Raw genomic sequence first — 144,179 nt, 5'->3', positions numbered from 1 at the left:
TTATTCCATCGGCGTGGGCTGAAGTCATCATAATGATGTCATCAGCACCTTCCCAGTTCAACCCATCAAGATGGGTGTACCATTTTAGATTGGTCGCGGAGTGCTATACTCCACTGCTGGCAATACCTCTCTTGGCAGATCTAAGACAGGTAAGTTTGGAACCTCCCCCCCCACCACCATCCGCTTTCGATTTTTTTACACAACTCGAAGGCAAAAAAATACGAATTTCAAGCTCTGTGTAAAAGGGCCTATAATCATGAGAGGGGTAGATTGGGTGAATGCAGAGTCTTCTGCCAGATTAGGGAAATCAGTAACCATAGGTTTAAGATGAGGAGGGAGAGATTTAATCAGATCGTGAGAGTTGACTCTTTTACCCAGAGGGTGGTGGGTGTATGGAATGGGCTGCTGGAGGAGATGGTTGAGGCAGGTACTATTTCAATATTTAAGAAAAAAATTGAACAGATACATGGATAGGATGGGTTCAGAGGGGTGTAGGCCAAACACACACAGGTGGAAGTAGTGTGGTTGGGACAGTTTGGTGGGCATAGGCATGTTGGGCTGAAGGGCACGTTTCCATGCTATATGACTCTTGTCCTGTTAGCACACTGTGTTTAAATTTAGACATAGAGTACAGTAACAGGCCCTTTCAGCCCATGAGTCTGTACTGCCCAATTACACCTGTTATGGAATAAGTTAATACAATTATGGAATAAAATATATCTTAAGGGCTAAGGTTAGATTGTGGGGGTTTAGATATTAGGTTACATTCAACAAGTGACATTAACATTTTACAATCTCATTTAAAGTACAAGAGCTGCTCCAAGAGGAGTCATGTGGTTTTGCAAACAGAGAGAGTCAGTTCGTGGTAAAGGCTGCAAAATTTGGAAGCATGGTAGAGACCCCATTTAAAGACAGGTTTTGAGTTCCAAGTTTAGCCTATTCTAAACCCTTGAAGTCAATTATAATTAATACAATTATGGAATAAAATATATCTTAATGGGTAAGGTTAGATTGTGGGGGTTCAGGTATTAGTTTGCATTCAAGAAATATTAACATTTCACGAAAGGCATCTTATTTAAAATGCAAGAGCTATGCCTAAGTGTGACTGAAATAGGGGAGAAAGAAAAACTCGTTATGGTAACCTGGAAGAAAAGGTTCTCTTTTGGAAAAAACCACGGGGGTGGGGGGGGGGGGGGGCAAGTTTCTTCAGCAAGACACTGAAGTGGCTGATTGAAGGAGATCAGTCTGTGTGTGTCCAACGAGCAACAAATCTCTCTCTCTGAAACCAACAAAGACCTTCTTGAGCAGTAACAATTTAAGTTACATTCAGAATGAATTTAGGATTTCATGAAGATCCTAAATGTTAAATTCAGTGCACAGTGTGGAAAATTGCCTGATACCAGTGAACTTGGAGAAGTGAAAAGTGAATGATTGGACAGTGAAACAAAGAACTTCCCTGAACGCATACACATTACATACACTTGCACTTAGAATTAGATGGGGGTTAAGTTAGGTTAAGTTCATAGTAATAAGTAAAATGTTGATCTTATTATTATGTATGAAGAAAATTAAAAACATTTTTGTTTAAGTAACCATTGTCTAGATGAATTTTTGGAATCCTCAGGGCTCATAACACATCCAATTGATCTATGACCCCCCACCCCCACCCGACTAGTTTTGAAAGATGGGAGGAAATCGGAGCACCCAGAGGAACCCCAGGCTGACACAGGAAGAATGTATAAAATCCCTGAAGATATTGGTGGCTTCAAACCCTGGTCGCTGGCACTGAAACATCATTGCACAAAATGCTATGCTAACTGTTCCACCCTTGTTGACAGAAGGTGATCACAGGGTGGTCTGCATTTGGAGCGAGCTGCCAGAGGAAGTTACGGAATGATGTATTATGTTCAACAGCCATTTGAACAGATATATGGTAGGAACATTTATGATATGAGCTCAATGCAGGCAAATGGGATTAGTCCAGAATGCCAAATTCATTGTCATGGGCTAGTTGGTCCAAAGGTCCTGCTCCATGCTCTTTATAACCTGACTCCACTGCACTAACTCATTTATTTGAAAAGGTGAATTATATTTTTATTTGTTATTAAATTGCTTATTTTGATCAAACTTAGTAACTTAAAATAGCAGACGAATTCAGACTTACATTCCATGGCTCCAGGCACTATTTCCTGCACAACCAACTGTTGGATTATTTCTCCTGAAGGCATGTCAACAGCTTAAGCCTGAAAGCATCCTTTCAACCGGCAAAACATCTCAAAGGTGCTTTTCAAAGGAGCGGAGGTCATAAATGGAAAAGAGAATTGAAACAAGGAGGCTTCAATCAAAGTGAGGAGTAAAGCTCCAATCGCTTCGCTGAACACCTTCACTCTGTCTGCATCAGTGACCATTTTCCAGTGGCCAACCCTTTCAATTCTGTGCCCCACTCCTGCGCTGACATGTCTGTCCGAGGCCTCGTGCTCTGCCAAACCAAGGCCACCTGGATGGCATTAACATCAGCTTCTCTAGCTTCTTCTAGCCCACTCCTCTTTCTCCCTCTCTTCCCTATCCCTCAGTTTTCTTTCCTCCAGTTCTCCAACCCTTTCCTTCTCCATTCATAGAGTCACCCTCCTCCCCCTGTTTGTTGGTGTGCCTTCCTTTACTTATCCACCTATTACCTCCGGCCTGTACTCCTCCCCTCTCCTCCCCTCCACCATTTTGTTCAGGCACCTGCCTGCATTTTGCTCAGGTTTGATGAAGGGATCAAGACCAAGAATAATTATCTTTCTGATATAAAATACACTGTTTGACCTGCTGACTTTCCCCAACTTTTTGTTTTTACTTCAATCAAAGTGAGTGGTTTTGAAATGTCTCCAAGATGGGGAGACATTTAGGAAGGGAAGGAGGTTAAGGTCTTGGAGCATGGGGGTGGGGTGGGGTTCATGGACTCAGTTCTGAAGGAACTCGGCTAATCTCACAGCATCCATAGGAGGTGAATATATATATATATATATATATATATATAAAACCGACATTTTTTCAAGATTGTAGCGCAAATAAAAGCTCTCACAAATAGAGGGAGAACAAACGCTTTCATTAGCTTATAACCATGGGTAGGTTTTCACAGTCGTCTTTGGAAGGGTTCTGGATTTAGACGGGAAACTAGGGTTATATGTGAGCAGATGGGGGAGGAGCTGGGAGACGAGACCAGTCATCAGCACCACACACTACCAGTGAATCCCAGTTCACTGCATTCACCCCTTCCTGGAGAATTTAGGATCTGTGAATGAAGACAGAGAACGTGGGTTCAGAAAAAAAGTTGAAAAATATATAGTTATTTACAAGTTTACATATTTAAGTAGTCTGGAGCACCTTAGTATCAGGGGGCCTTGGACTCCTTGGGTCTCCTGGTCCCCTTGCGAGGGAGGAGAGGTGGGCTGGGTCTCCAGCTCAACGGTGGGGGGATGCACTTTTGTCCTGAACCAGATCCCATGAGGCCCTGACTGGGGTTGGCGAGAAGGAGCTCCGTGGCTCTCAGGGCACCTGAGGCAATGGATCCTCTATTCCAGTGAGTGTCAGGTCCCTGATGGAGACGGTGTCCTCCCTGCCATCCAGGTTCTCCATATAGGCATACATGGGATTGGAGTGGAGCAGTTTTACTCTTTCCACCAGGGGTTTGATCTTGTTTCTCCTCATGTGCTTCCTGAGAAGGACTGGACCAGGAGTGCTGAGTCAGGTTGGGAGTGTAGTTCCTGATGCCAGCCTTCTTTTGAAATTGAATAGGTGCTCATGAGGAGTAGCGTTGGTCATGATGCATAGCAGCGACCAGATGGAATGGAGTGCCATAGGGAGGACTTCCTGCCAGTGTGAGACTTCAGGGCCAGTTTGACAGCCTTCCAGACCATGGCATTCTCCTTTTCAACCTGCCCATTCCCCTGGGGGTCATAGCTCGTAGTCCTGCTGGATGAGATTTCCCTCGCCAGCAGATATTGATGTAACTCATCATTCATAAAGGATAAGCCCCCATTGCTATGAATATAGTTGGGATCCCCGAACAGGGTGAAAATGGAATCAAGGGCCTTTATGACTGACGAAGTGGACGTGTCTGGATATGGAATGGCGAATGGGAAGCAGAAGTACTCATCAATGATAAGAAGAAGGTGTTCCTGTTCATGGAGGGGAGAGGTCCCTTAAAATCGACACTGAGCTGTTCGAAGGGCTTAGATGACTTGATCAGGTACACCTTTGCGGGCGGTAGAAGTGTGGCTTGCACTCCACACAGACCTGGCAAGACCTGATCATTTCCCTGATGTCTTTCATGGAGTCGGGCAGATTGCGCACCTTGACAAAATGAGCCATGTGGGTGACCCCTGGATGGAAGTGCTCATTATGCAGAGACCGCAGTTGGCCGGTGTGTGCAGAGGTACAAGCTTCCTCTGGATAAGGCATCTGGAGGGTCATTAAGGGCTCCTGGCCGATAGGCAATGTCATATTTGTAGATGGAGAGCTCGATCCTCCACCTAGCAATCTTGTCATTTTTGATTTTACCCCTTGACATTATTAAACATGAATGTGACTGAGCACTGGTCAGTGAGGAGTGTAAATTTCCCACCAGCCAGGTAGCATCTCCAGTGCCTCACAGCTTCTACAATGGCTTGACCCTCCTTTTCCACAGATGGGTCTGGTGCTCATGGCCTTGTAATGTCTGAGGGGGGAAAAATGCAACTGGGCCTGCCCACCTGGTTGAGGGGAGCGGCCAGGGGTGCATCCAAATTATTGCTTTCCACTTGGAAAGATGCATCTTCGTCCACCGTATGCATGGCAACTTTTGCAATGTGATTTTGGAGGTAGATTAAAGCCGTTTGGGCTTCAGCCATGAAGGTGAACCTTGTCAGCATATTAAGGGGTCCACTGGATATAATATGAGAAAAACTCCAGGCATCTCTTCAAAGCCTTTGTGGTCCTGGGAACTGAGAGCTCTAACAGGATATGCATCCAATTGGGGTCAGGGCCAATAATGCCATTCTCCACCAAATAGCCAAGGATAGCCAGATGTTTAGTCCTGAACATGCACTTGTCAGAGTTATAAGTGAGGTTCAGGGCTTTTGCTGTGTGGTGGAAACTCTGGAGGTTTGGTCTTCCAAGGTGTGGCCACAGATGGTGACATTATCAAGGTAGGGGAAGGTAGCCTTCAACCCATACTCATCCACCATTCTGTCCATCTGCCTCTGGAAGATAGAAACCCCCTTAATGATACCAATAGGGATCCTCCGAAATTGATAGAGATGACCGTTAGCCTCAAATGCCATATATGGGCGGTCCTCGGAATGGATTGGCAGCTGGTGATAAGCAGCTTTCAGATTAATGGTCGAATAGACCTGATACTGCACAATATAATTCACCATGTCTGAAATTTGAGGGAGGGGGGGTATGCATCCAGGAGTATATACCGATTAATAGTTTGGCTTTAGTCAATTACTAGCCTGGACTTGTTTTCCCCTTTTACTACTACCACTTGTGTTCTCCACGGGCTGGTGCTAGGTTCGATGATACCTTCGTCGAGCAGACGTTGTGTCTCAGACTGTATGAAATCTCGGTCTGCTGTGCTGCATCTCCTGCTCTTGGTAGCATTAGATTTGCAGTTCAAAGACAGATTCTGGAAGAGAGGTGGGTGGGGGTGGGGGGAAGGTTGCTATTCAGTGTGGAGAGGTTGCATGTGGGTTCTGATTTTAGGGCCCCTACATTCCGAACTGTTACAGGGGGGAAAGGATCAGAATACTCCAAGGTCACGCTTTTAAGGTGACACAGGAAGTCCAGACCCAAAAACACTGGAGCACACAATTCATCAAGTATATACTGTTATGGGCTCAGAGGTCCCCAAAACCTAGCAGCAATAGAAATTCACCAAGACAAATGGTTATTTAAACAAAAGTTGCTTTTAATTATCTTTAAACATAAAAACAGGATCAAACTTTAACTTATTACTATTATCTTACTTAACCCCCTTCTAATTCTAAGCACATGTGTATGTAATATGTATGTAAGTTCAGAAAAGTTCTTTGATCCACAGTCCAATCTCACCTCACTCCTCCAAGTTCATGGTATCAGACAATTCCTGTACTGTGCATAGAATTTAACATTTATGAATTCCACCAGGCTTTGGTGCTTGAAAGATAAATGGTTACCGCTCAGGAAGGTTCTTGTCAGTTTTCAGAGAGAGATTTGTTACTTGTTGGACACAAACTGATTCCTTCAGATCAGCCAATTCAGTGTCTTGCCGAAGAAACTTGCCCCATCAAAGTTTTCCAGATGATAACCTCTTTCTTTCAGGTCACCACAGAGTTTCTTTTTCTTTCCCTTATTTCAAGAAACATTATGCAGCCAACCATCTCCTCTTGTCTCGATGGTGTCTCTCTCGCTCTCTCTCTCTCTCTCTCTCTCTCTCTCTCTCTCTCTCTCTCTCTCTCTCTCTCTCTCTCTCTCTCTCTCTCTCTCTCTCTCTCTCTCTCTCTCTCATAGAAAAGCCACATGACCCTCTTAGAACAGCAAACTGCATTCAGACTACAGCACCCGACCTAATCTTCTGAGTTCGATCATCTGTTACTTTCCAAAACATTAATCCATTACTCCACAGGATGTCCAATTAACACCTACTTGTGAAGTCTCTATAGGTATTCTTCAAAGGCACTCGGAGCCACGACTGTCTGGCTTGAGCAGAACTCTGGCATTTTAAATGCGATCTGTTTTGAAGTGTTTGTATGTGACCTACACTAAAAACATGCCACAATTTATCTCCTTTAAAACATATCTATATACAATATAAAACATAACATTATCTGTCACAATACAGGCAAAATTTACAGAAATCGCTCGTTCAAATGGCAGATGTACGATACAATGTTGTTGAGTGCCCATAGAATGCAAATAGGATGCAAGGAATATGCGATAATTGGAAGGATACATCTTTAGGTTGTATTCTTGCAGTCCGTGAGTTTATGAAGCTTTAAGTTGAGCCTGTGTTGATTAGGAATTTAGTGGAATGCCCGTTTACCTTCACAGTCACCATGGAGTCACTAAGCTGGTGAGGTCTGTCCTGATCAAGGATCATCGAGGCCAGGACCCCGGAGACTTCCTACTCCTCACTTGAATGGCCTCCACCATCCTGGGTTTCCCTGTGTGGGTAAAATGGCATCGACCTTGTGGTGCAGCAAGATGGCCGCCCTCCTTCCTCCTTTGACAATGATGGTGTCGAGTTTGAATTCAGGTCATGACAAGATGGCCATCAAGCTTTTCGCACCGTTTCTTCACTGCCTCTGCCACCCTCCGTCAGTGTGTAGCACAGCAAGTGGGCTTGGGTGAATTCCGGGCAGCCGGCATGGGGCTGGAGTCGGATCGGGGAGTGGTGCAGGCTGCGAACTTCCCTGAGTTTCTTCTCGCACTGCAAACCTTTGCCTAATGCCCTTTCTTGCCACAGCTGGAACACGCTGAGTCTTTAGCTGGGCAATGAGATTGGGGATGCTGGCACTTGCCACAGGAAAAGCCCTCCCTAGCATGGGTGGGCTCCCTAGCACGTGAAGCGGCAGCCATTAGGGCAGAAGTAGTGGAAGCAGCCTGTCCTTGGAAGGGGTCACCTGGGTGAGCGAGCTCACTGGCTTCGAGCTCACTCGTCGTTCTCGAGCTTTGCCTGTTCCAATGATTTGGCCAGCTCGGCATGGCTAGCAAGGTCCTTCTTACCCTACTTGAGCAGTCACTGCCTCATGTACCTTGAGCGCACCCCTGCGACTAGAGTGTCCTGGATCTGTTCTTCCTCATGAACACAGCCATAGCTGCTTCATACCTACACTTTTTGGCAAGCGTCCACAGATCCAGTAGGTAGTCATCAATGGTCTCTCCTGGCCTTTGGCGATGTAGAGCGAGTTGGTGCCTTGCTATGACCTCGTTATGCAACTTCAGGTACCGAGCCTTCAAAGCCTCAATGGCAGTGTCATATGTAGTGCAGTCCCTGATGACTGCATACCCTTTCATTCCTACTCTCAAAACGAGAGTGGACCTCCTGAGTTCATTGGTGTGGATCATGTCTCTGGTCACGTTCAGGTAGGCCTGGAAGCAGTCTAGCCATGAACTCCTCAGCCACGTCGGACAACAGAAGGTCTATCAGCAGTGTACCAGGCTTGAATAACACTTCCATTGTATAGGGAATAAGCTAATAAAATTGTAGTGCAAATAAAAGCTCTCACGACTGGAGGGAGAGCATATGCTTTTATTAGCTTATAACTATGAGTAGGGTCTCACAGTAGTCTTTGAAAGGTTCTGGGTTTAGGCGGGAAACCAGGGTTATATGTGAGCAGATGGGGGCAGAGCCGGGTGACGGGGCCAGCCATCAGCACCACACACTACCAGTGAATCCCAGTTCACTGTAAAGCTATAGCAGACTTATTCCTTGGTACTGAATCTTCTGGCATCAAAATGATTTTTTGTATCAGTCTTGATGGTGTGAGAGGAGTGGATGTCCATAGTCAGCAGGTCATAGGGGAGGCAGAGCCAAGTCAAAGAGAATGATTAACCAATCTAATATGATGAAAAGATCTAATGGACAGTGGAATATCCATTTATCTGCATTATCTAAAATACTGAGGTAGAAATGGTGCAATAGGTAAGAATTGGAAGGATTTAGCTTGCACAGGGACCGAGCCGGGACATAGGATGCTCAGTAAGCTTGTGGGGACAGAATTGAGAAGGCAAGTGGACCAGATTTGATGTAAAAACGCAAAGATGCTGGAGGAGCTCAGTAGGTCTCTCAGCATCCATAGGCAGTAAAGATATATTTCGGATTGGAGCCCTTCTTCGAGGAATGAACAAAAAGCAGGGAGGTGACAATGAAAAGGATGGAGGTGGAGGGAGGAAAGGGCAGGGGAAGGAGGAGTACAGGCCCACAGGCAAAAGGCATTGGAGATGGATAGGAGGGCAGAAGAGGGAAGAGTTGGCCGTGAATGTAGAGCTGAAGCAAAGAAGAGATAGGGATAGGGGAAGGGGAGAGACGGGGGAGGGGGCTAACAGAAACCAGAGAAGTCGATATTAATGCCATCTGGTTGGAGGCTCCCCTGGCAGAATATGAGATGTTGTTCCTCCAATTTGCAGGCAGTCTCAGTCTGGCATGAGACCATGGACAGACATGTCAGCTAGGGAACAGGATGGGGAATTGAAATGGGTGGCCACTGGGAGATCCCCCCACTATCACGACGGACAAAGCGAAGGTGCTCAATGAAGCAATCCAGTCACTTTTATGTAGAGAAGACCACAATGGGAATACAGGATGCAGCAGGTGACCACCGCAGATTCACAGGTGAAGTCTTGTTTCACTTGGAAGGGCTCTCTGGCACCCCAAATGGTGCTGAGGGAGGAGGTGCCGCATTTCTTTCAGTCACAGGGTGCCAAGGGGGCGATTCGTGAGAAGGGAGGAGTAGATGAGGGAGTCGGACCAGATTTGATGCTGAGTATTTAAAGCTAAGGATAAAGTATCTTAAAATGGAGACATTGCTTCAATAAGAACCAATGGAGATGACCAGCACCTGGTGCTCTCCTGCCTACTTTATCCATTGTTTTCTGAATCATCTGACAAATACATTTCATGGAATAAGGTTAGAACGTTTATTGCAGACCCTTGGAAGTCAATGAATATTATCATACACAGCCACCTGTAGAAACGTTTTATTTAATTTCATTTTATGTTTCTGCTTTAAGTACAGCAACAGACCTTTGCTCTTCTTTCCATTCTGTAGCAGCTGTCATATAATTTATTGAGAATTAAACTGTGATTTCGCTTTTATTCTGACACTACTGGGACATTTTTGTCAAGGCATTGCAGCTATCGAAGTACAGCCCAGTCTTGCGACAGATTTTTGCCTGCCTTTCCATTTAGAAAGCTTATAATTCAAAGTCCCATCTAGCACAAGGTTATTGTGAAATAATGGACGCATAATCACATTTGAGTGCAACCATTTCATGTTCCTTTGGGGAGTTTGAAGCTAAGTGGAGGCTGACACTTTAGAGCCACTGTGTAGAACTGATGCATTTTAGTGAAGTCCACAGGATGAACTGGAATCTTCTGATGAAGTTTAATAAACAGAGGAAAAGTTAAATTTAAAAAAAAGCATCAACCCAGACTGATCCATAGCTCTGCCACACTGGGCAAAATGAATGAATTGACTGGGAAAACTTGCTCCTTCAATTGCAGACACTCAGACTTTTGATCTATTTTCACTTTTCTTTTGAATGAAAATGAGGAGAAGGTCGCATTTTCTCGAAAATCTTTTATTTCTATCGTGCCCTTCACGTGCCTGTTGGATCAACACTTTATAACTAATTCTTCTTTGGCTTGGCTTCACGGACGAAGATTTATGGAGGGGGTAAAAAGTCCACGTCAGCTGCAGGCTCGTTTGTGGCTGACAAGTCCGATGCGGGACAGGCAGACACGATTGCAGCGGTTGCAGGGGAAAATTGGTTAGTTGGGGTTGGGTGTTGGGTTTTTCCTCCTTTGCCTTTTGTCAGTGAGGTGGGCTCTGCGGTCTTCTTCAAAGGAGGTTGCTGCCCGCCAAACTGTGAGGCGCCAAGATGCACGGTTTGAGGCGTTATCAGCCCACTGGCGGTGGGCTGATAACGCCTCAAACTTTGGAAATGTGGTCATTGTAATGTAGCAAATATCAAAACAATTTGTCCACAGTAACCTCCTATAGTCATTTGCCTGCAGAGTGCTGCCCTTGCTTGGCACAGGTCTATGTGATACGTGCACACCAAGTGTTGATTTGCTGAGTTGTGATCTCAAATGGTTAGGTTCTTACATCACCACAAGACCACATGCAGCACAATGCTGCCACATACACTGACCCCAACCTCTAAAACAGCCGGAAAACTGCTGACATCGTACTAAGCTGTTCCTCCTGACTTAACCAGTTGACAAAATTCTTAAGGACATTGTTTTTTGACAAGAAAGTCTGCAGATGCTGGAGTCGAATGCACTACACAAACGTGTTGGAAAAACTCAGCAGGTCACCCCACATCAATAGGAAGTAAAGGGTAACTAACATATTGTGAATGTTTCTGAATGTCTCCGACATTGTGCTGCAAACTGCAAGAAATCGTGTGAGATAAATTTGGGCGTTCTCACACCAAACCAAAGCATTGTGCAGTCTCCATAAAAAATCCTGGCCCAAAATGTAGGCCATTCTTTTTGTCTCACTGATTCTGCTCGACCCGCTGAGTTCCTCCAGCAGAGAGGGTTTAGTTATGCATTATTAAGCATGGCTTATTGCTGAGATTGATTACAGAGGGTCCCTTGCTGTGGGAAATGCCAAAGGAACAAACAAAAGTGTTCAGATTTCAGACTTATTGTCAGAGTACATACTTGACATCACAAACAACCCTGAGATTCTTTTTCCTGTGGGTCAGGAAGAATGACAACTTATTGGAATTACCACATGTTGCAGCTAAAGCAGTGGGATCTTCACCTGGGCTATAACTGACCTGGAAGAGACACAGATAGGAGGGACCAGCACAGAGGGGGCTGCATACCCCAATGCTAGTGTGCCTCAGGCAGAGGAGCTAAATTTTAAAGACTTTATTTAAAATTTTATAACATGAATACAATAAAGAATTACATTTAAATAAAAATAGAAAAAAAGAATTTAAAAAGGTATGATTACAATATTACATCAGAAAACTACACAAAATAACCCTCCCGTTAATTGTAACACAATATTAAAAACTGCAGTCAGACGAAGCGAGAGGAAACTTCCAGGCAAACCTCAAAGCAAAGCTCGACGTTGCAACCCGCCTCACGGACCCGTCCCCTGAAACCCTCTGGGATCAGTTGAAGGCTACCATACTGCAATCCACTGAAGAGGTACTGGGCTTCTCCTCCAGGAAAAACAAGGACTGGTTTGACGAAAACAGCCAGGAAATCCAGGAGCTGCTGGCAAAGAAGCGAGCTGCCCACCAGGCTCACCTTACAAAGCCGTCCTGTCCAGAGAAGAAACAAGCCTTCCGTCGCGCATGCAGCCATCTTCAGCGCAAACTCCGGGAGATCCAAAATGAGTGGTGGACTAGCCTCGCCAAACGAACACAGCTCAGCGCGGACATTGGCGACTTCAGGGGTTTCTACGAGGCTCTAAAGGCTGTGTACGGCCCCTCACCCCAAGTCCAAAGCCCGCTGCGCAGCTCAGACGGCAAAGTCCTCCTCAGCGACAAGATCTCCATCCTCAACCGATGGTCAGAACACTTCCAATCTCTTTTCAGTACCAACCGCTCAGTCCAAGATTCCGCCCTGCTCCAGCTCCCTCAACAGCCCCTAAGGCTAGAGCTGGATGAGGTTCCCACCCTGGATGAGACATATAAGGCAATCGAACAACTGAAAAGTGGCAAAGCAGCAGGTATGGATGGAATCCCCCCAGAAGTCTGGAAGGCTGGCGGCAAAACTCTGCATGCCAAACTGCATGAGTTTTTCAAGCTTTGTTGGGACCAAGGTAAACTGCCTCAGGATCTTCGTGATGCCACCATCATCACCCTGTACAAAAACAAAGGCGAGAAATCAGACTGCTCAAACTACAGGGGAATCACGTTGCTCTCCATTGCAGGCAAAATCTTCGCTAGGATTCTACTAAATAGAATAATACCTAGTGTCGCTGAGAATATTCTCCCAGAATCACAGTGCGGCTTTCGCGCAAACAGAGGAACCACTGACATGGTCTTTGCCCTCAGACAGCTCCAAGAAAAGTGCAGAGAACAAAACAAAGGACTCTACATCACCTTTGTTGACCTCACCAAAGCATTCGACACCGTGAGCAGGAAAGGGCTTTGGCAAATACTAGAGCGCATCGGATGTCCCCCAAAGTTCCTCAACATGATTATCCAACTGCACGAAAACCAACAAGGTCGGGTCAGATACAGCAATGAGCTCTCTGAACCCTTCTCCATTAACAATGGCGTGAAGCAAGGCTGTGTTCTCGCACCAACCCTCTTTTCAATCTTCTTCAGCATGATGCTGAACCAAGCCATGAAAGACCCCAACAATGAAGACGCTGTTTACATCCGGTACCGCACGGATGGCAGTCTCTTCAATCTGAGGCGCCTGCAAGCTCACACCAAGACACAAGAGAAACTTGTCCGTGAACTACTCTTTGCAGATGATGCCGCTTTAGTTGCCCATTCAGAGCCAGCTCTTCAGCGCTTGACGTCCTGCTTTGCGGAAACTGCCAAAATGTTTGGCCTGGAAGTCAGCCTGAAGAAAACTGAGGTCCTCCATCAGCCAGCTCCCCACCATGACTACCAGCCCCCCCACATCTCCATCGGGCACACAAAACTCAAAACGGTCAACCAGTTTACCTATCTCGGCTGCACCATTTCATCAGATGCAAGGATCGACAATGAGATAGACAACAGACTCGCCAAGGCAAATAGCGCCTTTGGAAGACTACACAAAAGAGTCTGGAAAAACAACCAACTGAAAAACCTCACAAAGATAAGCGTATACAGAGCCGTTGTCATACCCACACTCCTGTTCGGCTCCGAATCATGGGTCCTCTACCGGCACCACCTACGGCTCCTAGAACGCTTCCACCAGCGTTGTCTCCGCTCCATCCTCAACATCCATTGGAGCGCTCACACCCCTAACGTCGAGGTACTCGAGATGGCAGAGGTCGACAGCATCGAGTCCACGCTGCTGAAGATCCAGCTGCGCTGGATGGGTCACGTCTCCAGAATGGAGGACCATCGCCTTCCCAAGATCGTATTATATGGCGAGCTCTCCACTGGCCACCGTGACAGAGGTGCACCAAAGAAAAGGTACAAGGACTGCCTAAAGAAATCTCTTGGTGCCTGCCACATTGACCACCACCAGTGGGCTGATAACGCCTCAAACCGTGCATCTTGGCGCCTCACAGTTTGGCGGGCAGCAGCCTCCTTTGAAGAAGACCGCAGAGCCCACCTCACTGACAAAAGGCAAAGGAGGAAAAACCCAACACCCAACCCCAACCAACCAATTTTCCCTTGCAACCGCTGCAATCGTGTCTGCCTGTCCCGCATCGGACTGGTCAGCCACAAACGAGCCTGCAGCTGACGTGGACTTTTTACCCCCTCCATAAATCTTCGTCCGCGAAGCCAAGCCAAAGAAGATTAATAGTCTAACTTAAAATTAGTCCAACCCTTCCCCCCAAAATAAAGAGCGAAGAGTTAATAAAATTGACAATATTATATATGAAAAAAAATACCCACTTACAAAAAAAAGAGATAAAACTTAACCTAAAACAATTCTAACAACAACAAAAAAAAATTATCAATACTAAAATATCACACTTAAACATATATTTAAATCAAACTTAAATGCATATAATTAGCAAACGGAGTCCACTTTAACTTATAAAAAAAATCTTATCCTGAATTGAAAAAGATATCCTTTCCATAGTCAAACAAAATTTCATTTCCAAATACCACTTATCTAAAGTTAGTATATTTCTATCTTTCCAAGTAAGTGCTATACATTTCTTAGCCATAACTAAAGCTAAATAAATAAATGAAATCTGATAATCCTCTAAACCTAAATCGATTAATGATTGCATGTTCCCTAATAAAAATATATCGGTATCTAATACAAGATGGATATTATATAAACTGTTAAAAACAGATTGAATACCTTTCCAAAACTGTTGCAATCGATCACAAAGCCAAACAGTATGCAAAAAAGTATTGGCCATCTGATCACATCGAAAACAAGAATCCAACTTACTAAAACCAAATTTTTTTAATTTCTCCGGCGTTAAATATAGCTGATGAATAAAATTATAATTAATCATCGCTAGTCTAGCATTAATTAATTTCCGAATACTATTCTGACAAATTTCCATCCAAGCTTCTTCAGCTATTTTATGTCCTAAATCTTTTTCCCATTTCAACTTATCTTTATCCCAGTCTTTTTTACTATCAATTTCTTGTAAAATACAATACAAATCAGATATATATCCCTTTTTTGGTATTGAAAGTACATATTCTTCAAAACTAGATTCAGGCAATAAAATCATATGTCGACCACATAACTGTTTTACAAAAGATCTTAATTGATAATATACAAATATAGAATTTGCACTAATATCATATTTCCTTTGTAATTTGTCAAAGGAACAAAAACAACCCTCAGAAAAACAATCAGATAAATTTTTTATTCCCTTCTTTTCCCATTGTTTCAAAGTGGCATTAGAGACCGTAAAAGGAACAAGTTGATTATTATATAATGGCAATCTTCCAGAATATATATTTTTAAGTCCCAATTTTTTAAGTTTATTTGTCCATAAATTCAATAAATGTTTCAATATTGGCACATCATAAGTTCGTAATAAATTTTTATTCCATCGAAACAAAAACTCATGAGGAAATTTTTCTAAAATAACCGCCATTTCTATCTTTACCCATCTAGGTGGGTCGTCCATATTCATTAATGTACTAAGAAATTTGAATTGAGCTGCTTCATAATAATGCTGAAAATTTGGTAATCTTAAACAGGACTCCTTCCTCTTTTAGCGAGATATTTTTGCAATAATGATAAAAGGAGCACCACATTACTCAGTCAACATGGTTTCATAAAGCAAATGTAGTGAGTATAATTCACGTAAAATGTAATGCTTTGAACAGACAAAACACAGGACATAGATCCGCACTGCACGGTACAGGCCAATCACCCCACAATGCTTCCCATCCCCACTACCGCCGGTGATGCATTCCAGACACCTACAACTCTCTGTGCAAAGAGCCTATCCCCCTGACATCTCCCTAAAACTTTAATCCACTCACCTTGAACAGATGTCCTCTGATGTTGGCCTTTGGTGCCCTGGGGAAAAGGTGCTGGCAATCCACACTATTTATCCCTTTCAGGAACATCTGCACAAATTAAAATAGGAAAACCATACAACAGTTTACAGCGTGGAAACAAGCCATATCAGCCCTTTGAGTCCGCGCCGGTTCACTTGAACAACTCCACGAGTTCCCCCCTCCCACTCTCCACCCATAACCCTCCAACCTAAAATGGCTGATGCTTGCATCTTGAGTGAGCAATAAGCTGCTGAAGGAACCTGATGGGTCAGGCAGCATCCACGGGTAGAAATAGTTTGCCAACGTTTCAGGTCGGGACCTTTAATCAAGACTAAAAATAGGTACTGATCAAAACAAAGAAATATCCATGGGCCACTCAGAGTTAAATTCATTGGTTCAGAATCAATCTTATCAGTTTAATGCAGAAATTGATTCAGTGCTGAGAATGCTGTTTTGATATCACATGTGTGAGGTTTTATATGATATGTTATTTTCATTAAAAGTTTTTATCAATGGAAAAGTAAGATTTTTATGCAGCTACACTGGAAAAGCAGAACCCTCATTTTTATCTCGGATTTATCAAGTTCAAGATCAAGTTAATTTTTCATCCGATTACACAAGTAAAACTCAGCAAAACAGCATTCTCCGGTCCTTGGTACAACACAATGCAAACACGCACACAGACGTAAACACACACGCACGCAAGCAATATCTATGCACAGTACCTATATACAAATATTAAAATAAATAAATATTATTGTTCACTCAACAGTTAAGTCACAGAGGGTTTGTCTGAGCAGTTCATCAGTCATTCAGCAGTCTGACTGCCCGTGGGAAGAAGCTGTTCCTCAATCTGATGGATCTGGCTCTGATACTCCTGTATCTCTTGTCTGTCAGGAGTAGCTGGAAGATGCAGCATGGCGGGGGTCCTCACTGATTTCACAAGCCCTCTTCAGTCAACGACCCCTGTAAATCCCACTGATGGAAGGGGAGGAAGACCCCAGTAACCCTTGAATATCTCTTATATCTCTCAATATCTGCAGGTTATAAATCTATTGGCCATTAGTCATGAATGAATAACTGAAATGAGTGCAGAGGCTGCGAGTCTGTTTTCTGTCTTTTTTAAAAGAGAGTTGAATTAATGAATACTCAATGGTTCCAATGTTAGTTGGTCTGCCAAATGTCATTCAAGGAGTTCTAGTGAAAGGTCATCAAAATTATAACTATGTTTCTCTCTCCAGAAATGCTGCCTGACCTGAATATTTCCACCATTCCGTTTTTCCTTCAGATGGAAAATCGATTTTATCGAGTGTTTTCATTGTTGAGCCTAACTTTTTAATCTCTACCGTGGTGAGGAAATAGGTCAGAATTTTGCTTAATTGTTTTGAATATATGCCCAGTCAATAGAGTCCAATGGGTGCATTTTTTTTCTCGATACACTACTAAATTTGAAAAGTGTGTGCTAATAAAAAAAATTAAACAGCAAAAGTATATCTTCTTCCTTCTGTCAGCACCAATCTGTCAACCTTGTCTCGAACAGATGTTCTGAACAGTTATGCAAGTTGTCTGAAAAGAAAACAGTGGTGGAAAGAAATGCACACAACCTTGATGAAAGCAAGGTTTGATTAACACTAATGTTAGTTTATGTTCTCTCCCTCTTGCCAATAATTCCTCCTGTATTAGCTCATCACAATATGTATTCATTCTTCTTCAAGTGCAGTGAACTCCTTCGATATGGAGTAAACACTAGAAGGAGAACTTACTACTGGGCCGGTGGCAATTTTCCCTTGAGATGGGATATCTCCGAAGACAATATCCAGCTTAACCATGTGGTTTGACCTGAATCAAATGCCAAGGACAGGAGATAATGTGAAAGATGTATTACATATGAAACTCTTACAAACTACATATACCAGAAGTTCAAGGTGCACATAGGACACACATTGGCTCGTGTACAAAATAACAAGGAGTACTAATGAGAGCTCAATTATCTGCACATCTGTTCCGTAATGAAGAAAAGGAGTGTGCCAAGGTGTAAACAACAATCATTTATCAACTCTCAAAGTATCCTTGGCAGCACAACAGACAATCATCTATTTTCTTATATACATGGTAAAATATGGCTGGATTTAGTCTTCTTCTTAATACCTGACACAAAAATACCCTAAATTTGGAAAACCACCAAATACTTGTTTTCATCGTGGACAATAATTTGAGAATAAACGAAGAAACAGATTCTAACACTGGGATCTGGAAATTCAGATTGGTCCACATTGGACAATTGCCAATAAAATTGGCTCTTTGGTTCCCTCCTTAGCCGAGCCCCAAGTCCACGATCAATACTCCTTGGAAATTAGGATGAAGACCACATATACCCTGAGTGCATTTTGCCAAACCCATCCTCAGATTGATTGCTGTACTTTCATGACATAGAATCAGAAATTCTTAGCACAGAATGGGCCCATTCAGTGCACTTGTAAAACTGAAAGTTAAAAAAAAATAATTGGTGCTCTGGCCCATACCCTTGTAGGGTGGGACAGACACATCAAGTGCCTATAATGTGGGTTTCTGCTGGAGAGGAACTACCAAGGACTTGGAACCTCATAGTCCTGCCACATGATAGAGAGGGAGTTCGCTGTTCCATCGGAATTTAAATTAAAATTTTAAGTTTATTATAATGTTTTAAATTTTTTTAAATTTAGAGATACAGCATAGTAACAGGCCATTTCAGCCCCAAATCTGTGTCACCCAATTTACACCCAATACCTACAACTGTGAACAGTGGGAGGAAACCGGAGCCCCTGGGGTAAACCCATAAAGATAGGGTGAGAATGCATAAACTCCTTACCGACAGCATGGGATTTGACCCTGGCCCCGATCGCTGGTGCTGTAAAGGCGTTGTGCTAGCCGCTACGACAACCTCGTCACCCCAGTGCTTCAAGGTAGGCAGTTGCATTGAAGAATCCAGAGGAAATTCAGATGGCTTCTCCAAACCAAAATCGATGAGTCGACACCACATTAGTGGGCCAGGTGTCAAATAATGATGAGTCGACATACGGGAAAGGGACTGAAACTCTAGTGCGTGGTGCCAATGTAACCTCTCCTCAACGACAATAAGATGAAGGAGATGATCATTCACTTCAGGAGAGGGGGCAGAGTCCACATTAATGAAGTATACTTCAAGTTCTTAGGAATAAATAGATTAGGGTGGCACAGTTAGCATATACAGCACCAGTGATTGAATTCCACACTGTCTGTAAGGATTTCGTATGCTCTCCTCATGTCTGCATGGGTTTTTCCTGGGTGCTCCGGTGTCCTCCCACCATTCAAACCATAGGTCATTTGTGTGTAATTAGACAGCATGGGCTTGTGGGCCAAAAGTTTCTGTTTCCGTGCTGTATGTCTCAAAAAAAATCTGCAATGACCTGACCCGGGACAAGCACGTTAAAGCAGCTGTGTAGAAAGTGCAGCAACCACCTCTTATTCCTCCTTGTCCCTCAACAACTTATACAGATGCACTATTGAAAACATACTTACTAGGTGCTCCGCTCAAGATCAGAACAAATGACAGAACGGAGAAAATGCAGCTCAGAACTTAAGCTTCCCTCCTCTTCGTGAATGCCTCCTGCTGCTTGGAAAAGGCAGCCAACGTACTAAAAGACCCAGCACACCACAGATACACTCTCTTCCCCCTCATCCTCCTAGAGAGAAAGCTTGAGAGTGCGAAAGTGCATACCAACAGGCTTAAAGAGTTTCTGCCCTGCAGCAGTCGGGCTGCTGTCTGAACCCCATAACAGTGCTACCATGCTGTCGTTGCTTGGTACTAATCAAGTTTGTTTATTATCATCAGATTGCATAAGTACAACCCGACAAGCCAGTGTTCTCTGATCCTCGGTGAAAAACATGCAAACACACAATCAGACATAACAGACGAACGATACATATATTAAAATAAATACATTTTGTTTCATAAATAAAGTGATCACTAATTGCAATCCTATACTCTGTAAATTATGCTCTTTAAGCAGGTGCATGAATGTTAGAGATAGCCTGTTGGTCTGTTCGCAGAAGAACCCTTCCCACTGTCCGTGCTATTTTTTTGTGACAAACTTAAAACTTAAACCGTCCGCATTCTCCAGCAAAGGTTTCAGACAGAGATCTCTTGCAGATTATCTTCTTGTTGAAAAGAGAAACTTCCATCAGTTCAGTTTCTTGGTTTGCTCTTTGATTATTTTGCCTGTGCAAACTTCTCTGCAATTTGACCGCAAGCCTTATCAATTGGCTCATTGATTTGTTTGAAATGGTTCATTCGAGTAACACTGGACGTAAGAGATTTTGCTTCCTGAACACTCTTGGGTGTATTTTATGGATTCTGGGCTGCTGATCACGAACATCACTTTAACATAAATGATCACCTGAACATAAATAATCACGTAAATCACCTTAACATCACATTCTGATTTTTAGATATAACTTATCTTTGGGATTTCCTTCATATTTTAAGTCTTCTTCAAAACCATGAAGTGCAATGTGTCATTGAAAATTCGACATCATGGGTGGGGGAGCATTTTCAGGCCATGCCCCCCCCCAAAAAAGAGTTATTGTGCCCCCACCCTCAGCACTAGCGTTACTGGTTTTGTCTCCATGCACTATAAGCATGCCCATTTGTCTGTTGCGTTGGAGGGCAGGTATGACACCCCTCCCCCGCTGAGTGAGTTTTCGAACATCAGTTTGTGCCCATTCCTCCCCCCCCACCCCTACCGCAGTTACCTTAACCACCACAACAACGTGATCATGGAAAAGCGGTATCAGGGCAACTGGAATCCATCAATACTGGCCGACTACTCTAGGACACTGACACTGAGAGGCATCAAATGCTGAGTACAAACGAAAATCAGTGGCATAAGATATTTTGGTCAGTTGAACTAACACAAAAAATCAATAAAAGTTAATTTAATGTTTCTCCAACTTCCTACATGATACAGCAAGTTTTTAAAAAGTTGTAGATCTGAGGTTGGAACTTTTTTTTCATTCAACTTGGTAATATCCCAAAATTAGACAATTTTGGATAGGGGTGGGTAATTTTTTGGGATGAATTACTGAGGTCAAATTCTCACAGGACCCTTAAGTAATATTAAGGTCATAAGGCCAAAATTAAAATTAAATATTTATCAAATTGAATTTGTGTTAATTGCTTTAGCAATTTCTAGGAAATGTACAGCATGGAAGTCAGAAATAGATTGAGGCATGGAAAGAGGGCCTGCAGAACTTTGTAGCTGTTTACCATTAGAGAAAATTACTTATAATCTGCAAAATAAATATCATGTTTTTTGGAAAATATGGAGCCCGTAGTTACAAAATTTTGATTTGGGTGTATGATTGGCTCTGAAAAGCTCACTTCTTGATAACCTCCAATAGATTTTTCTGTATAAATGTTTTATTTTCTTGGCATTCTCTGGTTTATATTTCTTTTCTTTTTTCTTTCTCGGGGATTGGGAGGGTGGGCAACATGTATAATTTCTTTTGAAATAATTTAACAATTGAATGTAATGTAATTATATTGTGGTTACAAATTTATAAATAGAGTACTCAAAAACATTTTTAAATTTAAAAAATTTAGACATACAGCATTGTAACAGGCCAATTCAGCCCTACGAGTCCATGCCACCTCAGCCCTACGAGTCCATTGCACCTCAGCCCTACGAGTCCATGCCACCCAAATTACACCCCATTAACCTACACCCTGGTACATTTTGAATGGTGGGAGGAAACTGGAGCCCCCAGAGAAAGCCCACATGGACATGGGGAGAATGTACAAACTCCTTACAGACAGCACGGGATTTGAACCCATGTCTAGTCCCAATTGCTTGTGCTGTAAGGGCATTGTACTGACCATTACACCAACATTGATCAGCTTGAAGTTGTCTCTCATAATCCCTAATTTTCTTTCAGGAAGAAAAACTTTGGAAAAAAAAATTGTTGTCCAGTGTAATTAGTTGTGTTTTAAGAGTGGTGAAGATCTGAAGGTAGGTTGGGCTGTGTTAACCATTTACAATTACAGCACAGAATCTGGCCATTTTGGCCCTTCTAGTCCACAATGAACTAAATAGACTTCTCTAGTCCCACCTAACTCAATGCTACCCAGAACCCTCTATTCCCCTTCCATCCATAACCCTATCCAATTTTTCCTCAAATGGCAAAATGGACTCTGCCACCAATACTTCTCCAGGAAGCTCAGTCCACGCAGCCACCATTCCCTGAGTAAAGAAACTTCCCCTCATGTTACTTCTAAACCTTTTCCCCCTCATTCTTAACTCATGACCTCTTGCTTCAATCTCTCGTTATCTTAATGGAAAAAGCCTATCCACATCAACTCTATCCCTCTCATAATCTGAAATACCTCTATCACATCTCCTCTCAACCTTCTACACTCCACTGAATAAAGAGCCAGTCTACTCAATCTTTATTTGTATTCTAGATACTGCCATCCAGGTAACATTTTCGTAAATCTTCTCTGCACTCTCTCTACCTTGTGGATAACCTTCCTATAATTCAGTGACCAGAACTGCACACAGTATTCTAAATTTGGCCTCACCAATGCCTTGAACAGTCTCAACATCACTTCCTAACTCCTGTATTCTATGCTTTGATTTATAAAGGCCAGTGTACCAAAACCAGAGACTGTGCTCAGAGAAGTCACCAAGTTAAGATGTTAATGCGAATCACTGGTACATGAGGATAACCTTCAGAGCCCATGGTTGAGAATGATCTTTAAAGCAGAGTCAAAGCATTTATACAGTATGCTAAGCTTGTGTAATAGTGGATCCAAGTGTTTGATGCAGAGGCCTGAATATAAATGGGTCACATTGTCATAAACTGATCTTGATCATAAATTAAATAATTGGTATCAAAATCTGTAAGTTGAAAGGAAGGAGGGATTTGTGGGTTGGAATATCAGTTTTGCAAGAAGCAGGTAGTTAACTGAGAGTTTTAGTATTTAATGTATAACAATATTTATTTATTTGTTTGTAGATTTGAGTATTTGTCCTGCATATGTATGTGTTGTACCTGGTTGTGTATCTGCTGTTTCATCGGGTTGTACTTGTGCAATCAGTTGGCAATAAACTCTTGACTTGACTTGTAATATTGAACTATAGTTTTCAGCCCCGATCCAGTCAAGCTGCAAAGCATTGAAATCACCAGTGATTCGTCTACCTTCCCGATGTAAAGTGGTTTGTTGAAATGCAATTAACAATGGGAGAAAATTTGGCTAGAACAGAGATCAGTGTTGAAATAATGTCTGATTATATTTAAAATCTGACAGTTCAATTGTTTTGCATTTGGATTAAATCCAACAAGATTAATCCTCATGTCTACTCTCATTTTAAGATTGTCTCTTTACCTCACACATTAACACTGAATACAATAGAGTAGATGGTTAATGACTAACAATTGGCACTAATGAAGCACAATTATTTAAAGAGGAAGGGAAGACTGGTGGGGGACAAACATACAATTTAAATCTCTCCATGCTTGTTACTTCATATAAATTCTTTATTTTTAATTTAATCGTTTTGCTGAGCTATATTTCACATTCATTCCTTCTCTCTGTCTCTCCCCCCCAACCCCCCAGGCTCCATTGCCTAATCACAGTATGCTACCTTGGACTGGTCTGGAACTAATTGTCAATAAGAAGACAATAGCTGTAAATTTGGCACCATGGTGTACGCAGTCGATAGGTTTTTCCAGATCCACTTTTTAGAGAATAATACAGACAGACCATTTACATTATCCAATCCAAGTTGTGTATGCCTGCCATTTTGGCAGCATTCCATTCCATATTTCTCAATTTCTCTTTCCTTCAATTCCAGCGTAGCTTCAAATGTGAGCAATTCCCCTGCTTCGCTCGCTAATTCTGGATATCACTGCTCAGTCTCTACATTTTTCAGCCTCTTCCCAGCAAAATTAGATGCTTGCCTTCAGCTGATGGGGTGTATTTAACATTGGGTGGAGGCAGAGAATTTATAGGTTCTTTTTTAGCCAGGGCATCAAGAGTAATGGGGAGAAGGCTGGGCAATGGGGCTGAATAGGAAAATGGATCAGCCCATGATTAAATGGTGGGGCATACTCAATGGGCTGAATAGCCTGTTTCTGCTCTGATGTCTTATGGTCTCTCAACATGAAATCAAGAAATAGGTTGATCCAATGAATTCCATAAAGACTATGGGTCCTGATAATATTCTGGCAATAGTACCAGAGCTCCAGAACTTGCTGCATCCTTAGCCAAGTTGTACCAGTGTAGCTACAACAATGGTATCCATCTGACATATGGAACATTGCTCAGATATGTCCTGTCCACATGAGGCAGGACAACCTAACCCAGCCAGTCTATTCTTAACCACCTGCTAACAGAAGCTGAGTTGGATTCTGGGCTTATTACAACCTTGGTAACCTCAGGAACCTTGATGCTGCCTTCAGAGCTGACGACAAGATAGCCCTAGCTATTGCAAGTGCCAAGCTGACTAAGGCCTTCAGGGAAGCAAACCGTGTGCATGCCTAGCGCATTCATAGTCACTTCCTGGACAACAAGGACATGTGATGTATATGGAAGGCCATCCAAGATATCACCGATCACAAGACTACACCATCGATCTGTGCTGGTGATGCCTCCCTCCCAGATGCACTGAACAAGTTTTATGCACATTTTGAGTTGAAAAACAATGTGGCGGTGAAGAAGACCATCTCTCCTCCAAATGATCAGGTGCTGTGTCTTGCAATGGCCATTGTGAAGAGAGAGTTAGCGAAGGTCAATCCATGGAAACCTGCTGCACTGGATAACATTCCCGGCAGAGTGCTCAGGAAATGTACGGCTCAGCTAGCAGAAGTTCTCACCGACATCTTTAACATCTTCCCATGTGCTTCAAAGCTGCCACATTGTCCCCGTGCCGAAGAAGTTGTCTGTGTTCTGCCTCAATGTTTACTGCCCTTGTCCATCATCGTGAAGTACTTTGAGAAGCTTGTCATGGGGCACATCAAGTTCCTGCTGTTCCTATCACTAGACCCCCTGCAGTTTGCATAGAGATCCAACCGCTCTACGGACGATGACCTCACCCACCTGGAAAATAAAGATTCGTATGTTCGACTGCTGTTTATTGACTTCAGTTGGGCATTCAACACAATGATATCTCAGTACCAGATAAGGAAATTGAGCCTGCTGGGTCTAAACACCTCCCTCTGCAATTGGTTCTTGACTTCCTGTCGTGGAGACCTCAGGAAGTTTGGATCAGTAACAGCATGTCCAAGTCCATCACAGGGCTGCATGCTTAGTCCACTGTGCAGCTAAACACAGCTCGAACAACAGCATCAAGTTCGCTGATGACATAACTGTGGTGGGCCTTATTAGTAACAATGAGGAGTCAATGTACAGAGATGAGGTGCAGTCGCTAATCGACTGGTGCAGAGCCAACAACTTGTATCTGAACATTAATAAATCAAAAGAGATGGCTGTCGACTTCAAGAGAGCCTGGGAGGACCACACTCAGCTGACCATTGATGGCTCCACCATCAAGAGTATTAAGTTCCTTGGGGTGCACTTGGCAGAAAATGTCACCCAACTTAACACCAGCTTTATAGCCAAGAAAACCCAGCAGCTCCTCTATTTCCTGTGAAGGCTGAGGAAAGGTCATCTCCCACCCTCCATCCTCACTACATTCTACAGAGGATGTATTGAGAACATCCTGCACCACTGCATCACCGCCTGGTTTGGAAGCTGTACCACCTCAGACCATAAGACCCTGCAGAGGATAGTGAAGTCAGTGGAAAAGATCATTGGGAGCTCTCTTCCTACCATGAAGGACAACAACAACACTCGATGCAGGCGAAAGGCAATAAACATTGTGAAGGACTCCTCACATACCTCATGCAAACTTTTCTACATTCTGTCATCCGGTAGGAGGTACCATAGCACTTGGGTCCTTACTTCCAGATTGGGCAATAAGTACAGTTTGTACGATCAAGAGCTCATCTCAGAATCGGAATTAGAATTTGTTAAGAACATGTCACGAAATTTGTTGTTGGCAGCAGCTTTACAGAAAAAAATGTTGCTCTTTATGACCTCTTCAAAAATAAATAAATACTGCAGGAAAATAGGAGAAAGTGAAGTCATGTCTGTGGTTCGTTGTCTATTCAGGAATCTGATGGCAGTGGGGAAGAAGCCGTCTTTGTGCCACTGAGTGCTTGTCTTTAGGATCCTGTACCTTTGTCTCCAAAGGTAGCAGAGTGAAGAAGGCATGGCCTGAGTGCTGGGAGTCCTTCGGTATTCACTAGGGAAAAGGATATGGAATCGTGTAGCATAAGAGAAGCAAAAGGGGTGATTATGGAAAATGTAGGGATTAGGAAAGAGAGGTGTTGGAACTTTTGAGGCATATAAAGGTGGATAAGTCTCCAGGTCCCAACAGGATTTTCCCCAGGACCTTGAGGGAAGTCAATGAGGAAATAGCGGAGGCTCTGAGAGTGATTTTTCAACAGTCACTAGAGGGGAGCGTGATGCCGCAGGATTGGCGTATCACAAACGTAGTTCCTCTGTTTAAAAAAAGCTCCAGGTGTATGCCCAGCATATATAAGCCAGTAAGTTTGACATCGGTGGTTGGTAACATGGGTTTGTGCAGGGAAGGTAATGTTTGACAAACCTTGTTGAATTTTTTAAGGAGGTGACTAGGAAGGTTGATGAAGGTAGAGCATTAAATGTAGTCTATATGATTTCAGTAAGGCCTTCGATAAGGTTCCACATGGAAGGTTGGTAAGGAAGGTTCAGGCGCTAGGTATTAATGTTGAGATAGTCAAATGAGTTCAATGGTGGCTAGAAGGTAGATGCCAGAGAGTCATGGTGAATAACTGTCAGAATGGAGGCCCATGACAATCGATGTGCCTCAGGGATTGGTGTTGGGTCCCTTGTTGTTTGTCATTTACATTAATGATTTGGATGATGGACTGGTAAATTGGGTGAGTAAATATGCGGACAATACAAAAATAGGGGGAGTTGTGGATAGTGAAGATGGTTTTCAGGGACGGCAGAAGGATTTGGACTGCTTAGAAGAGTGGGCTGAAAGATGGCAGATGGAGTTTAATACAGATAAGTGTGAAATGCTACATTTTGGGAAGAATAATCAAAACAGGACACATGCAGTGAAGGGGAGGGCATTGAGGAATGCAGAAAAACAGAGAGATCTTGGAATAATGGTTCATCATTCTTTGAAAGTGGAATCTCATGTGGATAGGGCAGTGAAGAAGGTTTTTGGTATGCTGGCCTTTATAAATCAAAACTTAGAATATAGGAGTTGGGAGGTGATGTTGAGGATTCAAGGCATTAATTAGGCCAAATTTGTAATACTGTGTGCAGTTCTGGTCCCCAAATTATAGGAAAGATGTAAATAAGGTAGAGAGGGTGCAGAGAAGATTTACTAAAATGTTGCCTGGATTGGAGAATCTAGAATACAAAGAAAGATTGAGTAGACTGGGTCCTTATTTATTGGAGAATAGAAGGTTGAGGAGGGATTTGATAGAGGTATTTAAATTTATGAGAGGGATTGATAGAGTAGATGTGAATAGGTTCTTCCCTTTGAGGATAGGTGAGATTGGAATGAGGGGTCATAAGTTGAGGGTTGGGGGCAAAAGTTTAGAAGTGGTGGCTGAGTGGAATGACCTTCCAGAAGAGGTGGTTGCAACAGGGTCAGTTTTGTCATTTAAAAGAAGGTTGGATACGTACATGGATGTGAGGGATTGGAGGGTTATGGACAGAGAGCAGGTAGGCGGGACTAGAGGCGATCACTTAAATCGGGGCAGACTAGAAGGGCCGAGATGGCCTGTTTCCTTACTGTAATTGTTATATGGTTATATGGCATAAAGAACCCTGGTTTTCAGGGGATATTGGTGATCTGGTTAAGAAGAAAAGGGAGGTGTATAGTAAATATAGGCAACAAGGAGCTAATGAGGTACTTGAAGAGTACAGAAAATGCAAGAAAACACTCAAAGAAGTCAGGAAGGCAAAAAGAAGATGAGATTGCTGTGGCAGATCATGTGAAGGTAAACCTGAAGGGTTTCTACAAGTATATTAAGAGTAAAAGGATAGTGAGGGACAAAATTGCTCCCCTAGAGGATTCAAGTGCTCAACTCTGTGTGGAGCCTCATGTAACAGGGGAGATATTAAAGAGTTTTTTTTTGCATCAGTATTTACTCAGGAAACTAGCAGGGTGCATAAGGAAGGAAGGGAAACAAACAGAAGGTTCATGGAACATATGGAGATTAAGGAGGAGGAGGTGCTTGCTGCCTTACAGCAAATAAAGTAAGATTAATCCCCTGGGCCGGATGATATTCCGTCAGATCTTAGGGAGACTAGTGTAGAAATTGCAGGGGCCCTGGCAGATATATTCAAAATGCCCTTAGCCATGGATGAAGTGCCAGAGGATTGGAGAGTATTTCATGTTGTCCCAATGTTTAAAAAAGGCTTCAAAAATAAACCAATTAATTATAGGCCAGTGAGCCTGATGCCAGTAGTAGCTAAATCATTGGAAGGAGTTCTGAGAGATAGAATATATAGTTATTTGGACAACCATGGGCTGATTAAGGACAGTCTGCATGGCTTTGTGCATGGTAGGTCGTGTTTGATGAATTTTGTAGAGTTTTTCGAAGTTACCAAAAAAAGTAGATGAAGAAAAAGCTGTACATGTTATCTACATGGACTTTAGTAAAGCCTTTGACAAGGTCTAACATGGGAGGTTAGTTCAAAAGGTTAAGACACTAGGTATCCATGGAGAGGTTGTAAACTGGATTTGAAATTGGCTGTGTGAGAGAAAACAGAGAGTGGTAGTGGATGGTTGCTTCTCAGACTGGAGGCCTGTGACGAGTGGTATGGTTCAGGGATCAGTGCTGGGACCATTGCTTTCTGTTGTCTATATCCCTTCCCTCATTTTGAGCAGTTTTAAATCCAAATCAGTAACCTCTCTCACTCCATAATCTCTCCCCATGTCTTTCTTACAGTTTTCTGTAAGTCCTGTCATCTTATCTGCCACTTACAAAACTCTCTCAAGCATAGCATTGCTTTCTGTTGGCTACAACCAGTTAAATGACATCTATTTGTTCAGCCATTTCCTCTTTAATTAAAGATCCTAAATTGTTTCAAACAACAGATGTAAAATTTGAGCTCTGACTGAGGCATCCTCGTTTAAGGTTGCCAGTGGCAACAATGAGGGAACATATCCCTGGTTCACTCTCTTGGAAAAAGTGTTTTGGAAATTTCAAGGGAACAAAGGGGAAAAAAAAGTTCATGAAGTATATGTTTTTTGCTTTGTAACAAAATCTAGTGGAGGAAGTGGTAAATGTCTTCAGTACTCCCCAGAAACAAGTTAAAGTATGAAAGTGACCGGAATGGTGATTTCTTAATTCTTTAAACGTTCATTGATGAAATGCTAAAGTTAAATATTTCTTTGCGTGGTCACAAAGCAAATGATTTTGTAATAAAGTGAAAGGCAAAGTTATCTACTTGAGAGGCCAAACAACATAATTCGGTTGACCTTCATACTTGCAAGTTAAACATTCCAGAGTTTCTCTCCTCTGTTTCTCTGATCAAGTGTTGTTTACAGAATTGTAATCCAGAATAAACGAAGGAATAGTTTTGATGTCAACCTTCCCAAATCAGACATGAACATAAATTTTTCCATGTTAAAAGTTCATAAGACATTGAAGCAGAAATAGGCTATTCAGCCCATCCAGTCTGCCCCACTAATTAATCATGAGCTGATCCATTCTCCCACTCAGCCCTTCTCCCCATAACGTTTGATGCCCTTGCCTATCAAGAACTTATCAATCTCTCCCTTAAATAAGCCCAGTGACTATGCCTCCACAACCATCTGTGGCAACAACTTCCCCAGATTTACCATTCTCTGGGTTTTTCCTTGCCTTTAGAATTTAACACATATTAAACATTAATTTCTGGATATGTATTAAATGTCAATTTGGGTCATTTTGATCCAATATTCCAGACTGTTGAATCCACTTTGCCCACTCTCACAAATGAACAGGCCAAGAGAAGGTTCAAGGTAAAAGGTTCCTTTTATCGTACATGACATACTGTAACTTATGTCTGCCATAAAGCAAACAAAAAGTCGGCATGAGCATTTCCCAGTAACCCAAACAATAGGAGAAAGAGAACCAAAAGAGAATTCTTAAGAGACACTGAGTGTCTGTGGATTCGCCTCCGGTGCTCCCGCTGTCTCTGCAACTGCACAGACTCCAGTTCAGCAACACGAGCTTCAGGTCTGAATCTCTAGTACAAACAGGGAGCCTTCAGCACCCAAGGCCCTTCAGGAGTCCTTCTTGCCCTCAGCACCCTCTTGAATCCCAGTTCCAATTCGCCTGCCCTCGGCTCATATTCCTCAACCTTTCCTCTCCATGTATCTTTTTAACATCACAATCGTTCCCATTTCTATCACTTCTCCTGGCAGCTTATTCCATACATCTATCACCATCTATGTGAAGAACATGCCCCTCAAGTCTCTTTTAAACCTTTCTCACTCATGTTAAATCAATGCCCTCTAGCTTTGGATTCCCCTACCCTGGGGAAAAAAGTCTACAACAACTTACTTTAACTACACCCCTTGTGATTTGATGCCTCTATTTGGTTCCCCCACCTTCTCCTCCTATGTTCCTGGGGGAAAAAAAGTCCCAGAAGCATAGATTTAAAGAGAATGGCCTACACCTGCTCCTATTTACTACGTTCTATCCAGTCTCTCTTTATAATTCAAGCTCCCAGTTGTGGCAACATTCTCAGCAATCTTTTCTGCTTTGTTTCCAGCTTAATGGTTTCATTCCCATTTCGGCATGACTAAAGTATTGCTCAATACTATTCCTACAGGACTTGATGCTATTTTTATTGAGTAATATTAAGGCTCTAAGGCTAAAATTAAAATTAAATATTTATCAAATTGAATTTGTGTTAATTACTTTAGCAGTTTCTAGGAAATGTACAGGAATATCATGGAAGTTAGAAATAGATTTAGGCATAAGATAGCTGTTTACCATTAAAGAAAATTACTTATAATCTGCGAGATAAATAACATGTTTTCTGGAAAATATGGAACTTATATTTGTAAAACTTTGGTTTGCATGTATGATTGACTGTGTGAAGACCTTACTTCTTGGAAACCTCCAATAGGCTTTATTGAATTTTTTTTTATTTTCTTGGTATTCTCCTGTCTGTCTGTCTGTCTGTTTCTTTCGGGGTGGGAGAATGGGAGATGGGAGGGTGGGGGTGGGATGATATATACCACATATATAATTTCTTTTGAAATAATTTAGAATTGAATGTAATGTAACTATTATATTGTGGTTTAAAAATTTATAAATAAAGTATTTTTAAAAAAAAACATTGCTCAGTACTCCAAATGTAGTGTCATTAATGGCTTGTACAGTTGTAATCTGACATCCCTGCTCCTGTGATCTGTACCCTGACTGAGGAAGACAGGGTGGTGAATAAGGGGCGATAATTAAGTCCCTTCTTCACATGTCCATCTGTGTGGTCATTTTCATGAAATTATGTATCTGTGCCCTCAAGTCTCTTTGTTTATCAACATTTCCCAGGCCCCTCCCATTAATGGTGTAAATCCAGCCCTGGTTTAACCTACCTCACATTTGTTTGAGTAGAATTCCATTCACCATTCTTTGGGTCACTTCCCAAATTCATCTAAGACCTTTGCTAATCTCAGATAACCTCCTTAACTACCCATTATGCCATCAATTTTGGCGACATCTGTGAACTTACTAACCATGCTAACTACATTGTCAGCCAAGCCATTAATGTAGATGATCAACAACAGTGGACTCGGCACCAATCCCTGTAGCACATGGCCTCCAATAAGAGTAACAACCTTCTACTACCATCGTCTGTCTAGCTCTTACCAACAAGCAATTCTCTATTCAATTGGCCATCTCTCCCTGAATCCCATGCAATCTAACCTTTCTGAACAGTCTACAAAGTCTAATGCTCTTCCCTCATCAATCTTCTTGGTCACCTCTTCAAAATACTCCCTGAAGTTTGTGAGAGATGATTTTTCATAGGGTGGCAAATTGGATTAGTAAGTATACAGATGATACTAAGATTGGTGGTGTTGTGGACAGTGAAGAAGTTATCAAAGCTTGCAGTGGGTTATAGGACAGTTAGAAGAATGGGCTGAAAGATGGCAGATGGAGTTTAATACTGATATATATGAGATGCTACATTTTGGTCGGACCAATCAGCAAAGGTTATACACGTTAAATGGTCGACAATTGAGGAGTGTAGTAGAAAAAAGGGATTTAAGAATTCTGGTACATAATTCACTGAAAATTGAGTCTCATGTAGATAGAGTGGTGAAGAAAGGATTTGGTATGTTGGTCTTCATAAATCAGTGTATTAAATATAGGAATTGAAATGTCATGTTGAAGTTGTACAAGGCAATGGTGAGGCCAAATTTGAAATATTATGTGCAGTTTTGGTCGCCGAATTATAGGAAGGATATAAACAGAATAGAGAGAGAGCAGAGGAGATTTACAAGAATGTTTCCTGGGTTTCAGGGTTTGACTTACTGGGAAAGGTTAAATAGGCTGAGACTTTATTCTCTGTTAGTTTATTTAGTTTACCGATGTGGTACTGTAATTTTATTATCTTACTTTTATTCTTTTTAAATGTAATCCTTTATTTTATTCATGTTATAAAATTTTAAATAAAGTTAAAAAAAAAGACTTTATTCTCTGGAGTGTAGAAGATTGAGGGGCGATTTAATAGAGGTATTTAAAATTATGAGGGGGGCAGATAGAGTCAATGTGGACAGGCTTTTTCCATTGAGAGTGGGGGAAATTCAAACAAGAGGACATGGATTGAGATTGAAGGGGAAAAAGTTTAGGGGAAACATGAGGGGGAATTTATTCACAAAGGGTGTGGGAGTGTGGAATGAGTTTCCAGCCAAAGTGGTAGATGAGGGTTCAATTTTAATATTTAAGGAAAAGTTGGATAGGTATCTAGACGAGAGAGATGTGGAGGGTTATAGATTGGGTGCAGGTGGAAGATGTGTTCAGCATGGACTTGAATGGCCGAATTGGCGGGTTTCTGTGCTGTAATTGTTATATGGCTATATGGTTATCTCGGCTGCACCATTTCATCAGATGCAAGGATCGACAATGATATAGACAACAGACTCGCCAAGGCAAATAGCGCCTTTGGAAGACTACACAAAAGAGTCTGGAAAAACAACCAACTGAAAAACCTCACAAAGATAAGCGTATACAGAGCTGTTGTCATACCCACACTCCTGTTCGGCTCCGAATCATGGGTCCTCTACCAGCACCACCTACGGCTCCTAGAACGCTTCCACCAGCGTTGTCTCCGCTCCATCCTCAACATCCATTGGAGCGCTTACATCCCTAACGTCGAAGTACTCGAGATGGCAGAGGTCGACAGCATCGAGTCCACGCTGCTGAAGATCCAGCTGCGCTGGATGGGTCACGTCTCCAGAATGGAGGACCATCGCCTTCCCAAGATCGTGTTATATGGCGAGCTCTCCACTGGCCACCGTGACAGAGGTGCACCAAAGAAAAGGTACAAGGACTGCCTAAAGAAATCTCTTGGTGCCTGCCACATTGACCACCGCCAGTGGCCTGATAACGCCTCAAACCGTGCATCTTGGCACCTCACAGTTTGGCGGGCAGCAACCTCCTTTGAAGAAGACCGCAGAGCCCACCTCACTGACAAAAGGCAAAGGAGGAAAAACCCAACACCCAACCCCAACCAACCAATTTTCCCCTGCAACCGCTGCAATCGTGTCTGCCTGTCCCGCATCGGACTTGTCAGCCACAAACGAGCCTGCAGCTGACGTGGACTTTTTACCCCCTCCATAAATCTTCGTCCGCGAAGCCAAGCCAAAGAAAAAAGAATATGGTTTTCTACACTCTTTCTATCTTATTGATATCTTTCCTGTAGTTAGGTGACTAAAACTGCAAATAATACTCCAGATATGGCCTTTCCAATGTCTTACACAACTTTACCATAACATCTCAACTTCTATACCAAATACTTTGGCCAATATGCCAAAATCTCATTTTACAACCCTATCTACCTGTGATGCCACTTTCAGTGAATTATGTATCTGTATTCCCAGATCCCTCTGTTCTACCGCACTCCTCAGTGCCCTACTATTTACCATTATGTCCTTTCTTGGTTTGTCTTTCCAAAATGCAATACCTCACACCTGTCTGCATTAAATTCCTTTTGCTATTTTTCCAACTGGTCCAGATTCCACTGTAAGCTTTGAAAACCTTCTTCGCTGTCCACAACGCCTCCAATCTTAGTGTCATCTGCAAACTTGGTGATCCAATTTACCATATTATCATCCAGGCCATTGATATAGATGACAAACAACAATGGTCCCAGCACCCTGAGGCACACCATTAGTTACAGGCTTCCACTATGAGAAGCAATCATCCACTACTACTCTCTGGCTTCTCCCATCCAGCCATTGTCAAATCCAGTTCACTATTTCACCATGAATACCTAGCGTCTGAACCTTCCTGACTAACCTCTGATGTAGGACCTTGTCAAAAGGCTTACTAAAGTACATGTAGAGAACTTCCACAGCCTTTCCTTCATCAAATTTCCTGCCAACCTCCTCTAAAAACTCTATAAGATTGGTTAAACACAACTTACCATGCACAAAGCCTTGCTGGCTATCCCTAATCAGTTTCTGGCTATCCAAATAAAACATTTAAGATCTCCCCATCTCCTTTGACTACTCTGATCTTCAAGTGGTCCAATTTTGTCTCTTACTATCCTTTAGGTCTTAATATACCTGTAGAAACCCTCAGGATTTTCCTTCTCATTGTCGGCCAAAGCAACCTCGTGTCTTTTTTTTCTGCTTTCCTGATTTATTTCTTGAGATTTTTCTTCCATTTTTTATACACCTCAAGTACCACATTTGCTTCATGTGCCCTATACCTGTGATACGCCGCTGATTTCTTCTGAACAAGATCCGCAATACCCCTTGAAAACTATGGTTCCCTATGCCTGATAACTTGCCTTTAATCCTGACAGGAACATACAAACACTGTACTCTAAAATTTTCACCTTTGAAGGTCCTCTTCTTACCTTGCCTGAAAATGACTTATCCCAATCCACCCATTCTAGATCCTTTCCCATTTCCTCAAAATGAGCCTTTCTCCAATTTAGAATCTCAACCCAAGCCCCAGACCTAACCGCCTCCATAATTAACTTGAAACTAATGGCATTATAATTACTGGACCGAAAATGTTCCCCTACGCATACATCTGTCTCCTGTCTTGTTTTGTTCTCTAATAGGAGATCTAGTATTGCACACTCTCTAGTTAGTACTTTTGTATATTGATTTAGAAAACTTTCCTGAACACATCTGACAACCCCCAAGCCATCCAGCCCTTTTACAGTGTGGGACTCCCAGTCAATATGTGGAAAATTAAAATCTATTACTATCACAACCTTCTGTTTCCTGCTGCTGTCTGCTATCTCTCTACAGACTTGCTCCTCCAATTCTCATTGACAATTAGGCGGTCTATAATACAACCCCATGAGTGTGGTCATATCTTTCCTGCTCCTCAGTTCCATCATATAGCCTCAGTAAACAAGCCCTCTGGTCTGTCCTAGCCTGAGCACAGCTGTGATATTTCCCTGACGAACAATGCCACTTCTCCCCCTTTCACACCCCACCCCCTTGGCCCCCATTCTATTGCATCTAAAGCAACAAAGGGAACTTCCCTGACAGGGTGGATAGCAGAAGTTTGTACCATCCAAACACTGACAATAATATCCCCTCTCTCTCTCTCTCCCGTCTCCCTCCTTCTGAACTTGCTTTAAACCAACATCTTCCACTTGAAAGCCATTGACCAGAAGCATCAATTATTTTTTACTTAATGGAAACCGATTCACCTGCATGGTGTTTCCAATATTGTAGGTCTTGTGGTTCTCATTTCCAGAACCTATTGAAATTACATGGGCAAAGTTATTTATTTTCAAATGAGCTAACTGTGTTTCCATTGCATCCACCCATCCAGTGATTGGAACCGATAAGCTTTGTACTTCCTACATTCAATCTGATGACGTTGTTATCCCAACTCACCACAGACCAGAGATCAAATCACTCAGCTGCACAACGCTTATCTGTATTAATCCATTTTATCCCACAACTGGTAAGAGCTGTGGGAGTTCAATGCTTTTTTTTTAAACTTGTGCGAACTCCACTCCATGTAAACAATTACAACTCCCAAGATCTCCAATTACTATTTTCCAAGTCTCTCCGGAGTACAATGCGATGTGATTAAGTCACAAGGTGATAACCATCAGAAATTTGGCCTGAATTCCCTACGGCAGCACATAAATGCCAATCCAGCGGTGCCAGGACTTGGCAACCCAGAAGTAATTGCAGATTTATATGCAATTAAAAAGCACATGTGGACAACAGTTTAACGTATTAAATTATACAATTCATAAACTCACAGGAAATTGCCAACTTGTAGCAAGAACAAAAAGAAGGATTTACAGATTTTTTAATAAGTGTTCACATTCTATTAAAGTCACATAAGGAAAGGAAGTCAACCACTCAGTTCTCCCTCACAGTCCTGGACTAGGCTGACCCTATTTACAATGGGGTTTGGTTCCGTGACTCGCATTGTAAAGAGTAATTATCATAAGGTGGGTCTACCTGCACAGGTAGCTCTCTACGCCACTCCTGCCAGGAGGCCGACGTCCCCACTGTGTGGGAATGGTGAGGGGAGTTGAAATGATTGGCCACCTCAATATAACTGGCTAAATGTAACTGGATATAAACTATAATGTCCTTACTTACTAAATATAATACCCTCCTTAAAATGAAAATGAATTTATGGTTAATATATTTAAGTAGGATGCACCATATGCAGAAGCTGGTGGCCTGTGGTCAAGAGATTCACACTGAGCGGTGAACTACTGGAGACTGGCTGAAGGGGTACCAGGTACTTGAAGTGGGATGCGAGAGGGTGCTGAGGGCACTGAAGGGTCCCTGATCATTTTGGAGGTTCGGATCTGGAGCTTGGGGCGCTGATGGTTTGGACTGGACTTTGTATGGTTGCGGGGGCTGTGGAAGCGCTGGAGGTGAATCTACAGACGGTGAGTCTGAGGGAACTCTCTTTGTCTGACTGCAAGAAGTGCTTTAGGAAATTTCTGTCGATGGCAGAGTATTGCACTATTTATTACGTGACAATTAATTGGATCTTGAATCTTGAATATCTTTTTGAGAGGCCGAATGTCAGAAAATCTTTCAGGAGGGTGAACCCTCACAAGGCGTCAACCTCTGATGACATACCTGGCAGGATACTGAAAATCTGTGGACAGTTTAAATCTCTCACTGCTGCAGTCAGAGGTTCCCACCGGCTTCAAAAAGCTATCAATCACACTGGTTGCCCAAGAAGAGCAGGGTGAGCTGCCTCAATGACTGTTGCCTAGTAGCCCTCACATCTACTGTGATAAAATGCTTTGAGAGGGCAGCCATAGCCAGAATTAACATATCTAAGCAAAGACCTGAACCAACTGCAATTTACCTATTGCCACAGTTGTACCACAGCAGATGCCATCTTATTGGCTCTCCACTCAGCCTTGGATCACCTGGACAACAGCAACAGATATATCAGGCCGTTTCTCATCAATTTCTTAAGCATTATCATCCCCTCAGTGCTGGTCAGCAAATTTCAGAACCTGGGCCTCTCTACCTCTCTCTGCAACTGGATCCTTGACTTACTCATTAGAAGACGATAGTCAGTGCAGATCCTTACTGACAATCAACACAGGCGCACCTCAAGGATAAATGCTGGCCCCACTGCCCTAATCTCTGCACCCATGACTGTGTGGCTAGGCATTTTTCAAATGATAGTTACAAATTTCCCAGTGACACCACATTTGTGGATAACGGCAATGAGGAAGCATGAAGGAGTGAGATAGATCAGCTATTGAGTGGTGTCACACCAACAACCTTGCACTCAACATCAGCAAAACTAAGGAATTGTTTGTGGACTTCAGGAAGGGAAGCCAGGAGAACACAAACCAGTGCTCATCGAGGGGTCAGCAGGCTAGAAACTTCAGATCCTGGGTGTCAACATCTCTGAAGACATCTCCTTAGACCATCATGTTGATGCAATTGGGTATGCCAATGGGTATATTTCATTAGGAGTTTGAGGAGATTTGGTGTGACACCAAAAGACTTAGAAATTTCTACAGGTGTACTGTGGAGAGCATTCTGACTGGTTGCATCACTGTCTAGTGTGGAACTGCCAATACACAGGACAGAAATGGGCTACAGAGGGTTGGAAACCCAGCCAGCACCATCACAGGCATCAGTCTTCACTCCATTATTGCACCTTTGAGAGGCGGTGCCTCAACAAGGACCCTCACCTCCCAGGACATGCTCTTTTCTCATTACTACCATCAAGAAGGAGGTACAGGAGCCTGAAGACACAATCAACATTACAAAAACAGCTTCACTTTTTCTCTTTATTGCACAAGTTATTTAATTCTTAAAATCTCTGTTTACAGAATTGTAATCTGTCGCAATTTTGCACCTTGTCCTGCACAATACTGCATAACAAGTTCATGACAATAAATCTGATTTTGATTCAAATATTCTTACTTGCTGTGGACACACAGGTACATAACATAATTTTAATCAAGAAAGTTGCAGATGCTGGGGTTGAGAGTAGCACACAAAAGTGCTGGAGAAACTCAGCAGGTCACGCAGCATCCATAGGAAGTAAAGGTTAACAATGTTTTGGGCCTCTGGGCATTGTCAGGTACATAAGATACAACAACTAAATTAAATTACCCGTGCAGAAAGAGATAATAAATATAACAGATGGATAGATTAATAAATATTCACAGTTACAGTCAGTGTAAGATGATATGTGGATATATTTTAAGGTGTTAGGGCACATTAAACTAGTGAACCATACAAAACATGTAATTAAAATTACAAGTCCTCATAATCATGTTTTAGGAGTCCAAACCAATAGTATTGTGTAAAACAGTACAGCCCAGGATACCATTGCTTATCAACAACTTTTTCCACTTTGCTTTAAATGAACCCAATGTATTGATCTCCATGCGTGTCTGTGGCAACAAATTTCACAGATTCTCCACCTTCATGCTGTAGAAATTTCTCCTCATCTCTGGTTTAAAGGGGTTTCCTTTTATTCTGGGGCTGTGCCCACTGATCCTTGTCTCTCCCAACACTGGATGTATCTCCTCCATGTCCACTCTATCCAGCCTTTTCAACGTTCAGTAGGCTTCAATGAGATTCCCCCTTCATCCTTCTAAGCCAGTGGTCCTCAATTTTTTTATTCCATTCACATACCACCTTACTAACCTTACTAACCAGAGAAAGAAAAAGGTTGAGAACCATGGGTCTAAACTCCAGTGAGTGCTGGCCCAGACCCATCAAACACTCCTCATACATGATCTCCACATAGAACCATAAAACATTACAGCACAGAAACAGGCCTCTTTGGCCCTTCTAGTCAGTGCCGACATTTTCTTTGCTGAGTCCCACTGACCTGCACCCAGTCCATAGCCCTCCATACATCTCCCATCCATGTACCTGTCCAAATTCCTCTTAAATGTTAAAATTGAGCCTGTAGCAGGACGCGACCTGGTACACAAGATGGCTGATGAATGCAACGACCTTGCAGACCCTGCAGGGGCCAACGACCTTTGTACCAGGTGACAACCGGCACAGTGGGAAACAACAAGCAATGGCAGGAGCCCCGACCAATCCGAGGCCGGTGTTGCTGTGACATCACTCCTTCATCAGCAGCAGGGAGAGAATATAAGCAGAGCTGCCGATGAAGGAAACCAGTCTTCAACTTCGACTTCTTGGGTGTGTGTGTCATTCTTTCCACACCTCATGGTAGCACGCACGCTACAAGCCCACATTCACCACTTCAGTTGGAAACTCGTTCCACACCCCACCACTCTCGGAGTGAAGTAGTTCCCCCTCATCCATGGGATCATTCTCATAAACCTTCTCTGGACTCTCTAATGCCAGCACACCCTCCATTAGATACAGGGCCCCAAACTGCAAACTACTTCAAATGTGGTCTCAAAATGAATGCTAACAAAGCATTTGCCTTCCTTACTACTGACTTTAACCTTTACGAAATCCTGTGCTGGGACTCCCAGATCCTTCTGAATTTAAATTCCCTCCCTATTCTGATATCTGTAATAATCTCTTTCTTTATTCCTTCCACCAAGATGCATGACCGTACACTTCCCTTGTCTATGCCACCTGCCACTTTGCACAGGTATTTAAATTTAGTGTCCGTTTCCTCCTTTCCCTGTCTCTGGTAACTACATCACAAGCAACACCCAAGAGAAATATTTAAATCAGTGATAGTATCTCGATTTATACAGGATATGCACCAATTAATGCCCCCCATTATGGTATCTTAGAAAGACAGGGTTTTTGTAAGCTAGTCTCATTACAGTGGACAACAATTTTTTTCAAAAGGGTTGCTTTCTGAAAAGAAATTGGGGATTATAATAGACAGCTTCAAACTGAACATAAAGATCATTTCAGATTTGATGTTTCACACAGGAAAATGGAGAAAACATCAAATGAACTTTTATTGAACTTAGCATATTTAATCACATAATGATGCGATCAACTGGCCTAAACATGTTTTGCCGCTGATTTTCATTTGTACTCAGCATCTGATGCCTCTCATGTCAGAGTCCAACAATAGTCGGCCAGCAATGATGAATTTCAGTTCCCCTGATACCGCTTTTTCCGTGGTCGCAATATCACTGGTGAAACCTTTCACTGTGCTCATCATTGTCTGCACCAAGATCAGCGGGGAAGAAGTCCAAGTGCGAACACAGAAAATGAATTTTCAATGACGTTGTACCTCATGGTTTTGTACGCTTGAAGTCGAAGTAAAATTACAGAAAAATCACCAAAATATCTAAAAAAGGGTTCGCAATAGAAACTTTTTAAAGTAGTTTGTTTTGTAATTAGCAGCCCAAAATCCATAAATCCATACCCAAAAGTGTTCAAGAAACAACATTTTCGTTGTCCAATAATTATCATCCTCTTGCCTCAGCTCATTTCAAACTTTTCTCAACAACAGCCTTTGTTTTGCATCAAATTCAGGTTCTCAAAGAACCTGATGTTTTTTACAGGCTGCCTAAAAATCCAGATGCTTACACACTGCAATATATATCTTCGACTCAAGTCAGCTAGGATTACGAGTGAATTATCCAGGATATCTGCATTTCCTGTCATCTGGCAGTCACCAGTCACAAGTATTACACAGCAAAATTCATCGCTTGTGCAAATTAAAGTGATCGAGGTTCTTTAGCAGACAAGTTATATTGGGATAAATGGGCACCTTCAGCCAGCTTCCTTCTTTTTAAATATTTCACCGCTTTGGAACAACTTATTGCAATCAGTCACGTCAGCACCGAACTTACTGTTCAAAAATAAAACGCAGCAGATTGAAGAAAAATGTTACAGCCACCAGTTTGATACTGATAGGTCGGGAAGGACAAACAGGCAGAGATAATGAGAACCCCATCCTTGAAGATTGACAGCTGCCAGAATCGATCACCTTCTTGTGGAGAAAAGATGCCTGCTGAATTCTAGTAGAGTGTTCACTTCCTCCTGTGAACATGGAGAAAAATGACCTCGATCTGTAGCATGGCTACTCTTCCCTGGTCCTCCTCCTCCTCTCTCATTCCTCCTGAACATTTCAAAATGTGCTTTAAAATAGAATGCTTTGTGTTATCCTGCTTCAGGAACTCTGGGGAGGAAGTCATTTTGCTCCATTGTTTATACATTTGTGGAGTTAGTGACTGTGGAGTGAACCCATTACGATCGGGTGTTCCATCACACTAGATGGGCAGCTTCAATTTGACCCATGTTCCTTTGTATGGGAGACTAAATCATGATCTCATGGAATTCTGCAAGGTGCCCTGGATTGGGAATGCATTTCCATTGATAATTCAGGAGTTTCTGGGAAACAGCTTTTGAAGATCTGTAGATGGCAATCTTTACTCTCCAGCTGAACACAGCCATCGTGAAGCAGACATCTGTGCTCTCCTAGAAACCAATGGCTGTTAGTTCATTTGTTTTGTGCCTCCACCATATGGAGAAGTTTGGTAGATTGCCATGAAGAATCTTTCTGGAAACTACTGCAAAATGTTTTCAAACAGGCTCTGTAGAGATAGTGAAATGCATTTGAAAAGAGTGTTATGATTCTTCGGTGTTATCAAGACCCACATCAGACTCTTCATTAAAATGCAGCAGATTGCAGAAAAAAAACTGAGAATTCGCCCATTTTGATTTTATTACACATGATGTGCATTAAACCCAGCTTTACATATTCTCAAAGTCATAAATTTCAAATACATTTCAAAAAATTTGCAGCTAAATCCACTGAGGATTATTAACGGCCATGCAGATGTGCACATTTAGTGAGGGAAGCCATTCTTTCTTGGGACATTTTGTAGTGTATTGAGGGTCAAAATGCTGTAGAAGTTACCAACTGCAGAAGGCCCACCTGACTAGCTTGGAGAGTCAAGTACAAGTTCATTTATATTCCAATTGTAACAATACAACCTGACAAAGCAGGGTTTTCCAGTCCACGGTGCAAAAACAGTGCAAACACACATACACTCGTAATGCACACATACACTCGTAATGCACACACAAACGATACATAGACACAGAACCTAGTGTATATACATATCTTATGTACATATATTAATAGTTGAGTCATGGTTTTTTTTAAATCAGTCATTCAAAAGTCTCGCTGCCCATGGCAAAAAGCTGTTCCTCAGCCTATTACTTTTGTACCTCTTTTCTTACGGGATCGACTGGAAGATGCTGTGTGTGGGGTGGTCAGGGTCCTTACAAATTTTGCAAGGTCTCTTTAGACAATGATCCTGGTAAATCACATTAATGGGGTGGGGCGGGGGGGAAGAAGTGGGAGAGAGAACTCGGTGATCCTCTCTGCTGCTCATAGTTCTATGCATTGACACTCAATCCGATGCTTTGCACCAACCATACCACACTGTGATGCAGTCAGCCAGGTAGAGGTCCTGTAGAAAGTTGACATCATGGTGGCCACCTCAGCATTCTAAAGGAGTGCAGACACTGTTGTGCCTTCCTGACAATTGAGGAGATGTTGTGTCCATGATAGGTCACTTCTCCAGTGGACTCTAAGGAACTTGGTGCTCTCCGCTCTCTCCACTGCCAAGCTATTCATGTGTAGTGGAGGGTGATCAGTTTCAGGTGGCCCCTGAAACATGTGCGTGATTGTGAGCTTGGGCTGGATGGGAGATTGCGCTGCAGGAAGTGGCCACACATCTGCCAGTGTTTCTCCAATTCCATACAATTATTGTTCTGCCAACCAGCTTTCTCAGTTGTGCCAAGACCATGCTCACTGTCATATTGTATTGCCCAGGTGTTGGGAGAGGAGATAGGTTTGATGGTCCTTGCCTTTAAAAATAGCCTTCATTACGATTTTAATATCTAAAAGGTCTGGTTAAACAGGAGGTCTTGAGCACAGCCTTTGTACCACCTGATACACTAAGTGATAATTGGTTGTACTCATTGTGATAGTACAGACCTATCACCAATGTATATAGTGTATATAGTTACAGTATCTAGAGTATGTAATGACTGTGCTTACAGCGATTGGCTGAGAGCTTAGCCACGCCTACTGTCTGGGCCTTAGAGGGTTGTGTCCCTAGCCAGGTCGGATCATTCCGGACTGGTCGGCCACCTGTGAAGAGCTCCTGTCTTTTGCTAATAAAATTGTAGAGCTCGTCGAAAGAACCAAAGACTTGCTGATCCAAACAAAGGCTTTTATTAGCAAAAGACAGGAGCTCTTCACAGGTAGCCGACCAGTCCGGAATGATCCGACCTGGCTAGGGACACAACCCTTTAAGGCCCAGACAGTAGGTGTGGCTAAGCTCTCAGCCAATCGCTGTAAGCACAGTCTAGATACTGTAACTATATACACTATATACATTGGTGATAGGTCTGTACTATCACACTCATTAGTCAAACAATGCCACTCTTACACTGCTTTTAAACAGATTATTTTCTCAGTAACACTATACCATTTTATTCTGCACTACAGCTTTTACTCAAGGGTAGGTTGATGAGAGAATAGCACAGATTTCTTTCCCCACTGCATCTTGGTTCACATGAGATAAACCATTCTACTCTTCTAGATGAGATAATAGTTTTACCTTTTTTTTTTAAATATAGAGTAGGAACCAAAAACACAAAATATATGTAACCCTCAGGAGAAGCAGCTCAGCTGTTTTTTGTTAGTTTTTTCCCCCTTTCTTTTATTAGAGTAGGTTAGGTGGGGTTTTTTTATATTATATTTTTGATGTTTTCTTCCCACCCATTGCTGTGGAGGGGGGGGGAGAAAGAAGTTTATACTGTTTGAAGTTTCATCTTTATATAAACACACACATATGTGATATTGTATTTTCAGTTTCATTCCCTTTTCTTCATTGTGCTGTATTTCTTATAAAAACCAATGAAAAGGATTAAAAAAGAAACAATTCTGTTTCAAGCAGAAATCTATCATGGCCGAGTATTAAAGAAAACCACATCTAACAATTGAAAAGTTATTAAAGAAAGTCAGATCTAACAAAAGTACATTAGATGTTACTAAATACTACAGACATGACTTGTAAGTACTTACGTTGTGGTGGAAGAGTATTAACTATTCATTGTGTTCTTTAAATTGGGCGCACGGACTCGTGGGCCAAAATAGACAATTGATAATAGACAATAGGAGCTGGAGTAGGCCCTTCAGCACGTCAAGCCAGCACCGCCATTTTACAGATCATGGCTGATCACTACCATCAGTACCCCTTTCCAGCCTTATTTAAAGCTTAGCTTCTACAATGCCTTTACAAAGCCATGGGCATTGCTCTGATCTCAAAGGATGATGTTTTTAAAAAATCTATCTATTAGTAGCAGATGCGTACACCCATGACCTCATTGTTAGAAGTGACCACTGCAATAATTCCCATGGGGGAACAACCTGTCTTCACACTCAGGACCAGATTCCATTGTGTCGTACACACACACTAAGTGGGATAGACAAAACGGTGCATCCATGAGATGCGGTGGACCATCAGGAGAAGTTTTCACTATCACGCATCCCAGGAAATTAACTCTGATTCAATGAGGTGCTGAAGGGCTATCTGAGAACAGCTTCGGAAACCCCAGCAAAGCTGCACCCTTGCAAAGCCATCAAAAAGGCAATGTGTATTGATAGATGTGAGAGATCTCGCCACCATCCCAAACTCTGCAGAACTGGGGACCAGTTATTCATGACAAAAATAAGGAGAAACTTCTTCACCAAGAGATGATTCTTTAGCCATGGCCAATGGTGTCACTAGGGTTAGTGTTGTCCAGTGTGGCAACTCATGGTATCAACACCCCCCCCCCCTTCCCCCCATGGACCTCCTCCCGTACCAGACCATGCAGGATCCTTAGTGATGTTTTTTGTACTAATGTTATTTATAAATAGTAATTCCCATATATTCGTAATCCATGTATATCCCTGAGTGTAATGGCAATAGTAGTGAGATAAACAACTAGCAAAATTAAAAATACACCTTTACATTACAATATCATATACACAGCCTAAAAGTATTTAAATGAGCAATATTTTTAAAAAATATAATTGTAAAAATATAGAATAATATGTGATAAATATAGTTGTAAATTGCTAAAATGTAATATTTCTTAGATTATATGAATACGAACAACAAAATTCCTTTGTAAAATCTTTCTATATTGATTTACATTATTAACTGAGCAGAAGCCTTTTTCTCCTTTTCCTTTAATTACTACTTCATTCTTTAAAAAAGCTCTGGATATCAGTTCACAAATACAAAAAACCACAATATTGTAGCTGAAACACCAGAAAATTTGACAAAAGCAGCCACTATAAAAACACCAGCAACAACAAAAACAACAGCGCATGCTGGTAGCGTGTCCAGACGAAACTGTGTGATAGGAAACGTCGTTGTAATTGGGTAATAATGACAGGTCTGACTGGAGCACATTAGAAGGTTCAAAAACCAAATTAGCACAGAGTTTTAGCCTTGTAGGTATATTGATACATGTAAGCTGGGGTTACAAAAGAAAAGATTTTGTTGTTATAACTAACTACAGGGATATTTTTTATATAAAAAAACATTTCTGCTGAATCACTGCACAAAAATTTTATTGACAGTCATATTGATGTCACCCCCTCTGATGGTGTCACCCAGTGCGGTCCATACCTGCCCCCCCCACCCCACCCCTGCACCTGCTTAGTGATGCCAGTGCCTGTGGGGAGGCAAAGTTAGTTTAGTGGTTAGTACAACACCTTTACAGCACCAGGAACCAGGACCAGGGTTCAAATCCCGCGCTGTCTGTAAGGAGTTGTACATTCTTCCTGTGTCTGCGTGGGTTTTCCCTGGGGGCTCTGGTTTCCTCCCACAATTCAAAATGTACTGAAGGTTATAGCTTAATTGGGTGTAAATTGGGTGGCATGGATTTGTGGGCCGAAATTGCCTATTAACTCAAGGATTAATCACATTCAAAGATTGACCTATTATTAAATATTAAGAGAAATGACGGTTATGGGATTAATGCAGGAAAGAGGCACTGAAATAAAAGAATGGTCAAGGCTAATCCTGTTTCATAGGAATGGGAGGCTTTGATGACATTTAAATGATGCCAGTGCCCAATAGGTGGGAGCCAAAACAAGGCTGCAGCATTCCCCAACATGTTCATTCTGAAGTGTCGTGTGGATGATCCATTTCTACTCCTTCCTGAGTTTCCCTGCACTAATCAGGAATGGGATGGAATTCTTCCACTTTCCAACAACTCTCATGCAGTGCAACACCATCGAGGTTAAAGCAGCCTCTTGATTCCTACCCAATCCATCACCTTAAATTCATTCTCTCTAACACCAGTTCAAGTTTATTATCATTCAATTGTACAAGTACAACCTGACAAAACAGTGTTCTCCAATCCTTGGTGCAAGACACAAACATAGATATGCAACACATATTTACATATACTATATACAAAATAAATAAATAGTTGTTAAATAAATAGTACATTCTCAGAGGGTTTATACGATCAGTTCATCAGTCATTCAACATTCTCATTGCCCATGGAAAGAAGCTGTTCGTCAGTCTGGTGGCGCTGTCTATGATACTCCTGTATCTCTATCTCGACAGGAGTAGCTGGGAGATGCTGCATGCAGGGTGATAGGGAGTCTTTAACAATTTTGCCACTTCTGCAATCCAACTGTGGTTTCTGGTTAGGCCTGGTTGTGAAGCATTTGATCTTGGTGACATCCTCAATGCACTTGCTGATGTAGCCAGTCATTAACCTCGTGTACTCCTTGATGTCCATATGACTGTTGAAAGTGGCCTCCTCCATTCATGGTGACCATTTGTGAAATGTACTGCTAGAAATTAATGAGTTGGAAATTAATCCTTGACCCTTCATTATTGTTGTCTCCCAGGCCTGCAGATGGGTGTAAAGAGATTTGAAGATATAATGATTAAAAGTGCTTCATAATTACTTCTGAACTACAATTTAAAAAGATCCTCAAGTTCAACAAGATGTTTGAAATTGGACTTTAAAACTGACTTTATTTATCAAGCTCAAACTATAATAGTTTGGAATTTAATAACACACACACGTTTGCACATAGTGGGATTTATATTAGAATTAAATATAGAGATAATCAAGAAATATTATGTCATTAATAACTTAATAAAAACTTGTAGCGGGCGCACACCGTCACTGTCAGTTCACAGACTTACCTGACACTTAGCAGGCTTGCAGTCCTGGGTGCCAAGGTACAGTGAGTGGATCAGATGAAGCCCCTGCCTAAAGGCACGGGGCGCTAATAGCTCATAATTTTAACCTGCTGGTCCACAGGACCAGCAGCTGTTCACTAACAAGCTCATTAACAGGCAGGGAATAAAAGGTCAGTGTATGTCTGCAATAAACCAGTCTTGAGTTGACGACCTTTGTGTGTGTTAGCTACAAACTATTATTTTGAATTTTCCATTGCTGTTCCTTTGTTGGTTCAAAACAAAATTGGGAGCTCGTCTGGATTTAAACCAAAATTGGAGCTTAATGAGAGCTTATTTGATCGATTAATGTTTGATTTGTTTGGTTGCATTTCTTTTGAAAACCGATTAAAAGGTTTATTTTGTGTGTAGATAAACAACAGCAATGGGTTTTGATAAATATTTGGCAACACCAATCTGTGTAGATTTGAAAGTGGAGACTTCGTCAAAGTCTGCAAAATTCCAGATGATTATGTTTTAAATCCCAAAACTAAGTGTGGGTCGTGAAACTTTCCAAAATGGATTTAATAAGTTTTTGGAATCACTAAACTATGTAGATTTGAAAAGGGGAAAAAAAAAGGATGAGTCGTTGCTTATCGCACGAGAGTTGGAAAATGGTTGATGAAAAAAAAAATTCATAAAATTATAGCTGAAAACCATATAAAAGAAAAGATTTTTGCAGAGAAGTTAAAACAGTATCTTGAGAGTGGATCTCTTGAGCAGCTGTGTGAAAGAGAACAAATGCAGATTAAGCTAGAGATAGAAAAACATTAGAGGGATAGAGAGAAAAAAGAAATTAGGCAGAGATGAAGCAGGAAACAAAGGGCAGAAGCAGTTTTAGGGCTTGCATAAATCAAGGGAAAGGCGGGAGATGGACTTGGGATAAAGGATTCAAGAGTAAAATTGGTCAAAATTGTTCTCTGATAAATATGACATCATTTATTAATGTCAGATACAAGTTGGTGCAATACAATTTTATGCACCAATTAAACCTTACACTATAAAAATGACACAGTTTAAAATCTGAAATGCCAGACTCGTGTTTTAGGTGTGGTATAGATTCAACCTGGCTATGTGTGAAAGTAAGATCCTTTTGTTATGACTTGGCAGAAATTGACAAAATTATAGAAGTGGATTTTCCATTGGAACCAGAAGAGTATTTATTGAGCATCTTGTGGTCATTGCCACAAAACGATCAAAATATCATGTTACATGGAAGTCCGACTCCCCCCTACTGGAATATGACGTGTTTGTTAAAATATGGCAACCTTATTTGAATCAGGTTGGTTTAAGTATATAATTAACTTCTGTGAAAAGGTTTAAATAATTTAATTAGGTTAATAGCATTGAATTCCTGAAGATGAAGATATGGACTAATTAATGAAGGCAGCTCAAACACCCCTTTTTTGGTCAGTTGTTTTTTTTTTGCAGTTGGTTTGGTGGGGGTGGGGGGGAGATTTGGCCAATCATATGAGACTCTGTGATTTTAAAGCACTATTTATATGATGTATGTCATAATGTCTTGGAAAAATTAAAATAAAATATTCAAAAAAATCAACAAGATGTTTGAAACTGAACTTTAAAATTGACCTTTTCAGAATCAGGCTCAAACTTTAATAGTTTGGAATTTAATCACACACACATTTGTGCATAGTGGGGTTAAGTAAGAAATGTTATGTTATTAATGGTTTAATTAAAAATTTACCTTTGGTGAATTCTCCATTGCTGTTCCTTCGTTAGTGCGAACAAGGTTTGTTACTTTGTAACACAGACACATCGTGGAAATGGAATGGAGAATGAAAGGAACAGGTAATAGAAAGCTTGGGGGCAGACAGTCCATATTAGCACCAAAAACCAGTCACTCAATCCAAGTTTGATTTCTCCAATGCGAACCAGATTATGCAGACCGATAAGAGTATATTGGATTGGAAGTGCAAGTAGATCACAGTTTCACCTGTATGTGTCCCTGGAGTGAGGGAAGAGGTGGCATGGGAAAATGCTACAAGAGGAATGGTTGATGGACCAGAGATTCAAAGGGGATCAAATGGTGAATGGAGAGGGAAGATACATCTGGTAGTGGAATCTCAATACGTGCGGCAGAAGTTGCAAGGCTGTGATGTCTGGTGGGTGGGAGTGAGGACTAGGGAAATTTCACCCTTGCTCTATCTAGGGGAGAAGATGAGAACAGAGGGCAAAAAATGAAATGCATTCAAGCCTTCTGACAATTTCTGACACACATAATCTATCAATACCCCCTTTCGCAGCCTTTTTGTGCTCTTAACTCACTGACCAAGATAAAAAACTGCAGATGGTGGAAATTGGAAAAAAAAATGGGTCAGTGAATTGAGCTGCACCCGTGCAGGCAAAAGGTGTTAGCCAATATTTTGGGTCAAGACCCTGCATGAGATTTGAGAGGGAAAAAGGAAGATTGTCAGTGTGTCACTGTACAGTAATGGATGGGGACAGGGCATGGGTGGCAGGTGTAACCAAATGGGGAGGGGGATACTGGGCAAATGGAACCAGGTTATAGTTGGAAACAAATCAGCAGATGAATCCAGGTGGGGAGAAAAATGGTGAAGAGAATGGAGAAGGTGAACAAAGGAACAAGAAAATTCAATGGAACGCCAAGGGTGTGGATTCCCACAATTGGAAAGTTTAATCTTTATACCATTAGGTTGTAAGGTACCAAGGTGGAATATGAGATATTGTTTTTCCATTGTGCATTTGGTCTCTCCGCAGCAATGGAGATGGCTAAGGATGGTAAATGGGAGAAGTGTTAATAAGTCTGGAACATGGGATCTTCTTGGATCCTAAGCATCAATGAATGAGTGCAAGCTATGACACTTTACGGCTGACTGAGAATAAACCAATTGGGCAGCAATTGGCTAACAGCAGAAAACCCTGGAAATAGTCCACATCGGGCAGTGTCAGTGGAGAGAAAATGAGTCAACATTCCAGACTAAATCTCTTTCATCAGAAGGGTAAAGTTAGAAAACATACTTCTAATGGCAGAGTGCAGATGAGTGGAGAGAACAAAGGAACTGTCTGATAAAAGACCAAAGGACAAATGACTCAATCATTATTTGTGCTGGTTGAGAGGGTCACTGCAGCAGAGAGAAATTGTTGGACTAGGGAGATACAAAACAGTGCAATTTCCAGAAATCTGAAATTAAAACTACTGATGTTGTCTCCTGCTCATATGCAGTCCCCAAAATCCTCATCCCCGTGGCTGCCAATTTCTACCCTTCTTTCACTTTCACATGGACTGTTTCTGGAACATTCCCCCTTGACAGCACCTCCTCCCACTTTGCTTGATGCAAGAACTCCAACTTCCTTTCCTTCCTGATCAAGGGTCTAAGTCAGTGCTTCTAAGATGGCTTCCTTTGACTGAACCACGGATCATCCACGATAGCGAACAGGGCCTGACACACAGGTTTCAGGACAAGCATTTCTCCTCCTTCTACCCAGGATTTCCTGTCTTCACCATTCTCCACATTTCTGCTGCTTCCAGGAACATCATACTTCCCCTTCCAGCATTCCAAAATGATTCTCCCCTTACTTCTTCTATCTCCATCAACACCTCCCTCTATAACACCTACCATTTTATCCCTTCTCCTACCTCCATCCACAGATTCAACCATCCCTTCCGGATGGAGCAAAAATTCCTGGTGTATTGCATTTGGTAGCTATTGTACCATCTTCTACACGGTGGGGAAAACAGATTGGGTTATACGTTGGCTCCATCTCCAAGCACAACTGTGAATTTCCATTAATTTTCCTTTTCTGTTCTGCTCTGTCCTTGCACTGTTCCAATAAAACTCATCATGGATACCAGAAACAGTATCTAATCTTCTGAGGCACATTACTGGCCTCAGCACATCGAATAGTTACAGATAATCAATCATTTCAGTTTATATCAGAAAAATAGGCATTTGTGATGTAAGGTCACAAATATTAAACACAGAATTTTGTTTCTGTAGTTGCTACAACCCTCCTGCCTCGACATCGCATTCGTTTGCCAACGAGTCGAGAGCCAGTGCAGAGGCAGCATCGCTTTCCCTGGTTTTCTGGCGTCTAGTCAACAACTGGTGCCGGGCGAGTACCACATCCTGCGGCGCCGCATGGTAAGCGGTCAGTCATTCCCGGGCTATAGCCAGAGTCGCAGCTCCTCGAGTTACAGCAAAAGGAATCTTACCCAGTGTGATAGTACAGATCTATCACCAATGTATATAGTGTATATAGTACAGTATCTAGATTGTGCTTACAGCGATTGGCTGAGAGCTTAGCCACGCCTACTGTCTGGGCCTTAAAGGGTTGTGTCCCTAGCCAGGTGGTCGGCCACCTGTGAAGAGCTCCTGTCTTTTGCTAATAATTTGGATCAACAAGTCTTTGGTTCTTTCGACGAGCTCTACACCCAGTAAGGAGTTTAGGTGGCCCCACTGTATCCTCTCATCGACCACATTGTTCTGAGCCATGTCGTAATCAAAACAAGTAACCCCTTGGGGCAGACTGGTCTGGCTTGAGTGCTGCATCCATTTCTACTAATAAAATTGAAGTGCCGGTTATTCGTAGAAACTCAGTAGTACAATAATGAATGATAATGGGTTATACACAGTTATACCCAAGTGATAAAAATAATACACGTCCAATGTCAGCGAAGCAGACTAAGCACAGTGAAAGACTGACAGCACGACACAGATTCGTCACAGCCATATACTGTTGTGTCATCTGCAAATTTGATGAGACTGTTGGAGCTGGATCTGGTGATGCAGTCATAGACCATTAGCGTAATCAGGAGTGGGCTGAGCACACAGCCCTGAGGTGCACCAGTGCTCTGTGTTCTGGTACTCACCCGGACAGACTGATCTCTCTGTTGGGATCCAGTTACCAAAAGTGGTGTTGAGTCCCAGTGAGGACAGCTTTTCTACCAGCCTCTGGGGAACGATTGTATTAAACACCAAGCTGAAGGCAATGAACATTAGCCTGGCTTATGAGGCGTCGTTCTCCAGGTGGGTCAGGACAGGGTGAAGGGACAAGGCTATAGCATTGCCTGTGACACAGTTTCTTCTTAAGGTGAATTGAAATGGGTCCATCTTCTCCAGGAGGTGCGCTTTGATGCATTCCATCACCAGATGCTTGAATGGTGAAGTCAGTGCCACAGGCATTGAGGCCTGTTATTTTTAAATGTTAAATTTAGACATACAGCACAGTAACAGACCATTTCTTCCCATGACTTCGTGCCGTCCATTTACATCCAATTAATCTACACCCCCAGTACATTTTGAACAGTAGGAGGAAACCGGTATCCCCGGGAAAACCCATTCAGACATGGGGAGAATGTACAAACTCCTTACAGACAGCACAAGATTTGAACTGTCCCAATTGCTGGCACTGTAAAGGAGTCGCGGTAACCGCTATGCCCACTGTGCCACCCATTATCATTATTGAGACCCTCAAGTACTGGGTGATGGTGGCTGTTTTGAACCCTGCAGGAACGATGGACTGCTGCAATGAGGGGTTGAAGATGTCTGTGAAGAGCTCTGTCAGTTAGTCTGTATGTTATCTGGTCCCACCGCCTTATGTGGATTCACCTTGGCTAGGGTTCTCCTGATCTCGGCCATGGCTATGTAGGGGGCCCACACATCAGGGGGACACAGAGCTTTCTTTGCCGTTATCCGATTCTTCTCATCGATCCCTGCATAGAAGATGTTCAGTATGTCTGGAATGGAGGATCATTGTTCTTAACTTACAAGGTTGACTTGATCCTTTACCACATCGCCTTGTGTCGCCAGTTGTGATGCACAACTGTCTGTGGATCTTCTGAGTACTCCCGCTTTGCCTTCCAGATGACACAAGAGAGTTCAGTCCTGGCTGATCTTAGTGCCATCCTATACTTTGTTCTGAAGGCAGTATCAAGAGCTGCAAGAAAGGCCCAGAGCTCTGCATCCAACCACGGTTGTGAAACATTTGATCTCAATTACATTCTCAATGCACTTGCTGATGTAGCTAGTCACTGAGCTCATGTACTCCATTGTAGATGGCCACCTCCCAACTCCAGTCTGTGATCTCAAAGTAGCCTTGGACCACTGCTGTGCCCCCTTCCCCTCGCCTGCCCATGACCTGATCTCTCTGCGAGATCAGTGGACTGTACACTGTGATCCAAGTAACCAAGCTGGGGGCAAGGTGAAACCTTGCATGCACCAGGATGCTGGTGTACACCTGACCCAGGATGTTCTCTACTCTGGTGGCAAAGTCCACATGCTGTTGAAACTGTGGCAAGACCATTTTCAGGATGATATGATTAAAGGCGCCAGCAACAATTATGGCACCATCAGGGTGGGAAGTCTGGGCTTTGCAGATGGCACCATAAAGCTCCTTTATGGCTTCACCATCATAGGATGTACTCTGGTAGGGCACTGAATGCAGTAGAACAGAGGGATCAAGGTATACTGATGCATAATTCCTTGGATGTGGCTTTATAGGTGAATAGGGTTGTAAAGAGAGCTTTTGGCATATTGGTCTTCATAAATTAGAGTATAGGTGTTGGATATTATGTTAAAGTTGTGTAAGACATTGGTGAGGCCAAATTTGGAGTATTGCGTGCAGTTTTGGTCACCTAACTGCAGGGAAGAAATCAATAAGATAGAAAAAGGGCAGAGAAGATTTGCTAGGATGTTGCCCAGACTTCAGGAACTGAGTTACAAGGAAAGGTTAAACAGATTAGGACTTCATTCCCTGGTGCATAGAGGAATGAGGGGAAGGTTTCATAGAGGTATACAAATTGTGAGTGGTATGGATAAATACAAGTAGGCTTTTTCCACTAAGGGTAGGTGAGACGCAACCTGGAGGACACAGGTTAAGGGGGAACATTAGGGTAATTTTATTCCACACAGAGAGTGGTGGGAGTGTGGAACGAGCTGCCAGCTGAAGTGGTAAATGCAGGCTCAATTTTAACATTTAAGAAAATTTTGGACAGGCACATGGATGGGAGGGGTATGGAGAGCTAAGGACTGGGTACAAGCTAGTGGAACTGGGCAGACTCTGCCTCAGCACAGACTAGAAGGGCCAAAAGATGTGTTTTCTGTGCTGTAATGTTCTATGGGAGAACCTCATGAGGTGGAATGGCCTCCAGCTATGAACAAATAGACCCCACCAATTCACACATGAACTAATATTATCAAAGTAAATAAATAGAATAATCATCAAATTTTACATCCCAACCCAGCACTGGTCCGTGTCAGCTTAACTTTGAGTAAACAAAGACATTTCTCTAGTTCTGTTATTTGAGCCTGTATCGCTACATCAAATGTTCTAATTTCTGTATTTAGCTTAAAATCTGTGGTTGCTGATCTTGACAGGATTTATTCTGCTCATTCCTCCAGATTATTTCCATATATTAGTGAATTGCTCCTCAACCCCAATTGAGCTAAGTTACTTCAATCCATTTTGATTTGATTAAATCAATTTTTTTTTTTTTTTTTTTTTTTTACACACACACACAATACAACACGGTAACAGGCCATTTCAGCCCATGAGTCTGTGGTGCCGAGTTTACATCTGATTAACTGACACCACCCCCACCCCACCCCCAGAATGTTTCAAACAGTGGGAGGAAACCAGAGCCACCTGGAGAAAACCCATACAGACACAGTGTGAACTTACAAACTCCTTACAGTGTGGGATTCAAACTCTGGTCCCGATCGCTGGCCCCTTGAAGGCATTGTGCAAACCCTATGCCAACCGGGCTAACTAGTTTACAATTCCTGAGCATTAAGTTGAACGCTTATTTTCTCGTTTCAAAATTATTCTGTTCCAAATAAACGTATAATTTAAAGTTTATCAAAGTAAGTTTTTGCATAACAATTAAGCATCTACACTCTCAAGAGTAACTTCAACAGTCCCCAAGTATTCTGATCAGGAAATATTTCTGTAGAGCCTTTAGTACTAATGCCGCTTCCAATCCAGTTTAGATCCCATTTCATTCACATAACATTATGAATCGGAACAGAACTGGCCACATCCTTGTTCTGTCATTCTTGTGATTTTTTTTAAACTTTATTTATTTGAAAGATCATTAGTAATAATACAGAATACATTCCATAAAGACAATTTTATTTGTATATATATATAAAAATCAATAAAAATACAGAAAAAATGAGTCCCCATCCCACCGCCTCCCACCCCATCAGCCAGCTCTCTTAAGGAGAGCCAAAAATATATAAACAGAAACTAAGAGTATATCATAAATCAAAATACATCTAAATGCATATATTCCAAATATGGTAACCACTTATTAACAAAAAAAATAATTGTCATGCAGATTATATGTAATTTTTTCCATAACAATATAAACTTTCAATTTTTTATGCCACCACATTATATTAATCACTATATTATCTTTCCATGTATTTGCTACACATTTTTGAGCTACAGACAATGTTAAATATATAAATGCAATTTGAAATTTATCCAACCCTAATCCCTTTAAAGGAATCATATAACCCATTAAAAAAATAGATGGATCTAATGGTAACTTAATGTCATATAATTTTTCCAAAGTTAACCTAATTTCTTGCCAAAATGGTTGTACATGATCGCAAGACCAAACAGCATGTCAAAAAGTTCCAGTACATACACCACATCTAAAACAGGAGTCCAAATTACTTAAACCATATTTTTTCAGTTTCTCTGGGGTTAAATACAACTGATGTAGAAAATTATAATTAACCATTCCATACCACACATTCGTCAATTTGTAACACTATCATGACGTGTATCTGCCCAATAGTCTTCAGGAAAAACAAAGACTAAATAATTTTTCCATTTAAGCTTAGATTTTTCCCATTCCGGTTTATCCATATTGTCTTGTAATACTTGGTACATAACAGAAATATAACCTTTTTTTGGTAAAAGAAATCAAAGACTCAAATTCTGTCAATACAGGTCAAATCATCTCTCTACTATACATATCTTTCAACAAGCTCGAAGTTGATAATAAACAAACAAAGAATTTTCAGCAATATCAAAATGCTCTTTCAATTGATTGAAAGAAACTGTCTTTCTACAAAACAATCCTGTATCATCTTTATACCCTTAGAATCCCAACTCTTTAAATGAATATTAAACATTGAAAAAGAAATAAGCTGATTGTTATAAAATGGGGTTAAAATTGACAATTTACCTTTTGATCCTAAAATCTTATTTTTTTTAGTCCATACCTTTAATAGATGTTTTAATATCAGCATATTATATTCCCACAACAAATTTACATTCCATCAAAATATAAATTGATGCACCTCAACTTCAGAAATACAAGCCATCTCAACTTTAGCCCAACTTGGGGGGTTGGTCCAAATCCATCAGTCTAATAATAAATTTCAACTGGGCTGCTTCATAATAATTTCATAACCTGTTTGATCAATATGTAAATTTAGGTAAATACTTGGCAAGTCGATTTGTTAACACTTTCGCTATGATTTTATAATCTACATTCAGTAAAGAAATAGGTCTCTACAAAGATACTTTCAACAGGTCTCTATCTTTTTTTCGGCATTACTGTAATTAAAGCACTAGAACAAGATTCCGGCAACTCATGCTCTTCAGTTACTTGTTGTAATACCTCCTCAAACACAGAGGATAAATATTCATAAATTATTTCTTAAAATTCCACAGAAAATCCATCGTCCCCTAGTGACTTCCCATTTGGCATCTCCAACATAGTTTCCTTAATCTCAAATTCTGTAAACGGAGCTTCCAATTCCATAACATCCTCCATTTCCAATCCTGGTAATGTTAATTTAGATAAATAAGATTCAATAGAACCACTATCCTGTTTCCCCTCAGAAGTATACATTTTTTTGTAAAATGAATAAAACTGGTCATTGATTTCCTGAGGTTTATAAGTAACTGTTGAATTCTTTTTAACAGCATTAATAGTCCGTGAAACCTATTCCATCTTTAACTGCCATGCTAGTACCTTATGTGCCCTCTCACCCAACTCATAATGTTGCTTAGATCGATTAATTAAATGCTCAAATTGATAAGTTTGCAATGTATTATAACGTATTTCAAATTAGCCAAAGCCACTTTTTTTAAAATCTTCTGTCACATCTTTCTGAAATTCTTTCTCCAATTCAGCAATTTGCTTCTCCAGTTCCATATACTGTTACTTAACTTTTGTAGTATAACTAATAATTTGCCCTCTTAAATAAGCTTTTAATGCATCCCATAATACAAAATGACTATCTACAGAATTAACATTCTCAGTCAAAAACAAAGTCATCCTGCTCCTTAATAAAAGTAACAAATTCTGTTTTTTTCAAGAACATTGTATCAAATCTCCATCTGTAAGATGAGCATACCACTTCTGAACTTACACAAGAGAAAAATAATAAAGAATGATCCGATATAACCCTACTTTTATATCCCGCCTGTAATGCTCTTCCTTGTAAATGTGCTGATACTAAAAAAAATCTATTCTGGAAAGTGAATCATGTCGGGATGAATAAAAAGAGAAATCCTTCTCCATAGGACTGACCTTTCTCCAAATATCCACCAAATTTAAATCCTTCATCAAGGCCCCAATTTGTGTCGCCATCTTTGATTTCTTTATACTTTTTGGTGATCTATCCAGTAAAGGATCCAAAACACAATTAAAATCTCCCCCAACTATGATATTTTCATTAGCTTGGTTTAACAACAAAAAAGCATCAGAAATAAAATGATCGTCGTCCACATTAGGTGCGTAAACATAAAGCAAAGTCCAAGGTTCAGCAAAAACTTTATAATTCACCCTTAAGACCCGTCCAACATTTCCTTCCATATTTTGTAATTTAAAAGGCAAATTCTTATGAATTAAAATCACTTGCCTTAGAATTAAATGAAGAAGAAAACACATGCCCAACCCAATCTTTCCTCAATTTCAAATGTTCTTTTTCAGTCAAATGAGTTTCTTGTAAAAAGGCAATGTCAAATTTTCATTTTCTTAATATAAGCCAAAACTCGCTTTTGCTTAATCGGATTATTTAACCCCTGAACATTAAAAGTTGCAAATTTCAAATTAAACATCCTTATAAACTAACAATATAATCTCTGACTACAAAATATTGCTCCCCTTATAATAACTTAAATCACTATCCCTCCCCTAGATATTTAAAGAAAATGCAAAAAAAAAAATTGATTATCCAAAAAAAACTACCCAAAGGTAGAAACACCCTAAAAAACTGGGTGTGGTAAACCCCACTAGTGGCGAATAACTATCAAAGATTTCAGTGTTATCCACCCCCACCCCAGCCAGAAATACATCATTCACACTAATACAATCCAATACTGTAAATATATTCAACCCAATGACTCCATTCCCAATGATTGTTCCAGATCTTCAATGTCAATAAGACTTTGTGTTAAAACTTCTTTCTTTCCTTTCTTCCCATTTTTCCCGTTCTTCCCATTTGCCTTCATTTTAGGCAACGGAGGCGAAGATCTTCCATATCCTCGCAAATCTGGTTGTGAATTAGCAAAAATTAATGCATCATGGTCATTTTCAAAAAAATTGAGATTGAAAATTACCATTAAAGACTTTTAATACTGGAGGGTAATGAAAAGCAAATTTGTAACCCTTCCGCCGCAATATTTCTTGAGCCGAGTTAGATTCCCGTCGTCACCTAATAATCTCCTGACTCAAATCTGGACCATTATTTTGGACCATCATTGGTGTTTGACTTTATCGGGCCTTCTGCACCGACAACCATAATATCATTTCTCTGTCCTGGTATTTCAAACAACGAATTAAAACTGCCCGTGGCAGTTGTCCTGGTAACAGTTTCTTTCGTAACGCTCTATGTGCCCATTCCAATTCTAGGCCTTCCGATAAAAGCTCCTTGCCCAAGAACCTGGGTTCTTAAAAAATTTTATTGGATCGGACCCTTCAATATCTTCTGGAGACCCACAATTTTCACACTATTTCTCCGACTTTGATTTTCCAATGAATCAATTTTTTTCAATGTCTTTCTTCTGAATTCCCCGATCCACAAAGGAATCTTCCATTTTTTCCATTCTTTCCCTATTACATCCATTCATGAAAAGCTGTTTCAATTTAAAAAAAAAATTTTCTTGCACTGTATCCACTGATTTAATACACTTATTAACATCACTCTTAACTGCAGACAGATCTTCAGACATAGTAGTCATTTTGGTTGCCACTTCTAAAAATCCTTGAGTCATTTGTTTAAACATATTGTCCATTTGATAAGCAATCCCTTCCAGGACTATACACACAGACTTCGATTCCAGATTCCAGTTCCACTTTTTGAGGCCTACCTTCTCTGGTCTCCGCCTCCAATTGTTCCTGTGAGCTGCTCAGAAAAGGTAAGTCGTCGTCTTCTTCCAGCGTTGTCGGTCCCATCCTGGTGTGGTTGCAGGTCTGTACACCCGACGATGGCGTCCCAACCACGTCGGGACACTGCTGCTCGGGCCCCCCACAGCCTACAAACGGTCCAACAAATCCCGGACCCTTGAAGCACCGCGCATGCCCGGTAAGGCCAGAGACTGCACAGGTGCGACTTCCGACACCATTCTGCACATCCCCAGCCCACCCGATGGCAGCCCGGTCTCAAGGGCCCTTCTCTCAGCCAGGTTGCCCGTGCGCCCGACATCGCGGATGCGCGGTTTGGCGCCGGCCTAACTCGTCATCAGGCCGGCGCCATCTGGCTGAGGCAAGATCGGCGTCATACTTAGCCGGGCAAGAGTCCTCTGCACCTTGGAGGTTCCAAATGTTGGCTCCGTGGCTTCAGTTGAACAGGTAGGCTTCAATTCTTCAGCATTTTAAAAGGTAGTTTCTTCTGCAGTTGAGTTTTCGTTTTTTTTTACATTAGTAGCCATTATAACCCACTAATGTTCCCAAAAGTAAAAATACAACTTTTAATCACTTTTATAAACAGGTACTTAAAAAAACTACCTGAGGAAGGGTGGGACGCAACGTCTGTTCTCTACGCCATCTTGTCACATCCCCTTCGTCATTCTTGTGATTAAGACTGCTCTGTAATTTAAATTTTCCCACATATACTTTCATTCCTTTGCTAAATTAAAAATGTTCAATCTTAGATTTAATAATAAACTGGCCTAACATCAAGTGATAACTATGGAAAAAAAAACTGAGTTTCCACTATTCTGAGTGTAAACATATTTCCCAGCTTCACCTGTAATTTTTACTCCAAATCCATGGTCTCCCATCTGCAGGCAGATTGTTATATAATCCATTCGTTCTACTCAGTTTCTTGAAAACCACCTTCAAATGAACACACTTTTCTACATTCCAGAGAATATAATGCAATTTGTATTATCACTGCTTGAACTTTAAGCCTGTTTTGTATCCAACACAAGGTGAGAAAAAGTAAGCCCACAGTAGTGGGTCATTAAGAGGTGGAAATGGTCATTGTAGAAAGTGTTTCTTTCACAGAAGTGGGTCAGAACTCTGTAACACTGGGTAAATGAGGAGCATGCTCACCTGCCTCAATCCAAATTTATGATGCAAAACCAAAATGGGTGCACTTTGATTGCACTTGTTAATGAAAATTTAAATCGAGAGCAAACAACATTCATAGGACAATCCTCACTAATATTAAGAAATTACAATGTGTTGGTTTTTCTTAAAGGTCAGGCAATCAGTTAACTGGCTGGTTTTGGTGAATGCAACATCATTCGCTAAGATACAGTTTCTAAAAAAAAAGAAATTGGAACGAGGTCACTTTGAAATGGATTTTGAAAAACACCTAACCACAATAAGAAGGATGGCAAAAGATAAAAGATTCATTCTTTGTAAATTTGATTGACAAATTTCAGAAGATGATATAGGCAAAATCGTTATAAACTTCATATCCCAGGAGTGATAGTAGGGAGAAGGGGGAGGAGGTGGTTTGCACATCTAGAATACCACATTCCTATTATAAATTCACAATTTCAGTACCTAAATCTGTTTCCCACTACAGCGGTTAATTTCAATCTCAAGACATATAAATTTCAAACATGAAACCCTCCTACTTACTGTGGCCCAATAGGAGACTCGACCCTAACTCAGTTCTCATTCTCACAACCCCACTGATGTACAAATATAGTCAATATTGAAGTCACTAGGTTTGTCATATTAAATGTGGGAGATAGTGATCTAATGGTAAAGTGTAGCGGCCCACTCCATGGGTCGACACAGCAAACAGTCGTCGAACATGACGATCGAGCAGACAGCACACAGGATGAGACACCCGGTCCCATAGGCTGGAGCAATGGCAGTCGAATCGGCCAATCACAGCCAGCAGACTGCAGGGGGTCCAATCCAGGATAACCAATCAGCAACTGGCCTTGCTCAATCCACACCCCAGTGGTGGCACGCCCAGCTGCCTATAAAAGGCAGAGCTGCAGCCCAATAAAGTCAGTGTTGATTACACTTCCTTGGTGCACAAGTCTTATTTCTACCTCAAGTTATAACCATAGCGACCCCGCTGCATGGTAACTGCGACTGGTCCAAACGACGCTTTGGACTCATTGATGGGAGAACAGCTTACAATCAACATGGTAGTGTTGAAGCTGCTTAGCTTCTGGACATCACAACCACAGGTGTGGTTCCAACAAGCCAAGGCTCAGTTTGCCATTCATTGGATCTCCACGGATGAGACGCACTACTACCATGTGGTCAGTGCCCTTGATCAAGACACCACAACCCACATCATTGACTTTCTCCAGCAGTGCCTGGAGCATAGGAAGTATGTGACCATCAAGGAGCTATTAACCTGCACTTTTGGGCTCTCAAAGTGCGAACGTGTGGCCCAACTGCTGCACATCAACGGTTTGGGAGACAGGGCCCCTTCCGCCCTCATGAGCGACATGCTTGCTTTCAACGATGGCCACACCTCTTGCCCGCTGTTCCAGCAAATCTTCCTGGAGCAGCTGCCTGAAGAGATCTGGTTGCTCATCGCAGAGGAAGATTGACAACCCCAGGAGGGTGGCTGCCCAAGCAGACCTGCTATGATCAGTAAAGAGGGACACCTGCGTTTCACTTGAACAGGTGACAGCACCTTGTCAGCCAAACCCAGCAATCGACTGTCTGACTGGCCAACCAATCGTCGCACCCCTCAAGTGAGAAGTACTGTTTCTATCATCAACAATGGGGAACTGAGGCCCATCAATGCCGCTCCCCCTGCGCATTCCAGGGAAATGCCAAGGCTGGCCGTCATTGATGGCTGCAACCACATTGCCTCTTCCACATCCAAGACCTCCTGTTGGTCTGATGTTGCTTGGTGGACACTGGGGCACAATACAGTGTCCTTCCGCCATCCAGTCTAGAAACTTGCAGCGGCAAAGTGGGCCGAGAACTTAGAGCAGCAAATGGTTCCAACATTCAGACATTTGGCAGCGGGCACCAAACTTACTAAGCCCTTTCTACACTCAGTGAGTACTGTCAACAATGAATTCGCTTGAGTCTTAGCAGTACGCCTCATTTCAACTTAGTGGAACCCAAACACTGGGTGAGATACCAAATTATTATGGATGGCCCTCCCCTCCATTGCCAGGGTACGGCATCTTCCCCCCAAGAAACTCAACCTGGCTAGAGAAGAGTTTTGAAAGATAGAAGAACTCAGCATTGTGAGGCTATGGGCCTCCCCCCTCCTTATGGTACCTAAGGCAGCTGGAGGTTAGAGGCCATGTGGAGAGTACCACTGCCTTAAGGAAGCCACCACGCCCAACAGATCCCATGCCCCATATCCAGGACTTCACCACTAATCTGAAAGGGGCACAGATATTCTCTAAGGTGCACCTCATCAGGGGTTATCATCAGATCCCAGTTTACCTTGGTGACATTCCTAAAATTGCCATCATAACCCCCTTTGGATTGTTTGAATTCCTCCACATGCCATTTGGGCTGAAAAATGTGGTTCAGACTTTGTGAAGGTTGATGGACGCAGTGGGCCAGGATCTGCACTTTACCTTCGTCTAACTCAATGATATTTTAATAGCCAGCCACACCCGCACCGAGGCTAAGTGCCAATTTGGCTGAGAGACAATTGATTTTCTGGGCCATTGTATTGACCAACATGGGGGCAGGCTGTTACCCACCAAAGTGCATGGAATTCATTCCTTCCCCAGACCAACAACCGTGAAGGGACTGCAAAAGTTTGCAGGTATTGTCAATTTAAAAAAAAATCATCGCTTCACTACCTGCAGCGGCCTGCATTGCAAGTCTGCTATTTCCCTTCATGGCAGGGCCCAGTAAAGACATTCAATGGACCCTGGAGGTGACTGAGGCTTCCCAAGCAACCAAAGGCACCCTAACCAAAGCCACACTCCTAGTGCATTCCAGGACAGATGCCCTGACCACCCTCACAGTAGATGCCTCCAGCACAGTGGTCAGGGGTGTACTTGAGCAACTGGTTAATGGACAGAGGTAGCCACTGGCCTTTTTCAGTAAAATCTCAGGCCACCAGAGCTCAAATACAGTGCCTTTGATAGGGAGCTGTTAGCGTTATACCTGGCAATTTGGCATTTCTGTTACTTCCTGGAGGGCAGGAAGTTCAACATTTACACAGACCACAAACCACTTTATCTTTGGTTTCAGCAAGGTGTCAGACCTGTGGTCACCCAGGCAACAATGGCACCCATCCTACACATGTTCAATGTCTGTTGAAAACTGAGATATCACTGGAAAGTCTAATGTGGTAGCCAATGCCCTATCCCATCCCACCATCCTAGCAGTGTTCGACCCTGCCCCAGGTATTGACTATTCGACCCTGGCAGATGCGCAACAAGCAGACTCTGGCATACTGATGTACTGGACAGCACTTACTGGCCTGCAACTGGAGGGCATCTAGATTTCCCCGGGTAACCGCATGCTACTCTGCAACATCTCGTCTGGTAAACCACATCTTGTCATTTTTGGTCACATGGGGGAGAGTTTTTGATTCAGTCCACAATTTGGCTCACCCTGCTATCAGAACTACAGTTATAATGGTGGCCAACAGGTACATCAGGCATGGCCTCTGTAAAGAGGTCACTCAGTTGCCCAAAACACGTACTCAGTGCCAGACATTCAAGGGCCAGACCCACATTAAAGACTCTCCACAGCCTTTCGAACCAACACATCGCCGTTTCAGTCACGTGCACATAGACATTGTGGGGCCCCTACCTGAATCCAGAGATGCATGTTATCTATTGACCATGGTCGACCTGATGACTAGATGGCCAGAGGCAGTGCTGCTACCTGAAACTTCCATGGAGATGTGCACTGGCATTACTGAATATCTGGGTGGGACGTTTCAGGATTCCCAGACACTTAACATCTGACAGGGGAGCCCAATTCACTTCATCTGTGGACCACCTTAGCAAATGGCCTTGGGACTCAAATCCACCACACCACAGCATACCACTTGCAGGCCAATGGGTTTGTGGAGAGATTCCAGGCACTTGACAGCTCTGATGGCCCAACTCACCAGACCAAACAGGGCAGACGAACACCCTTGGGTCCTGCTAGGCATCCAAAAGTGGATCTCGAGCCATCCTCTGCCGAGTTGGTGTATGGCGCACCCCTAGTCATCCTGAGAAAATTTGTGGCTGCCTCCGAGGACTTGAGGGAGCTCCTGGCAGCTACTTGGTCATGACTGTGCCAGCTCCTGGGCTCACATGCCCCAGTTAAGCCCAGAGCTCACGGCAAGCCAGCACCTTTGTCCCAAAAAACTTTGCAGACTGCCACTATGTTTTTATCTGACCCGGAGCCCACCAGCTACCCCTTCAAGGACCATACCGCGTCGTCAAGCACAATGGCTCCATCTGCATGTTGAACATTGGGGGTAAGGAGACCTTCACACTCGACCAGCTGAAACCACCCTATTTGGACGTTAACCAGCCATTTACTCACCCGACCCCACAGCGCAAGGTTCGGCTGCCAAGTGTCTCAATTGCCAGTTCTGGGGGGGGGGGGGGTGGCGTGTAGCGGCCCACTCCATGGACCGACACAGCAGTCGAACACAACGAACATGCAGGATGAGATGCCCGCTCCCACAGGCCTCAGGAATAGTGGTCAAATTGGCAAATCACAGCCAGCAGAATTCAGTGGGTCCAATCCAGGCCCAGGCATCCAGATTTGCTCGATCATGCAAGTTGGAGAAACATTAAAATATTTTTATTGAATTTATCCTGTTTAATTGCATAATGTTACTGTGTTAGTTCAACCGACCTAAAAATGTTTTGCCGCTGATTTTCATTTGTACTCAGCATCTGATGCCTCTCATGTCAGTGTCCAACAATAGTCGGCCAGCATTGATGGATTCCAGTTGCCATGATACCGCTTTTCCATGGTTACAATGTCCTCGTGAAACCTTTCACCCATGTTCATCGCTGACTGCACTGAGATCAGCAGCGAAGAAGCCCAAGTGCAAATACAGAAAGTAATTTTCAGTGTTGTATTTCAGAGTTTTATATATTTGAAGTAGACTTAAACTATGACACGAAATCGCAAAAATAGGATATTGTAGTGACCCACTTATCAGGAAGAAAACCCAAAATGCATCCAATGCAGGCTTTTTTTTTAAAATGCGGGCTGATGATGTCACTGATTCCTGCCCATGTGACAGAAGCAGTGATGTATATAAGCCCAACATGCAAGCCTGGAGGTGTTAGTCTTGCACTAGACTTCCCACTGTATACATCAACTTGATAATGTGTACAGCAATTCCACAATGTGCACACCATCATCTATAGTAGCTCGGTATAGAATACTTCACTACATCTAAAAAAACAGTACAATAGGGAAATTTTAAGATTTTCGTGATCATTCAGCAGCCAAAAATCAGGAAGCACAATCTTCATTGTCCAGTGTTACCAATGTAAACATACACTTCCATCAAAAATAAGTTACCAAAACCTCGGATAGCCATCAACATTTACAAATCACATTTGAAAGTTGAGTGTAAAGTACCAGTTTCTATCCTTTTCATTGAAAAGTTGGCAGAAATGCTGGCGTCAGTTCTTATTTGCTAATATGCAGCTGAGTATTTAAACTGGTGCTGAAATCTGCATCAAAAACTAATGCAATAAACATAAAAGCAAAAAGCATGTCTAGATTTTAATGTTTCAGGAAACATGAAATAAAATTATAAGCAGAATTTGGTGACTAAATTTTCTTCAAATCAATAGGAGCACATAAAACTAAAAGAATGTGGTAAACGTAATCCCCCTAACTCATATTTCCAAGTTCATTTATTCAAAGCTACTCTCAAAAATTTACCTCTTCATAAAAACTCCCTAACCATTTTATTCAAATCTCAAAAAAAATATTATCAAGTAAATACAGAATAGATTGAAACAAATATTGCATACGCGGAAAAATATTCATCTTAATTGTATTTATCATACCCAATAAATTAATAGGTAAATCTTCCCATTTAATCAAATCAGTTTTAATTTTTTTATCAACAGAACATAATTTAATTTATATAAAGATTGATAATTAACAGTCAAAATTATACCCAAATATTTAATTCAATCAGTCTATTTCAAATTTAAAATATTCTTATAAACTGAATAATCTCCTTCACTTACCGGTAAAATTTCACTTTTTTCCCCAATTAACTTTATATCCAGAAAGACATCCATATTGTATTAAACACTCCTTCAAGTGCAAAAGTGACTGAGCTGGGTTTATTAAAGACACCAATACGTCATCAGCAAATAAATTAATTTTATACTCCTCGTCTAAAACTTTCATACCTTGTATCTGTGTATTTTGTCTTATCAGCTGTGCTAAAGGTTCAATCACTAACGCAAACAAAGCTGGTGATAAAGGACAACCTTGATGAGTTGATCGAGTCAATTTAAAAGGTTCTGAAATCAAGCCATTCGTAAATATTCTAGCTACCGGTTTACTATATAAAGCCTTAATCCAACCAATAAAGAAAGGACCAAACTTAAATTTCTCCAGAACTTTAAACAAAAAATTCCACTCAACTCTATCAAATGCTTTTTCTGCATCTAAAGATATCACCATCGGGTGATCTGAAGATTGTCGAAATCTATTAATCAAACTAATCACGAGCAGAATATTGTCAAGCATATCTATTCTTTATAAAACCTGTTTGATCCATATGAATCAACTTTGGTAAAAAATTAGCCAATCTATTTGCTAATATTTTAGCTATTATTTTATAATCTACATTTAACAATGAAATTGGTCTATATGAAGATACTTTCAAAGGATCTCTATCTTTCTTTGGGATTACTGTAATTAAAGAACTAGAACAAGACTCAGGTAATTCATAATGTTTTCCAACTTGACATAATACATCCTCAAACACTGTAGAGAAATCATCATAAAAATATTTATAAAATTCAACCGAAAATCCATCATCACCAGGCGATTTACCGTTTGGCATTTCCATCATAGCCATTTTAATTTCCGAATCAGTAAATGGTTCTTCTAACTCCTGTATATCTGCATCCTCTAATATCGGTAAATTCAACTGTGATTAAAAAAAAGATCAATCAATCCAGTTTCTTGTTTTTCTTTAGATGTATACAATTTTTTATAAAATGAACAAAATTCATCATTAATCTTCTCATGAGGTTTATAAGTAATAAGAGAATTGTGTCTAACAGCATTAATAGTCCTCGAAACCTGTTCTTTCTTTAATTGCCATGCCAATACCTTATGTGCTTTCTCTCCCCATTCATAATACCATTGTTTAGTCCTATTAATCACACATTCAAATTGATGATTGCAAAGTATTATATTCCAATTTCAACCTAGATAATTCTATTTTCTGATCTTCTGTAGCATCTTTCTGGAATTCCTTTTCTAACTCATCAATCTGTTTCTCTAATTCAAGACTCTGATTTAATCGATTCATTTTTATTTTAGAAGTATAACTAATTATTTGTCCTCTCAAATAAGCTTTCATAGCATCCCATAATACAAACTTACTTTGAACAGAATTAGAATTTTCTTTCAAAAAAAATTAATTAGTTTTTTCAAAAAAATCAATAAATTCCGTATTGTTTTAACATTGTATTAAACCTCCAACGATAAGCCACTTGAATTTTCTCAGAAGTTGCATATGTAAAATATAACAAAGAATGATCTGAAATCACCCCATTTTTATATTCCGCTTGTTGTATTTTCCCTTGTAAATGTGCCGATACTAAAAAGTCAATCCTTGAAAACGATTCATGTCTAGATGAATAAAAGGAGAAATCTTTCTCTGTTGGATTAAGACGTCTCCAAATATCTACTAAATTAAGATCTTTCATCAACGCTTGAACCTGAACTGCCATTTTAGATTTCTTAACTTTCTTCGGGGACTTATCTAATAAAGGTTCCAAAACACAATTAAAATCACCACCAACTAAAATATTATCATTAGCCTGACCCAAATATAAAAATGCATCTGAAATAAATATTTCATCATCTACATTTGGGGCATAAATATTAAGTAAAGTCCAAAATTCACTAAAAATCTTACAATTTAATTTAAGAATACATCCTGCCTTTTCCCCCATTGATCGTAATTCAAAAGATAAATTTTTATGTATCAAAATTGCTACACCTTTAGCCCTAGAATTAAATGAATATACATGCCCAACCATCCCTCTTTAATTTCATACTTTCCTTCACATTCAAATGAATAATTTTTAACAATAAAAATAATTTTCAAAATTATTATGAAGCAGCCCAACTTAAATTTATTAGTTCATTGATGGATTTCGAACAGCTTCCTAGTTGGGCCAAAATTGAGATGGCAAATATTTCTGAATTTGAAATACATCTATTTTTTTAGATAGAATATAAATTTGTTATAGCAATATAATGTGCCTATACTAAAACATCTAATGAAGTTATGGATAAAGAAAAATAAAATGATAGGCTCTAGGGCTGAATTATCGGCTTTGACTCCGTTGTATAATCAAATTATTTCCTTTTCAATACATAATCGAAGTTTATTGCATTGGGGATTTAAAGGTGTGAAAAATTTGGGAGATTGTTTTAAAGAGGGTAATTTTTAATCTTTTAATCAGATGAGGGACAGTTTTGGTATTGATAAGAACACTTTGTTTCTCTATTATCAAATTCGATCTTTGGTAAAACATATGTTTGGTAGAGATATGATTTTACCTGAAATGATTAAATTTGAGATTTTTCAGAGAAGGGTTATATTTCATCTATGCATCAAATATTACAGGATGGTATGGATAAAAAGGGTTGGGATAGATCTAAAAGTAAATGGGAAGCGGATACTGGTTTTATTTTTTCCCCCCGAGGATGATTGGTTAGATATCTGTTATGATAGTGTAACTCGATTGATAAATGCACTTTATGCAATGATTAACTATAATTTTTTTACATCAATTATACTTAACACCTGAAAAATTTAAAAAGTATGGTTTTCATGAATCAGATTTATTTTAGATGTGGTAATTCTGTTGGAACTTTTTTTCATGCTGTTTGGTCATGTATACATATACAATCTTTTTGGAAGAAAATTCAATCATTTTTAGAATATCTGTATAAGATTAAAATAGTTTTAGATCCAACAGTATTTTTATTGGGTAGTTTGCAACCTCTGAAAGGCTTGGCATTAAATAAGTTTCAGCTTGCTTTTGTATATTTAGCTTTATCCGTAGTGAAAAAATGTATTGCTAGTACATGGAAAGATACAAATATGTTTGATATTAATAGATGGCATAATGAGATGACATATTGTTTAATAATGGAAAAAATTATATATGTTTCGTATGATAATTATAATTTTTTAATTAATAAATGGCTGTTATATTTGGAATATTTACATTTCAATTTATATTGATTAGATTTTAATATGTATATTTAACTTTTTTTAATATCCTTTCTTTTTTTCTGGCTCTCCTTCGGAGAGTTGGCTGAAGGGGGAGGTTCTTTTCTTTTTTTCCTATATATAAAAAATAACGTTTATGGTTAATTGTTGTATATGTTATGTACTATTTGTTTTTTGAACGAATAAATAAAGTTTAAAAAAACTAAAATTCAAAAGAAACAAACAAAGAATTGCATGTTTATACAAATTTTAATAGTTATCACAAAGAAAGTCACCAAAGACTTCAAAAGTATGCTGTGTCTACTTGGATTTGCTTCACAATCATTTGTTCCCAAAATCTTCAGCTCATTCTGCCCTTGGTGTGCAAGTTCACCATGTTGCAATCCTCAATAAATATCACTGGAACAAATAGCTGCTGTGACTAAAAATTATCGCAAGAAAATGAGGCAGATAGGAGTCACATCATTTCATTGAAGAGCTATGGTTTGTAATAAAGGAGTAAAGAGCAGGTGGAAAAAAATCAAAATGATAAAGACTTCTGGATATTTGATAACAAAGATTGTTCCAGTTTTCAAATAACATGTACATCAATTTTCATATTAACTTATCTAATGATGTGAATTTCACAGCAAAGTTCACCCAAATGTTTCAACAATGCTTGTGTTAACAAGGAGAACCCATTCGTCCACCCTACTGACTCATCTGCATCACTGGCTCTGCAAAAAGTCCTTGGATGGAGGGCTAATTTTTTGGGAGGAAAATAAAATTATTTTAAAATAAAATTACGGAAGGCATAAATGTCATGCCCAGTAAAAACTGGTTGATAATCAAACTTTGAGAGCAAGTGCCTGAAGAAAGAGGTTGATAACAGCAGTGCTCACAAATATGGTGAAGAAATTGGAAAAACCTGACCAACAGAAGAGGCTGTTCAGTTTTAGTAGAATATTCTGAATGTTTTGCCCTGCATATCTGTGGTTATCCCACATAGATCATTAAATATCCAAACACAAGTTACATGCCCTCAAAGAATGGATGTTTCAAAGCCTTTTCTGCAGTTATTCTGGTTACTGGGTTCAAATCTAAAAGCTTATCCAGAAGATCATAAGCCAGATCTGAAACGTCACCCCAGTTCTTCACATCTGAAGCTTTAACCTTGCTTTTTAAATCAGCGTTCCACTGAATACTCTCCTTCTCCTTTCGAGGCTGGTTCTGAACCTCCTGTGTTTGTGATAAGGAAGTAATATTTTTTGTTTTATCATCCTTTGCATCTGGAGCTGTCCCTGTGCCTGAGGTAAGTGAATCATCCACTGGTTGGTTTGATTTTCTTTTATTCAAGTCATGAGTTCCTCGCAGTCTTTCACACAGAGTCCTCAAATCCAACTTCGGACATTCCTTGCTGCATGACACAGCTTTACCTGGAATAGAAAAATTAAATAAGACACATTTATTCCAAACCCTTACATTCAGACAGTATACTGAGAACAAAACATGGATTTTCTGATGTATAAAAAGTAATCATTTTGGTTAAAAAGCAACCTGTGTTATAAGATGAGGGTTGTCAATGGAAGAAATACTAATTCCTATCATGAAGAATGGTCTTCATTCTTTGTATATGGATCAGTCACTGCATGCAAGTATGTTCCTGTTGTCCAATGACATTTGGGGATGAGACACAAAACGCAAACACTGCAGCCAAGTTTAAAATGTTGGTAAATTCATTTCAGTAAATGGATGAATCGAGAGGGGAAATCCTTTCACCAGTTCTCACTATTATTGATCCAATCACATTTTTTCCACCATATCTACTGGCGATTAAAAACTCCAATCTATTTTAATGGAGCTCTTACCAAATGATTTGTACAATCTATCCTTTTTATGTAATTTGCTGTAAAATTTGTGTCTGTATAAAATAGCATTTAATATTACTGGAGCTGCCAGCATCCCCCTTCAGATATGAAAGAACAAGCTTCATTTTTTGAGTAACATAATCTTTGCTAATTGAAAGTGCAGTCATGGAACAGTGGAACAAATCCTTTGAGAGTGGATTAGCTTGTGCAAAGTCTGGGCCAATGGTATACATCTTCTCTTTCTTCTTCTTTGGCTTGGCTTCGCGGACGAAGATTTATGGAGGGGGTAAAAAGTCCACGTCAGCTGCAGGCTCGTTTGTGGCTGACAAGTCCGATGCGGGACAGGCAGACACGGTTGCAGCGGTTGCAGGGGAAAATTGGTTGGTTGGGGTTGGGTGTTGGGTTTTTCCTCCTTTGCCTTTTGTCAGTGAGGTGGGCTCTGCGGTCTTCTTCAAAGGAGGTTGCCGCCCGCCAAACTGTGAGGCGCCAAGATGCACGGTTTGAGGCGTTATCAGCCCACTGGCGGTGGTCAATGTGGCAGGCACCAAGAGATTTCTTTAGGCAGTCCTTGTACCTTTTCTTTGGTGCACCTCTGTCACGGTGGCCAGTGGAGAGCTCGCCATATAACACGATCTTGGGAAGGCGATGGTCCTCCATTCTGGAGACGTGACCCATCCAGCGCAGCTGGATCTTCAGCAGCGTGGACTCGATGCTGTTGACCTCTGCCATCTCGAGTACTTTGACGTTAGGGATGAAAGCGCTCCAATGGATGTTGAGGATGGAGCGGAGACAACGCTGGTGGAAGCGTTCTAGGAGCCGTAGGTGGTGCCGGTAGAGGACCCATGATTCGGAGCCGAACAGGAGTGTGGGTATGACAACGGCTCTGTATACGCTTATCTTTGTGAGGTTTTTCAGTTGGTTGTTTTTCCAGACTCTTTTGTGTAGTCTTCCAAAGGCGCTATTTGCCTTGGCGAGTCTGTTGTCTATCTCATTGTCGATCCTTGCATCTGATGAAATGGTGCAGTCGAGATAGGTAAACCGTTTTGAGTTTTGTGTGCCCGATGGAGATGTGGGGGGGCTGGTAGTCATGGTGGGGAGCTGGCTGATGGAGGACCTCAGTTTTCTTCAGGCTGACTTCCAGGCCAAACACTTTGGCAGTTTCCGCAAAGCAGGATGTCAAGCGCTGAAGAGCTGGCTCTGAATGGGCAACTAAAGCAGCATCGTCTGCAAAGAGTATTTCTCGGACAAGTTTCTCTTGTGTCTTGGTGTGAGCTTGCAGGCGCCTCAGATTGAAGAGACTGCCATCCGTGCGGTACCGGATGTAAACAGCGTCTACATCAAACAATGATTAAATGACATATTGGTTGCATCTTCAGTATCCTGTGTGCAAGGTGGCATTTCTGAACTCTGAATGCTCTTAGCAAAGATGCTCCAAGATGTACACAAACTCCCAGCACACATACCTGGTGAAAGCTATGGGGATCTGTACTGGCAGGACAAGGGAAGTAACAAAGCCACTCACTACTTGCAACCTATCTTATAGCTTCTACCCAGTGAAGGGTTAATGCAGCATAACAAAACGTCAACTGCAGCCTGAAACATTTGCTTTAGGCATATTAGAACTTGGACTAACAAGGACGGTGCTGCTGAGTGGCCGAGAGATCAAACTCCCTATTAAACACCTCATGTGGCAGCAGAGACATGGAGGCTTGATACAAGACAGCCGTGATCTTCCTGAAGATGCATGCTCATTAATTGGTTGTAACTCCATAATTTGCCTAAACCTTAATTCCTTACCTTTTAATAGCTTAAGATTTATTTTTATACATTTCCAAAGTTTTTCAGATTTTATCTAACATGTTACCTCTGTATTTACTTTAAGGGTCGCCTTTCCTTTAAATTCACAAACACACCCTTTCTCCATACACCATAGTCTTGATGACAACGCTTGCAAGTTTATATCCAAAGATAACTAAAATCAAACATAAATAATCAAACTTCTCTCTGTTATAGTGGCAATATTTCGAACCTGAGGTATGACAACCAAAATCTTCTTAAAACAAAAAGATATCTTCCTCAAATTTTCAATGCACAGGACCTTTCGCTCACAGCATTCATTATTTCACACATAATGAGAACTGACATTTGCATCAATAGTCTGGACTTTGCTGAGTGTAGCATTTTAACATTCCAAGTTTCTTGAGTCTTCTGAAAGGTGCAGCAGAGACGAGCCAGTGGTTCAACAAACATTTGGGCCAACTTTCACAAACTCCCTTACTTTGTAAAGGATATGTTTAATTCATTATATTTTGTTGCCAAACCAGGCCTCTTGAATTGATGTTTATCTGTCATTTTTGGAAGCCCCACTTGCATCTTTGGTAAGACAAACCACAAGGGGACAAGTGGTGGTTTACGATAGGTTTTTAGAAATGTTATTTTCTCAGTCCTCTGGTGCATATAGTATCTAATGTACACCTGTATACATAAGCTTTGGTGATTTAAGTATTCACTAGGCACATCTGTTGCAGGAGTCTGTCACCACCACCCTGTTGAGGCACTGAGATCTAGATTCCACCCACCCTCTTGGTGAATTCTTTCTTTAATCCCCTCTTAACCTTCTTCCCTTTACTTTAAACTTAAGCCCAGTGGTTTTAGACATCTTTGGAAAGGGATGTTTTTCTTACTTCCTACATATCTACCACCTTGATAATTTGTAAAAATCATTCAGGTGCCCCCTCATCTTTCCAGACTTTCATCATCACCACTGGAACACCAGATTCTAGGCAACATCCTGGCGAATGCCACAAGGTCTCCTCTGCAGCTTCTTCAATCACATCCTTCCTGTCATGCAGTCCTCTGGACTTCCTTTTGATTTGGTCCTTCCTCACAATGAAAACATCTTCTCCAATTGGACGACATCAAACCCATCGTGGTTTTAAGATCGTCATATGACACCCCCCTTTCTGACAGAGAACAGACCTGCATTGTGGCATATTTCTGAATGGTCAGAACTTCAACAAAGACACAAAATGCAAATCTTTGAGAAACTTTCTCATCCCTTCTCATCATTTCTGTTCCACAATAATGTCTGTAGTCTTAAGTGTGGGCAGAGCAATATTTTATGCCATCTTAAATTTTCTGTTTGTAATTATATTTTTCAATTGCCAGCTTCCATGCAGTACAAGCTGAATTAAATTATTTGAAATTCCTTTCACTTGGGTCCATTACATCTGGCAATCTAATAGCCCACAGGCTATATACTACATGTACTGGCAATGCTTTATAACTTTATAATTATTAAAACATGTCACAGCACCCACAAGGAACTGCATCAAACTATAAAACTCATTTCAGGAAAGAATATTACATCTGGCAATGAGATAGCCAAACGTTGTGACTTCTATAGGGAGTTTGCTAATTTAATGACCAACCACTCTATGGAACAATTTATCAAATAAAGCATGTCCATCTACAAACAAAACCAATATATAATCTGTTATAAGTGCAGTAACAATATAACATTAATCAATCCCGCTCAGTTCAAACCAAGGACATATTTAGTATATTGCACGCAAGGAAATAACATTAACGGTGTCTTTTCTCTGCGGTTGCCTCAAGTGATTTAAGTATAGAACAAATTTAGGCATTATCAAAAACTTCAAATTACACATTCAAACCTGATAAGTAATATTTCGTTCAAATGAACTTTGAGGAAAAAGAGGCACACTTATTGCATTGTATAAACAAAACAATTAAAAAAAAGTTTTTTGTCAATTATGTGAACTACCCCCTGCACAGTTAAGTATAAAGATTTTTGGCCACATTAACAACATGTATGGTCAATTTCCTTGGTTAAATATTGAGATGCAGTCAAACTTTCCATCTCGTGCTCTCCTCAATTTCAGAACATCCATGTTAAACCTTTCAATATTGCCAGATGATTTTTGGAAGCACAATGATATTTTTTAAATCTACATATAAAGGTAGCTATTAATTTTTCTAATGAATTAACTCCTTGGTTCCCTGTTCTTTTCCCCCCCTTCCCTTTGCAGATTTACTCTTTGGATCTTGCATTACTTCAACTAAATTTGATGGAGCTACTTGTACATCTGCAGGTTTTATTTTCTCGCAGTTTAGAGAAGCTCATTCCTCTAGACTATCAATGTCCCAGTTCAAGGAAACATAGCTAGAATCTGTCCTGCACTTGTGCAAGTCAACATAAGCACTCCATCCATGATATTCTGTGCAACTTCAACATACAGTGCCACTTCCACTCCAGAGCTAATTGCGGCTCGAACATTCATAATTCAAATTCATTGTCAGAGTACATTAGGGTTAGGGTTAGGGTTTGATTGAGTTTGTTGTTTAGAAATCTGATGGTTGAGGGCTAGCAACTGTTGGTGGTGTGAGTCTTGTGGCACCTTTACCTCTTTCCTGCTGGCAGCAGCAAGAACAGAGCTAGTACTGGTTAATGTGGATCCCTGATGATTACTGTTGCTCTCCAATGGCAGTGTTCCGTGTAGACCTTCCATGGTGAGGAGAGTTTTGCCTGTGATGTACAGGGCTGTGTTCTCTACCTTTTGCTGATTTTTCTGCTCAGAGATATTGGCACCCTCATACCAGCCGGGATGTAGCCAGTCAGCACACTTTCCACTACACATCTGTGGAAGTTTGGCTTGGTTTTTAATGTCATACCAAACCTCTGCAAATTCCTGAGAAAGTTAAGGTGCTGACGTGCTTTCTTCACGATGACGTTCGTGAGTTAGGCCCAGAAAAGGTCCTCCAAGATAGTGATTCCCAGGAATTTAAATTTGTTAATTCTCTCCATCACGGATTCCCCCGAAGAACATTGGATCGTATACCTCTGGTTTTCCCCTCCAAAAGTCCACGATCAGCTCCTTGGTTTTGATGACATTGAGTGCGAGGTTGTTGTTAATACACCATTTAGCAGAGTTTTCAATCCCCCTCCTTGTATGCTGACTTATTGCCCCCTTTTATACACCCACTAGAGTAGTGATTAAAATTTTTTAATCTGTCCAATTTTTTTCTTTCCCTATGCCTTGAAGGTGATGGTTAATGCCAAAGCAGTCTCATAAACATTAGCAGTACAAGGCCACTTCCTGCACATCAACCAAAAATGGTTTTCTCAATTGTGTAGTCAGTGAAGCAACAGTATTCAGCATCCACATGTTAAAAAGCAATCAGCTATTCAAAGCTCATTGGCCACAATTCCCAAAGGACACGAGGAAACTAACGTGGATCATTCATTTGGTACTTCTGAATGAAGGCAACTGCAGATCCTTCTGCCTTATCTCTTGCTTTCATATCCATCACCTTTGAGAATGTTTGCCAACTCTAACAGACTTCATTGTTTGAAACCACTCAGGCAGTACTCCAACCTGAAGAACTCGGTCTTATCCGTGAGTTCTTGAAACAACAGCAAGTTGTGGGGGAGACCAGCATCAATCCCCTGAGGAGGTCGGGGTGCCGTCGCTGGGAGTTCAGACTCGTAGTAAGACTGTTAAAATGCCTGCTGTTGAGCTGCAGCAGGAGCTGCAGTTACCTGGTTCTGTCACTTAGTTAAAGAAAGCAGGGTTGAGTCTTTCTGAATTACAATTTAATCTGTTAAATACTGTCACTCAGCCGATAATGCAAGAGTTGGCTCAAATGAAAGACAGTGTGAGGTCAGAATTCACTACAGTTAATGCACGTGTGGAAGCATTTTCTGAAGATTAAAAAAAAATTTCAGTCTGCTTTTTTGGAATGTAAACAGCAAGTGGCCTCGAATACAGAAAAAGTGATGGAGGTGGAAAAATCCGTTAAAGAATTGCAAGAACGTGAGAAGGAGTTAGAGAGGAAAGTAGACTATTTGGAGAATCAAAGCAGAAGGAAAAATGTGAAGATTGTTGGTTTGCCAGAAGGTATGGAAGAACAAGATCCTCTTCGTTTTTTTTACAGAATGGATCCCAGAAATATTGGGGCAAGAATTTTTCTCTGGAGGCTTGGTATTGGAAAGAGCTCATAGAGCCTTAAGAAGAAGACCTCTGCCTGGTCAATCACCGAGACCTGTGATAATTCGATGCTTGAATTATTTAGACAGAGAAACAATATTTTGACTAGCAGTGCAAAATGTGAGACGACAAGCTCCGTTAATGATTCAGAAGAGTAGAGTTTTTTTCTATCCCGATTTGAGTCAAGAGGTTATTCAGCGTCGGCGTCGATTTAATCCAGTTAAAGAAGTTTTGTGGCGTAAAGGCTATAAGTCTACTTTTCGCTATCCGGCAGTGTTGAAGGTGTTTTGTGGAGACTTTCAATCTCGGTGTTTTGAGAATGAGCGTGAAGCAATGATTTTTGCTGATTCGTTGCCAGATGTAAGAGGACAACGATGTAGTCCACCATTGTCTCCTAAAGAAAAATCTGGTTGTTCTGGAAATGGAAATGGTAGAAATGGGAATGGAAAGAATCTAACTTCTCTTGAAATGGGGTCGCCGAGTTTGGAATCTCTTGGATGAATAGAAGAACTTTCTTATTCTTACTTTATTATGTCCTTATGATATCTTGTTGTTATTCTTTGTTTGGCTGGGGAGGGAGAGATTTGCTCTATGTTCTATTAGTCATCAGCCACTGGTGGGTGATCCACACCCAAGTTTGGTTTAGGGATTACTACCTTTTGGTAGTTTTTTTTTTGGGGGGGGGGGGGTTTAACTTTATCTTTTTTTCTATTTTTTTCATTTTATTTAGTCTTTAATTTGTGGTTTCTTTTTCTCCTATTAGAGGGCCTATTTACGTTGATTTGAGTTTTTATATATTGATATTATTAGTTCTTAGTAATATTAGTAGATATGTCAAAGTTGAGGTTTGCTACTTTTAATGTTCGGGGTTTAAACAGTCCGATTAAGCGTAAACGCATTTTGGCGTACATTAAGAAAATGAAAATTGATGTCGCTTTTTTACAAGAAACACATCTGAATGTCAAAGAAAGTATGAAATTGAAGAGGGATTGGGTAGGGCATGCATATTCTTCTTCATTTAACTCTAGGGCTAAAGGTGTAGCAATTTTGATACATAAGAATTTATCTTTTGAATTACAATCAATGGAAGAAAAGGCAGGATGTATTCTTAAATTAAATTGTAAGATTTTGTGAATTATGGACTTTACTTAATATTTATGCTCCAAATGAAGATGATGAAACATTTATTTCTGATGCATTTTTATATCTGGGTCAGGCTAATGAGAATGTTTTAGTTGGTGGTGATTTTAATTGTGTTTTATTAGATAAGTCCCCAAAGAAAGTTAAGAAATCTAAGATGGCAGTTCAGGTTCAAGCGTTGATGAAAGATCTCAATCTAGTGGATATTTGGAGACGTCTTAATCCGACAGAGAAGGATTTCTCCTTTTATTCAGCTCGACATGAATCGTTTTCAAGGATTGATTTTTTTTAGTATCAGCACATTTACAGGGGAAAATACAACAAGCGGAATATAAAAGCAGGGTGATTTCGGATCATTCTCTGTTATACTTTACATATATAACTTCTGAGAAAGTTCAAGTGGCTTATCGTTGGAGGTTTAATATAATGTTGTTAAAAAATACGGAATTTTCTGATTTTTTGAAAGAACAAATTAATTTCTTTTTGAAAGAAAATTCTAATTCTGTTCACAGTAAATTTATAGTATGGGACGCTATGAAAGCTTATTTGAGACTAAGTACATTGATTAGATCTTAATATGTGTGCTTAATTTTTCTTTAATTTTTTTTCTCTTTATGGCTCTCCTTAGGAGAGTTGGCTGAAGGGGGGGGGATTTTCTTTTTTTTTCTCTTTTTCTTATATATATATATATATATAAAATATATCATTCATGCTTAGTTTATTGTTATATATGTTACTTATTATCTGTATTTTGAACGAATAAATAAAGTTTAAAAAAAATCTTTGAGAATGTTCTTTGAAATGTTACCCATTTAATTGTCCACCACCATCCATAATTAGATGAGCAAGCCCAGTCATCTTAAATTAGATCTACTGATATACTGCAGTCTTGCTGGATCTGGACCATATCTTCAGATACCACTAATGCTGTTCTGGCAAGCTCTTATACATAATTTAATGAGAAGAAAAATGACATGGACAAATGAAGTGATCTCTCCAAAAGGAAATATGGTGAGGACATTTGGCATGGAGCCTAACTGAAATCATTAAAGAATAAAACAAACTTGGCAACAGGCTAGAGTGACATAATAGATTTTCCTATTTATTCGATTGTCAATTTTACAGCCACTTTTTCCAAATTGTTTTCCATTGTTCCAGTTTAATATTGACAGGAAACTGTTGAGTGTGACAGTGGTAGATAGTCAAGGGATATTAAAAATACCTGTGGCAAGTACAATTATGTTCAAATAATGCCTTTGCCACATTATTTGCATGAACTAGTTTTTTTAAATAAAAATGACCTCTTTGCTTAATATACCTCAAATACCTTTCAGATACATAGAAGACATGACTTTTTAAAAAAAATTTATGAATGCATATTACTTACCAATTAATTTAGCAGCATGAATGGTTTCCTTCGATCCACGAATAGTCATTATCTGTGCTAATGCGGTCAAATCATCACTGGCTTTGAAAAATGGATAGCGGGCACTTAACAAGGAAAGGAATACAACACCTGCAGACCACATGTCGATAGCTGTGAAACAAAACATACTTTGGGTCTGCATAAAGCCAAGACTAAAAGCAAGTAATTTTTTAGTTATTTCAAAACCACCAATAGAAAATACAAAGCTTATAAAACTTTACTGAAGTGGAGCAGTAATTTTTGTGGCTAAATTTTGCATTACAAACAAAAATATCAGAACATTTTTGTAATATAATGAGCACTGTGACATCCAAGTTATACAACAGACATCCCACAAGATGAACACAGAAACACAAAGAGTACAAATGCTGGAGTCTTGAGCAAGAACTACTGGAGGAACTCAGCAGGTCAGACAACATCCATGAGTGGAAGTGGTCAGTCAATGAACACTGATGAGTCTCATATGAAAAGATATTTTGCATTTTCCCATGCCGTGAGCAAATAAGTGGTTCAACTGACTTTTATTTGTACATATTTTTTCCATTAATTTGAAAGGGGAAATAAAACGTTGCAAAACGCAGTCTTTTATCTGGTAAAATGGACTGGTTAACCACATCAGATGAGTGGATAACTATGGTTTATGAAGATATTGACAGCTACTCGAACTGAAATTTACTTAAAGGGCCAGAATTTGAAATTCCGTGAATTGTTCACGAAAATAAATTCTTATTCTGAGCTTCTACATAAATTATGAATTTACCAGCAGTGATCCAGGCAAACAAAGCTTGCAGCAGAGGATGGGCTGCATCTCAAATGGAGAGGTTCTGCATGCTAATAGAATCTGTGACATGCAGGTGGTATTTTGGGGCAACGGTCAAACACTCAGTATTTCTGACATTCAAAAAAATTTTTTGAATAAAATATGGTCAAAATACCACCTGCCTTGAATATTTGCTGAGGCTAAGAGCCAATCTCTGTTGATTTATATGCATCAATAACTGGATCCCTATGAAAACCAGCATCTTCTAAACCTATGGGGATTGGTAGATGACAGATTAGTGAATTTTCCGGTTGCTTGAGATTGCGTGGTGTGTGAATGGCGAATGAATGGCAAGGCACGCCAATTTTAAGCTGTTTATTTTAACCAATTTATTTTGCCAGCTGCTTGAATTCCGGATAACAGGGGCTTTACTGTACTTCTACATTTTTCCCCCCCCAAAGTGAATGATAGTTCTTTCCACATTTGCCATTCCATTAGTCTGTTTATAGCCTTTAAACCTATGCAATTCTGTATCATTGGTAAACTGCAGAGAAATACTAGAGAGAAACAAGAGAGTGAAGATGCTAGAATCCAGAGCAACAAACTAACTGCTGGATGAACTCAGCAGGCTGAGCAGCAGCTATGGGAGGAAAGGAATTGTTGATTAAACCTTGATTCAGGACAGAGTGGAGATAGCCCAAAGGAGAAGGGGAGGGGCAAGGTGGGATCACCAAGAAGTGAAGAATGATGGGCATAAAGCGATGAAAAGAGGGAAGGAGAAGAGTTAAAAGACAGAGAATAGTGGATGTGGATGGAGCCAGATGGGGGACTGCAGACAGCTAGGAGGGTGATATGTGGCAACAGACAGACGACCAGTGCTGAAATTAGCAAAGATGCTTTGAGAATCAGACGATGCACTTGGCAGGAGGCCACCTTAAGAGTATTGAATGCAGATGAGGTGGAGTTGGGGGGGGGGGGGGGGGTTGGTGATGAGGAAAGGGTGCATGAAAATCTGCCTCATCTGGAATGGCTGCTGAGATGGTGAGGAATGTGGAGTAAGAACAAGTGCTGCACATGACCATGACAAACTATCTACTTGTTGCTTAGAAGTATGACACTTAATCCAAATCACCTCATCCAAATTATTTGTTTTGAACAGCTAGAATCACAGCATTAACTGCCACAGTACCCTACTAGTTAAAGTAGATCCCAAACTCAAAAGTTTCTTTGTTTTCTGTATATTAATCCTCCATCCTCATCAGTACATAATCCCTAACACTGTTCTTGTTTTGTTTAATGGTTTAAATTTAGCACCATATCAGGCTCTTTTGAAAGTCCAAATACACCAAAAACAAATTGGTTTACCCCCATTAATTCTGCTACAATTCAGAAATTTTAGATCAATTTTTCAAAAATTATTTTCATAATTCCAAGATAATTCTGCTTAATGATACTGTCATTATTTTAATAGAAGATTCCACCACTTTCTACACTACTGATGGTCTGCCAGCTATTCAACAGTGTCCTAGTTTGTCTCTGCCTCTTAGTGAGATTGCACTTGCTATCTTCTAGCCATCTCCCTCAAGTCACCTAGTTTTGGGATTTACTACTTTGAACATTTTGGATGGAAAACAGGAATAGATTTCAGAACTCAAAAAAGAGATTCCCCATTCCAGAAGAATGAACATTGCTTTGAAAGAAAAATATACAACACTTGCATGGATGACATATTTAATACATAGTTACTAGCCCAAGATTATCGCTGAAGTGGATTCAACATTATGATACATAATTTAAAAAGTGAGTGATCTGTGTATTAATTGCATATCGTGCTAGTAAAATTGCTCAATTTAAAATAGTATTTGTTTTATTAGGTATATAACCATATTACCATATACAGCACAGAACAGGCCAGTTTGGCCCTACTGGTCCATGCTGGAACAAATCCCCACCCTCCTAGTCCCACTGACCAGCACCTGGTCCATACCCCTCTAATCCTCTCCCCTCCATGTAATTATCCAGTCTTTCCTTAAATGTAAATAACGTTCCTGCTTCAACCACCTCCGCCGGAAGCTTATTCCACATCCCAACCACCCTTTGCGTGAAGAAATTTCCCCTCATGTTCCCCTTATAGTTTTCCCCTTTCAATCTCAAACCATGGCCTCTGGTTTGAATATCCCCCACTCTTAATTGAAAAAGCCTATCCACGTTGACTCTCTCTGTCCCTTTTAAAATCTTGAACACCTCCATCAAATCCCCCCTCAATCTTCTACGCTCCAGAGAAAAAAGCCCCAGGCTGCTCAACCTTTCTCTGTAACTCAAACCCTGACATCCTGTCAACATTCTCGTGAACCTTCTCTGCACTCTCTCTATTTTGTTTATATCCTTCCTATAATTTGGTGACCAAAACTGCACACAGTATTCCAAATTTGGCCTCACCAATGCTTTGTACAATTTCATCAAAACATCCCAACTCTTGAATTCAATACTCCGATTTATGAAGGCCAACATTCCAAATGCCTTCTTCACCACTCTATCGACTTATCAACTTTGAAGGTACTGTTTACCCTAACTCCTAAATCCCTTTGTTGCTCTGCACTCCTCAATTGTCCACCATTCAATGAATATGACCTATTTAGATTTGCCTTTCCAAAATGCAACACTTCACACTTAACCATATTAAATTCCATCAGCCATTTCTCAGCCCACTCCTCTAGCTTTCTTTTATCTCTTTTTAAGTTACGGTAATCTTCCTCACTGTCCACAATACCACCAATCTTTGTATCATCTGCAAACTTACTTATCCAATTCACCACCCCTTCTTCCAGATCGTTAATATATATAACAAACAATAGTGGACCGAGGACCGATCCCTGAGGAACTCCACTAGTCACTGGCCTCCAATTGGACAAACAATTTTCTACCACTACTCTCTGACACCTGCCATCCAACCAATGCTGAATCCATTTCACTACCTCCTCATTTATACCTAATGCCTCCACCTTTTTTCCTAACCTCCTGTGGGGAACTTTGTCAAAAGCTTTACTAAAGTCTAAATAGACAACATCCACAGCCCTCCCTTCATCAATCTTTTTCGTAACCCCCTCGAAAATCTCTATAAGGTTTGTTAAGCATGATCTACCCCTGACAAAACCATGCTGAGTACTACCTATCAATCCCTGTTCATCCAAATATTTGTAAATGCCATCCCTCAGAACACTTTCCATCAACTTACCCACCACAGACGTCAGACTCACAGGTCTATAATTTCCAGGCTTATATTTGGAGCCTTTCTTAAACAGCGGAACATGAGCCACCCTCCAATCCTCTGGCACTACCCCCGTGACCAGTCACATCCTAAATATCTCTGTTAATGGCCCCATTATCTGTACACTAGCCTCCCTGAGTGTCCTTGGGAATACTTTGACCGGACCCGGAGATTTGTCCACCTTTATCTTTTTTAACACTGCCATCACTACCTCCTCGGTTATCCTTAATTGATTCATGACCTCCCCACTATTTTTCTTTACTGCAACTGGTACAATATTTTTTTCCCTAGTGAATACTGAGGAAAAGAAATCATTTAAAATTTCCCCCATCTCCTCTGACTTCTCACTCAGCCTACCCTCCCTATCTACAAGGGGTCCAATTCTATCCCTCATTAATCTTTTACTTTTAATGTACCTCTAGAAACCCTTTGGATTTATTTTTACTCTGTCTAATATGTACACTTTTGCTGTACAATGTGATTATCTCAATCAAATTTATGAAATTAACTTCAACACCTTTAAAACTAATGTGAATAAAATAAGGTGTATCAAATATCTGCAGTTTCAACATTATAAATTAGAACCAGACCAAAAAAAGAGCATCCCTCTGAGAATGAGAAACTGGATGAGATTTGATTTCCCGCCATGACGATCACCGAAGATTACTCAGTTTTCCTTTCCAGTATAAAAATTCTTAACTTTAATTTTTTGGTAGCATAAGTGACACTGGGAGTGTTCAGCTTGTTCACTGAAAACAAGCGAGTTGAGTGATGGCATACCAATCCATCTTTCAATGTTATCCATCTTGTATGTGGCACTTTAGAGACTCTAAACAATGCCAAACACTTGTCGGGATTTCCTTACAAACTTAGAAAGAGAACTTTGTACCAACACTGATGGTTCCTTTGTACTTTGCTTCATCCGTGAAATTCAACATGCAGACGTGAGGCACAGAATCCATCCAAACAAGTGCTGATGAAAATGCGAATACCAGCAATGACACCAAGAAACAGAGTGCGTTGATCTTTAAATAGCTCAACACCGGGCCAAAATCACAATGCCTAATATTTCATCAAAATTGGTCTATTTGAAGAAAAAGACTAAGCATGTTGAATTTCCTCAGTTGCTTTATGACCTGAACAGGCAAATGTTTCCTCTCACGGGATCAAAGTTATTTTTTGAAGAATTTTAAGGAAAAGGCTTATTTAATATAAATACTGCAACAACCCACACCCCTTTCTCCCACCACATTACTTTGGTTTCCTGTTGAAGCCAAATAAAATACTTCTTTTAACCCCTCCATACCTGAAGTCTGATGAGGGCACTTCATTAAGACTTCTGGAGCTCTGAATCCTGGAGTACCTGCTCTTGGGGCGACTTGCTGACGTCTAATTTAAAAAAAAATCATCTTTTTACATGTAAAATCACTTCTTATGGCATGTAAATATGACAAATTTCAAATTATTTCCCTTTAGTGTACCAATTAAGCACACTGTGGCACAACTTAGATTGTAAACAACATATTTCATTAGGGCAAAGGACATTTTTCCATACCTTAATAAAGGGCTCAATCGCGAAATGTTGGTTATGTATTTTTACCATTGCTATATAAAGGATACAATTTGACCTGCTGAGTTTCTCCTGCATTGTGTTTTTACTTTATATTCATGAGGCTTCTGACAAATGTTCTTGGATTGCCTTGGACATATTAAGTTTTGATTAGTACATCTTCCATTTCCCTTCCTGTATAATGTTCGTTATGAAGATGACTTTAATACAGATTTCAGGATGCATATCATTGATAAAGGCAGCATTCATTAACCATCTCCAAATGACCCTGAGAAGGTATTGATGGGCTACCTCCTTGAAACATTGCATTCCTGATGGTTTGCCTGGTGAAGCTGCTGAGGAGGCGATTCCATGATTTAGACCAGTGGTTTTCAAACCTTTTCTTTCCACTCACATATCACTTTAAGTAATCCCTATGCAGGGATTAATATAGAGCACCTATGGCATAGGGATTACTTAAGGTGGTATGTGAGTGGAAAGAAAAAGTTTCAAAACCACTGTTTTAATCGTACCTCATTGACTCGTCATGTGCACAGTGTCATAACTCCAAAGGAAATGGGCCAATGACAATTTTATCAGTAAAATATTTCAGTAACAATTGGGTCTAGATCAGTGGTTCTCAACCTTTTTCCCCTACTCACACACCACCTTAAGTAATCCCTTACTAATCACAGAGCACCTCTGATATAGGGATTACTTAAGGTGGTATGTGAGTGGAAAGGAAGTTTGTAAATCAAGTTAGAATGGTAAGCACCAAGGATGAGAACTTCCAGTGGCTTCGTTCTAAACTACCTACTGTCCTTGTATTCTTGGTGGCAGACCATAAGGTTCGGGAGGTGTTTAACTGCAATGCATTTTGCAACAAGTAAATACTACGGTCACTGTATCAATTGTCAAAGGAATTTGTACAGTGGATGGGGCTCTTAACTCTGTTGCACTCATCCAGACAAGCATTCAAATGAATTATGCCTTGGAGATAGTGATATGTTTTAAGAACATCAAGAGGTGAACCATTTTGAAAGGAACACCCACCTTTTAAATTAGACATACAACATGATAACAGGCCGTTTCAGCCCATGAGTCCATTCTGCCCAATTTACACCCAATTAACCTACATTCCCGGTACATTTCAAATGGTGGGAAGAAACCAGAGCCCCCAGGAAAACCCACGCAGACACGGGGAGAACACAGAAACTGCTTACAAACGGCACGGAATTCAAACCCCAGTCCCGATCGCCGGTGCTGGAAATGCACTAACTGCTGCACTAAACTGTGCTGCCTAACTGCTTAATTACTTGTGCTCTTAACTGCTCATGACCTGCTGTTAATTATTCTTTTCCCGGATTTGGTCCTATTGGTCAGCATTTACTATCCAAGACTCAACACCCTGAAGAAGTGTGATCAATTGCCTTTGTTACGAGTCCAAAGGACCCCAAAACCCAGCAGCAATAGACATTCACCAAGACAAGTAGTTACTTCAACAAAAGTTGTTCTTAATTATCTTTAAACATGAAAACAGAATCAAACTTTAACTTATCTCTATTAACTTAACTAAACCCAACTTAACCCCCCTCTAAGTCTAAGCGCATGTGTAATAAGTGTGTAAATTTATGAAAAGTTCTTTGGTTCACAGTTCAATCTCACTTCTCATTCTTCCAAGTTCTCTGGTTGCAGGCAATTCTTATACTGTGCACAGAATTGAACATGTATAAAGTTCACCAGGCTTTGGTGTTTGAAAGGTAAATGTTTATCATTCAGGAAGGTTCTTGTAGGGTTTGCAGAGAGAGATTTGTTGTTCCAGGATTTCCACATCTGAGGTACCACCATTAGTCACCTCAATGTCTTGCTAATTAAACTTGTCCCATCAGGGTTCTCCAGATGATAACCTCTTTCTTTCAGGCTACCACAGAGTTCCTTTCTGTTCCACTTACTCCAAGAGAAACATCAGACAGATAGCACTTCCAGCTATCCACCACTCTGGAGCTTTTCTGTTTCAGTTCCAACAAGCTTCTCCTGCTTGTTTCAGCTGTCTGTCTGTCTGTCTCTCTCTCCCCAACTGCCAGAAAGCCCATGTGACTCTCTCACTTGCAAAACCCCTGTCCTTCTCTAGCAAACAATAGGAGTTAGTCTTCTTGGTCAAGCTATTGTCTTTAGGTAAACAAAAACCCAGGAGTGACCTTTCTATGCACTCTGTCAAAACCCTTGCAGAGTTTTTAAACAGCCAGAGTGTATCCTGCTTGTTGCTTTAATGATGTCATTTCAATTAGCACCTACTTGTGAAATGTGCACTGGGCATTCTCCATAGTTTCTGAATAGGAATTCTTCAATATTTCAAATAAGATGTTTTAAAGTGTGTGTATATATGTAACCTACTCTAATTTTACCCATTTATCTCCCAAATATTCCATTACAGCTTTCTGAACTGCTGCAGACCTTCTGATTAAGGTAATCCCATAACACTGCCGGCTCAGGAGCTTCAATATTTAAGACCCAATGACAATTAAGCTTCAGTATATAGCTCCAAGTGAGATGCTTGATATCTCGCCTTCCCATTTTAGTCTCAATAAAGCATCTAAACCTGAAAGGTAGACATCACTTTTCTACAAGGATGATGCTGACTTGCTGAGCTCCCCACCCCGTTCACTCGTTATTGTAGCATCAGCAGTTTCTGGTTTTCCATAGCTCCGAGTCAGCACGGACTGCCACTTGGGAGACCTGTTTCCATGTACTGAATGATCCTATTCTTGCTAATCTTTAGAAATGGCAAGCTTGGAAGGAGTTTTTGTGGTCTGAGTGAATAACTACAGTACCTTTATCAGATCATGCACACACACAGCAGCCATTGTGTACCACTGGTGAAGGGAAATTAATGTTTAAGGAGGTTGATGGCATATCAACTTTCTCCTGGATGGTGTTGACTTTCATTAGAGTTGATGGCACTGCACTCAATCCAGGTAAGTGGAGACTATTCTATCATACTCCTGACATGTCTTGTGGATGATAGAAAGCCTTGGGGCTGCAGATTACAAATCACTCACCACAGGTTACCCTCAGATCCATTCTTGAGTTAATGCCTGACCAATGGATGCTGATGGAGAAGGTTTGGAAATGCTTATGCTTTTCAAATGTTCAAAATTGGTGCATAGATCTCGAATTGAAGGCCATTGTGTGATATTTCTGTGTTGCAAATGTCATGTGAAATTCCTGAATGTGTTCTACATTTTGAAACATAAAAGCAAAAACTATTTCATTTCTCTAAGGATTTTCAAATGGAGTTGAACATTATGCAAGCATTAGTACAGACCCATACAGTTTAACAGTGTTGAAGAGGTATTAAGAGAAGAAAGTGAACTGAATCATGTCAAAGGTTTCAGACATGTTAACAAGCACCAACTTATATTTGTAATATTGATCAAGTTACTGAAGCAGCACAAAATGCCTGGGATTCTAACCTGGAAGTGACAGCAGAATCAAAGATGACAGTGAAGAGGAGCAGCAGTTTGAAGAAAGGAAGGGTCAAGAGATGGCTTTTGAAAGAGGGATTTGAAAGGGAAAGATAAAGCACTTGAGGAAGGGGACCTATTAAACACTGAAGCCCAGGAAGAAAAACTCTGATGGTTGTTAGAACAGATTGAAACAGCACAGAGAGCACAAATGGAGCTAATCAGAAAGTTTCAATCTTTCATTCATATCTCCCGGCATAGGATGACATGATCTTAAAATTCCTGAAAATCTGTTCATGTGGTTTGCAGTTGAATAAAAGTGCAGGGATTATTTTGCATTCTTACACAATGCTGGAATTAGGATCAGCCTGGGTAGATAAGATAGAGCCCCAATAGGGTTTGTAGAGAGAGATTTGTTGTTCCAGGATTTCCACAACTGAGGTTCTTGTTCACCCAGATTTGACAGTGATAGACCAAACCAGTTGTCCATCGTCTTCATTCAGTTCTGCACTCCTTGCATATTTATGGTCAGTCAAATGAAGGGTTGGGGGGAGGGGGTTAGATGTCAAAGGTGGAAGTGAGGATTTTAAATTTAGTCGTTTAGCATAGTAACAGCCCTTTCGGTCCCACAAGCCCATGGCACTCAATTACATCCAATTGACTGACAACCTCTGGTACGTTTTGAAATGTGGGAGGAAATCGGAGCACCCAGTGGAAACCCACATAGACACAGGGAGAACATACAAACTCCTTACAGACAGCGCAGGATTTGAACCCATGGCACTGAACAGAGTTGCTTTAACCACTACACTAGCCGTACCACCTGCTTTGGTTTGATACAGAAATGTCATGTCATTTCACTACTTGAAAGAGCAGTTAGTGTTGGGACTTTTCTCCCCTCCTCTGATACAAAAGGAAGTTGGTTGGGAAGGAAATTGGGATGTGGAGGGAGAATTCAAGGACGATGAGGAAAAATAAGACCATGTCGTTATAGTTTATAAAGCAGCTGCCTCACAGCCCAGCAAGCCAGGTGACCTCTGGTGTATCAGTGTGGAGTTTGGAATGAGTGTGTGGTTTCTTCTGGAGAGTGCTGTTTCCTACCACATCCAAAAATGTATGGGTCAATAGTTAATTAGACACTATAAATTGCCTCTAGCATGTCAGACGAATGACAGAATTTAGGGAATATCGATGAGAACGCGGAGAGTACATGTTCTGTGCCATCGAGAGCTACATGGTTGGCCCAGACTCGATGGGCCAAAGGGCCTGTTTCCCTGCTCATATGACTTTGTATTAGACAGTACTGAACTCAGAAGAAACTAATAAAATGAAGCAGATTGAAATCACCCAAAAGTCACTTGGTGCAAAGTGAGTGAGTTAAGTACTGAAGACATCATAAGAATTATTTTTAATGACGATAGAGAACAATTTTAAATGAAATGGGTTGAATATGTCAAAACATTCAAAAAGAAAGAGTACTGCAGACCTTTTAAAAAAAATTGCGATATTTCCGTAATGAAGTTCCACCATTAAGACGGCTTTTTAGTTGTTCACTCTGAAACAAGCAAAGCCTACAATTTTCCAGGGCAGTATGGCTTTAAAAACACACAGCAAGCCAGCATTGCAGGAGCAAAAGAGGTGGATCGTGTAACTCCACTGCATCGACGCCTACTGTGACATACACGACTGATATATCCTTCAAAACAAAAATGGCAGCAGATCTTGATATGTGCCAGGTCACTCGTCTAAGTACTTCCTGTGACATGACCTGGGTGGTCAGCAACAAAACTGGCTCCCCCACCAGGCTTGCCTGGTGCAGAGGGTGGCTAGACACCCTGCAGAATGAAAACCAAGGCCTGTCAAAGGACAGATGAACTCTCTCGTAGGGTCAACAGCCATCTAGCAAACACATGCCGTGAAGCGTGGAAAGGGCATCCCTTGCAATAAGCTTGGTATGGCCATTCACTGCAACAGAACTTCCCCCAGCTGTCTTGGACCTCACCATGCCACTGGATCCTGGAGGGGATGTCAAAAGGGTGGGTCTGGACCTGTGCAACCCCCTACACATCTAAAATGCATTCATGCACACACTGTTCCTCAGCCACTCCAGAACACACATATCAAACCCCACAAACTGACCGAAAGGAATGATCATCATCCTCTGGGATGGATAGCTACATTAGCCGTTAAGATGTATACCAGTCTTAGAGCACAGGCTAATTTCTTGCGCATCAGTACCGACTTCATGATGTGCTGATGCACACAGAATCAGTGTGAGCGATGTATTCCTGCGATCAGAAATACATTGAAGAGTTTGAAGAGAAGCAGTGTTCTGGTCTAATGTCAAACGATTTTAGTGAAGATGAATGGCGGGGCCATTTCCATATGTCTCAGGACACTTTTCACTTTGTATTGGAACTTGTCTTGCGCCTCAGGTGTGGTTCAACAACCTGGTGACAGCCTCTTGAACATCGGATTAGATTCTCCATTGCTTTGTGGTGGTGTGCTACCCTATTTGACTATCAATCCGCAAGTTTTTGATGTCGGTGTGGCCACTGAGTGTGTGTTGGAATGCCAAGTTACTCGAGCATTGAAGAGAGACCTATTTAAATGTTTTATTGACCTGCCAAGTGGTGCCCGACTTCAAGAGACAATGGACTGATTTTCAGAATGGGGGTATCCAATGTGTGCTGGTACCATTGTTGGCACACATATTCCCAGCAGAGCCCCTCTTGAGGACCTACTAGCCTACTACAATCGGAAAGGCTGGCACTCCATTATTTTTCAGGCTGTTGTAGGCCACAACTACTGGTAAGGATCATGCCCTGAGTTACATGAAATGATAAAGAGCAATCTAAACAGACTTTTTATTGTTCCAGCTTCATAGATGTGTATACTCGATTTTTAGCCAACTCACTTATCTACAGCATGGCCAAGGATCACGTGAAGTTAATGTACCCCACTGTACAGTAATTAATGTCATTCAGTCTAATGCGGTTTTTGTCACATGTCACCATATATGACACAATGACAGTTGTTTAAACTCAATGACTGAGTTTACTTCAAATAAGACACATGATAAATCAAAGGGTCAGGTTCAATCCTGTTAATGTAAAACGGCCACTAGAAATCGGAGGTTTACTGATTGTGATCTCAGAGGTTGCATGAGGTACTTGTACATCTACATTGCTCTGTCCACAGAAATTCAAAACTGTTAAGAGTGGAAATCCCCATGTATCTAATAAGAGACCCATCTTACTCCCTCAGAAAGTGGTTGAAGGGGTTTACTAACCATCATGCACTCGATCAACGGCAGCATAGCTTTAACTTCCACGAGCTTGGCAAGGATGGTGGTTGAAAATGTTTTCAAACATCTCAAAGGTCGCTGGAGGTGCCCAGCCAAGCGACTTGATATTTTTACCACTTTTGTATCAGACATTGTGGTTGCCTGTTGTGTTCTACACAATATGTGAGATCAACAAGGAATACTTCTTGTCTGAATGGAACATCGATCTACCCGATCTCCCCGAGGAGCCTGATCAAGTTGCTTATCAGGGTGCATAAGCAGAGTCACCAAGCAATCCGTGAGGCGATTATGTCCCTTCTGTAAGCAATTTAAGCTGGTAAATGACAGCTTTAATAAATGTATATTGTATTTGTCAGAGCATTTACAAAAATTAAAAACTTTTAATGCAACTGCATTTAACGATTTACTACTGTGCAATAAGACCAAGCATCAATAATCATTTGCAAAAGTCACATCATTCCAGCAACTGGAGGAAGGAGGACGAAGGTGGTTGAATTGACTCATATGCCTCATCTGAGTGTTGCAAGAAGTCATTTTGCTCTGGTCCCTGAGAGAAATACTGGCTATGGGGTTGATGAGTGTGGTACTGTCATCAAGGAGTTTGTTGCAGAGCAGCAGGATGCTGTTGAGCAGAGGATGACATTAGAGTAATCATCTCCCTCATAAGTGTGGCCTGGTTATGCATTTCCTGTTGGAAGTCTTTAAAGACGTCATTTCCTCTGACCGCGGTGGTACATCTATCGACCTCACAGGCTGCCATCTCCACCTCCTGTCTCTCTCTCTTCATCCACTTCTCACTGGGCCTCTGCAACTCCTGCCAAAGACGCTCCCTCTTCACATCATCATGGTGAATAGGCAATAACATCTCCCTTGACAAAAATTGTTGGTCACGAGAAGAAATACGTTTTTACCTGGTTGCTCAGGAGGCTGTATTACATCAGGACTGGTGTTGGAGGAGGAAAATGCAGTTGGGCAATGGATCCTCCATGTTGCTCCGAGGAGCAACTGGGTGTGATGAGTGGTTTGTTCCCCAGATGGCATAGTAGTTCAAAATACCACCCCTGCCATTGTGGTCATTTACCTGACGGTACTTCTTACGCAGGCATTTCAGTTTCCTAATGACCAGGGACTTGTCCTGAGCAAAGTTGCTGTCTCTCATTTTTTGACCTATCCTGTTTAATATCAGTCCATCCCTCACCATGCCAGTTATGTGGCAGTTTATTTTGTTCTCCACAGTGATGGTGAGGAGCTCGCGGATCTCAGAATCACTCCAATTGGCAGACATCACATCGTGGTCATTGGATGCTGTTTAAACTGTTCAAATCTCATACTGAAATGTCTTGCACGTTACGCTTCCTCAAAACATCATATTGCTTATCTGAGTTGGTCCTGGAATGCCAGAAGCACCTTTTACACTGCTGACATTCCAAGAATTTTACTAAGTCTATTGCTGGAAAAAAGCTGGGACTGGAATGACCCCCCTATTGCATCTTGGTGCTTCTTATACAGCAGACATTCTGGGAAAAAGTCGCAAATGTCCCAGAATGAAAGGGCAATGTAAAAAGCATAAGAGATAAACAGAACCAGGTGTACGTTAATGATTAAAGTCAGAATGATCCTGTAAAAGTCTGGGGAATGACAAGTAGTAAACCAATGAATTAGATAAACAATAGATCACACTCAGCACAGTCTACACCTTGTGTTAAATCAGCTTCCAAACAGCTTCATTAAACATTTTTGACCTGGCAGGTAGAGTGGAGCTTCAGGCCTGACTGCCAGAGCTGCCTTGTGAAGCAGAGTGACTCAAAGGTGGCAATTAGGTGGTGCATCTGAAGCTCATACCCTGATCACCTTTCCATTATGTACCTTGAGCTCACACGAACAAGATGACTTATTACTTCCACTCATTTGTTCAACTGGTTTAAATGCTCCAATTAATCAAACATATCAAAATCTTCTAAGATTTGAAAATACAGTAGTTGGATATTTTTCTTGATTTTAATAAATTTACTTAAAAACACATTTCAGCATTTGTATGATATAAATTATTTGAAAGGAAAATAAACGCTTTTGATTTCTGTGCTGACATGACAGGAACATTCTGATCCGCCTAAAGGACCTTGCTAATGGTTCCCTTCTGTACTGCCAGAATAAGTCTGTTTTAGCCCATAACCTCAAGGTCAACTTCTCCACTTCTAAAAAAAGTTAAACTTTGAACAGACTGCCACCTAGTGCAGTGAATGCGGTTGGTCGCTGAACCTCAAAAGTATTCCAATTGATTCAAAAAAATTGTCATCACATGAGTCTAGAATCTAGTAAGAGGAATTCAGAAACAAACTTGTCCGAGGATGTCCAGAGAAGCAAGCATGGGAAATATCAGCACCTTGGATGTCCAGAAAGACAGCAGGATGGAAATATGAGCATTTTCTCTTTTTTTAAACAGAATACAGAAACTGGATCAAAGAGTAAAAGGTCTCAAACTTGGGACTAAAACCTCTTTCTGGAAGACTTTCACCATTAAGTAAAATAAGTCGAAGCAATGCCTATCTAGTTCATCGTGGGCTCAAGTGGTCAAGTTGATTTATGGGACTAGGTGTTACAATCCCTGACGTTTCAGTATTGGTTAAATTGATCCAGTTTCAAATAGACAGCAAGACAAAGATTGAAATTCATTAAAAGGTGTCAGATGCATAAGAGAGCGACATCAAAGCACATTTAAATTTAGACATATAGCATGGTAAAAGGCCATTTCAGCCCATGTATCTGTGATGACCACATTGATAAAAAATAAAGATGGTATACTTAAGTTGAGTTTAGTCCAGACAATAAAATGTTGAACAAACTTTTGTTTCAAACATTGGGCAAATTTCTGAAAAGCATTCCTTCCTAAACTTACAATCTATTATGTACTTCATTGAATATTTTTGCTTCAAGCTATTTTTAAATTGTAATGCAATTTAAAACAGATATTTTAACATTTTAACATTATGAATTTAGCTATGCTGCATTTATTCACAAACAAATATTTCTTAACTTGTTCATTTTGCTTTACCTTGAGAGACAAACACTGCATATCCTGTCTGTGGCATAACAATCACACGTCAGGTTTGATTGACTCATGTTGGGTTTTCGGATTAAGCAACTTGAAGCACCCTTTGATGGCATTACTTTGCGTTTTGCCACCAATATTTTTCTGGAGGATATATCTGCAGTCTTTGTAGATCGTGTTGGCTGTTTAAAAAAAAAAAGAAGAGTCTAAAAATCAATAAGAATTTCAATCAGATGTCAGCGGCCCAAACTCTTCGTTTCGGTGTAATCTGATTTTCCTGATTACAGTAGTCCCCCTTATCTGCAGGGAATATGCTCCAAGACCCCCAGAGGATGCCTGAAACTTCAGATAGTACCGAACCCTATACAGGTTGAGTAGCCTTTATCCAAAATGCATGGGACCAAAAGTGTTTCAGATTTTAGAACACTATTTTTAAAAAATACACTCATTCACTCAGACTTAAAGATTCATCAAACACTACAGCACAGAATAGGACCTTCAGCCCTCGATGTTGTGCCAACCTATGTATTCTTTAAAAAAAGTACTAAATTCACCCTACCCCATAACCCTGTTTTTCTTTCATTATGCATAGTTAATTCAATTCTTTGGCATTCCCATTTTGAAGGAATGTAAGATTTGATCTTATACAGTACAGGCAAACCCTGTAATACTTTACTTCCATCAATGCAAAATTCAGTTACTGCGATCTGGAAAACTGACTATTGCTTGTTTTACGCATGCAATTATTCTGTTACCACGAGATCTTTCTGGAAATTTCTGTCTCTTACGTGCCCCTAATGTTTCAGCCTCCACCTCCATTCCTAATAGCAAAGTATTCCAGGCAACCCAATTCTGGGAGAAAAAAAAATCTAATGTCTCCCCTAAACTTCCCTCCCTTCATTTTGTATATATGACCTCTGATGTTTGCTATTCCTGCCCTGGGAAACAGGTGCTGGCTGTCCATCCGATCTACTGTAAGCCCCTCATAATCTTGTTATCCTCTATCAAGTCTCCTCTCGTCAATCTATGCTCCAAAGAGCAAAGTTCCAATTCTATCAACCTTGCCTCATGAGTTGTTTTTCAATCCAGGCAACTTCCTAATAAATCTCCTCTGCACCCTCTCCATAGTTTCCACATCCTTCCTATAATGAGGTGACCAGAACTGAACATAATACTCCAAGAGTGATCACACCAGAGATTTGTAGAGTTGCAACATGACTCCACTACTCCTCAACTCAATCCCCTATTAATGAAGCCCAGCATCCCACAGGCCTTCTTAACTATCCTATCAACCTGCGCAGTGACCTTGAGGGATGTATGGAATTGAACGCCAAGGTTCCTCTGTTTATCCACACTTTTAAGTAATTGACCATTAACCCTGAACTCAGCCTTCTAGTTTGTCCTTCCCAAATGCATCACCTCACTTATCTGGATTGAACTCCATCTGCCACTTTACTGCCCAACTCTACATCCTCTTGCAACTTTCGACAACCTTCAGCTCCATCCACAACTCCTCCAACCTTCGTGTCATCTCCAAACTTACTGCACCATCCTTCCGCCTCTTCATCCAGCAAATTTATAAAAAAAAAATCACAAAAACTAGGGGTTCCAGAACAGATCCTTGCAGCACTCCACTTGTCACTGACCTCCAGGCAGAATACTTCCTTCCACTACTCTCTGCTTTCTTCCTGCAAGCCAATTTTTTTTATCCACACAGCCAAGGTTCCATGCATTCATATTACAATACAAAATGAAGTAGATATATATTGAAATATCTACACTTAATGCACTACTTACGTTAACTATGTCCCATTTTCCGATATAGATTTCTGAACTCTCATTTTGTTTTACCTTCTAGGACCACGAACAAAAAAAGTTTCATATTTTAGATCATTTCGGGTATTCAGATAAGGGGTACTCATCCTGTATATACATTATGTTTTTTCCTATGATAAAGATTAATTTATAAATTAGGCTCAATAAAAAATTAACAACAATACCTAATAATAAAATAGAACAATTATAACAATATGTGAAAAATAGAAGTTATGTGAATGTGGTCTCTCTCTCTCTCTCTCTCTCCCTCCATTTAATATTTTCAGACTACTGGTAACTGAAACTACAGAAAACAAAACCACAGATAAGGAGGTACCACAGTACCTCGAAACTCATGTGCAAATTATAAAGATGCAATACTAAAATCCCAAATTATTAGCAATTGTTTGTCACTTAGCTCTTAAGTTTTAAAGACAAATTACTTTAAATAGTCAATATCTATTGCTTCACAGAATCCAGGGCAGAACTATATTACAAGAACAAAAAAGTGCTTGTAATCACTGTGAGTCATTTATACTAGTTGGATGCACTAATTTGATGCACATTTTATATTCTGAATCATGTAAATTAGTTTTCACAGAAATTTGGATGCAATTTTCAGTTCAATTTCTCATCTGCATCCTCAGAGAAAACCCTGCTGTATCATGTATGTCTGGAACAGTTTAATGGACTATTTGTTTTGTACTAATCCAATGTAGTCAGGTACAAAAGAACAATGCTCAAATGAGTATTAGAATCATTAAATTAGATTATGCATAGTTAATTCAATTCTTTGGCATTCCCATTTTGAAGGAATGTAAGATTTGATCTTATACAGTACAGGCAAACCCTGCAATACTTTACTTCCATCAATGCAAAATTCAGTTACTGCAATCTGGAAAACTGACTATTGCTTGTTTTACGCATGCAATTATTCTGTTACCGCGAGATCTTTCTGGAAATTTCTGGAAAACTCGAGTTACAAGTAGATAGTGTGAACAGCCCTAAATAAAATATGTGCAAATAACAGTCAGACTTAGTGTGTGTCCCCTTTTAAATAGGGATAAAAGAAAATGTGAAGAATTTGACAGTGATATTAAAAGGCAAAGAAAAGCAATATCTTTAGAAGAAAAACAAAGTTAGTAAACAACATGAAGACTGTGCCATCAATGTGAAAAACTGGACATGATCTGGGCTACAATGAGTCACCGGTATGCACAATTTTAATTAAAAAGCACAAATATAAAGAACAAGGTAAAGCTGCATCAGTTTCTCTAAGCATGAAAATTAAGCAAAACAGAAGTCCATTAATGACTGAAATGGAACGGCTACTTCATCTTTGCACAAAAAAACATTCAAGCCAAAAGTTTTAAACATTTTTTCAAGGCTTAAAGAAAGTAAATTTCAAGGGTATGCAGAAACTTTTGCTGCAAGTTTAGGTTGGTTTGACCACTTTAAACATCGAACAGGATTACACAATGCCTGGAAGTCAGCCTGAAGAAAACTGAGGTCCTCCATCAGCCAGCTCCCCACCATGACTACCAGCCCCCCCACATCTCCATCGGGCACACAAAACTCAAAACGGTCAACCAGTTTACCTATCTCGGCTGCACCATTTCATCAGATGCAAGGATCGACAATGAGATAGACAACAGACTCGCCAAGGCAAATAGCGCCTTTGGAAGACTACACAAAAGAGTCTGGAAAAACAACCAACTGAAAAACCTCACAAAGATAAGCGTATACAGAGCCGTTGTCATACCCACACTCCTGTTCGGCTCCGAATCATGGGTCCTCTACCGGCATCACCCACGGCTCCTAGAACGCTTCCACCAGCGTTGTCTCCGCTCCATCCTCAACATCCATTGGAGCGCTTTCATCCCTAACGTCGAAGTACTCGAGATGGCAGAGGTCGACAGCATCGAGTCCACGCTGCTGAAGATCCAGCTGCGCTGGGTGGGTCACGTCTCCAGAATGGAGGACCATCGCCTTCCCAAGATCGTGTTATATGGCGAGCTCTCCACTGGCCACTGTGACAGAGGTGCACCAAAGAAAAGGTACAAGGACTGCCTAAAGAAATCTCTTGGTGCCTGCCCCACTGACCACCGCCAGTGGGCTGATATCGCCTCAAACCGTGCATCTTGGCGCCTCACAGTTTGGCGGGCAGCAACCTCCTTCGAAGAAGACCGCAGAGCCCACCTCACTGACAAAAGGCAAAGGAGGAAAAACCCAACACCCAACCCCAACCAACCAATTTTCCCCTGCAGCCGCTGCAACCGTGTCTGCCTGTCCCGCATCGGACTTGTCAGCCACAAACGAGCCTGCAGCTGATGTGGACTTTCACCCCCTCCATAAATCTTCATCCGCGAAGCCAAGCCAAAGAAAGAAGAATTACAAGGGAACGAGCTAGCACTAATAAAAATGCTGCTGCAAAAGTTCCAGCAATTCTTCAAAAAGGATTTGAACTTGTTGAGGCCGCCAAGGATTTTTAATCGAAATGTTGATCCCAACATAGAAAGAAGCATGGACATCCACATCAATTTAGAAAAAAATGATCGCTAGCTATAGGAAATTGTATAATAATAAAAAAAACAAAATCTGTGCAAATATTTTTAAAGAAATAGTTTAGTTATATTTATATAATAAATGAAAATATAATAATTATTTTTATTAACCTCAACAGTTTTGGCATTATTACGCAGCTAATAGTTATTTTTAAAATACATTTTTAGGTCTTGATAGACAATTTGAAAGGATGGGGATTCATTGTAATTATTCCCATCGATTCTATTAATCGCTTAACATGAATTCATCTTATGTGTAAAAATTAGGACAAATTAATCACGTAAAGCAAGGGTTGCCGTATTATAGGCAAAAGAACCCAAGTAGAACTTGACAGCAACACTAACCTCTACCTTACGGAGGCCAGTCAACAGCTCTCAGACACTTCCCTTCGTTCCATCCTACAGGACCTTACCACCACACATCAAGCCACTACCTCCAACACCATCTCCAACCTCATCACCTCTGGTCACCACCCCCCCCTCCCCACCACCTCCACGGCCACTAACCTCATTCTCTCCCACCCCTGCACTGCCTTTTTTTTGAATAAACTTTCTACCCAAGATACACAAACCCAACCATCCAGGTAGACCCATTGTTTTTGCATGCCTACCGAACTACTTTCATTCTACCATGTCGCCACCTTTTCTCCCCTGGTCCAATCCCTCCCCACTTACACCCACAACACCTCACATGCCAATTCCTTTATACCTCTATCCCCCAAACAGAAGATCTGAAAGCACTTTGCTTCTTCCTGAACCAAAGACCGACGAGTCATCCTCTACCACCATCCTCCTCCATCTGGCAGAACTTGTCCTCACCCTAAACAAATTCTCCTTTAACTCATCCCATTTCATCCAAATCAAAGAAGTACCCATGGGTACCCACATGGATCCAAAATATGCCTGCCTGCTTGTGGGCTTTGTTGAGCAATCCATGCTGCAAGCCTACACAGGTAAGACCCCTCAACTCTTCCTCTGGTTTATTGACGACTACATCAGGGCTGCCTCATGCACCCACGATGAGCTTGTCAACTTCATCCACTTCTTGGACAACTTCCACCCTGATCTCAAACTCACCTGGTCCATCTCTGACAACAATCTCCCCTTCCTGGATCCGTCTCCATCTCTAGAGACAGGCTGGCCGACATGTACTACAAACCCTCCAACTCCTACAACTACCTGGACTACACCTCCTCACACTCTGTCCCCTGCAAGGATTCCATCCCCTTCTCTCAATTTCTCCATCTGCGCTGCATCTGTTCCCAAGATGAAGTCTTCTGAAATGTCTGCCTTCTTCCAAAAATGTGGCTTCCCCTCCACCACCATCAACTCAGCCCTCACCCACATCTCCTCCATATCCTACTCATTTGTCCTGATCCCCTCTGCCCCAGATGCAACGAACATAGAATCCTCCTCATGCTCACCTATCACCCCACCAGCCTCTGCATCCAACACATCATCTGCCAGAATTTCCAGCACTTACTACAGGATCTCACCACCAGACACATTTTTCCTCCTCACCTCTCAGCCTTCCACAGGGACCACTCCTTCCGTGATTCCCTCATGCACTCATCCCTCCCCATAGCACTCCCAGCACCTTCCCCTGTGCCTGCAGAAGGTGCAACATTTGCTCCCACACCTCCTCCCTCACCACAGTTCAGGGCCCCAAACAGGCCTTTCAAGCGAAGCAACACCTTGTACTGCCAGAGGATTTATTTACTGTATCCGGTGCATCCTTTGTGTCATTCCCCACATCGGAGAGACCAGTCACAGACTGCAACATCACTTCGTTCAGCACCTCCATTCCATTCGCTACCACAGCAAGCTCCCAGTGGCCAAACACTTCAATTCTGAATCACACTCCATGGATTTGTGTACTATCCCACCCTGACCATCTGCAGATTGAAGGAACAACATCTTATTTTCTGTCTGGGCACCCACCAACCAGATGGCATTAACATTGACTTTACTGCCTTCCACTAAATCTGCTTGTCTTTTCTTTCCCCTCCCCCTTTTCTTGCTTTTCCAGTTCCTCTATCCACCCAGTCATCCCTCCTTCCCCCTCATTGCTGCTGTTTCCTCCCTCCTATTTCCATTCATCATCTCCTTCCTTTGCCCCCCTCCCCCCCTTTCACTTGTTTCGGCGCTTGCCAGCATTTTCTCATACTTTGATGAAGTGCTCAAGTCCGAAAGATCGGTTCTGTATCTTTACCTTTGCTACATTAAGGACACTGTTTGACCTGCTGGGCTTCTCCAGCATTGTTTGCTTTTTACTTGAACCACAGTGTCTATAGAATTTTGTGATTTACAACTGATGTCATGTGGCGAGTTCATGTTTCAGATTACTAAATGGTTGTGCAATTGTGCATCTAAATTCATTAAGTACCTTCTAGAATAGCAAAATATCATAGGAACATTATCAAAGTCTCACCCAGATCCACAAAGGAAAATATTAGGACAGAGAAGCAACTATTTAATTTTTTTAAAAAGTATGTTTTGGGAATGATTAAAAAGGACAAAGGTGGTTAGAAAAGAATTTCAGAGTTTAGAGCCTTGATAAAGGATGGATAAAAGATCAAAATTACTATCAATGGAGGATATGGGAGCTGGAGGAGGATATGGAAATGATGATTTCAAAACCAACAAGTTACTAAACTGCAAAAAAACTGAAATACTGGAAGAATTGGGTGAGATGAAGTAAAAATGAAAGAAAAAGGAGAAGACAAAATTAGAGTCTTGGATAACTGAAGGAAAACCTTTACTGATAATTTTCCCACTATAAGTGCAACTAAGAACGGTAAGCAAGTGATTAGAGATGCACCCAGTTGATGAATAGGGGAGTTGAAATTTATATGGCTAACTATCAAAAACTGCAGATGAATCACAAGGAGGGATTGTTTAATCGGAGTCACAATTACCTGTGACTACCTTGGTAATTATGGCAAACAGGGAAATCCAATGTATAGATTCAAACACTAGTTCGAGGAAAAATAGATAAGTGATTTGTAAGGTTTGTTGTGGCACGACCAGGTAAATTTGAGAGGTGGTAATTGTTTCTAAGTACAGAGAGTCAAGGTTGTATATTTTTGAAAGAGAGAAATTATGACAACAGATTTGAAGGGACAAAAAAAAAAAATCCATTAATAGTATCAGTTAATTTGGACAAGGAAGGAAAAGATAGTCAGTCAGCAACTTTATAGGAAAAAAATTAAGGGCTCAGGCCCAAAACACTGGTTATGTCTTTATCTTTGCTTCATAAAGAACGCTGTGAGACTTGCTGAGTTTCTCCAGCATTTTTGTGTAAACTGTGAAAACAAAGATTAGTTTCAGGAAAGCTCTGGGCTCATGAGTAGCAGTGGAAGAGAATATGGAGAGGATGAGAGAATAGGTTGTGGAATCAAGCTTCATTAAATCTATCTGCACTTCAGCAGGTTCTTCTTCTTTTCTTTGGCTTGGCTTCACGGACGAAGATTTATGGAGGGGTATGTCCACGTCTGCTGCAGGCTCGTTGGTGACTGACAAGTCCGATGCGGGACAGGCAGGCACGGTTGCAGCGGGTGCAAGGGAAAATTGGTTGGTTGGGGTTGGGTGTTGGGTTTTTCCTCTTTTGTCTTTTGTCAGTGAGGTGGGCTCTGTGGTCTTCTTCAAAGGAGGTTGCTGCCTGCCGAACTGTGAGGCACCAAGATGCACGGTTGGAGGCGATATCAGCCCACTGGCGGTGGTCAATGTGGCAGGCACCAAGAGATTTCTTTAAGCAGTCCTTGTACCTCTTCTTTGATGCACCTCTGTCTCGGTGGCCAGTGGAGAGCTCGCCATAGAACACGATCTTGGGAAGGCGATGGTCATCCATTCTGGAGACGTGACCCACCCAGCGCAGTTGGGTCTTCAGCAGCTTAGATTCGATGATTGTGGACTCTGCCAGCTCGAGAACTTCAATGTTGGTGATGAAGTCATTCCAATGAATGTTGAGGATGGAGCGGAGACAGCGCTGATGGAATCGTTCTAGGAGCCGTAGGTGATGCCGGTAGAGGACCCATGATTCAGAGCCGAACGGGATACAAACTAATCAAAACCGATGCAATTTTTGCTTTAGTGTTCCAAAATACCCAGCTTTAAACAGTGACAGATACGGAGTGAAACTGAACTTCATCATGCGGAATGTCAGAATCCTTCACATGCACAGAATCATAAAGAGAAGGCCACAGCCATTCAGTGTGATGTCCTGGCATTAATCAAGAGCTCCTTACTTGGTCCATGTCCCTTGCTTTTTCACCAATGTCAATAATACAACAACAACATTAAGCAAGGAAGGAGGATGCAGAGACAACCAAACAGATAGTCCCAATCCTAATACTGGTTGGAGGTCAGATGGTACAAGACTGGATGAAAATTTAAGAAAATGTTTAGAAATCAGTACGATAGTGTAAAAAATAGCAATTTTAGTCAATAATGGTGGTTGGACACATTTGCTGCCAACAAACATTCAACATTCAAGTATGCCTTGAAGTCACGAAAGATAGAAAATGGGCAACGCTCACGGCAAGGGAGGTGGCTCTGAAACACGTTTTGGGCATCAAAAGATGAGACAAGATGTGAATGAGAGATGCAGCAGGAAATGTTAACAAATAGTAAAATAAATAAATAAATAAAATGGGAGATGTAGGTAATTACTTGGGTTTATATTCCAGAGGTCTAGTGGTGGGATTCAGAAGGAGAGGCAAATGAAGGAGGACAAGGGTCAAATTTCCTGTGACACAATGGAGGAAACTTCATCTGGTAATAGCTTAAAATGCTTACTTACTATTACAATCTCATGAAAATGAATAGTTACAGTCAATTCTAAATAAAGGAGGGATTGCTACAGTTTCAAATTATTAAATTGTCATCAATTACCCTAATACATAAGAGCAGAAATAGTCTGTTCAGCATAGCAAGTTTGCCTCGCCATTCAATCATTGAATTGTCGGCAGAATCACAAACATCAATGAGGAAGTGTACAGGAGGGAGAGAAACCAGCTCGTTAAGTGGTGTCAACCAACAACCTTGCACGCAACATTACCAAACCAGGGAAATGATTGTGGACTTCAGGAGAACATGAACCAGTCCTTATCGAGGGCTCAGTAGTAGGGAGGGTCAAGAGCTTCAAATTCCTGGGTGTCATCATCTCAGAGGATTTGTCCTGGAGCCTCCGTGTCGATGCAATCACGAAGAAGGCTTGCCAGCAGCTATACTTTCTGAGGTGTTTGAGGTGATTCAGTACATCACCAAAGACTCCTGAAAACTTCTAGAGGTATACCATGGAGAGCATTCTGACTGGTTCATCCTGTCTGGTACGAAGATGCCAACGCTCAGGACAATTAAAAAAAAACTCCAGAGGGCTATCAACTCATCCTGCAACATCATGGGCACCAGATTTCACTCCATTGAGGACATCTACATGCAGCGGTATCTTAAGAAAGTACCCTCTATCTTCAAGACCCCCACCGCCCAAGCCATGCCCTCTTCATTCTGCAAAGGTAGAGGAGCTTGAAGATGAGCATTCAGCGGCACGAGGACAGCTTCTTCCCCGCTGCCATCAGATTCCTGAATGGTCAATGAACCAAAGACACTGCCTCACCTTGACTTCTCTTGCACTATTTTTATCTTTGTAAGGTGGTTTATATCAATGTTTGCACTATGACGCTGCCACTAAACATGATGATCAACTCTGATTTTTATTCATGCTGATCCATTTTCCTACTCTGCCCCACTGCCCACCCTTCGCCCCATAACCTTTGATGCCCAAGCTAATTAAGAACTTATCAATTTCTTCCTTAATACGCCTAATGACTTGGACACCACAACCGCATGTGAGAACACATTCCACAGATCTATCACCCTCTGGCCAAAGAAATTCATCTCTGCTCTAAGTGGACACCCTTTAATTATGAAGTTGTGCCCTTTTGCCCTATTCTCTCCCCATGGGAACCATCCCTTCAACATCTACTCTGTCCATGCACTTCAACATTCAAAATGTTTTAATTAGATCCTTCATTCCCCCAAATTCCAATGAGGACAGGCCTTGTGAACCTCCTCTGAACACCAACTTCAGCACATCCTTTTTGTTTTTATTCTAGGAGCCCAAAACTCCACAACACTCTGTGAGGTCTCACTAGTGGCTTATAAAGACTCATCATATCCCTGCTCCATATATTCTATTCCTCATGAAATGAATGCCAGAATTGTGTTTGCTTTCTTCACCAGCGACTCAACCTGCAAGTTTACTTTCAGGTTATCCTGCACAGGTCCTTTTGCATCTGGGTATTTTCAATTTTCTCCCCTTTTAAAAAATAGTCTGCCCATTTATTTTTCTACCAAAGTGCTTGACCGTCTACTTTCCGACACTGAATTTCATTTGCCATTTCTCTAACCATTTTCATAATCTGTCCACATCCTTCTGCAGCCTCCCTGCTTCCCCAACACTATCTATTCCTCCACTTAACTTTGTATCATCCGCAAACTTGTCCACAAAACTATTCATTTCACAATTTAAATCATTGATATACAACATAGAAAGAAGCATCTCCAATGGAACGCCACTAGCAACAGGCAACCGACCAGAATATGATCCTTGCATTCAAACTCTGCTTCCTGCCAATCAGCCAATGCTCTACCCATGCCAGAATGTTTCCTGCTCTATCATGTTTAATCACTTCATGTCCAGCACCTTGTAAAAATTCTTTCGAAAATTCAAATAAACAACACCACTGCATCTCCTTTAACTAACCTGCTTATCACTTCTTCAAGGCATTTCAATTTTCTCTTCATAAAACCATGCTCGCTTTGGTCTATCTAGACATGTGGCTCCAAGTGCACCATAACATCTTCCTAACTGCTGACATCAGGCTTACAGGTCTATAATTTCCTTGCTGTTGCCTTCTTCCCTTCTTGAATAGTGGGGTGACATTTATTATTTTCCTGTTGGATGATCATCAGTCAGGCTTCAAATAAGTAAATATCATATTTAGTTTGGACTCCTAGGACTTCAACATCAAAAGTAGAAGTCCAGCTGTTGAATCGCACGCAACGTACAAATCACTAAGGTCACAAAAGTAAGACATTAGCTAACAAAACTCGTGCTGATCTTCAAACTACGTACAACACAAACCTCAGTTGTTTGCAAGGTGTTCTTAATTCCTTGTTATGATCTTCTTACCTTTACACTGGTTCCCTCAAAAATTCCAGTGCTACGAACATTCATATTTCTTTCCCCAAATACAGAACGTGGAACCGATGATTCCCCCTACAATAAAAATGTTAAATCCATTTGTGCGCCTCAGAGGGTATGACACGTAAAACGACATATAATCTAATCAAAATCCAAATGTAACTTTTGTTTCAGTGTTTTAAAATACGCCATTTAAACAATGTCAGAAAATGAGTTCTAATGGTGGATGCACAAGAGACTGCAGAAGCTGGAATCTGGAGTAAAAATAATTTAATAGGAACTGAGCAGGTCAAGCAGCATCAGTGGGAGGTCAAGAATGGTTGACCAGTCTTGACGAAGAGTTCCAGTCTGAAGCGTCGAACATTCTTTCGTTCTCCCACTGACACTGCTCGATCTGCTGGGATCCACGAGCAAATTGGTCTTGGTTTGAACTGCACAATACTGGGTGATTGTATCCCACGATTTCATGGAATCATAACAGGAGAGGCCACAGATATTTGGCACAATGTCTCCCATGTCCCTTGCTTCCCTTCCCCCCACCACCATTAGCCTGAAAATTATCTCAGCACATAACCAATTCATTTTTAATGTCACTACAAGTCAGTCACCAAAAAAAAATCTCATCTTCCTCGTCATTTTATTAATCTGTGTTCTCTAATTAACAATCATCCTTGGAGTTAAATTAGTCTCCCTTCACTAGTAAATAACAATTTTCAAATAAATTTTGTTTGTGTATATCTTGCAACTGTAAACCTCCTACACCAAAGCAAATTAAAAAAAAACATGCTGCCCAGAACTTCTCAGATCAAAAATCATACAAATTCAATCTGAAACTCTTAAATTTCATGCAATGGTTAAAGCAACAATCTTTGAGATTATAGTTTTCAATAACATACTATCTGGCTAATTCCCTTGGCAATTGTACAGCACTAAGTTTGATTTTATTTGAACATTCCTGACAATCATTACTATTCACAGTAACAGAAATAATCAAATTCAATTCAATATAATTAACCAATTAATTTCAACTGTCAACTTGGCTAGAATTGGAATTGAATGCACTGCCTAAAATGATGTTCTGCATCCAAAATTCTCTGATCCAATCAAATGAGTACTCTGTCAAATGATGACAAACTCTATTCAGGGCCATAGCTCCTACTAAAATGATTGGATAGTGTTAGTTGGAGTGACTAATCATACTAGCTTTCAGAGATACCAACCAAGAATTCAAGGCTCTAAAACAATAGAAGCGCAAATCACAATGTTTGCCATTGGAGAGGGAAGGGCAGATGGTGGAAAAAGTGAGAAAATTCCAGGAAGCACATATTAATGGCCAAAATACTCAAAACAATAAGGGTAATTAATGGACAATACAAATGGAAAATAAGAAAATGGAAGGCACCATGTGTTAAAATGGTGGGAGAAAAGGAAAGATCCGGGACTGGTTTGTACCATTCTGTTACAAGACTTGGAAATAAGATAAAGGCCCTTAGCATCACTAAGTGATGAGCAAGAACCTGTTAGAGACTTAGATCCTATAAACCACCTCAAAGGAGATAGTTTTAAAAACTAAAAAATGGAAAATTATAACACAGTAAATAGTATGGAAAGGGTGAGGCAGAAAATAAAGAGAAAAAATAATAAAATGATAGTACAGATTCAAATCTGAAAATAGTGGATAAATGTTAGGAAAATTTTCTCATATAAATTTTTGACCACAACTGGAAGAATGCAGTTGTGGCAGGCTAGCAGTATAACTAAGTAGTTTTCAATTTCGATATTCATGTTGCAAAACTAGATAAAAAGCACGTTAACGCTGATGGATCGAGCTTGCTAAACATTCAATGTCTTCAAGGGCACCTACCAATAAATCAATCCCCAATATGCAAAAAAGACATCTATCTTGAGGGAACACCTTTGAGAAGAACTAGAGTGCAAAGACAGTTTAAACTTCTAATTAACATAGGAAACACTCACTGAATTATCACTGAAAGATCATGGAGATTAGTTTTCAAATTAAACCACAGAGCTGAGGAAAATTCTGATCAGAAGCTCGAAGAACTTCTCTGAAAATTAGGATTCAGAATGGTTTTACTGGTCTTAACCATTACCATTCTGTTTTTGCAAGGAACCAACACAAAGAAAGCAGCCAATCACAATCATATGATAATTTTGCAAACTTCACACTTACTTAAACCCAAGTACATTTTAGCTTTTGTCCATCAAGTGAAAAATCTGCAAGAAATATTTGAATGCAAATACCGAAAACTCAAGCAACATTATTAATTTGTTTCTACTGAAGTATGTTATGAAAATTAATAGGAAAATCAAGACAGAACCTTTCCAGGTTTAGCTTGCATGGGGGGACAGGGCCTTTTAATGTGCATTTTATCAGCACTGTGTTGAACCAATGGTTTACTTGTCGTTATGCTATTAGGAAGCTGATTTCCAGAACTGGTTGTTGATTTATTCTTTAAGCAACTTCTCTGTTGATCTTCTGCCTTTACTACTTTCAGAAGTTCGATTTTGGTGTCAGGTGTACCCTGGGCCAGACCAAAGTCCACTAAAGCATATCTGTAATTTTATAAAGAGTCAAAAGATCAGTTAAAAGTTTAAATAATTTGATGAAAAGGTCTACTCTTCTCTTAGCCATTGCTTATTTACCAAAAGCACTATACAGTGAAACCTCATTAGAACCCGATTCGTTAATCCGCGGAATCGCTTTAAGCGCGGGTGTCTGTGGACCCCAAACATTGATTTTAGGATGTCAGGCCAACAGGGGCCAACAGCCACAAACTCAAAAATGGGCTCTTATGACTCATTTACAAGCTCCAAAAACCGGCAAGTGGGGTGAGAGACTGGCAGCGTGAGTTGGGCAGGCGAAAGACCGGCAGCGCGAATCGGGCGGGCGAGGGGGGAGACAGCAGCGTGACTGAAAGGGGGTGGGGGTGGATACAGCAGTACAATTCGGGTGGGCTTATATCTGGCTTTCCGAAATACTGAAAAATCTGAAATTTGGAACACACTGTCCCCCCAGAGTTCCGGATAAAGGATTGTGTACCTGTATGTGGAGTTTATAAAGGTCTTATTATAGGGGTTAAGTCACAGTATTCTGTTTTCCTGCATCCTGAATCATGACCTATATGCATCTGTTCCACGACTCGGCTGTAACTCGGTATGAAATCTTGGGCCCCGACTACCATGTTCTAATGAGGTTTTACTGTATTTCCTGATTGTTGAAAGACAGACATTCATTTATTCAATTATCTTAGCTATTCACCCACTCAGACAAAAACAAATTAATAGATTGCTACAATGGGATTACCACCATGCATTAAAGGAGGCGAGTCGTGTTGCGCTGAGGGCCTGGCCGGGACACTGGCGTGGAGGTAAGTTGGGTTGTCAGTAGCTTAGCGACTAGTGAAACACTGTTACAGCGCCAGTGACTGAGATTCAAATTTACATTTGTAAGTTACGGGAATTACCTGATTAAAGTGATCTTTACATAATTAAAGACTACAATATTGATTTTTTTAAAAATTACTTTACGTTTTATACTGTCTTTTGTCCTTTAAAACGTGTATTCTTAATGCAGGTGTATTAGGAGTGAGAGCAAGTCTCAATCACAAAATTTGCGTATTGGACATCCGCCATTCCCGTAGGTGCCAGATCAGGGGGATTTTACTGTAGTTTGATGAGAACTGGATGCCGTACTCAAGCTATGGCCCAACAGTGCCAAGCAAGATGGAGAATCACCATCTTGTGATTCTGTGGAAATTTATTTCCCTTTCTTCTGCTTAACTACTGGCATTACCCAAATATTCCAGATTTGAACCTGAGTTGCTGGCACAGCAAAAGTGCTGTGCGAACCGCTATGCTACCCGTCCCACCCAGGACTGTCCCTTAACAAATCCATGCTGGGCTCTACTTCCAATATTCGGTCCTACATCAGTACTAGAAATTAGGCTTTAAACAAAAAAATGTACAAAAACAACATTCAATTAAATAGCCAAACTATGTCATTTAATTACACTAGGAGACAAGCAGTGAGTAGAAATTCATACCTTTTTAGACGACCATTATACAGGAAGTTGCTTGGCTTAATGTCACGATGAATGATGCCAAAGTGATGAATGCGTCTCAAGGCTTTTAGTAAGTTATACATGTACTCTCTCACTTCTTCTAACTTCATTGAACTCAGAAGATCCTAAAAAAAGAATTTGCACATTTAAAGTAACAATAAATTGTTCCATTTTTAGAAATTTTATTTTAGAGTTTCCATCTACAATGCAAGTAACATTGAAAATAATTCTATCAATTATTCTATCAATACATTACATTGTATTTTTAATCCCCCACCCCAATACAAAAAAAGCAAATAACCAAATAAAATAATTTTTAAAATGTTTCCAAATGTTCAAAACTCAATGTCATGCATGCATATCTTCAATAATTCAAATCTTGATTCTGAGAAAAAAATTCCCAAAATATTCTTTGTAACACGTCACAAATATATAAAAATATCCTTGAAAAAAATCTAACATAAATACATCAGTTATTAATCATTTATATGTTGCATTATGTTTTAATCCCCCTGCTCCCCAATATTAAACAAAAAAACAATAAAATAATAAAATTTTAAAAATCACTCCAAACCACTTAAAACTCAATATCATATATATCTTATAATAATTAAAATATTACTTCTAAATTACTCCCAACTTCTCTTAACACATCATATCAATATCATACTATAACAATACATCATAAACATATTTTAAAATTTTTTTAAATCTTGAATTAATATTTAATTATAAATATAACTTTCTACCTTATAAGTAATCTCATGTTAATCATCTCCAAATATTAATTAAATCAAATAGAAATCCTCCAATAATTAAGATCTTTCTTCTAATATACTCTAAACTCCCCTTATATTCCAACTACGAAAAAAAGAAAATTTTTCTTCAATAATCACATATTGAACCTACCTAAACCTTACAGCCCTCCTCCTTTAATGAAGTCTCCCTCAAAAAAATATAGAAAAAGCAAAATAAATAAGAAAAGGTCTTCTCCAGAAATACTCTTCAGAGTTCTCACTAAATTAACATTTAAATCATAAATACAGGCATCCTTTTTACAAAGTAATCATCTTCTAATATTCCTTACAGAATGATTAAAGTTAACATAATAAACTACCTTTTCCATTTATTTAATATATATCAATTCCTTTATCTAACCAAACTGTCCTTCAATAAATCAAATCTTACTTCTGCATTACTCCCAACTTCTGTTGAAATCCAAAACAGAAGTAAAAGAAAAAAAATCCCCTACTGGCACTACTTAATATATAGCCCCACTCCCCTCTATTATTTGGAGCAGCACCTGCCACAAAAAGGTCAGAGGCTCCAAGACCTTGATACCCCTAACCTCCCAGGTATACATATCTTAAAAAAAAGTATCGCTTAATAATTAAGTTACATCAATAAAATAAACAGATCCCATTCCCTAAACTCATAAGTAATATCTCCAAAAATTCTACTACTTGCTTACAATTTTTTTCTTGTAACCATCAAGTCGTGAAATCTTCACCATTGTAGGATAACAAAATAGAAACATAACTACCCCCCCCCCCCAACCAAAAGGGTTTTCTTAACCAAATTGAACTCCTTTGTTCGATTCATTAATAGGTAATCCGTCCACAAATTCTGCTACTTGTTTATAATCTTTGAAAAATTTCTTATTACCATCAGGTACTCAAATCTTCAGAGTAGCTGGGTAATGAAGTGAAAACTTATAGCCTATTTCCCCCCCCCCCCAAAGGGTTTTCTTAACCTAATTGTATTCCCTTCTTCGGGCCAGTAATTTTGTACTAATATCTGGGTAAAATAAAATCTTTGATCCATGATATTCAAGTGTTTTTTTTAAATTATTCTCACTCTCTTTCAGACGCAAAAGCTTAAAAAAAATGATCTTGATATTTTGAGTGGTGTTTTTCATCTGGTTAATAGTTCAATATTTTAAGTTAATACAGATGACAAATTATAACGCATGCAATTTGAACCAAAAACTTACCAAAAATGAATCATGCTCCAGATATGACATGACAATAACCACATGATCATCCTTCCTGAAGCAGTATTTAACTCCCATTACGTTATCTTCACCCCTGAAATAATTTGATTGAAAATAAGTAAAATACCTAAAAAATTTTAATTAATTAAAATGACACATTTTTGATTTATAAAAATTAGATCATGCAATGAACTAGTTATTCTCAGAATATCAATATGCAAAAAAATCTTATTCTGAGGCTAAAGGAATTAAGAATTTTTTTTGTTTTAATATACCAATATGAAATCCATTTGTAGTTAGATAAAAACTAACATTTTAATAATTTTGTTCTTGTTTAATTGAAGTGCATTAAATTAATAAATGCTTAATGTTTGCAGTAATCTACTTTATATTATCTTACACCAGATATCCCTTTTATAATTATTGTGTGATATAAAGGAACACAAGAAGCAGGGTTCAATGTCAACAAAACATCAATTAAAATAACTAAGACAGAAGAGTTGGAACAACAAAAGCCTAATTAGACTAGCAGACAGAGAGGCCTATTCAAACTGCAATAGTCAGGGGATTGTGCCTTGTTATTAACACTCAAAGAGCATTATATATTGAAAAATACTTCTGCTGAAACACAATTACAAACTTCCACTTGCTATACCAAGATCAAAGTCATCTGTTAAAATACCTTATTCAAGGAAATATATTTAATTCAGAACAAAACAGATGTGCAATCTACTTGCAAAAACAGTTCTCTTCCTTTCAGATTGGCTCAGTCAATCAAGACAACCTCAGCAGCACATCTGCTCTGACTCAGTTCAAGGTTTGTCATTAGGAATGACAACTTTGTGCCAGACAAGATAAACTCTTATCAACAGAACACGCACGTTCTGTCTAAACTTACCACTGATTACAAATTTGAATCAACAAACGTACATCTTTGAATCTGGCAGATTTACAATTTGAGCACTTGTTACTTCAAATTTCTCAAATAGCAAAATAACCACTGTGACAGCAGCATTATTACTGGGTAATCGTAAAACAATTTAACACCCGGAACTATATTGATATTCATAATTCAATAGTTCGGGCTATCACTACTGGCCATCTTTTAAATCAGTGGCTCTCGACCTTTTTTTTTGCCCTTGGCCCCTCTTTAATTTTTCAAAAAAAAACGTACGCCCCACCATTTAGCGGAAAAAAAAGTTGTATGTTCATTTACTGCAAGTGTATTTCAGTGCAATGCAATTAAGGTCAGGAATACACTGGAACACATTTCATATTTATCTACTACTATGTCAACCATCTCACACACACATTCAACAATTGTCGTCACTTCAGTGGGAACCTTGCCCCTGACGCTGGCTGCAGATACTTTTGATTCGAAGGATTGTTAGTTTAAACATTAAATCTCCATGTTTTGTAATTTCCAGGTGGTTTCTTAGCTTGTAGCAAATCACTAACAGCACTGAAGCCACGTGCCACTAATTGCTAAAGTAGTCAAGTTTGGGTATTTCTTTTCAATCTCGTCAGCCACTTCCTTTCACTTTGAACAAAGTTTTCACAAATTCATCAAGTTGCAACTCAGATAACTCCTCTTGATATTGAACTAGTCCACCAGCAATGGCTGAGTTAACCAAGAGGGAAATCCATTTGTCTTTAAGTCACAAAATCTATCATTGAAGTTGATAACCAACATCTTCAAATGGTCAACAATGATGTTTGTAGCAGCATTAGTTACCTCACACTTATTCAACCAATAGAATTGACTGAAATTTCTTGCAGAAATATTCCTTTGGCATAATTCTAGAAGTGTCATGAATCCCAATACCTTTGTTTTTGCATCAACAAGCATCATATTTGCTACTTGGAGTTGCTTGTTCAATGTACTTAGTTTCTCAAAAATGTCTGTCAAATAACTCACATAAGCTTTGCCATCGTTTTTAGCAAGAGCTTCATTTCAGGTTTGTCCTTCAAAAACTTGCTAACGAGATCAAACAGTTCCATAAACCTTTTGAAGCAGTTTCCCTTTGACAATCACCTTACTGCAGCGTGAAGCAATAATCTCACGTGTTCTGCATTTTTAATCGACACAAAACTGTTGAAACAGATGTTCACATTTGGCATTAGCTTTGATACTCTTGATCACAGAATGCAGCATCTCGTGTAGAACAGGGGAAACTCTCTTGGCAACTAAGTTTTCTCGGTTGATAACACAATGCACAAGCAACATGTTTGGATTTTCATCCTTCACTAATTTTAAACAGATTTTTTTTAACCCATCATCGCAAGTGCACCATCTGCAGCACAAGATATAATGTTTCCTTTTGGTATTTCATTTTCAGCTTGCTGAAATAATTTGAGCTTGCTGTAATGATTCAAAAAACATCTTTTCTTGATCATGTATCCCAATAAAAGTCTCGCTGTACCATATGGTAGATTTATCCAGTTGTATTGAGAACTTTTGTGATTTCAACTTCTCACTATGCCGTTTTTCAACATCTTGACCCATGTCATCTACTCTGTTGCAGACAGTACTATTACTCAATGGCATTGCTCAGACATCTGTGTTATGAGGCCAGAGGACCCCAAAACCTAGCAGCAATAGAAATTCACCACGACAAATTGTTACTTAAACAAAAGTTACTTTTAATTATCTTTAACCATGAAAACAGGATCAAATATTAACTTATTACTATTAACTTACTTATTCTATGTGCACGTGTATGTAATGCCTATTCAAGCTCAAAAAAGTTCTTTGATTCACAGTCCAATCTCACTTCTCACTCCTCCAACTCCACGGTATCAGGCAATTCTTATACTGTGCACAGAATTTAACATTTTAGGAATTCCACCAAGTTTTGGTGCTTGAAAGTGATTTTACTTGGAAGTTACCACAATTGTGTTCTACTGTCAGTGTTGTCAAGTCACGCCTTTTACACCAACATAACGAACTTTTTTTTTTCAAACTTACTCTTTAATTATTTCCCAAAATATTCCCACGCCCCATCTTGAGAATCTATGTTTTAAATGTTAAAAATATAAATCTCTTAACAAAAGCAACAAAAAGTGGTAAAGCACGAGCTCTAATTCACTGATCCCATCAAGTGGCAAATGGGTGGCTTTCAATCAACAATGCCACTCAAAAGCCATTCTTGCCCCAAACTAAAACTGAGTACTTCATCATGGGACAGGAAGGAAAAACTGAAATCCATCACAGGCATAGACTGTTTTTCAATCATTGATCTGTTGCAGACAGCTGTAGGATTATGTATTTCCATTTTTTTCTTTTCCAAATGGGTCCAAGTGCCACTAAGTCAACCAACTTCCATAACAGCCTCAATTTTGAGGGAAATTAAGAGATTGGAAGACTAGTCAGATAAAAGGCAGACTAGAGAAGGACAGCAAAATTGCTTCCCTAAAACACAATCAGTGATCAGTTGGGTTTTCAAAAGTTTAATGGTTACCACCAATTTAATACCTTTTAATTTTATAAGAGGGATTTTGAGTTCCAAAGTAATAGTTCATTAATTTCTATACCAGAAAGGAAATAAAATTATACAGGATATCTGGATTTTGTTTTAAATTGCAACACTCTGATGAAGTTACTAACTTCAAACATCAACTCATGAAAGAAACCTTCCAAAAAGTTTATTTATACTTTATAATTAGCATTTCAAAAATTAAAAATTACATTGTCATAAATGTAATTAAAATGAAAAGAATTTATATTCATGAATGGAATTGCAAATAGCAATCATCCAATTTCCAGTATCTGCTATGAAATGAACAGAGGGTGCATCAAACAAGTCACCATTACCATCCAGACAGGAGCTCTTAATAGCTGTTGAAATACAAACTGCTGACAGTCTTTTAACATGCTCAAGTAGTGACAGATTTGGGTCAAATTTTCAATTCTGAGAATTTTGATGCCCATAGCACAGCCAGCATTTATTACAAACTCTTAATTGCCCTTAATCTATTTTTTTTTCCCAAGGTGGGAACCTTCAACATTTAGACCTAATGAAGAGGAAGGACTGGTGAACTATTTTCAAGTCAGGATGGTGTATGGTTGGACAGAAAACTTGCAGGTGGCTGCCTACCATGTGCCTATTGCCCTCATTTATCTTGATGGTACAGATTGGTAGTTTGGGAGATCTAATGGGAGCACCTCGGCAGATAACTGCAGCACACACACTGTTCATGGCATAAGCCACTCAGGGTATCAATCAGGCAGGCTCCTTTTACTCAATTGGTATTGAATTTGCATACAATAAGAAATAAGAGCAGGAGTAGACAAACCGGCCCATCAAGCCTGCTCCATCATTCAATGAGAGCGTGGGTGATCTGATGATAAGGTCATCTCCACTTCCCTGTCTTTCCCCCCCTCCCCCCCTCATATCCCTCAATTTTCTTACTAAGTAAAAATCTATCCAACCTGGTCTTAAATACATTTACTGAGGTAGCCTCCACTGCTTCAATGAGCAGTGAATTTCAGATTTGCCACCCTCTGGGGAAAAAACAGTTCCTCCTCATCTCTATCCTAAATCTACTACACTGAATCTTGAGGTTATGTCCCCTAGTTCTGGTCTCCCCTACCAATGGAAACAACTTAACTACCTCTATCTTGCCATTCATCATTTTAGATGCTTCTATAAGATCCCCCTTATTCTTCTAAATTCCAACATGTGCAGTCCCTGACAACTCGACCTCTTGAGTTTATTTTCTGCCCCAGCATTTTTTTAAAATTTTATCCTCGAGTGATGTTCTGGACATTGGATGATGACTTTCCATCACCTCAAATATCTTCCTTTAAGTATGACTCCAAATACTCCTTGATATAAAAGATATCTCTCACCTCACTTCAAGAACTTAGACCAAGGCTATGAGATCATCTTGTGCTAAATGGACTTCAAGGAACCCAAACTTTGAATGAGTAGGTTATTTGTAAGTGCTGCTTGATAGAAATGTTAAAATGGCTTTCATCTCATTGTTAATTGCCAGATTGGATTTGGCCTATATTTAAAAAAATAAGAACAGGATGCACCTGGTCAATGTTCCACATCATCAATTAGATGAGTATTTCAATCTAGTTAAACAATTTGATTGGGGGCAATAACTAGATCTGGAAAAGTTCTTCAGAGCTGGTCCTAGTCTTTCCAAAATCCAGTGGGTTCAGCCTCATCTTGACAACGTGATGGGGATTGAATCACCAATGGTTTATATGATGTTGGTGATGCTAGAAGGAAGCCAAGGCAGGTCATCTATTTTACACTCTGACTGAACATGGTTGTAAATGATTCTGCCTTTTCCTTATCACTCATATGCAGGAACCTTCCACTGTTGATCCTCAGGATGTTGTTGAAACTACCCTCTCCCATCAAGTTTAATTGCCAACCACTATTCACTATTGGATATGTTTGGAATGCAGAGCTTTGCTCTGTTGGTTGCAAGTTTGCTTGCCTTTGTCTATTGCATGCCATTTGTGTTCTTTAGCATGCAAGTTGCCCAAAGTGCAGTTTCACTAAATGGACATCATTTTTCTGCTGCTCTTGAAAAGGCCACTCGGCTTGTTAATTGGTAGTAGGCCAAGGAATATGATAGGTTATAGATTGCACACATTCCTACAGGTTAATATAGTCCACAGTACCTAATGGGTGCCACATTTTGAGCAGCTAAAGCTGTTCTAAACCTTCCCATCCAGCAAGTTTGTAATGTCACATGTTCATGCAAAGACAGGACTTTGTTTCTACAAGGACTATATAATCATTAAAGATTTAGCTATCATACGTAGATTGGTGAGGACAAATAGGTTTATTCACTACCAGTCAGACTGATAGCTGAAGTCCTTCAGTTCAGTCTGCTGGTGCTACTAAAATAGTTTTGGTGATGGAGATTAAAGTCCCCTAGAGTACAAACATGAAGCAGGACTAATTCATCAACTGACCAAGGATAGTAGGCAGCATTCAGATTTTCTTGCCCTTATTTGTCCAGATGCCATGACACTTGATGGGGATGGAATTAATATCAAATCATTTAATCAAGGGCTGATCAAATAGGTTTTATCTGGTTATGCAGTTCTGTGTGCAAAAAGCAAGTAGGTAAACTGCAAATGTTGTGGACTAGTTATCACAAATGTTTTAAAATATTTAATCAAAATACTGGTGCAAGGTTACTTCGCTTTAATAATATTGTTTAATAGCTACATTCAAAACTATGTACATTTGTCTTTTCTGTTCTTGAACAAGACACTTTTAATTTTACTTAGTTAAGTCGTATCCTGCCCATAGGAAATTATCTTTGTGTAAGATCTATTGCAAGGCTCTTTAGATTGTTGGTAGGACTATTATTCTTCCACACCATATTCTTGGGACAGAAGAGAGACTGGGTCAGGTGTCAATGCAGGGTGCAGCTAACTAACCGTTGACAGAGGATTAATAATATTCTTGGGTCTGTTCAGTGCAATGAAACTTGCATTTACTCAAGGTTCCTTGTGTCATGTAATAATACACATAGAAACATAGAAGATAGGAGCAGGAGTAGGTCATTCGACCCTTCGAGCCTGCTCCGCCATTCAACGAGATCATGGCTGATCTTAAAGTTCAGTACCCCGTCCCCGCCTTCTCTCCATAACCTTTAATACCCTTATACTGAAGAAATAGATCTAATTCGCTCTTAAATAGATTTAATGAACCTGCCTCTACTGCCCTCTGTGGCAATGAATTCCACAGATTCACCACCTTCTGGGTCAAGAAATTCCTCCTCATCTCGGTCCTAAATGGTTTGCCTATTATCCTCAAACCATGGCCCCGGGTTCTGGATTTTCCCATCCTTGGAAACATCCCATCTGCATCCATTCTGTCCAGTCCTGCCAGAATTTTATATGTCTCTATGAGATCCCCTCTCAATCTTCTAAACTCCAGCGAGTACAATCCCAATTTGCCCAATCTTTCCTCATAAGTCATTCCTGCCATTCCAGGTATCAGCCTGGTGAATTGCCTCTGCACTCCCTCCATTGCAAGAACATCCTTCCTTAGATAAGGTGACACAAAATGTCATAGTATACAAAATTTTCAAGGTAAACACAATGCTGGAGAAACTCAGCAGGTTAAACAGTCTACTTTTGTAGCAAAGATAAAGATAGATAACCAACGCTTTGGACTTGAGCCTTTATCAACGTATACCTTGATGAAGGATGCAAGCCTGAAACATCAATTGTGTATTTTTGCTGCACAAAGTACACTGTTTGACCTGCTGAATTTCTCCAGCATTGTGTTTTTACTTCAACCACAGTTGTGCAGACAACTGTTTTACAAAATTTGTTAACTTTTCCTTGCCTTAAAGGAACACAAAGAGGTACCATTAGCATAGCTCAGCAACCCCAAAAAGAGAAAGAAGCAAGAGAGTCCCTTCAGAGAAAACGATTGCCCATGGATTCATGTCCAGCGCTCCCGCAACCTCTGCAGCCATGCAGCCTCCTGTTCAATCAACTGGCAAACCTGAGCCTCCAGATCCTAATATCTGATACAATCAGGATATTTTCAGCACTCGAGGTCCTTTTGGAGCCCTTCTTTCCCATGGTGCCCTCACAAATCATTTTGTTCCCTCAAGTCAACCTCCACTAGCCCACAGCTTGGTGAGAGTTCTTCAGCTGCTCGTCTCCAACAACCTGGTGCTCACAGCCTGGTCTGGGTCTGAGTTCTTTGACCACCAGCTGTATCGAGGTCTTTGCTGATCCACTGCTCTGATCAACTTCCCTGATGTGATGTCTGCCAGTCTTCTCCCACTCAGCAGATGGTGGGGACGGGAAAGGAGAGGTCTCCCTCTTCTGGTGTTCTGCTGATCCTCCAGAGTCCACAGCTCTTCAAGGTGCATGGTTTCAATATAAAAATACCATTGGCCACTTTAACAAGCTGTTTAAAACCTATATGGGGCTGTCAGCATCGTGACTGGGCAGTAGGACCTCATGAAGAAGTGCTGTCCCTGCTCCCCACTCTCTGGGATCCACATCAGTGGGAACTCCTGCAATGCCGTCATTTTAATTTTCAAAATTCTGAAAGATAGCTCTCAAATCAACAATTGGATCTCTTCTTCACTATTCCATAGTTTTGGCAACATGTGGATTAACAGCAGTCGTTCATATGAAGTTTTAGATCTCCTTTTGACAAATTAACATGGCCAGACACCAAGACGCCTGCCATTTTGTTAATGATGCATATTACTGGCCAAACCAAAGAGAGAGAAATCTTAAAATGGCCTTCAAACCGAAATATCTTTTTCAAGTGTTGTTTATTGTTTCCAATGAATCAATGTAAAGAGGCCAAGGTAGATTCAAAGTCAGCCCCAGATGAAGGTCATATGTAAATTGTAAGTGAAATCAATAAAATTTCAAGTCTACAAACGTCATTGTTTTTGAAAAGATTGAGCTCTCAAGAGATATGAGTGAATAAACCTATGCCATATTGTATTCAATGCACCAGAAAATATTTCAGCATTTATGTTTTGTGTAGGATTAGCAAAAATTTCTGTTGTGGATCCTGAGCCAGTACACATCATCTGGCTTCTACCTCAAGGATGGAGTGAAAGAAAATTACTTTACTGACTATTCCAAGTGTTCTAATAAAAAATATTATTCCACAACATTCAAAATCTGGCTTAACTAGGGCATCACTAATAGCCAAGCTCTCGCCACAGACTGTCCAGAAACCATGCAGGAAAATTGGCTGTCATTATAAAGAGTGCAAGTCAATCCTTCACATGAGATGGAAGAAACAGAAAAATCTTTTACAATGAAAAACAAATGAAATGTGCTCTCTTATAGCTAGTTGCATTTTAATTTACACTTCAAATGTTTTTCTGCAACTGAGGATGATTACAATCAAACTATTAATTCTACAGCTAAACAGAGAAACATTAATACAAGTACTGATTGAAATACTTAAACTGAGCAAAGGAACCTTGATGTAAAAATACGGTAAACATTTGCACATTTTCACTTTGCCATTTTATTTACATTCTGTAACACTGTTGTTTGGATGCAAAACATTAAATTATCTACTGGATGGAAAAACTGAATAGCTGCCATTTAGAAAACAGAAAGGTAAATACATTTTTGACATGGTTTTTACATTATTAGCCAGATGAAGAAAGTGTTAAATACTGGAGTAGATACTGACCCAGCAACTGTCAGACATTGAAGTTCACCAGCAATACGTAGTGGATGGCTTGTGGGAATTAAATGTTTTAATGCAAACTTCTCTACTTTTCCTGACTTCAAGTGAGCAGTCGCCAAATAGACAGAACTGAATGTACCTGTAGAAGGACAGACATTATCATATTTTTTAAACTAAATTTTTTTATTTAAATAATGACATTTTGTTGATATATTCTGGTACAAATCTTTCAGTTGCACAAAATCTATACACACTCTAGATAAAATATCAAAAAGCAAGCAGAATTATCCACAGCATCAGCAATACAAAAAAATGAAGATTCAAACTGCAGTTTGCAGTTCTGATTCAGAGATATCACATTAGGCGAGTACAGCTTCCAGAAGTACGAGCGAAATAAAAAGCTGCTGGATTTTGTCAAAAGCAGTGTGTATGAAAGTAAATCGTACTACCAACTGAATTATAGGGATATTTAAATTCCTCCTGCAATAACAGTACATCTCGACTTCAAATGGAATAAAATTATCAGCAGAAAAATATTCCACTCTGGTCTTGATAACGGGTTTTAGCTCAAAGTGTTGACTTCTCCCACTGATGTTGCTTAACCCTGCTGAGTTCCTCCAGCAGATTGTGCTTTATTTTCCACAGATGAACTACTTTCAAAATGCAGAAAAAAAATACAAAAAAGTCAACTAGCAAGACCGAAAGAAGAGCAAAGTGCTAAGGATCATATTTGTTTTTAAATGTTATATTTTTTCTCTGGGATACATATTGGCTTGGACGGAACTGCTGAGAGAAATGTTGAAGAAAGAAAACTACATTTATATACTGCTTCTGAATGTCACAAACAATTTGAATCCAACAAGCTACTTAATGAGGTGCTTTTAACTTGGTTCCACAGTCACAGATGTTTGCGCACAATATTTATAAGCTTTAACCCATGACTATTAAAAAGCCAAGTAACCAGAGGTTAATCTATACAAAAGCTGTTTATATGTATTTTCATTATACTTTAGTCCAAGAATTTCAGAAATTAAAAAGAGAACTTAAGAAACCATAAGAGTTGTATTCCACAGCGATGTCAGTAAGGTTTAAATTATTTCTGGTCTTCAATTTATTTTTTGAAAGAAACAAAATATATTTAAACATTTGAAAAAGATTTTGGCATCTTCCACATCAAAAAATCTAATTAGTGAACTGTTACATTTAATTAATTTCAGTCCAAAGATTGGCATCTGTTTTGTTAATGGCACATCCATGTGTGCTGTAATAAAAGTGCACAGAACAAATTTTAGTCAGTCCTACAGAAATCAGTCCTTCAGCCTAATCACATTTACTTGCACTTATTCCATATCTTTCTAGACCTTGACAATACAAGTGCTTGGGTAGACTTCTTCAGTGTGAATCTCTGCCTTCACTACCCTCTCAGATTCTCAAAACTTCATCCAATCTTGGTAAAAATATGCTTCCTTCTATCCCTGCTAAACCTCTTATTCCTTAACATAAAGACACACCTTCTGGTTATAGGTAAGTTTGCCATGAGATGTTTACCATGCTCTCCATGTCCTTCATAATTTTATACACTCCCCCTCAACTTTCCCCACTTCAAAGAAAACAAACCTAGTTTATCCACATAGCTGAGGCACTCCAATCCAAACAAATCTCATTAAACCCAGGCGAAATGTCGAGTTGCTGGAGGGACTCAATGGGTCTGCAGAGGGAGGTGGAGTTGAGGCCCTTCATCAAAACTGTGAATCTCCTCTGCACTCTTTCAGAAGCAATCACATCCTCTTTATACTGAGGTGATTAATTCTGCCAGAAACATCAGTTCGTGTTCTAGATGGGACATGTGTATCTTTTTTTTTTTTTTTTTTTTAAATAAATTTTTTTATTTTTCACACCATAAATCGGACATGTGTATCTTTAATGTGAAGAATTCTTCAATTTCAAGAATGATAAGACTTTGAAGACTGACTATCCACAATTTCATTTGCTCTGCCTACATTACTCTGTCAGAACTGTATATTTCAGATGTGACTTCATCTATGTTCTATAAAGCTATACCGTAACTTCCCTGCTTTTATGCTCTATAGCTCAATTAATTAAGGTAATGCTTCTCTACCCCCTTTTCTGGCATCTGCCAATCTTCGGCCCCTGGCTGGTTCACCAGTCCCACATGGGTCTCTGGTCACTCTTCATTCCCAGTTCTGAAGAAGTGATCTGGCCCAAAATATCTACATTCCTTTCTCCCGCTGATGTTACTCCACCCACTGAATTCAACCATCAGATTATATTTAGGTTCAGATTCCAACATCCATAGTCTCTTGTATTTCCATCAATACATTAACTGTTTTTTTACCACCATACTGCTACCTCAGGAACCTGAGGATTTGTACATCAAATTCTGCTGTTCCTTATTTCTCCCTAGGGCCCTATAATTTATGGTTAGGTCCCACCATTTTTTTATGCCTCCAAAAATGCATCACTTTGCAGTGGTCAGGATTAAATTCTATCTGACACTGTTCTGTCTGACTTATCAGCTAAAGATTCAAACTATGCTCCTCACTATCCACAAAATCAAATTTCGAGTCATCTGCAAACTTAAAAACAGAATGGGCAAATTTGCAACAGGGACACATTAACATCAAGCTCTGGACAACAAATACTGATCACAGATGGAAGGCAGAATATCTAAGATAAAGCCAATAATAATGATTTCATGAGTATCAGAAATGAGTCTCAATGCACAGCTAGGAGATGTTTTCGAAAGTACCTTTTGCAAACGGTTGACACATCAAGTTCAAAAATGATCAGTGCATTAAAAAAGGCACTGTATGCTAACAGCAAATTGCAATAAAATGCAGCTATCAAGTTCCATGTTTTTCGAGGCAATATTTCTTGGAGGAGGGTCACCAGGATGGGGTAATAGTGGTGCCAGAATCAGCAGATTGCGTTCTGGACGGATAGGTGTATCTTTAATTTCAAGAATGATAAGACTTAGATGACTGACTATCCACGATTTAATTTGCTCTGCCTACATTACTCTGCCAGAACTGTACATTGAACTGTTAAAATTATCTGCCTTATTGGCATGGAATGATGCATCAGGGGAAAAAAAAACCTCGTACTATGTTAGGTCTGTTTTTTGATACATCTGTCAGGACTTCAGTAAGTAAGTCTATAACTCTTCTACTAAAGCCTGATGTTGAATTACATCACAAGGAGAACAGTTCCCATAAAAGGCCATGTTAAGAGCTAAACAGATCAAGATTCACGTTATGGCACACCAGGCAGCAATCAAAAGATACAAAGATGAAAACACAAGAGAACTTGTTTTTGCCAATGAAAGTAAATTGTTTAAACTTACCTTCACCAATTTTGTCTTCAATGAAAAAAAATTTTGATAGGTGAGGTACTGCTTCATAGAGTTTCTCAATGTCCATTTTAATCTCCGCTTCAAAAAAGTGCATAAACCATCATCATAAATAATATTATTCAAAACATTTTAATCATTTCAATATTTAGTTATCAGTCTATGACCTTTGGTATAGCAATGGCAAGGTTAGGAGCAAACAAAATAGAAAATGTTTAATTAGGAACCTCGGATAATCAATTGGGCAGCACAGTAGAGGACATCGAAATACTCAAGCTGGCAGAGTCCGCAAGCATTGAATCCATGCTGCTGAAGACCCAACTGCGCTGAATGGAGGACCATCGCCTTCCCAAGATCATGTTCTATGGCGAGCTCTCCACTGGCCACCGAGACAGAGGTGCACCAAAGAAATCACTTGGTGCCTGACCATCGCCAGTGGGCTGATATCGCCTCCAACCGTGCATCTTGGCGCCTCACAGTTCGGCGGGCAGCAACCTCCTTTGAAGAAGACCGCAGAGCCCACCTCACTGACAAAAGACAAAGGAGGAAAAACCCAACACCCAACCCCAACCAACCAATTTTCCCTTGCAACCGCTGCAACCGTGCCTGCCTGTCCCGCATCGGACTTGTCAGTCACCAACGAGCCTGCAGCAGACGTGGACACACCCCTCCATAAATCTTCGTCCGTGAAGCCAAGCCAAAGAAGAGGACTTTTAGGGAACACTTGTGCAGGGTCCAGGATAGGTTTGACCAACTGAGACAGGGAAAGGATGGTAGGGTAAAGGAAACATGACTGCAAGAGAGGTTGAACAGTTACCCAAGAGAAAGAAGGAAACATCCTCAGGAAACAAAAGTCAGGAAGGGTTCATAAGTATCATAAGGTAGCAAGGAAGGAACTTACTAAAGGACTTTGGAGAGCTGAAAGGGGGCACGTGAAGGCCTTGAAAAGTTGGATGAAGGCGTTCTATGCATAAATGAAGAATAAGAGGATGAATGGAGTGAGGGTAGGCAACTCAGGGATAAAGGGTATAACATGTACCTGGAGCCAGAGGGAATGGTGAATGAGGTTTCGTTGACCACAAAGTTGATAATAGTCACACATTACAAAATTCTGCATTTTCCATCTGGTCATCAAATAATCACAGTTCAGAGATGACTGTGAACTGAAGGGGACATAAAAGTCAATGACCCTTGCATTTGATTTTTCATAAGTTCTTTGTTTGCAACATTCTACAAGCTCTATTTAGCTTTCCAAACTTCAATGTTGAAATTGCCTCCTTAATGAGGCTACCTCATTAAATATGCAGAAGTCAAAGTCAGATAGATTTTTTGGATGGTAGAGGAATTAAAGGTTATGAGGAAATTAACAAAGGTATAAGCAATAATCTTACTGAATACCAGAGCTGGCTCAACAGGCCAGATGGCCTACTTCTGCTCCCAATTCTTATGTTCTATGTACATCAAACACCTGTTAATTATGGTCATTGAAGATGACATTATGGTCCAGTGCCAGTCCAAGATTGGTTGCAATAAAAGCCATACTGTTGTTATAGAGAATAATGGAAACAAACGAACATTCGCAATTTACAAATTGCATTGTGCATCTTCTTCCTGTGGCTGTATACAGCCCTGAACAAAATTTACAGAAATTTAAAAATTTAAATCAGTACACTAATGAAAATAGGAAAAATGTGTTAGAGATGCTATGTGACCTGCTGAATTTCTCCAGTACTTTGGTCTACTGTACTATAATCACAGAGCCTGCAGACTTTCTTGTTTGACTGTGATTTGAATAGTGTTTTGCTACTGGCAGATTGCACTGAGAAAACAACACAAGATAAACTGTTAGACTTTATCTTCAATTATCTAACTTTGTTGTCCCATTGTCTAATGGGACGAAAGAAGTGAAGCCCATGCTTTCGAGGAGCATCAAGGTTTCTCTACCATTATTCAAGACTTATCACACCTGCTTTTTGACTTGAAACACACTTACTTTCTGTCACAATGAAATAGTATCTCCACAGATGCTGCACAATCTGATCACATCCAGCATTTTGTTTTTAAATTTAAATTTAGACATACAACATGGTAACAGGCCCTTCTGGTCCAGAAGCCTGTACCACCCAATTAACCTACTATCTCTGTAGGTTTTGAAGGGTGGAAAGAAACTGAGGCACCCAGTGGAAATCCATTCAAATACAGGGAGAACATGCAAACTCATTGCAGTGCCAGATTCAAACACAGGTCACCGGCGCTCTAACAGCTTTCCTTGAAATTTCTTATTTCCAACATCTGCAACCCTTTTTTCTCTATTTTTTGCACCAAGCACCCCTGCAAATTGATGCAACCTTGATATGCCATGTATTAATGCTGGATCATGTCACCAGAAAAAATGAGAGGAACAAATAACTTACCTGAAAGTTTGTAACCACCTTTGTTTTCTTTGCCAGAATCGTTCTTCAGTTGACCATTTTGATGCAGACTGAAAGAATCCTTTGATAAACTTTCCAAGGTTGCCATTATACTCGTTTTCTGGGAAATTTAAAAAAAGCACAGCAGATCCAATTAGAAATTGAAATCAGAATTGTTCTCTCAAAACATCATGGAGTCAAACAGTTTAACAGCACAAGAGGAATTTGTTTGGATCAATGCTTATATCAGAGCCCTGAAAGAACCATTTACATTGCCCTCACTCACATTCCCCTTTCATTTATAGGCTTCTGTAGCAGTGTTGTTGAAAATCATTTATTCAGAAGCATTATATCAATTTCTCACAATTGAAATGATGCTACTGTGCCCAGGATATCATCAATATATCATCAACCTCTAGCATTCACCTGCATCAATGTGTGTTTGGAAAAGGTACAGAAACAACAAAGTTGAAATATAAAGAATAATACAATGCTATTGATCATAATGTAGTCATTTTGGTTTCTTTCATCTTTCACAGGTACCTATTGCATGAATAGGGAGATTTTTTAAAATATATGAACTATGTGCCAACTTTATTGCTGTGATTATAATTTCTCAAAATTGCTTCTCCACAAAATTACAGCAACCAAATCCCAGAGCCACTTATTTCATTAACCAATTCTTTACGAAAATGAACTTGAACCAGTTCTAAGCCACAAACTTCTTTGGACTGTTGAACACTCCAGCTGGGTTCAACTGTTACAAGCTTATATTCAAAGGAGCTGTGATTCAAGCTCATAATTATCCTGAACTTAGCGATGAAAATTGTGTGGCTCTTCATAGTCCCTGTGCATTGGCAAGAATAAGAAAATCAAATCAAAACTACTGTTAAAATAAAAGGACTTTTATCCATTACTTTAACACCTACAAAACCACAATGCAAACCCACTCCTATTTTAACAATCTTGTTCAAAACCCACAGGATGACTGATGTAGGAAATGGAAAATGTTATCAAGTTTGGCCCGAGGCATATTTTTGATGCATGGACATGGACACAAATCCACTTATACATTAATGTAATATCAATGGCGCACCAATCCTAATTTCTAGCTCTGTCGTTAAAATGCTAATGTCATAATTATGATATTTACTGTAAAATAAATCAAGCTTACAAATAACTAAACAGCCTTCAAAAGGGACAGCACTGCAACAAATACTTTCCACATTCCTTGGGCAACAATCCAAAACCTCTAAACCCATGAGAAGTTTTCCTTCAAAAACAAAAGTCTTGCACTACCTCAACACTTGATTTTCACCTTCCTGTACCATCTCTGAACAATTTTGATTGGCAAGGAATTTAGTTGAACATGTGCCAATGAAAAAGAACTTCTTAAGCAACTTTTTCAAAACAAATAAACTTGCCTTCATCTCCTCTGCTTTGTTCAGAGGTCTTTAATCAAACATGCCCCAAAAAAGAAATCCCACGAGACACAGAGGAGTGACTTCGGGCACCAACGTGCCTACAGAAGACCAAAAGTCCGGATGCCAGAAATCCAAACCACCCAAGAATCATGACTTTTCAAAACCCCTCAAACTTTCAATTTAGTGGGCTTTTGTGTGTGCGCATGCATGCAGAAGCACCAGGAGCACAGCAGCAACAAGCTTCAGTCTTCAAGATGTCATGCATGTGCACATGGTAAAGAATAATCTTATCACAAAGAAATAAAGTCATAAACAAGGTAATAGACTAAAGTATTTAAAGTGAAAGAAACAAGCAGTGCAGCAGGACACAACAGAAGCCATGAAAATAAACAAATAAATATTTGGGTTTTTTTTTAACTTTGCATTTTATGAAAATGTTTCATTAATAAACTAAAAATAAATATTTAATTTGAATGAATTCTGCTTTCATTTATATACTATATGCTTATTTTAAAATGTTAATTTTTAAACATTTTTAAGCATTACACTTTTTGTGAAGTGAAAAAATGTTGTTTGCATTTTTGTAATGTGTTGACTTTATTTTTCTTTAAAACTGTTGGCTTTGATAAGTGAAGCATACATTAATGAATAAACTATCAACATTTACATGTTCATCTCTTCTTTATTCCTCCTTAAATTTTAATTTTCAAAGTTCTACCCAAGAATCCGGACTTACTCAACCCCCAAGCAAACTGGATTTTCAGATTTCGACGTTATTTGGTTTTTCCACTTGGACTGGAACACCAGTTCACTTCACAGCATCCTTTGAAAGAAATACCTAGGGTTTAAAATGATCAGAGGTAAGGGGTATTAGAAGTTTCCACACCCATGCAGAAACAGTACAAGGATAGGGAAAAGTGGAGAATAAGGTCAGCTGGCTGATGGCTCAGAATGGAACAAGGAAAAGCCTCTTGAAAAGTTGTGTCTAAAGAGTTGTATTTCAACCTTTGTTGTCCATTTTTCAATATATTAAATAATTTTTGCTGAAGACAGATGGGAATGAATGGATTGTCAATCTCACTCAGTACCTTGTTCACACACAAGTTTAATTTAAAAGATACAGATCATAAAATTATCTACATTTCTACATAAATTACATGGAATACGTTGACACAATAATGGATAGTTCATGGACACCATACCAGTGACACTAGGAAGAGTGAAAGAAGACCTGAGACAAAATTGGGCAAATACAATTATTGAGAATATTTTCAATCGAGATCATAATGAAGAAATGTCAAGCAAAGAAGTTCAGGAGGGCAAAAAAAAGTAAACAGAAGAACATTTAAGAATTGGAGAAGATATCTCCGATGGACAGCAGAATGGTGGACTGCCCCAGATCAAACACAAATTAAAAAAATAAAATACAGAACTGAGATAATAGGGACCTATTAACAATTTTTTTGAAGGGCTTACAAATTAGTATAAATGAGCACACTTTTCAAAAGGCATGAACATCCAAAATAAGCAACAAAAAAGAAAACACGAGCTATATACTAATTCAACCTATTACTTGGAACATTATTTGCCCATCCAGAAGGTCAACCACCTCCAGGCTGAGGGAAAAAAGGCAACAAATAAACTGGAAAGCTCCTAACCAGTTCCTAAAGAAAAATAGATGAGCTCCCAGAGATGACAGATACATTACAATCACAATCAAATAGCAACTTACAAAATAAGCTTGCCATTTTCACACTTATGAACTGCATAAGCTCCATATTGGTGGTCTGTTATAACAAGGAAATAGGTCACTGTCTTCAACTAGTTTTGCAGATTTTACAAAGTCTTTATCCAGACTATCTTTATCCATTTGAGATAATCTATTTGGATGACATCCAAATATTTCATCATAAAAACTGAACTACATATTTTGCAAGTCTGCCTCGCTACCCCAAAACAGGTGTCTCAAATAATCCCACCCGTGGGTGAATTTCAAACAAGACAGTGTTACAAAGGAGTGGTCACATGGTTGTTTCTTCTCAGAGGGTGGAGAAATCTCTGGAATTTTCAGCTCTGGAGGGTGGATTACTGGAGGGAGATGCAGTTTGAAACGGAGGACAAGGAGGCCAGATGAACTCAATACCTTCTGCACCGATTCAATTACCAATGTGCACCTCAATGTTTTCTTATGATCCTTTACTGTCAATACGAATGGGCTACTTTCACAAGAGTGCATCCAAGGAAAGCATCTGGTCCAGAGGACCTGGTCAGTACTGAAAACCTGTACTGATCAATTGGCCGATGAATTCACAGGTATCTTCAACATCTCACCTCAACAGGGTAAGGTATCCATCTGCTTCAAACAGGACTCTTTCATACCTGTGCCCAAGAATGGTGTGGTAACCTGCTTAAATAACTACTGACCAGTGGCACTCACATCCACAGTGATGAAGTGTTTTCAGAGACTGGTGTTGAAGCATATCAGCTCCTGTCTGAGCAGCGGCATGGATCCGTTCCAATTTGTCCACTGCATCACAGTCTAAGGCAGATGCCAACCCACTGGCACTGCACAAAACCCTGGAACACCTGGAGAGCAAAGATGTATACATCATGATGCTCTTTATTGATTGTAGTTTGGCATTCAACACCATCATCTCCTCAAAAAGATCAGCAAACTCCAAGACTCAGGCCTTAATACTCCTCCGTGTAAGAGCATCCAGGATGTCCTCACCTCTAATCAGTTGGGATTAGCAAGATCTTGGTCAGCACCGGAGTACCACAGGACTGCATACTTAACCCCCTGCTCTACTCACTTTACATCTGACTGCGTGGCTCCATACGACAATACCATCTACAAATTCGCTGACAATACCACAGTAATGGGTTTTATAAAAAGAGATGAGGTAGCATACAGGAGAGAGATTGAAAACTTGTCTGTATGGTGCACCAAGCTCGACTCAATATCATGAAACTAAGGAGCCGATGTGGAAGGGAATCCAGAGTTCATTGGGTGATTTGAAATGGAGAGGGTGATCAAATTCTGACTAGCCCACAGGAGAAAGAATCTCAGGGTTGTATGTGATGTCAGATATGTACTCTGAAAATAAAGCTGAACTTTGAATTTAAGGGCTATGAGGAATTGGCACAGACAAGGAGTTGAGACTTGGGGGAGATCACATTGAGGCTTGAGAGGCCAGATAACCTAACACTTCTTGTAATAATAATATTCTGGTTATACAGGTGTCTAAGTTTTTATCCAGAATCATCAAGACCAGATACCTGCCACTGTTCGGAATCTTCCGGATTTTGGAATCATTTTGATCCCTTTTGATTTCAGCCTGCCCAAGTCATCATGCTGCAGTCTCTCCCTCTCTGCAACCCCCCCCCCCCAAACCATCCTCGCCCGAGTTGAGCTGTTGTCTCTCCCTCACCAATCTAAGTTGCGCTGCCATCTCTCTCTCTCCCTCCCCCCCCCCCCACCACGCCTGAGTTGTGCTGCTTCTCTCCACCCCCCTCGGCTGCATTGCACTGCCGTCTCTCTTCCCCCACCATTGTACCAGCAGCACGGGAATGGCCCCCTTCTTGGTTCCTGTGCTGGTACAGCGGTTTCAGCTACATGAGGGATTATGGGTAGCGATGACAGCCATTGAGCTGCCACCAGGCCAAATGAAAGGGCCATGATGCTGGACAGGTGTCAGTATACAGTGGTTCAGAGGCGCGGAACAACACGAGATATTCCAATGCAAGTTGAGCAAGAGTCGTGCTCGACGGGCAGGGTACTTATAAAGTAATGATATCACTAATTAGCGACGCAGAATACAAGGGGATACACAGGAGTTGAGCGAAGGTTGCATCAGGGTCCCATTTGATTCCAAACTCCATCTTTGATGAGCAGAAGTCATCTACCAAAAAAAAGGGTTTTTGGAGATTGCCGGTTTTTCTGAATACCGGATAAAAGGTTAGACACCAGTACTAATCATTAGTCTCCAAAGCCAGAAGATACAAGGACCACCTAAGGAAAGGATTTTTTAGATGAAGAGAAATGTAAAAGCATATCTGCAGAGAAATATGATAAAATGGAATTTAAAATATATTACAAGTACTTACGACCATAATTGGGACACATCAAAGTCTTAAAGCAAACTTTTTTAAACAAATCTGTTTTTCATTGTAGATTTGATGATAACAACTTAAAGCTTCCTGAATTTGTTGATCAGCCTTGGCGAATCTTTCCACATTCTGGTCCATGCTCACCTTGTTAATCAGCAACCTGGGTTTCATAGGCTGGGTGCGGCCACCTTGATTCCTGAGCACATGCACGAGTCTTAGGTGGGTGCATGCACAATAGGTTCATGCATTGGAGTTTGCATGCATGAGTCAAGTGCCATAACGATACTGAATTCGTGCCCTAACTCTCACACATGCACCATCTGAACTCTAATAAGTGAGCCCACTGTGCATGCGCACAGGAATCAAGATGGCCACGCCCAGCCTACGGACCCCAAAATGCCAACTAACAAGGTAAATATGCACATTTTGGCTCTTCCGTTCCCTGGATCCCTCTAATAGTTTGTCAAAATACAACATAATTTGTGTAAATTTTAACATTTTTCTTTATTTTTAAAGTTATAGATGCAGATGGACCACAAGTCACATAGGTCGTGTCAGGAATTACCTGTAATATACAATCTTATATTTTATGAATGTTAGAATTGAGGGAAGTCAGGAAAAAGTTGAGGGTTTACTGCCAAGGAGCTGCAGTCATACAGAGAACAGGCACAATGGTCAAAATAGTTTTCTTTTATACTGTATTGATTTAAGTAGATTAAACAGCTGTCACTCCATGGAAAATTACAGCGTACTGGGCTGCTATTCATCCATGACCTGTCCCAGCTTATTGCAGAAGAAATCAAAGTTAATTCTATGGATGTGTTTATACCAACATCAATCCTAAACTTCCGTACTGTATAACCACTCTTTCCCCGAACCTCAAACTTTCTTGAAAACCCAGTACTTTTTTTAAAAAGGGAATATAAAGGTCAGCACAACTTCAAGGGCCAAAGGGCCTGTACTTTGCTGTAATGTTCTATGTTCTAATGTTATACAGCCCTCTTCCTGTTGCACTGAGTGGGGAAAACTATTTGGGATTCCAGCTACTTGCCTTACGCACACCTCACTACTTTGGGTCCTGGAACTTACCATTCTTCATTTAACTTCAGCTGCCTTTAAATGGCATGAACAAGGCAACATTTCTTCACCCATGAGCAAACTAAGCTCTCTTCTCCCATGAGATGGCATTTTACATACAAAGGGCCTTTCAAGTCACCTACCTCAGTACCCTGAAGCACTTGTATCATCTGCAAAATTTAGAATGGTTCGATTTAAACACACTTCTGATAACCCATTCCAAATTCTCAGCTAGTTACTAGCTTCAAGGCTATTGATATGGCACTTAAATTAAACATTTTGCCTCCCACAAAAACTCAATTTACAAATAAACTTTTTTCCACTAAGTGGTTCGTCCATATTTGTATCGAAGCAGCCAAAGGAAGTCTGTTTGAGGAACAACTTGCCAGCAGAAGTTATGGAAGAGAACACTATTTTAACATTTGAACAAATAAATGGATAAAATGAGCAGAGAAAGATGTGGGCCAAATGAGACGAGCCCAGAATGCCAACTTGGTCACCTATCTGGCCATGACTCCAAATAGAGAAAGGAAAAATACTCAGTTCCTCAGGCATTTAATAACATCACAGCTGACAAACTCTTCTCATGCCCACTTTCCTGTGCTCTCCCCTTACTCTCAATTTTCTTCTTATTTATTTCAATTTTGAATATCTTCAGAACACAGCTTCCACAGCTGAATGGGGCAAGTTGTTCCAAAGAGATAAACATAACTTCAAGAAGTTCTTACTCTTTCCAGTCTTAGATGAAAACCCACTTACTGCAAGATGATGCCTTCTCATTTTCTCCCCAAGGGGAAACAACCTCTCAACATTTGTCCTCCACAGCCCCTCAGAATCTTGTGTTTGAATACGATTACCTCTCATTCTTCTAAATTCCAGTAAGTGTAGATTTAATATGTTAAATTTTTCTTTGAGAAACAACCCCTTCACACTCAGAATCATCCTTTGGAAACCTCCATTACTCAAGAGAACATTCTCTGAACTGCTTCCGATGATAATATACCTTTCCTTAAATAAGGAGATGAAAATCTACACCGTACTCTGGTTGTGGTCTCACTGATGGCTTTAAGTACAAACCCATCATTGTTTGCATCTGGCAGTCTCTTTTGGTCTCCATCCTGTTACTCAATTCCTGTTTGGCCATGAAAGTTAACGACTCAGGTCAAAGATCCTTTGTCAGTGATGCTCTGAAGGCCCCCCAATTGGAGACATTAACTTTGCTTCTCTTTCCACATTTGCTAACTTCCTGAATGCTTTCCACATTTACTGTTTTTATATCAGATTTCATCTGCTGCCTTTTGATTTTCAAGCATGTTTTCCAACATGTTCTAGTTCTGAAGTGAAGCAATTTTTTTTTTTAAATTTAGACATATAGCACGGCAACAGGCCATTTCGGCCCATGAGTCTGTGCTGCCCAATTTACACCCAATTAACCTACACTCCTGGTATGATTCAAACAGTGAGAGAAAACCAGAGCCCCTGGAGAAACCCACAGACTCCGACAGCATGGGATTTGAACCCCAGGTGTTGAAACAGCGTTGTGCTAACCACGCCACCCTAGCTGAAAGGGCCAAATAGATAACCCATCTTCATCCTCCTGAGATCCCTATCATCTCTGAAGCCACTCTCAGCCAATTTGATATCAAGTAATAAAAAAAACAGCCTAGATTAGTGGACACACCAAGGTTATAGGACCAGACCCAACTGTACTGAGTTCTTGCATTCCATAATCAACTGCTTCTAACAAAGCTGTGCAGTTAACAGTGGCAGCTGCCTGACAGTGTGGAAAATCACCCAGGGCTGCCTGTTGATAAAATACAGGATAAAGCCAATTCAGCTAACACCATCCAATCGGTACGATCACCATCAATAAAGCAAAAGATGGTACTTACTGCAGTCTATCAAGCAGCACTTACTCATTCACATGCTCACATTGAAATTTGCCTGGATCATTCGTACACATCTGGTTTTCCCATCCTGAAGTCAACAATCAGCTCCTTGGTTTTGGTGACATTGAGTGCAAGGTTATTATTGGTGCACCATTTGGCCAAGTTTTCAATCCCTTCCTCCTTCCTCCCCCCTCCCACTCAAATCTCTTTTTATACAATGCACTACTGTGGTATCGTCAGCAAATTTGTAAATGGTTTTGATATTGTACCAAGCCACACAGTCACAAGTGTAAAGCAAGTAGAGAAGGGGACTCAGAATGCAGCTGATGTACTGATGGAGATTATGGAGATGTTCTTACCAATCCTCACTGATTGTGATCTGTAAGGAAATCAAGGACAAATTACAGTGGGGTATTGAGACCCACTCTTGGAGTTTGCTGATCAGTTTTGAGAGGATGATGGTGTTAAATGCTGAACTGTAGTTGATAAAGAGCATCCTGAGGTATGCATCTTTGCTATTCAGATGTACTAGGGCTTCCAAGAATAAATTTTGGCGAAAAAGCCATATTTACATCTGCTCACAATTAGATGCAAAAGTATGCAAGACAAATTGATCCTTGTAATTCGCCAATTTTCTCTTGCTTTTTTTTGGATGGGTTGGGGAACAATCCACAAAAGCATGGCTTGTGGCAGCCCGCTGCGGCAGCAATCAAGCCAGCGCTCTGGGCAGCGAGTGCAACCAAAGGCCAGCAGCCCATACAGCGGCACTGGCCCTAACAAGCAAACCAGCGAATGAACTGCAAGGGCAGTGGTCCCAAAATGACACTGGCCTTGCTGCCCAGCCAACAGACACGGACAGCGCATGGGGAAGGAGGGCACTGTAATGCACAAAAGTACCTGCGTACAGGTAAACCACTTTTGTTATGTGTGTTGTTACGTCAGCCAAGAGGGGTCACGGCGGACACAATGCAAGTATAAAACTTGGGCCCGAGCCCTAAAAAAACTCAGAGCTTAACCTAACCACGCTACGTGTCTTCTTTTGAATATCACGCGGCTACAGGCTAATATTAAGAATCCCTTTGTAAAATAATTGGGTCCTATCAATGCTTATGACTTCACACCAAATGCTGGATAGCTGTGAAATCAAAAGAACAGATTCATTCTTAGCTCGTAGCTTCATAAATTCCACAGCGAGACACAACAGCAGTAAGTGAACTCATGTCATCCAAGGGACAAGTTCGAACCAGGAAAGCACATAGAGATAAAGGATTATAAAATACCTCCTTGACTCTAGATCAGCCATTCTCAACAGGGGCCTAACCCCCACCTCAGGTCCACAGCACTTTTAAGTAAAAGCCTAATGAAAAATAACTTTTTTGGGTTTTTCTTTGCATGTGCTTTGTAGGAGAGAAGTAAAGAGGCTTTATAAAGCACTCAATGAGGCCTCACTTGCAGTTCTGGGATCCTTATTTAAGAAAGGATGTGCTGGCATTGGAGAGGGTTCTGAGAAGATTCACAAGAATTAATCCTGGAATGAAGGGATCAGCATATGAGAAATGTTTGGGAGCTCTTGGACCATGCTCCTTGAAGTTCAGAAGAATAAGGGGGGACCTCAGAAGGATTTCAAATGTTGAAAGGCCTGGACAGAATACATGTAGGAAAGTCTAGGATTGAAAGGCACCCATTTAAGACAGAGATGCTGAAGAACTTCTTTCGACAGAGTGGTAAATCTCCGCAATTTGCTACCACAGGTAGCCATGGAGGCCAGGAGGTTAGATGCTTTTAAGAGAGCGATTAGCCGCTTTCAGGTGGCCAGAATACCTGACTGTAAAGCCGCCTATTCTACCCCAATGCGGCTGCCAGGTGGCCACCTGAAAGTGGAGAACCTGGCCAGGAGGAGCACTTACCTAACCTTCCTCCTGCAGGTATATTCTCCGGCTCGGAGAATCCCCGTTTGCACCTGAAAGCAGCAGTGGGACTACGGCCACAGTCCACAGGAGCCGGCACGTTCAGGTGACAGCAAGGCCCCCTGAAGGTCCCCAGCCGCACTTATCTGCGTCCGAGCACCTGAAAGCGGCGATTGATAGGTATCGTGAGGGGAGGATGTCGGGAGAGTGCAGCTCAGCGGAAGGATGGATCGGATGACTAAGGAGCAGCTGAACGGTTTCCACGGGGCCGATTCGGGCCCCCCTATCCTGGGGCCTGAGGGAAGAAACCAAAACCCGACTGCTTCACAGGGAAGGGACCCATTAACTGGGGGGGGGGGGGGGGGTTCAATTCCTGCGCTGTCTGTAAGAAGCCTGGAGCTTCAGTTCCACCTGCCTTCCTTGGAAAAGACTGAAAAATCTTGAAGAACAACTGCAGGATGTTATGGAAAGAGACAAACTGCTGAGGCTGAAGCCTAGAGCAAGCAATGGGAGGCTGGAAGCACTCAGTGGGTCAGTGGAGAATCATAAGGGGGGGGTGGGGGGGGCACAAGATTGCCTGGACTCATCAAGGGTAACCAATTCAAACTTGCACAGCTCTGGACACTTCCTCCCACGTGATCCAGACAGAACCCTGAGCTCGTGCACGCTGCACGACCCGGGGACGCGTCGGCACCACGTGACGCCAGGCTCCCCCAAACCCAAGTGACCAACCGCCTTCCGCAGGAGCCTCGACCTCCTCACCGTCAACGAGGGGCCTTGGCAATGGGCCCGGCCTAACAACGCCGCCGCCGCCCCGCTCCGCCCGGCCCGAGCCTTACCGGCACGCGTCGTGTCTCCCCGCCGCCAACGAGCTCGGCCCCCCCCCCGAATCCCTCCCGTCGCTCAGCCGGCCATTCCTCCAACAAACTCCCCGCCGAAACTGACGCAGCCACGCACCGCCCTACGCAGGACGCAGGCAGGCAGGGGGGCCCCACAATCTGAATATTTAACGCCCGCTCACCGGGTGCCCTGCACTCTGTATGACGCATGCCCCCATGTGCCCTGCAAGAGATGCTTGTTCAGACGCAGGGTGGTAAATCTCTGCAGTTTGCTCCCACGGGTAGCCGTAGAGGCCAGGTTGTTGGGTGGTTTTTAAGACACAGATTGATAGGTATCCGACTAGTCATGCTATTGCTCAGGGAGGATGGCAGGAGAGTGTAGCTAAGCATGTGCCCCACAATCTGCATGACACACACATGCAGGTGCCCCACAATCCGCATGACACACACATGCAGGTGCCCCGCAATCCGCATGACACACACATGCAGGTGCCCCGCAATCCGCATGACACACACATGCAGGTGCCCCGCAATCCGCATGACACACACATGCAGGTGCCCCGCAATCCGCATGACACACACATGCAGGTGCCCCGCAATCCGCATGACACACACATGCAGGTGCCCCGCAATCCGCATGACACACACATGCAGGTGCCCCGCAATCCGCATGACACACACATGCAGGTGCCCCGCAATCCGCATGACACACACATGCAGGTGCCCCGCAATCCGCATGACACACACATGCAGGTGCCCCGCAATCCGCATGACATACACATGCAGGTGCCCCGCAATCCGCATGACACACACATGCAGGTGCCCCGGCCTCATAAATTGTTTGAGGCATTTATCAGGTGCCCTGTAATCTGAAGGAGGCGTGCACGCAGATGCCCCTGGAGGGCACTACCAGTATCCACAGAGACAAGCTGAGGAAACGATGACTTTAACACACAGAAGAATCTTGCTGGCCAGGATCCCAGGAGAGGAATGGCGGGAAGGGAGAGGTGGCTTGACCTTTATGACCCAGAACCACGGGGGAGGAGTCACAGGGTATGAGTCGTCTGTGGGCGGGCCAGCTCCATATATTCAACCGACAATAATAACCATACACAATGGAGGAAACATATCACCACATCCCCTCTCCCCCAATCTGTTTCACACACGCCTGCACCTGCCCTACAGTCTGAATAAGTGCCCTGAGCTCTGTATAATGAGTGTGAGCTGATTCATTCCTTCACTGAAGTGACAGACAAAAGTTTGCTGATGCTGTGATTGTAGTAAAACACAATAATGCTGGAGGGACTCAGCCAGTCTCGCAAAAAGATACACACCCAAAGTTTCGGGCCTGAGTCACCTACCCCTGCGACCACAGGATGTGCTCCATTTATGCTCACACCCCCTCCTTTGTCACCATTCGGGGCCCCAAACAGTCCGTCCAAGTCAAACAACACTTAACTTGTGAGTCTGCAGGGGTCATCTACTGTATCCGCTGCTCCTGTTGTGGTCTCTCTACGTCGGAGAGACTGGGCACAGACTGGGAGATCACTTCATTAAGCACCTCAGCTCTGACTTCTGCAATAGCGTGGATCTCCCAGTGGTGACCCATTGCAATTCTCAGTCCCATTCCCTTACCCACCATGTCTGCCAGATTGAGTCTACCCACAAATTGGAGGAACAACACCTCATCTTCCATCTGGGCACCCTCCAATCAGATGAATTTCTCCGGTTTTCCCCCCCCCCCACCATATCTCCTTTCCTATAGCTCTCTCTCTCTCTCTTTCTCTCTCTCTCTCTCTCTCTCTCTCTCTTTTCCCCCCTCTCTTCTTTACCTCAACTCTGCATTCATAGAGCCAAACTACCCTGTCTCCTCCCCCTGTCCCATACCTATTCTCATCTTTCCTCTCTCCTGGCCTCTTCTCTATATCCAACTATTGCCTTTTGTCTGTTGGTCTGTACTCCTCCACTTGCCATTTCTTTTAGTGCAATGCTGCCTGCCATCTTGAAAAAGGACTCAGGCCTGAAGCATCGGTAATATTCCTTTACGCTGATTGTTTTCCTTTTCCACTGGACCCTTAACTGGTTAATTCCTGGGACAAGGTGACAGTGGAAAAGGGGCTATTTGGGAGGCACTGACCGGGCTCCTCTTTAAGGCCAATGTTGACGAATTTGTGTATTAACCTCTGCCAACTCCTGAGGGAGTAGAGGCACTGTCATGCTTTCTTCACGATGCCATTAGTGTGTTGGGTCCAGGAAAGATCCTCTGTGATAGTAACCACCAGAACTTGATTTTCTCACCTCTCCACCTCTGATTTCCCCAATGACCACTGGATTGTATACCTCTGGTTTTCGCTTCCTGAAGTCAACAATGAGCTCCGTGGTTTTGGTGACATTGAGTGCAAGGTTGTTGTTGGTGAACCATTCGTTGTACTAAGCCACACAATTGTAGGTGTATAGTAAGTTGAGCAGGAGGCTAAGAAAGCAGCCAGTGGTGCTCTGGTACTGATGGAGATTTTGAAGATGTTCTTACCACTCCTCTCAGATTGTGGTTTAATTTCAATAAAATTCCACCTGCATTGAATTCGCCCATCATTATTGAATGAAGATCTACCGGGACCAATGCCTGAAGAGGGCGCACAAAATCAGTGACCGGTGCGGACTCGAAAGGCCAAGATGGCCTGTTTCTGCTCCGTAAATGGTTATATGGTTATGGTTACCTCCCATAGATGTTACTGATTTCCTCCAGTATTTCTGTGTTTTTACTAATTCCTTCACTGAAGCATCTGAAAGGATAGAAGACAAAGTATCTCCATCTGCCTGCCCTCACTGAACATCAATCCCCCCCCCCTCCACCTCACACCCCGGTATTCAAACTTCACAGTGAGATGTTGGAAACTATCCATAGGACAGTGGAATCCTCTCAGCCAGAGCAGATAGCCACGATGAAATTCATACCCATCACTTCCCTTGCTCTAGTATTGCCTTGAGACCACTGGGTAAAAGAAGTCCTTGCTTGCACATTGGATGCCAGGCATGATGTTGTCACCTGGAAACAGTGGTGGAGAGTCAGCTAGTACAGTGAACCTGGAAGACCTATGTTTACAGTAGGCCCTTTCAATCTGCAATGTAAAATGGGGTTAACCGGGCAATTTGCATGGTTAGCACCCCAGTTTCATGGCAAATTGAAAGGGTCCAACTGGGTCAATCCGGTCAGACCGACCCTGACCTACCTCAGAGGTGGTCAGAGAACCCATTAAAAATTACCTAGGTCTCCTCCCTGGCCGATTTGAAAAGGGAAATGGACAATGTATTTACTCCAGCGCTTGCATGTGTGCATCGTCACAGAAGTTTGTATGCAAAGGGCAAGTCTGCAGTCCAGGTTAGGTAACTGAGTGTTTTAAACGTGGTAGCATCGTGTTTCTAATGCATTTTTAGGTGATGAATTTTTAGTTCATTTTGTCTTCAGCGATCACACTATGTGCTTATTTAGAGAAAAGGGCGTGATTCCAGCCTTTAGAACTGCAGTCTGTACCACCAGAGTAGTGACTGCAGATCATCTTGCACACCTCACCCATTTGAAGACCTGTGTGGATTTATACAGGAAAATGGAAAATCATGCAGATTCCTGGCAGTATCTGTTGTGATATTTAAAGAGAACACCTTCAATCAGCAATTCTGTTAACTTAAGTAATGGTTGGTGTATGGTTGGAAGCTGAGGTCAAAGAGCTGCTCTCCTTAATGGGAGATCCTGATGTAATCTCATACCATGAAAAATGGCCATATGTATAACCATATTGTGTTGAGGCTGAGGGAGGCAGAGTACGAGAAGACAAAAATGCAGGTAATAAACAAACTGAAA

General features: G+C 40.7%; 1 protein-coding gene across 4 annotated transcripts; it reads right to left on the bottom strand.

Moving 5' to 3' along the window:
• Nucleotides 1-70,874: 70,874 nt before the first annotated feature.
• Nucleotides 70,875-140,418, bottom strand: cdc7 (cell division cycle 7 homolog (S. cerevisiae)). 4 transcript variants are annotated; one of them, XM_069939184.1, is made up of 14 exons: nucleotides 140,321-140,403; nucleotides 131,235-131,336; nucleotides 129,078-129,195; nucleotides 126,658-126,744; nucleotides 123,297-123,432; nucleotides 114,127-114,220; nucleotides 112,116-112,258; nucleotides 110,391-110,625; nucleotides 108,040-108,126; nucleotides 98,263-98,319; nucleotides 96,469-96,647; nucleotides 86,403-86,485; nucleotides 81,030-81,179; nucleotides 70,875-72,059 (listed from the first exon to the last, which is right to left on the bottom strand). In XM_069939184.1, exons 3-14 carry the CDS (start codon nucleotides 129,181-129,183, stop codon nucleotides 71,656-71,658), a joined length of 1,761 nt encoding a protein of 586 aa, XP_069795285.1. In that variant the 5' UTR covers nucleotides 129,184-129,195; nucleotides 131,235-131,336; nucleotides 140,321-140,403; the 3' UTR covers nucleotides 70,875-71,655. The 4 variants fall into 4 exon arrangements, with proteins under 4 accessions (XP_069795285.1, XP_069795286.1, XP_069795287.1 ...); XM_069939185.1 differs by lacking the exon at nucleotides 131,235-131,336 and having other exon boundaries at nucleotides 140,321-140,418; XM_069939186.1 differs by lacking the exon at nucleotides 98,263-98,319.
• Between the last annotated feature and the right edge of the window lie 3,761 nt (nucleotides 140,419-144,179).

Source organism: Narcine bancroftii, chromosome 5, assembly GCF_036971445.1.
Source record: "Narcine bancroftii isolate sNarBan1 chromosome 5, sNarBan1.hap1, whole genome shotgun sequence".
In the NCBI taxonomy this organism is placed as follows: domain Eukaryota; kingdom Metazoa; phylum Chordata; class Chondrichthyes; order Torpediniformes; family Narcinidae; genus Narcine; species Narcine bancroftii.
The sequence above is the reverse complement of the archived record's forward strand: the minus strand, read 5'-3'. Positions and strand labels throughout refer to the sequence as shown.

What these genes read in the sequence shown, in the direction of transcription:
- cdc7 (XM_069939185.1), bottom strand. Translation starts at nt 129,183, where the DNA reads ATGGCAACCTTGGAAAGTTTATCAAAGGATTCTTTCAGTCTGCATCAA. An exon ending in TATAATGGTCGTCTAAAAAG is followed by an intron (nt 110,626 to 112,115) that starts GTATGAATTTCT and finishes ATAAAATTACAG; the next exon opens with ATATGCTTTAGTGGACTTTG. An exon ending in GAAAATGGGACATAGTTAAC is followed by an intron (nt 96,648 to 98,262) that starts GTAAGTAGTGCA and finishes TTTTTTAAACAG; the next exon opens with CCAACACGATCTACAAAGAC.